Source organism: Podarcis cretensis (genome assembly GCF_951804945.1).
Source record: "Podarcis cretensis genome assembly, chromosome: Z".
In the NCBI taxonomy this organism is placed as follows: domain Eukaryota; kingdom Metazoa; phylum Chordata; class Lepidosauria; order Squamata; family Lacertidae; genus Podarcis; species Podarcis cretensis.
The window spans coordinates 28,306,975-28,445,022 of NC_137184.1; the positions used below are offsets into that span (position 1 = coordinate 28,306,975).

The window sequence follows — 138,048 nt, forward strand, 5'->3', positions numbered from 1 at the left end:
TAGTATTCCTAACAGAAAAGTTTCTGGTTTTTTTTAACAAAGGTATATTTCAACATTTTTTTCAACTCATTATAAATCATTTCCCAGAAACCTTTCATTTTTTTACATTCCCACCACATGTGATAGAATGTTCCTTCTTTCTCCTGACATTTCCAACATTTATTACTCACTTTGTACATCTTTCCAAGTTTTACTGGTGTAACATACCATCTATATAACATTTTCATAACATTTTCTTTTATTGTAGTACATGCAGTAAATTTCTTTCCTTCTTTCCACAATCTTATCCAATTATCAAATTGAATATTATAACCAAAGTCTTTGGCGCACTGAATCATTACAACTTTAACCTCTTCATCCTTAGTGTGCCACTCAAGTAATAATTTATACATTTTTGATAAAATTTTAACATCATTATTCACAATTTCTTTTTGAAATCTAGATTTTTCATCTTGAAAACCTCTTTCCAGCATCTCTTTTTTAAACATCGCATTCAGTTGGAAGTAGTGTAACCAGTCAAACACATATTCTTTAACTTCATCGTATGGCTTCAATTTCCATTTATTTCCTTCTTTTATAATTAAATTCTCATATGTAATGCAACTCCCCGTCATATTGATCTTCTTAACACTCATTACCTCCAATGGCGACAGCCAGAATGGAGTTTTAAACTCTAATAAATTAAAAGTTCTGCATTTTCCAACTTTATCCATTCTTTCACCCAGCAAAGACATGCAGCCTCAAAATATAGCTTTAGGTCTGGCAGGGCAAAGCCTCCTCTATCTTTTGCATCCATTAAAATCTTAAATTTTATTCTAGGCTTCTTGCCCTGCCAGACATATCTTGATAATACTCTTTCCCATTCTTTAAATATCGTAACACCTTTAATTATTGGTACTGATTGAAATAAAAACAACATTTTTGGTAGCACATTCATTTTTACCATTGCAATTCTTCCCCAAAATGACAACTTCATTCTTCCCCACACTTCCAGGTCCTTCCTAATCTTATTCCAAACTGGTACATAATTATTTTGAAAAAGATCAATACACTTGGGAGTTAAGGAAAACCAATAGTATTAAGGGGGTGGGGGTGCACATTGCAGGAATGTGTCTGAGAGAGAAAAAGTGAGGGATGGACAAAAATGTATTTCACTTCTCTTTGTTACTGTTTTTTCCATTCTTAAATTCTGTTATCCAAATTTCTGCAGCAATTTCCACTTATGTAATGCGTTTTGTATGTTATTTGTGCGCATTTTTATGCACACTTTACCCTACTATAGGCACATTACTTGGCTGGACAGCAGCATTGCAAAATTTGGAGAAGTATAAATTTCGAAGGATTGCTGTGTTTCAGTTTGCATATTTGCTTTGCAAAGTGCAAATTCTGTGGGCTCGCTTCTAAACGTGAACAGAATCAAAATAATTATCCCTTCCTTACATGCAATGTTATCTTTTCCTCTCTGAAAGAACTGCAGTCTTCTGCTGCATACAAGTGAATGAAAAAAGTGCCAATTCACTTGGATGGAATTATAGAATCGTAGAGTTGGAAGGAATCCAAGGGTCATCTAGTGCAGGAATCTCAGCTAAAGCATCCACGACAAATGACCATACAACCTCTGCTTAAAAACCTCCAAGGAATGAGAGACCACAACAGCTCTTACTATCAGACAGTTTTTCTGTATGTTTAGTTGGAATCCCATTTCTTGTACAGTGGTACCTCAGGTCACAGGCGCTTCAGGTTGCAGACTCCGCTAACCCAAAAATAGTACCTCAGGTTAAGAACTTTGCTTCAGGATGAGAACAGAAATTGTGTGCCAGCGGCGCAGCAGCAGCAGGAGGCCCCATTAGCTAAAGTAGTGCTTCAGGTTAAGAACAGTTTCATGTTAAGAACGGGCCTCCGGAACAAATTAAGTTCTTAACCCAAGGTATCACTGTAACTTGAAGCCATTGGTTTGAGTCCTACCCTCCAGATCAGGAGAAAACACGCTTCTTAGACTTGAAAGCCCTTAAGATATTTGAAGATGGCCATCATATCTCCTCTCAGTCTCCTCTTTTCCAGACTAAACATACCAAATTCCCTCAATCGTTGCTCATAAGGTTGGGTTTCCAGATCCTTGATCATCTTGGTTGCCCTCCTCTGCACATGTTCCAGCTTGTCAACATCCTTCTTAAATTGTGGTGCCCAGAATTGGACACAATATTCCAGGTGTGGTCTGGCCAGGGCAGAATAGAGTGGGACTATTACTTCATCTGGACACTATCCTTCTGTTAATGCAGCATAGATTAGCATTAGCTTTCTTTGCTGCAGCATCGCACTGTTGATTCATGTTAAGCTTGTGGTCCACCAAGACCCCTCAATCCTCTTCACATGTACTGCTAGTAAGCCAGGTGTCCCCCATCTGGTTCTTCCTGCCTAAGTGCAGAACCTTACATTTGTCCCTTTTGAAATTAATTGTTAGTTTAGGCCCAGTTCTCCAATCTGTTAAGGTCATTTTGAATTCTGATTCTGTCTTCTACAGCAGTGTTTCCCAACCTTTGGTCTCCAGCTGTTTTTGGACTACAATTCCCATCATCCCTGACCACTGGTCTTGCTAGCTAGGGATGATGGGAGTTGTAGTCCAAAAACAGCTGGAGACCAAAGGTTGGGAAACACTGTTCTACAGCATTAGCTACCCCTCCCAGTGCTACAATCAGGAAAACTCCAATGGGGTGAGAAGGCACAAATCCCCTTCCGCAGTCTATTTGTATTTACAGTGGTACCTCAGGTCACAGACGCTTCAGGTTACAGGCGCTTCAGGTTGCAGACTCAGCTAACCCAAAAATAGTACTTCACGTTAAGAAGTTTGCTTCAGGATGAGAAAAGAAATTCTGTGCTGGCGGCGTGGCGGCAGCAGGAGGCCCCATTAGCTAAAGTGGTACCTCAGGTTAAGAACAGTTTCAGGTTAAGAACGGGCCTCCGGAACGAATTAAGTTCTTAAGCTGAGGTACCACTGTATTCCCAAGATTTCAGAATGGGAATCTGTTTCCATGGAGGCTTTTCCCAATTTGCCCAGGACCTTTTGAATCATTCAGCCCCTTGGGTTGGGCTGGTCTTGGTTTAAACGTTAGGATGGAAAGACCTATTGCTGAAGGAACCCCACCCCACCAAAAATAGGAAATGCAGAATGGGAAATGAATTACACTGAGGTCTGTCCTTTAAATGACATTTTGATTCCATTAGGGCTTAGGCCCTTGGTACCAGTAAAGTAATTTTGTTGAATGTCGTCTGAAACTGGGTGGGCAGAAAGTAGATGCGCATCTACTGGTAGACCTTTGGGTGGGTTTCTGATCCCCAATTGTCTAACAACAGGAAACACTGCATAGCGCAGGTGGTAGAGTGTGAGACTCTTAATCTCAGGGTCATGGGTTCGAGCCTCATGTTGGGTGAAAGATTCCTGCACTGGAGGTGGTTGGACTAGATGACCCTCATGGCCCCTTCTAATTCCACAGTTCTGTGATGTCCATACACACCCAAAATAGGTTTCTAAAAAATAATGCTTTTGGGGAAGCCAGCAGCCAGCAAATGCGGGCACTGTCTCACCAGCCTCAGCCTGCTCTCAGTCAGCCCCCACTGTCCTGTCTTCTTACTAAAAACCAGTACAGTGGTCCCTCGGGTTACAGACACTTCAGGTTACAGACGCTTCAGGTTACACACTCCGCTAACCCAGAAATAGTACCTCGAGTTCAGAACTTTGCTTCAGGATGAGAACAGAAATCGTGCTCCGGGGGTGCGGCGGCAGCAGGAGGCCTCATTAGCTAAAGTGGTACCTCAGGTTAAGAACAGTTTCAGGTTAAGAACGGACCTCTAGAACAAATTAAGTTCTTAACTTGAGGTACCACTGTACAGGGATGGCTTTGCAGGTCATTGGCTCTGGTGCCACCTGCTGTTGGGTTTCCCTGCCTTCCATCCTGCCAGTTGCATTGGTCACCAGCTGCCACTGCCAGGAGCGGGCTGACAGAACTTGCATGTTTCGTTCTGGTGCTGATCAGTTCCTAGGCTGGGAACATGCTCAGAGGTTCCTTGTTGCTTATTTCTTAGCAGCTGAGCCTCCTAAATTGCACCTAGCTGTGGTTTGAGGACCTCAGGTTTCCAGCAAAAGGAGAGAGAAAGAATGGGGGGAGGGGGTATCCTGCCCATCGTGGCGCTAAAACCACCCCATCTCGTCTAGTATCGTGTCCTTTTGCCTCGATCTGCTTTTCGCTTTTAAAAAACAGGAATTTAGCTACAGGCAATTGCTACGGTGCATGCTGCCATCTTGTGGCTACTAGGAGAAAAGCAGAAGTAGAATTTAGTGGGTGAGATTATTTTTAAAAAAGGACCATGTTCACACTCCAAAATAGGCACCCAACTTCTGGACAAAGAAACCCCGATTTCTTTACCGCCCTTTTATTGCCTGAACCAGCACAGATTGCTGGTTAGTATGCATCATGCACTCTGCAATTACTAATTGTGGTGAGAGACAAAAATAGGCAACGACGCTCTGTCCTCACAAGTAGCGATGAAGAAGGAATTTCTCAGGATTCCCATTTTAGTGCAAACCTTCCTCATTTGCACTTCCCAAATATGTGTACAGAAATCCATGCAGCTATCCTTGCAAATCTCTGCTGTGTGCATTTTGAGATGCAGCACGCTCGTTCTCTCTTTAAAAAGGACCAAAGTGCCCACAATTAGGAAAACTGGGCAGAAAATGCACATACGGGATTAGCGAAAATAACTTTGAAATGCATTATATTTGGGAAAGTTCCTTGCAAAAATAATAATAATATGTGTGTGTATTGTTGATGTACTGCATTGACTTTTTCTTGTCTATGCCATATAGGCAGCAGCAGAGTGGGTGGCAGAATGCAAGTCCCCACCCCCACCCCCCAAAGCAAGGAATTTGCCTCCTCACTTGCTCCCAACCCATTCCTGTCATTAACATATACTGTTGTTTTTCTCGGAAATATCCTTTGCCCCTTCTGTGTCACCCCTCTGACTTTTTCCCCTGGTGTCATCAATGGTGTAATATATTGATTGCCGATTCTAAAGCTAGCTGTCCACGTACTTCTGCCTCTCTGGCACATGCCCACTCTTCCACTCTTGCCAAATCAGTTTTATCTTAGCTTTTGGGATTTGTGGTGCCAGCTGAGCAGAACCCAAGCCTGGAGCTGTCCCCCCCCCCACACACACCTTCATCTTAACTTTCTAGCCCTCTAGGGCAGTGTTTCCCAACCTTGGGCCTCCAGCTGTTTTTGGCCTACAACTCCCATCATCCCTAGCTAGCAAGAACAGTGGTCAGGGATGATGGGAATTGTAGTCCAAAAACAGCTGGAGGCACAAGGTTGGGAAACACTGCTCTAGGGAGAGCATTGTTGCATTCAGGTCTTACTTTAAGGCTTGCCATAGGTATCTGGCCGACCACAGGTTGCTGGGCTGGATGGGCCATTGGCTTGATGCACTCCCCCTCCCAAAGAAACCACATTTAAAAATGCCTAGCATAAAAATCCCTGGATCTATTTACCTGTGATTTGGCAGGTTACTTGCCTAGGAGAACCTCTATGATGTATGTCATTTTCTTTCTAGTTCTTAAAATTGTTATAGTAGATTAATACCATCCATCTTCCAGTTATCTATCTGCCTGGTTCAGATAGATCAGTGCTTCCCAAACTTGGGTCCCCAGCTGTATATTATTAATAATAATAATAATAATAATAATAATAATACCAACTGAACTATACATGCTGCTTTTGTCCACATTGCTTAAAATTTTTCGGTCTAGTAGAACCAGTTTGATTTGCAAGACTCAGATTAGTTAATTTTTTGTTGCATATATTTCAACAATCCCAAAGTTTGAGTGTCAGTAGCACAGTGTTGTAAGGACGCGGGTGGCGCCGTGGTCTAAACCACAGAGCCTAGGGCTTGCCGATCAGAAGGTTGGCGGTTCGAATCCCCACGACGGGGTGAGCTCCCGTTGCTTGGTCCCTGCTCCTGCCAACCTAGCAGTTCGAAAGCACATCAAAGTGCAAGTAGATAAATAGGTACCACTCCGGTGGGAAGGTAAACGGCATTTCCGTGCACTGCTCTGGTTTGCCAGAAGCAGCTTAGTCATGCTGCCACATGACCCAGAAACTGTACACTGGCTCCCTCGGTCAATAAAGCGAGATGGGCACTGCAACCCCAGAGTCGTCCGTGACTGGACCTAATGGTCAGGGGTCCCTTTACCTTTACCTAGCACAGTGTTGTAAAGGTGTGGTGATCTGTCATGGAACAATCCCATCAATGAAGAAAACAGTGAGTACTCAGACCACAGTGCTTGCTGCAAAGGGGTCCCCATAACAGTTCAAGCTTCAGGGCCCCAAAAATGTAGGTTTCCCCACTGCATATGATGTAGGCATGTCCTGTTATGTCTTCTTTCTGGTCAGAAATTATTGTTTGCATTAAAATTTTGTTTTGGATAAATCCTTGATATTTGTGGGTGTTCACAAATGCTTAAATCATACTCCTGTGGTGTGTGGGCTAACAGATGGCAAACAAAATGGTAATAGATGAGCCCAATGATGGCAAAAAGATGTACACTGCAAGGCTAGAGGGACAAATACCAGCTATTCAGTGTTCTGAGGACATCACTGCCCAAAAGATGATGCAAAAATCTGCATGGGATTTGTGACATCCTTTATATATGTTTCTGTTTATAAGGTCACAATTACCACCCATGCAGAGTCTTAAAATAAATCTCTTTCAGACTCATCGAGAATGAAGCTTTGCCTGTTTTGTGTCCAATATGCTTCAAGAAAAGAAAAGAAAAGAAAAGAAAAGAAAAGAAGGATGTTAACCCAAAAATATTTTCCACGTTTTAATTCCCCCTCCCTAAGTTTCATATAATAATTTATAAATGTAACCAACCATGCCACCATCCTTTAGTTCATGTAGCATTGCTTCTGTTTTAGGTTGATTTCTCAGTCCATATTTTCTTAGGAGAATTTGCAGTGCATACCTTGTTTGAAAATATCCAGATCTTAGAGGAAAGTGGGAGTACATTTGTGTGTGTGTGTGTTTGTGTTTCTGGTGATGCAAGCACTTTTGGCTGTGCAATGGAACTTCCCCTCCCTTTCCTCTCCCCAGTTGCCCCCTAAATCTGCTCTGGGAGGTTGGGGAGAAAACCCACAATAGATATAAGGGGCTTATGGGGAGGGTGCAGGAAGCAGAGGGAGGGAAGTTCTGTCCGTTACTTCTTAAGAAAGCTAAGTTGTATTATAGGAAATAACATGTTGGATAGGAAAGAGCCTAGTTCTAGCTAACTAGGATGAAGATGCAAAGAGCCATGCTTGGTCTTTCATCTCTGCAGAAGAGAAGCAAAGGGAAAAGTCTATTGTGGGGGGTGGGCAGGAGCAAAGAAGAAGCAGAAATAGGAAGTAAGATTGGCAACCCAGTCTAGCACCTGAGGAAATGTTAGCACATGTTAGGTCAGAAAGACAGGGGCGTTCCGAGGTGGGGATGGGGGGGATGACAAAATGGTGACCCCCTGGTAAGCGGCACCCCCCTGGGGTGCACGCCATGCCCCCTGAGACACACACCACTCTGGGTACCAGAGCAAGTTGCTTTGCCTCTGCAGAAAGATAGTCTAGGAAGTGTTGGTTGGGAAAGAAATATTAGGTATAAAAAGAGAATTCCCTGGACGATTAAGACCCAGGTTTGGAGCAAGTTCTCTTTGGTGAGAGAACCACAGCAGAGATTTAAATTCACAAAATATATGGCAAACTATAAAATGAAAATAGAGGCTGGTATACCTATAAAGTATCATCTTCTAAGTTGCTTCCAAAGTTCTCCTCTTTCCCTAGCATAGAAAAAAACCTCACACATTTGGTTAGTTAAAAATGATATACTTACAAACTCTTCAAAAGTCAGAATCATGCATTTCCATACAGCAGTCAGAAAACACAGGGAGCAGAACTTAGGTTAGTTCCAAAGTGGTGTAAATTCCCAAATCATAGGACCATAAAGATGGCTTTGTAGGAAAAGCCATGTGGTCTGAGCTTGGAGCAACCACCTTAGACCTCTTTATAGAGGTTCACAGGGTAGAATGAGGCAACAATAGGCTGGACTTCCTCCCAAGATGAGGGGAAGTGACCTAGCTAAGCCTGGCAGTACAGCTTACTCTATTAATGCCCTCATGCATTAAGTAAACTTAAGCATGTTGGTTAAATGAGGCTGGTTATCCCACAGGAAACAGTGTTACATCTTCCAATTTACTTCCTTCCCTTGCAAACCCATCAGTCTTCAATACAAGCTGAGTTTCATCCCAATACTTCTGAAAGCCTAATCAAACCTCTCTTGTTCACGCAAATTTTCATACAAATTGCCTGCAAAACAGTAGATGAGATTAAGTGAGCCTTTTAAAAGAGAAAAGCACTGCTTAAAACAAAAAATGAAGAGGGATTGGAAGCAGCAGCAGCAGCAGCTGGGGTGGGGTGGGGGGGGGGGAGTCAAGACAGTGAAATTTCTCCCAATATGCTTAGGAGTTGTTTAAAACCAAAATATTAAAAGCTCAGCTGAAATGTATACTGCTGATCAAAGACCAAGAGCAAGAGTGGGGAACATTTTTGGCCTAGTGGGCCAGATCTTTATGGTGGGCCTGGTGGGCCAGATCTCCCGGAGAGCCAACACTGACATATGGATGGAACCACCCACTTATCAATAATCTGTAGTAACCAGTCTGTAGGGCTAGTCTGCACTTTTACATAGTTTACATGACATCAATGCAACTGGAATAAGTTTAATATAAAATCCGCATGAACTATCTGTGACCCTGTTACAAGCTCCTATCTCAGATACGACCGTGAAAGAACAGCTAACATCCTGACCCTAATAGTTGCAGAAAAGATCAGAGCAGTTATCTTTGTGTTTTCCAGAGATAGTTTTCAGCCTCTTGAGCAGGAAGCAGATGTCTCTCACACATAATGAACATCTCTTTAAAGGTAAAATTATGATTCATGGACTGTAAAAATAAATCTGTGGTCTTCCCAAAATTAAAGCCCTCTTCACTTTAAACATATCTCACAAGAGTACACTAGAAGCAGCAAACAGCAGTTCAAAGGACTTGGTGTCATGTTATCCAGCTCACTGAGGAATTCCCCCTCCCCTCTCTATAAAAGTTAGCGTCAAAGTATATCATAACACCAGGTTTTCAATATTTAGTTAGCTCACAGCTCCAACAGGACCACCTCTTTACTCCTCAACAATCTCAAAGGTCAACCCTACACTTTTCTGAACCAAGGACCAAAGGAATGAGTGAGAGACTCTGTTGCCTTGCTGCCTTTGTGGGAAAACTCCAGTTATCCTTCTGAAAGATCCATCTGCAAGATTCATAATCTTAGAAGGTTCAACAAACATTAAAATGTCATCCAGAGCAGTATACAAATGAAGTATCTATACTTCTGTGTTGCTTTGAGGGTTTATTTTTTTCTTTCTGGTATTGCAGATGGCCTGCAGCTGCGTTCCACACAAAGCTCTCATGCAACCGTTATCTTTTCATCATATCCATCCATACTTGGGTGTGTGCTCTCTGACCACACTTCTATGGCTTCCTAAAACATTGGTTTCATCTACTGATTGCTTCATGTACTTCCTAACCACTCAATGGAGCTATGATGAAAGAGTGTTTTTGCAATATTTTCTCTGTTGCTATAAGCTTATGAAAGTGAAAAAGCCGGATTGCTCAGCAAGTAGAAGAAGTAGAAGAAGCATCTCTGAGCACTTTAATGACTGCAAATCATGATGGTTACCTCAAGGATCAGTCTTCCTCTGATTAGCCCTTGCTGGAGACAGGGATGTGAGAATCAGCTTGGTATTTATTTATTTATTTATTTTAATTGTCATGAATTTTCCCCATAATATACACATTTTTTGTGTGAAATCTTGCCTGTTATGCACATTTTTGCAAATGAATTTCCCCAATACAGTGCAGTTTTGTAGGTTGCATTACTGATATATGCATTTTTATGCACACGTTAATCCTGGTATATTTATTTTGGATGCATTGCTTGACTGGAGAACTGCATTGCATATTCAGAGAAGTGTAAATTTCAAAGAATGGCTGTGTTTTGGTTCACATATTGTTTTGAAAAATGAGAAATAGGTAGGTTGGTCTTTAAGTGCAATCTGAATCAAACTGCTCCTCCATCTCTAGCTGGAGAACCTGAAAGGGAAAGAACTCATGCTCATGTTCTTATCGTTGGCTTCCCATTGGGGAATTTGGTGGGCCACTATGAGAACAAGTTGCTGGACTAGGTAGACCTTTGGCCCGATTCAGCAGGGCAAGCTGTTCTTATATTATTTTCATTTTGATAGACAATTCGTTAAGTCACAATCCAGAGGCATATATGGGGTAAATCAAAGTGTGAAAGAATTGTTAAAAGTTTGCAAAACGTATCTGCAATGACTGAGTTTCACAAGGAACACTTGCAGCACAATCTGATGCTGTGTCCAAGGGGACTTACTCACAGGTAAGGGTGCTTAGGACTGTAACCTTAGACAATGAGCAATAGTTGAGCCCCTACTCTAATAAATAAATGAAACAGCTGTAAAATTGATCAGGGCAAGGCAGTTCCCTGCAGGTTAAAAAATGACAATGCACCAGCCTTTTACATAGGATAACAACTACAAGCCAAAGTGTTGGTGCTTGTTGAAAACTATCCACTTTGCAAAAACAGAACTAATTATTTAAGGTGCCAACCTAAGGGAGGAACAGAAACCAAAAGTGGTAGAATTACATTATCCCAAACTCTGCAAGGCAGAAATGGGAGCAGAGAAATGCTACTGAGTTCTTCCATCCCATATTAATTTCCCCTCCCAATACTACTGCATTTTAAACACTATTTCCATTCCAAAAAGGAAGAGGGAGACCAGCTCCTCTGTGCTGTGTCTGCACTTCCCTTGCTGTAACGTAGGAGGAAGGGCCATAGCTAGGTTCTAGAGCATCTGCTTTGCATGCAGAAGGTCCCAGGTTCAATCCCTGGTAGGGCTGAGAAAAGATTTCTACCTGAAATCCTAAAGAGCTGCTGCCACTCAGTGTGGACAATACTGAACCAGATGGATGAATGGTGCTTCTAGGAAGCCACCTATGTTTCTAATAGATTCTGTCATTTGCATTTAGCGGGGAAAACTTGATGGGAACTGAGGAGGAAGAGCTCATGTATATGAAAGATTCCGTTCTGCATATCAACTGTCAAACCACCACCCAGTCAACTGTGCACATGTAGTCCCCATGAGACATTGCCAAAAAAGCCTGAAAATGAATGCCACAAAGGTTTAACAGATGACAAAGTGCAAAGCTAGATGACTCATCCTATGCTAGAGAACATTCATTCAGTTAAGAATACTTAAGAAGACGAAAAACTGGCATCATCTAAGGGAACTCTACCAGACCTAGGAAGCTGCCACCTACTGAATTAGACCATTGGTCTAATTGTCTCAATTGTCTACCCTAGAGTAGGGAAGCCTCAGGCCCAGGGGCCAAATGCAATCCTCCAAGTTTCTCAATCTGACCCTTAGGACTTTCCCCACATTGCACCTCTACCCAGCCACACCTCCTATCCCCAGGCTGTCCCTGTCACCAGCCTTACTTCACAATTCTTTGAGTATTTTGACAGGCTGGAATGTGCCTTTGAATTCCGATAAAGATTTTTTGCTTGCCTGAATGGCGGAAAAGAAAAGAGGAGTGTGTGTGTATTGAAACACATACCCTCCAGCACTTTGAAGCCAAAATCTGGGACACAATCTTCCTAGATGCCATCTTCCCATTTATTTATTTATTTATTTATTTATTTTTATTGAGAGCACAACAGTCATTTGGTTGCCATGATCTTGTACAATTTTATGCTGCAGTTCCCCATGACCCAAATGCAAAATTGCACTGTGAAATCACGCGAGACCAAGGCAACCAACATGGCCACCATTCTCTTGTGATAAAAAATGGGATGTCCCCCTCCCCGCCCCCACCCCCAGGTATGAAAACAAGCTAATATCCTCTTGAGACAAGGTGCTTGAAAGGGTGGCGGCAGTCTAGCTTCAGGCATCCTTGGCAGAGACTGAATACTTGGATCTGTTTCAGTCTCACTTCAGACCCACTCATGACACTGAAACTACCTTAGTTGTCCTGGTTGATTACATTTGATGAGAGAGAGATGGGGGGGGGGCAGTATGACCCTCCTGTTTTTCTTGACATTCTGGCAACTTTTGATACCATTGACCATTGCATGTTTCTGGAGCTACTGAAGGTGGTTGAGTTGGGGGCAGATTGTGGGTGGAGTCAGCACTCCCTCCATGTGCACCAGCAATAGAGGGAGCAACAAGACATGTTTGGATCTGGATGGGGAGGTGGCAGAACTTTCAAATATCTCCCTGGCTGTGCAGAGTGAGTCAGCTAATAGGTGACAGCTGGGAAAAGGGTGAGTGCCCAAGTGTGCACCTTTGTATATCAGGGTCCCTTTCTCTACCCTCCTGAAATATACTCGGAGTCGGGTGTGGATTTCATGCTCTTTATTCAGCTCATAGTAGTGAGGAAGGAAAGTTTCCCCAAACTGTCTGCATTTTAGATAATGGGCCCCACATGATTGGCTAATTCCGGGATTCTCCTGTAGGCCAATCGGGTTGTGGATTCACTTCCACCTGGAGCTGGATTGGGTGGCTCCTGCGGACCAATCAGACTGCTGCATTCTGAATGCTATTGTTCTAGGACCAATCAGACTGCTGCATTTTGGATCCTATTCAACTCAGTACATAACACTTCCCCTTCCATTCTTCCTCCCATGCAGGATTCTTCCTCAACACAGTCATACAAAGTTTTGTGGGCACTAAGCTTAGACCTCTTTGGACTATTTTGGATTCCACTTCCCTCTACCCACTAAGGTTTTACTTCCCATTATATATTTTTGGTATTTGTGCACATCTCTGTGATACGTCAAATCTACTCATGTCTTCCTCTTGCATGTTGCTATTTTGACTACAGAAGTGGCAGTTAAATAATTTAATCAGAATTAGGATATACATTGATTCCTACTGAAATTATTTGCCCACACTAATAGTAGCACATTAAACATGGCTGGAAACAAATGGCCTGGCAGCAGGCAAGCCAGTGCAGATCTCTGAGCATAGGTAACATGCTTACACTGATAGGATCTTATTCCTGCCAACAACCTTGCTGCAGCATTCTGCACTAACTACAGTTTCTGGAGCAAGCCCCACACAGAGTACATTACAGTAATCCAGCCTAGATATCATCAATATCATGGTGTGTGCATGCACAAATGAGACTGTTCAATAGAAGAGAATACAAGGCATGGAAATGAGGGGTGATCTGTGTGTAAGGGAAAAGTAGCTGAGAAAAGTAAGGAGGGGATGGAGGTTGAAAATGTGTGAAGGTGAAAATGTGGTTTCAACAGGGATTGCAAAAAGAGGGAGGGGGAGTAAGAGCCTTGTGAATGGTGTCGAAGATGAAAGCTGGTGCATGAAAGGGCCTGGGGAATAGGAGGGATGGGGGCTTCATAATTGTGTTGGTGGTGAAAAGGCAGCTTAATAGTTGTGATGCAATGGGGGGGGGAGGAAGAAGGTCAGGAGGTAACCATGGGTAGTTGCACACAAGGAGAGGGGAGGCAAGGACATGGTGGTGAAGGTGAAAACGGGTTCAGAGGGGGCTGCAGAACAGAAGAGAGAAGTGGCTTCGGAAATGGGGTTGGGAAAGGGGAAAGCAAGCTTAGTAGCTGCATAAGATGGGAAGGGAAACTCTGGGGGTTAATGGGGGGGAATGGCAGGGGGTGAGTGGAGCAAGCAAGGGTGCAATGGGTTGTTTGGAAAAAAATAAGCTGATGCATAAATATGAAGAACTGGATTTAAGATTGGGAAACTGAGAGAAACCAAGATTGATAAATTCATCCATCCCTAATCATTGGTCACGAAGAATAAATGTGGGTGGGTGGGTCTGTGGCTGTGAGAATCTGTCCCAGTCTTTGTTTGGATACAGAAAACCAGCATAGCAACACTATGATTCAGACTGATGTTCTTGCATGTAAATAAGACTTCTGTGGTAGAAGTAGCATAGCGTTTTACTTCCTGTTGCATTAACCTGGCTGTAGCAAGTTCTATCTACTGTCTTCCTTTCTCCATTTTAATCACACATGAAAGCAACAAGGTGCAACACTGCTGCCAGAACGCTGAGTTTCCCAGAGGGCTTACTTTTGCTAATACTGGGACGTTCCAATGAGGTAAGGCTTTGGAATCATGCTGTAGGAAAGTTCTCGCCACACCACCCTCTGTGAGTTTCAGGAGAACTGCTTTTGCCCAGCAAAAGATTGCTAAAAGGACATTTTTTGAAGCCAGACTCCAGAATATAAGATTCAAACCAATGATTTCAAATTACAGGGTGGGAAAATCTTTCGATTTTGGTTTCTATAAGTTTCTCATTTTTCTGATCTGAAGTTCAATTGTCCACACTGAAGTATGTGATTTTTTTTTAAAAAAAACAGTCCTCATGAAAATTCATTTTATTGCAAATTTCTAAAATTCACATTTTTCTTGCATGCAAGTTTACCCAATGTGCACATTTTGGTAGAGCAAGTTCCCCTGATGTAATGCATTTTTGGTATGTTATTTTCACTAATATATGCACTTCTGTGCACACTTTACCCTGGCATATAAATTTTATATTCGCAGCTTGTCTGGAGAATGGCATTACAAAATTTGAATTTTGAAGGGTGGATATCTTTAGGTTCTCATATTGTTTCAGAAAGTGCAAAATAAGTAGATTCATCTTTAAATGTAACAGAATAAAATTTCTCTCCTGTCTCTAGTTTTCACTAAACATCTCTCATCAGCAGGGTTAAAATTTCTTCAGAAGGTGATTAATGTTCGCAGAAGGTTTTTCAGCAGAGTCTAGATATGTACCTGTCAGGGATGCTGTAGCTGTGGGTTTCCTTTACCCTGGGGCAGGGGTAGATTATCTTATGTTTGAGGTGACCTCCAACTCTATTGTTCTATTGCCCTTTGGGCAACTAGTCTGTATGCCTGCAAAACAGTAGAAAGCATGAAATGACTAATATAAATTATTTTTCTGAAAACACTTAAAGCTGTTGATTAGGGATGGAAAGATCTCCCAATTTTGGTTCTATGCATATATAATGTTTCCAATCTGAAATTCAGTTCTCCACATTTTGCATTTTATTTTATTTTTTAAAAAATCTCATGAAACTTCACCATCATTTTAGTGCAAATGTCTTTTATTAAAAACATTTTCATAGGCGGTTTTGACTAACGTCCACATTTTTGCAAGCAATTTCCCCTAATGCAATGCATTTTTGTATGCTAGTCTTACTAATATTGACATGTTTATGCACATTTCCCCATAAAATATGCATTTTTTGTAAGCATTGCTTGCTTGGCGAATTGCATCACAAAATGTGAGTAATTGCATATTTCGATGGATAGCTGTGCTTCAGTTCACGTATTGTTTTGGAAAGCGCAAAGCTGATAGATTTGGCTTCAAATATGTACTGAACTGAATTTCTCCTTCATTCCTACTGCTAATTGATTAGTTGTTTAATCATCTGCCTTTTAAACCACCGAATAGCTGTATAAGCTTGAATTGAATGCAACTTTAACATAGGTGACAGACTGAGAAATGACCATGCTGGTGACAGTGTAAGGTTCTCTTAGGTCTTAACAAATCAAATATGTCACTCTGTGTTTGGAAAACCCTCCTACGACAATGTAACAGAGCAAAAGAGAATCCAGAGTTGTCCCTCCATCCAGTTTAAACTTCAGATCACGGATTGGGAACCTGTGGCCCTCCAGATGTTGTTGGGCTCCTTCAGACCCAGCCTGCAGGGCCAATGGTCAGAGAGGGTTAGGTGATGTGGAGGCATCACCCAAACTTGGCCCTCCAGATGTTTTGGGACTACAACTCCCATCATCCCTAGCTAACAGGACCAGTGGTCAGGGATGGTGGGAATTGTAGTCCCAAAACATCTGGAGGGCCAAGTTTGGGGATGCCTGACCTTGAGGGAGCACAGGCTACCCATTTCTGCTTTAGATAATGAATCTGCAAGATCTGCATTGTTTTGCCCCAGAAAACTTCTTTTTTTAACACTAGGAAATAATTGTTGATGCCTATCTGGTCCATTACCATGTGTGCTACGTGGCTGGCTGAACGTAGATCCCTTGGACTCCCAAACTGAGACTGGCCTATTTATTTATTTTTATCCCACCACCCTCAGTTGAAAATTTAAACAGTTATTCTTGTTTCTGGTGGTTACACTCATACACTTTTGCTGGCCTGCCTTAAAGAATATGGGGAAGGGTTGTGGCTCGATGGTAAAGCATCTGTCCTGCATGCAGAAGGCACTAGGTTCAATCCCTAGCAACTGCAAGTAGGGCTGGGAAAGGACAGAGTCTGAAACTCTAGGGAGCAATCTCTCTCTCTCTCTCTCTCTCTCTCTCTCTCTCTCTGTGTGTGTGTGTGTGTATGTGTGTTGATTTGAATCAGGAAAATAGGATGGAAGAGTCAATTTTCATCACCTAGAGTAGCTTCACATTCCTAATCCAAATTGCCTCTCTCCACTCTCCCACACGGCTCTTTTTAGTCCTAAAAAGAATGTTAGATCCAGCCATAGATCTCCCACATCCTTTTCATGGATTTCCCACAGCTGATTGAGTATGGCTGGCTTACAGCAGGGGGCTTCCCTTGCACTGGAGATATGCCAATTTACAATGCTAAGAATCTTTCAGAAACAGCTTAGAACAGCATCGTTCATGCTGTGATATTCATGGCTAGGTTGAAGGTTTTTGTGGGTGGGATATATTAGCAAATGATTCTGTTTTGTCTTCACTTTTATCAGCTATCTCACATTTTGCGGCTGGTATTGATCAAATAACGGTCAAATCTACCATCTAACTGCTGAGAGGGCTTTAAGGTTAGATTTTTAGGTTGGAAATGCACTCTTATGCATGTTTACTCAGATTTGGGTCCCACAATTTTTAGTGAGGCTTCTTCCCAGATATGTGCATAGGAATCCTATTGCCCACAGAAGAACATCCTGCTGACTTCAGTTGGACTTACTCCTAGGTAAGGGTGTACAGAATAGCTGGCTAAATGTTGTTTTTGGCATCCATCTATCTCAGGAGACAATGGAGTGTGCCTCTGGGGGTGAACTCAAACCACTACATTAGCAGCACGAAAGTGACCTATTTGGTGTGCAAGCCCTGGTAGTGTGTATGGAGGTTTTGGACTGACCAGACCAAAAAAAAAAGCCTCTCAGCCTTGATTTTGTGGTTCACAGAAAAGCAGAGCAATACATTTGGCACCAGCTTGGCTGCAGCAGTTGGTGGAAGAAGACAAGCAAGTCACCATCCCACTGCCTTGGGGACTCCACTCCAGATTTGTGTAGTGTTTACTCCTTAGCCTTTACTTCTCCTAAAGATATCCTGCCAGGCAGCAGAGATTTAGGACCAGAGTTTTCTTCTCCTGGATAGGCTACCTTCCTAGGCTGATGAGCCCCATTTCCCCCTCACTTCCTGCCACCACATGTTCAGAAACCGCCTTCTTGACCATTGGACCCACTATTGGTCTTGTCTGCTCAGTCTGCCAGAGTCTGTCTTCACATGCAGGGAAGTCCCCAATTTACCAAGAGTTTGAGATGCACCAGCTACCCTCACCTGATTTAGCCAGCCAGTAGAAGCCATTCCCAGGGTGTGGCTGCTGTTGCATGCTGACAGCTTCTAGGAGCCACAGGTGAGAGCAGAGTGCAGGGTGGGGACCAAAGGTGGACAAACTATCCTAGAAGGAACATGATGTGTTGCCCACCAGAGATGTTATACCTCCTCTAACACCCTATACACCCCATAGCTAAATGTACTTCTTGTGCAAAGAAGGAAAGCAAGCAGAAAGGTGTAACAGGGCCATGCTTTTGCCCTTGCCCCATGGTGCATGGCACCACATCTGTGCCCTTGCTATTTGCATTGTAGTGTATTTGATCAGGCTTCAAGGATTTGGGGAAGCTTTAATGCTAGAGACAGGAATTTTTTTCAACCCTAAGGCCACATTCCCTGTGAGGAACTTTCTGGGGGCAACATGCCAGTAGTGGGCCCCTGCAGGGGCAACAGTGAGTGGGGCCAGAAACGAAAGTGGGTGGGATAACAATTCACACATTCCGAAACAATATGTAAACTGAAACACAGGGGTCCTTCAAAATTCAGTCTTCTCCAAATATTGCAATGCAGTTCTCCAAACGCATAGCATGTCCAAAATACATGCATGGGGTGGGGGAGTGTGCATAAAAAATAGTGAAAAGGGCATACAGAAATGCATTGTATTAGGATAAATTGTTTGTTTGTTTGTTTGTTTATCAACCATTCTTTATCCTAAGAACCCAGTGTGGGTTGCAGCATTAAAATGCAGTATTAAAACAGTTTAAAACAACTTACAATTACAAAAACAAGGTTTGGTCCTGAAAATATACACCTTATGTCAAAAGTCAGGGTAAAGAGGTGCTTGTCTATCTGGCAAAAGTGCCTATAAAAATGTTTGCTTGTTTGCTTTTATTAGATTTTATTGATACCATTCACATACCATTCACATCAATACACCATACGGAAAAAGAAAATAAATTTCCAACACCACCAAAGCAAAAAGAAGAGAATTAATACATCAACTAATAACCTTCAAAACATAAAATAAAAGTGGTCTTTTTCTATCGACCAGACTTCCTTTCTATTCCTTATTACAGATTCTGTATTATTTGTTCACTGCCATTGCATTGTCAGAATTCAGGCTCGGTCAGAGGTATGTGCCTATCTCTCCAGGCACCGGCTGAATTCCTTTGACCTCCCTCCGGCGACTCCCGGCAGTAAAAACACACGAGGTCCGTTCCGGCGATTTTCCTCAGGCTGTGAGAAAAACACACCAACTGCTCTCCTCCTCCCTGCTCTCCAGCATATCCCCAGGGAGGGGAATCAGACACAGACAGAAATGTATCTACATGTTTTATTCCTGTCTTCAGCAGTCATACAGTGAAAGATGTCCGCTCTCTTCAACAAACAGAGAGAAACTCCAAACTCCACCCATGTACATCCTGTACAGGTCATATGACACACACTGAGCTAACATCCGGTGCTCAATACAGAATGGACTGCCCCTTTGTTTCCATAGCAACAGTCACACACATCCTGTTTGGCTTTCCAGCCACAAGCAGCAGACTTGGCTGCTATAGCCTTTGCTTGCTGCTGCATTGCTGCTAGTTTTGTTCAAATTTAATATCCTTTGATCCATTCATAGGTTAAACTACAGAGCCTAGGGCTTGCCAATCAGAAGGTAGGCAGTTCGAATCCCCGCAACAGGGTGAGCTTCTGTTGCTCGGTCCCTGCTCCTGTCAACCTAGCAGTTTGAAAGCACGCCAAAGTGCAAGTAGATAAATAGGTACCGCTCCGGCAGGAAGGTAAAAGGCATTTCCATGCGCTGCTCTGGTTCGCCAGAAGCGGCTTAGTCATGCTTTCCACATGACCCGGAAGCTGTATGCTGGCTCCCTTGGCCAATAAAGTGAGATGAGCACCGCAACCCCAGAGTAGTCCACTACTGGACTTAATGGTCAGGGGTCTCTTTACCTTTAATACTGCTACTGAAATTATTCGAACACTGTGAATGACCTTAGACTACAATTATTATTTTTCAAATATATTTTTAAAACTTCCCATTTTGAGATAAATACCTGTTTTGGTTTATTTTTTCTGACAGGCTATCTAATTCCGCGTATTCAGCCAATTTTTGAATTCATTCTAATATTGATGGGACTTTTCACTTTTCCAATTTGCCGCAATGAGAACTCTTGCTGTTACTGTAGCATATAAGAAGATCTCTTTAGCCTTTTTAGGAATATCCAAATCTGTGATTCCCAAAAGGAAAGCTTCTGGTTTCCTGTTGAGAGATATCTTTAACATTTTTCCAGTTCTATGTGGATGTCCTCCCAAAACACATTGATTTCTTTACACTGCCACCACATATGGAATAGAGTACCTGGCTTTTCTTTACACCTCCAGCAGTTATTTGGGACATTTTTGAACATCTTGGACAATTTCCAGAGGGTTACGTACCACCAATGCTTCATTTTAAGAAAATTCTCTCTCAGAGAGTAACAGGCTGTAAAATTCCAGTTTGTTTTCCACAGGTTTTCCCACTGCTTCCTTGTTATTGAGTACCCAAAATACTGTGACCACTTAATCATAGCCGCTGTAACCTCCTCCTCCTTGACTTCCCAGTCAAGGAGGAGTCGGTATACTTTAGAAAGTGTTTTAATTCTGGAGTTCACCAAATCCAATTCAAATCTAGAGGTCTCAGTGGAAAAACCCTTTTGTTTGTCAATTTTGAATGTCTCAAATAATTGGTGATATTGAAACCAGTCAAAAAGGCACTCTCTTATTTCCCCAAAGCTTTTTAATTTCAATTGGTTATTATCCTCCTTTAGGAGTACTTTATATGTTGGCCAGGGTCCCTGAGTATTTTTTCTCTTGACCGCCTTTGGCGCAATCCACCAGGGAACCATGGGTTCAAGCAGGTTTTTATACTTCTCCCAAACCGTCATTACGGATTTCCTAATAACATGGTTTGAAAAATTCCTACGAACTTTTGCTTTCCCTTACGCTAAGTATGCGTGCCATCCCCATCGATTATCATAACCCTCCAAATCTAAGAGGTCTGGGTCCTGCAGTTTGTTGATCAATTTTCACATTGAGAATAGTTTCTGGTTAAGTCCAGACCAAAAAATGTTTATATTAGGATGAAATTGCACCAGATAAAATGCTGGTGAATTTTCATGAGGAAGTTTTGGGTGTTTTTCTTTGCAAGCTGATGCAGAAATGTGGAGAATTGGACTTAACCAGAAACTGTTCTCAATGTGAAAATGACTGAGGGCACCTCCCCATGCTTTTATGGCATAGATTTATTGCCCAAGGCATCTCATATCCATCCCTTATTAGCCCCTCTCCCCTCCCTCGGCTGGCTCCACCACAGTCCAAATTTCAATTATAAAAGTTGGTGAATGTAGGGAGTTGCCTTTTTGGCTTATAAAACTTCTTAAAAGGTGTGGTTTTGGGAAGGAGGGCAGGAGAGAAGTTGCCAAATCTTGGGAAAGAGTGAGTAACGACCTAAATGAACGACTACATTATGTGCAGCTGCTTAAAGCAGCCTTCACTAGGTACGGAGGAGAGATTTGATTCAGCTCGCATTTCAAGGTGAACTATCTGAATTTACACTCTTCGAAACATTATCAGAACTAAAACACAGATATCCTTCAAAATTCACACTTCTCCTATGTTTGAAATGCAATTCTCCAACCAAACAATATTTATAAAAATGCGTTTTAGGTGACAGTGTGCATAAAATATATTCAAGAAGGTAACAAACAAAACTGCATTATATAACTTTCAAAAAGTTTACATTAGTCAAAACAGCATGCACAAATATGGATATTAGGAGAAATATGCACAAAAGGTTTTGATGATTTTTTTTTTTAAATTCCAAATGGCTGCATAAATGAGAAGAGTGGGATTTAATATTGGAAGCTGAGGCTGATGGGAGTCCACCATCAGAAGGGCCCCTTCCCTAAAAACTATACATGGGATCTCCAGGAAGAGTAATGAGCTTTGCCTTCTAAAATCTGAATTACATTATTTCTTCCAGCCAGGTGGAATTTGAACAATTAAACCAGATTAATAGCTATGGGTTATGTTAGAAATGCACTTTTGAGGATTATTTCATTAACTCTTGAGCCATTGCTGTCTCAGCTGGCCCCACATTCTAGCCAACAGTAGCACAAGCCCATCCATATTTACTCTGAATTAGAGAAGGAAGGATCTGCCAAACTAGGCAGAGGGCCTTCTAGGTGGTGGCTCCCACCCTGTGGAATGCCCTCAAATCAGATGTCAAGGAAATAAACAACTATCTGACTTTTAGAAGACATCTGAAGGCAGCCCTGTTTAGGGAAGTTTTTAATGTTTGATGTTTTATTGTGTTTTTAATATTCTATTGGGAGCTGCCCAGAGTGGCTGGGGAAACCCAGCCAGATGGGCGGGTTATTATTATTTCTGTTCTTTCAGTTTCTTGTTCTCTTAAATGCCATTCTCCATATTTCTGTATCAGTTTGTGAATTTTCATTTAAAATCTCATGAAAATTCAGCAGCAATTTAGTGTGAATTTTTCCTAATAAATTCATATTTGTCTGCAGCTTTGACTAATGAACATATTTTTGCAAGCAGTTCCCTTACACAATACATTTTTTATATTATTTTCACTAATATATGCATTTGGATGCATACTTTTTCTTGATATAAGCATTTAAAAAACAATAACTTTTGTTGGTTAGAGAACTGCATTGCAAAGTGTGTATAAGTGTAATTTTCAAAAGATCAGTTCTCATGTTCTTTCATAACGTGATAATTTGATAAATTCATATTTAATATGCAAACTGAATGGAAATTCTCTCCTGTGCCTCCACTGAAGTAAGGTCCCCAGATTTCAATGAAATTACTTCCAAGTAAGCATGCATAAGATCTACAGTTTTTATTTTCAATAAACTGGGGCCAATGGAAAGGAAGTGAATTTAAAAAAAAGAAATACCCACACACAACAACAAAACAACAACACCTCCACACAAACTGACTTACATTTTGCTAGGCCAACCTTTTCTGGCCCACTGGCATTTTTGCCACCTGGAGGAACTATTGTGGGTACCATGCAGACACCACAACAGTATGCACACTGCAACCACATGTGCACCACAATATCTCTCTCTCTCTCTCTCTCTCTCTCACACACACACACACACACACACACACACACAGACATACCTCACCAGAAATTAGGTTTCATAAATGTGTTTTAGCTACTACTAGAGAGTAAATTCAACTGAGCTAAAAAGTATTATTTCTAAGAACACTTAGACAGGACTGTGCCGTCATTGTTGGAATCCGGTTAAAGCCTAATTCTTGTGGAAAACCCAAAGCGGAAAGACAGGCAGGAGACCCTGTTCTTCAAGGCACATGGTCCAGATATGACTTATTTCTGCTGCTGTACAGAAAAAGCTACTAGTTACAAGTGCTGTGTTTACTGTTTTAAGACCTACGCCCACTTACTGGAGAAAGGAAGCCACAGACTGAGGAAGCTCTTAAAAAACAACCTGTACAAACAAAGTTGGTCCACAGTGCAGAGAGTCTGTTTGACAATTTACAGGAAGGCTGCCTAATAAATCCAACAACCATGGAACAGCTTATGGTTTTCTTAGCAGAGAGAGGCGCAGAGAAAAACAGGTGCTGTGGCCACTTGTTAATGTTCCTAAACCTATACATTTTCTCCACTCTGTGGGCACTCACTTTAAACATGCATACTTATCTGAAGGCATGTGATAAGGCAGGAGCAACCACCCTGTGCTCCTCCAGATATTGTTGGACTTCAACTCCCATCAGCTTAGACAAGCATGACGAATGGTCAGAGATGATGGAATTTGCGGTACCCAACAACACCTGTGCTAAAGTCATCATTGACATGCCCATCCTTCTGACATTTAACATGGAAGGAAGGGGTATGGATCATAGAAAAAGGAAGTGGGAAATCCTCCTCTGCCCCTCAACACATCCTACCATAGGGTGCTGCTCCAAGCACTCCTCTCCCTTCTCAACCTTAGTAATTGAATGAGGACTGGGGGGAAAGTACCTAAATTCTAGGTCCTAGTACAATGAACTGTGTGGAGGTAAGTTGTTAGTGGGCATGGGGATCAATGTACTTCTTCCATCTGCTCCTTTTCAGTTAAAACAACAGTAGGGAACCTGCAGCCTTAATTAGCCCCTCTAGGGCTCCTTGTTTGGCCTGCCTGGTCATTTTTGAAAAGCCACACCAAACTTCCCTATACCTGACATCATATATGGAATCAGATATGAAAGAAGTGAAGATGTGGTTGGGCTGCAGATGTTTTGCAATCAGCCAAACATCAGCACCTGCATAGTTCTATGCAATGCCCTACACACAGCACTTTGCAATTCCTAATAACAACCGGGTGGTTGGTGGTGGTTGCAAAAGCTCTGTGCAATGCTCTTTGCAAGCAGCAAGCAGTTGACCATTAAGGTTGTCATATGTGACTTGTTTTCGAGCCCTAATAAGCAGCTGTTTGCCTACGTGCAGGCAGCTGATGCTATTGTAACATCAGGTGATAGACAGGAGGGCAAACCTGCCCATCTGTTGAATTTGGCCTGTGCAAGCTAGTGAAGGTAAGGATCTGGCCCGCAGGCTGGATACATCTGTGCTAAAGGAAGCCCCTCCTACCTCACTTCATTTCATATGTGAACAGGCTGAATGCCCAGAGAGAAACAAGGGTCAGCAGGGTCAGCCCAAGACATTAGGCTGCCTGATGTACACAATTCCATGTACTGAAGCTGACCAGACTGGCAAGTGAATCTTCCTTCAGCACTGGCACTGAGACAGTACCCTCTACCACACCTAACATGAGGCTAACTTTGGGGGTGCAGTGCCTGCCACAAGGCACACACAGCTCCCCACCCCTACACCTGCCACCTGCCGCCCGAGGCAGCTTCTTCACTCTGCCTAAATGGTAGGGCCAATCCTGTGCCAGCTACTGACACAACTACTTTGCCAGCAACCTGCATATGCTATTGATCTTCTGGGCCAACCCTAATTACATTAGAAGCACTGATTTAATTCTCCAAGGATGGAGAAAACCCAGAGTCCTTTTGTAAACTGCATTAAGCTTTATTTTCTCCAGAGACATCTTCATGTAAAATTGAAGCTAGAAATCAGTTGTTGTCGTGTGTTTTTTACTAAATTTCTGAGTGACTTAGTGAAAACATATGAACACACAACTAGGTGAGGATTCAAAGGGAAAGTGATGAAAGAGGCTAAGAGGGAATGAGTTGAGCAACTGCAGGAGACAATAGCTGAGAATTGGTTATGTGCAAGAGTTATTTCCGTGGGTGGAAACAGACCAGGAATCAGTTGTTTTTGTTTACAGTGCAAATAAGATTTGCAGCAATACATAGAGGTGAGTAAAATTGCAGCAATATCTAGGGACACCCTTCCCATTTTACCAGTATAATCTCAGGTTACCCCCCGCCAAAAACAGAGTTTCATTGGTCCTTCTCTGTGTGAATATGCAGGGGAGGGGGCACATGTACTGCCAGTCATTTTGCTGCAGAATTCTGCACTAACTGCTGCTTCTGAATCAAATACAAGGGAATCCCCACATAAAGTTCATTGCAATAATTCAGTCTTGAATAAACCAATGTATGATCTACTGTACTGTGGTCAAACTTTCCCTGGTCAGTATGACTGAGTATTAGTCCAATGCTTTTTAAAGCATTGTAAATCAAAGCAAAGACAATACTGTGTCTTTTCGCAATAATGAAAACAGGAAACCTTACACTACTTGTTTTTGCTTCTGTTTTTTTAAAAACAGGGTAAATATTTCCAAAGAAGTGCCCCTTTCATCTCACTTTGCCTCTAATGGGAGTGCAGCTGTGCTGCTGCTGCAGAGCTTTAGTGCAACAGACAATTGCACAGAACCCAGAAAAGAGTTCCAGCATTCCCTTTATGCAGCGACATACACCATCGTTTTCATCCCAGGCCTCCTGACCAACAGCATGGCCCTGTGGATTTTATGCCGCTTCATCAGCAAGCAAAACAAAAACATCATCTTCATGGTTAATTTGGCCACTGCTGACCTCATTCAAGTCCTTTCCTTGCCTCTGCGGATATATTATTACATCAACTACAAGTGGCCATTTGGAACCTTCCTCTGCCAGCTCTGCTTCTATCTGAAGTACCTTAACATGTATGCCAGCATTTGCTTCCTTACGTGCATCAGCGTTCAAAGGTACCTCTTCCTTCTCCATCCATTCAGGGCCAAAGGGTGGAAACGGAGGTACGACGTGGCCATATGTGTTGCTGTGTGGATCTTTGTTGGAGCTGCTTGCTTGCCATTTCCATTGATGAGAAGTTCAAACAGCAATGATACTTGCTTTACCGACCTTGGCGTCAAGAAAATAGGCAGCCATGTCAGCTCAGTCCTGTTGATGCTGGTGGCTGAAATTGTTGGGTTTTTGACCCCTCTCGTCACCATTGTCTACTGCACTTGGAAGACAAAAGCCTCCCTCCAAGAATGCCATATCCCTCTGCAAAACACTACCGAGAAGCAGAAGGCACTCCGGATGGTTGCTACATGTGCAATTGTCTTCTTCGTGTGTTTCACGCCATATCACATTGTGTTTTTCTTCTATATGATGGTAAAAGAGGACGTTATCAGAGACTGCTCCGCACACTGGTTTATCCTGCACCTGCACCCTTTCTGCTTAAGCCTTGCAAGTCTTAACTGCTGCTTAGATCCAGTCCTATATTTCTTCACAACATCAGAATTCAAGGGTCAGGTGTCAAGACACAGCAGCTTGGCCATCAGGAGTCGTCTGATGAGCAGAGAAAGTGCTTCTTCTGTTAAGGAATAAAGTAAGTTGGACTTCTAATCATTCAAGGAGTCATAGTCAGAAGCTGTATACAGAGTCACATGACTCGTCCATCTCACTTTGTATCATCTTGTGCAGTCTGGATTCCACGCATAGAATGGAGAGGACCGCCCTGGGCTCAAAATTCTCAGGAGTGCACAATTTCAACACCCGGTGTTGCCTCAATACAGGTGAGCGCTTCTGTCTCTGGGGTCCATTGAAAATGAACTCTCCATGTGAACCAGAAAGTGACCTCTCTATACAACAGAATGACTCTTCTTTTTTTATCTCTGTGGCTGCAATCTCCTGGATGACGCAGATGCCCTTATGTTGAATGTGCATGCATACTCCGTTCATTTGCCTCCCCTTCCCACCCCCACCCCCTCCATGTGGCCATGAGAACTGGAAACTCACGCTACACCATTGACACCAAGGGGGAGAGTGAAAGAGAAGAAGATCCTACAAAACTTGACAGCGTCATTTCAACAGGAATGTCCCCAGTATGTGAAAAGTGTGGGTGGGGCTATGATGTTGGGGGCACTCTGCCTCACCTAACGTAATGTTAATTGTATAAGGGAAAACAGCCAAGTTGGGTCTTTGTCAACCAAAGAACACAAGAACTGTCTAAAGACAGAGCTGTCTTTATAGTGACACAGATCGCAGGTTCATTCAGCCCAGTGTCTCAAGCAGGAATCTTTATTCTAACTCATACCTGGAGATGCCAGTGACTGAACCTATGTTCAGCTATGACACTTTCCCTGATAAAGCAAGATAGAAAACTAGCTCAGTATCATCAACACTGACTGGCAGCAGCTCTCCAGGATTACAGGCAGAGTTCTTTCTCATTCCTACCTGGAGAGCTCAGGGATTTATTATGGGGTTTTCTATATGCAAAGCTGAGGCTCCACCACTAGGCTGCAGCCCATCGCCTGCTAACCCCTGTACAGCAGCTTCTGCAGTTCTGTGTGGGAGACTAGCTCAGCTGATAGAGCACGAGACTCTTAATTTCAGGGTTGTGGGTTCAAGCCCCACATTGGGCAAAATATTCCTACATTGCAGGGGGTTGGACTAGATGACCCTTGTGGTCCCTTCCAACTCTACAATTCTATGATCTTATGATACTATGACATTTGGAGAATAAATAAGGTAGTCACCTAGTTAAAAAAAAGTATGCCGGCCAAGGATACGCCCCTTTCCTCAGAAGCAAATCCTACTGATGTTCCCTGTGAAACATATGCATTTTATTTGTAGATTCGTTGATTATATCTGCATAATTGTGTACACAAACATGTACATACATGAATAAAATAACAGTTTTAAGGGAAAAAGGCAAGAGCACTGTGTTCTCTTCACCACTGTTCAACAAAAACGTAAGCCTTATTCTGCCATCCTCTCAACACCCCAAAGATTGCTATGATGGGGAGGAAGGACATGGATTGCTAGTTCTGCCTCATTCCCTGCTCATGTCACATCCCTATTATGTTTGTTTTTGTTTGTTTTTGTTTGTTTGTTTGTTGAATTTATATACTGCCCTATACCTGGAGGTCTCAGGGTTGTACACAGAAAAGATAAACATAAAAACTACAATAAAGTGGTACCTCAGGTTAAGAACTTAATTTGTTCTGGAGGTCCATTCTTAACCTGAAACTGTTCTTAACCTGAGGTACCACTTTAGCTAATGGGGCCTCCTGCTGCCACCGATGATTTCTGTTCTCATCCTGAAGCAAAGTTCTTAACCCGAGGTACTATTTCTGGGTTAGTGGAGTCTGTAACCTGAAGTGTCTGTAACCTGAAGTGTCTGTAACCTGAGGTACCACTGTATATATAATCAAAATAAAAACAACAACCCAGTAACACCCCTCCCCCCACAAAAAACCTCCACATTTTAAATGGACATAAGATGTCAATCAAATCAACCAAAGGCCTGTTTAAAAAGGAATGTTTTTGCCTGGCAGTCACATCAGAGCCCGCACTGTGGGTGCTGAGCACCCACAAAAAAATTGTAGGTGTCTGGGCCCTTAGGGCCCCCTATAGTTGGCCCCTGTGCCCACAACAGCCTATATATCCTTAACCACAGAAATAAAGTACCTTCACAGAAGCACTGGTTTTTATAACTAAGAGAAAGTTGCCACAAACACACTAAACCTTTACTTCCAGTTAGTGTTTATTATACTTTATATATCCCACTCTATCATGGGGGCTTTCAGCCTGGTTTCTTATGAGCTCCACACTTGCTTTGCCTCAGCTACAGTTCTCCTAGGCAAGTTGTAATCTTTGTAATACTGTAATGGCCTTTATGGCCCCTCAGGAGCCTTGATCCCCCTTTAATGGACAGATTTGCTGTTTTTATATGAGGTGGGGTGGTTAATTGTCAGCTGAGCGCCTTGTTATTTGTTATTTATTGCCTTTTTATTTTCCTGTGGTTTTTAATATTTGATTTGGGGAGGCGAAAGAGGACAGGGGTGTCCTGGACGTTTAACAGGAGTGACACAGAGGCTTCACTTGCTGAAACTCTACACAACTGGGAGGCGTGTGAGAAGAAGAAGAAGAAGAAGAAGAAGAGGAGGAGGAGGAGGAGGAGGAGGAGGAGGAGGAGGAGGAGGAGGAGGAGGAGGAGGAGGAGGAGTTTGGATTTGATATCCCGCTTTATAACTACCCGAAGGAGTCTCAAAGCGACTAACATTCTCCTTTCCCTTCCTCCCCCGCAACAAACACTCTGTGAGGTGAGTGAGGCTGAGAGACTTCAAAGAAGTGTGACTGGCCCAAGGTCACCCAGCAGCTGCATGTGGAGGAGCGGAGACGCGAACCCGGTTCCCCAGATTACGAGTCTATCGCACTTAACCACTACACCACACTGGCTCTCCAGTGAGCCCTGCCTTCCCTAATTTGATTGCGTTTTGATTTTGAATATCTTGGTAAGCTGCCTTGAGGACAGCAGCGTATACAATAAATACTTGTTTATAATAAATTGAGACCAAGTAACAACTCTGTGAAAGTCACACAGATCTCACACGACATCGTGGCCCTGAAAGACTCGAGTCCTGGTTTACCTCTGGGATATGTTGGAGGGTATGATATAGCAAAACATTTTGATTTCACCTCCCTCATCACTTTTTTATTCCATGAGGGCACCTGAAGAAGTCCAATCATAAGAAAAATGTGCTGGATCAGGCCAATGGTGCCTCTGGTCCTGCATCCTGTTCTCACACTGGCCAACCAGATGCCTATGGCAAACTTGCAAGCAGAACCTGAGTACAACAGTTCTCTCCCAGCTTGTGATTCTCAGCAACTGGTATTCAGAAGCATACTGCCTCTGACAGTGGAGGAAGAACGTAGTAGTTGTGATTAGTAGCTGCTGCTGGCCTCATGTGCCATGAATTTGTCTAAGCCCTCCAAGCTGGTAGCAATCACTGCCTCTTGTGGGAGCAAAATCTATAGCTTAGCTAAGCACTGTGTGAAGAAGTACTTCCTTTTGTCTGTCCTCAACCTTCCAAGATTCATCTTCATTGTTGTTGTTGTTGTTTAGTCATTTAGTCGTGTCCGACTCTTCGTGACCCCATGGACCAGAGCACGCCAGGCACTCCTGTCTTCCACTGCCTCCCACAGTTTGGTCAGAGTCATGCTGGTAGCTTCAAGAACACTGTCCAGCCATCTCGTCATCTTCATTGGATGTCCCTAATTTCCAGTGTTAAGAGAGAGATACTTTTCTCTATCCCCTTTCTCCACACGATGTAAAATTAATTATACCTCTATCATGCCTCCATCTATCTGTCTATCTATCTATCTATCTATCTATCTATCTATCTATCTATCTATCTATATCTATCATCTATCTATCATCTATCTATCTATCTATCTATCTATCTATCTATCTATCTGACTGCCAGTCTGGCTGTCTCTGTATCTTTTTGTCCATTGGTCCACCCACCTCCTCACCCACATACAAACAATATGTGAGGAAGTCCACATGCATTATGAATGCATAATGCGTTGCACAGGGCTTCCCCTTCCCCTTCTGTTACTTTTCTTTCTTTCCTCTCAAAAGGCGTGGGCATACTCCTTTTACAGTCAGGTGCATCCTGTCAGTTATTTTTAACGGTTGATGGTTGACAGGGTACAGTTGTTTTTCCGCATACAGACTCCTTTTTTTTTTTTTTTTTAAAAAGTCTAATTATCTACATTACATACACTAACCAGAACAATGGGGTTTTTTTTAACAGTGCCAGAGGTTTGTACAACTGTCAGTCTCCCAACAAGACTGTTAATATTCACCAGGGAGAAGGGATTGTGAAAACTCTTGATTTAAGGAATGCCTTACAAACCTTGGTTAGTACATATGCAAAAATTAGCAACACTTTGAAAGTGTTCTGAAAGATGCCACAACGCTGTGCCATGTCCTTAGGGATACGTGATATTTCAGAAGATGAAGACTCATAAAATGATAGAGGTCACATCCACACCACACACTTAAAGCGTATTTAGAGCACGTGGCTTCCACTAAAGAAGCCTGGTCTTTTAAAAATGTTGTTTTTGTTTTGTTTTGTTTTTTTAAAAATCACATCTCTCTTAAAAGAAAATCAGCAAGTGCACCAATCTCAGGTCATCCCATTTGCCACTTTTCAACTGAAACCCAAAGAATTATGCCATGAGGCAATTTTTCCCTTAATGGGACCTTTTAGGGATCAGGAACTGTGGGCAGCTGAGGAGCCAGCAGACTGCAGAGATTAATGGAAAGAGGAAAAACCACTCACAGCCACCTCATAATGCTCAGGCAAGCTCAACCACACAGCCACTGTGATTCTAAAGAAATAATAAAGTATCCAGAGAATGAGGCAGAAAAACACCCCCCCTTTTAAATGCAGTGCAGTCTTGAAAAGTTCCCATCCTTTTCACAAAAGGGGATGGGAACTTTTCTAGACTGCATTTAATTTCATCGCTGTCTCAGTGTAACCAGATGCACCAGAGAAGCGTCCTGGAATCTAGAGCAGGGGGAAGGGAACTTTTTTCCCAACCCAAGGGATTGTATTTATTTATTATTATTTTTTACTGAGCAACCACCTGAGAGCCACATGCTAGGGGTGGGCAGGGCCAGAGCAATAGTGGGCAGAGCAAATGTGTGGATTTTACCTTTGCACACTGGCAGTAGTGGCTGGTGCCCATTGGGACTGGTAGGGCAGAAGACAGCAAGCCTGACAGTAGCTGAAGCCAGAGCCGAAGACAACCAGAGCCAACTTGCAGTAGTTTTCTCCCCATCCTCCTCCTCCCCCTCCCTTGCTGAGTTGTAGGGCCACACCAAGACTAAGGAGGTGGAAGCTTACAGGCAGTGCCACCTCCTGGACTGGTTGTCAGTAAGAAGGCTAATTTCTACACATACTTGTAAACTCCTCTGTACCTTCCAATGCAGCAAGGAAGAAGCATTATTAGAGTGCAAGGACTCATTCCAACTAGGGTAAATGCTCAAGGAAAGTGCAAAGGAGGGTCAGTAAGGGGATAGGAAGGGGGGGCCTGAGGAGACTCCCAAGGGCCAGACTGAAAGGCTTGGGGAGCCACACTTGGCTTCCAGCCCTGAGGATCCTCATTCCTGTCCTGGAGCATCACTCTCATTGTAGTTTCAGAGAAGTGGGTGGTGCTGGAAAGATAAGCTGTCCAGTGTATCTGAAGAAGTGTGCATGCACACGAAAGCTCATACGAAGAACTAACTTAGTTGGTCTTTAAGGTGCTACTGGAAGGAATTTTTTTATTTTGTTTTGTCCAGTGTGTGTCTGTGACGGCACTAAAATGCATCCCGCACATTGCCTTCCCCATTCTTGTAATACCATGTATAAAAGGCAGTCAATTTCCCTGTTTCCTCTTCTCCAAAATGTGGTCCAAGATCTGGGAGGAGGTATGTTTTACCTCACAGACCAATAATGTTGTTGCTGCCCTAACAAAGCTCCTGCCATCTAGTGGTATGTGGTACACAGTTCTGGGCAATGTGCCCATGCAAATTTGCACATTTATATATTGCCAATATATTATGTCCTAAGTACCTAATACAGGTGCAACATTCAGACTGAACAAAAGAAAAGCTAATCTGTGTAACTGTTTTTCCATCAGATACAAGGGAAGAGCCATACTGAGTTCAGTGGTAGAACATCTGCTTCACATGCAAAAGGTTCAATCACTGGCATCTCCAGGAAGCGCTGGTAGTATCCCCTATCCAAAACACACAAGAGTTGGAATATCCAAAGAGGGAAGGCAAGAGAAAGTTGAATCTGTTGGTTTGAATTTCTCTCAGTTTGAGTTCAGTTCTCCATATTTCTTCATCAGATTGCACCCCCCTCCCAAAAGAGTATTAATGAAAATTCATCAGTATTTTAGTGTGAATTTCCTATGAATGCAACTTTGCCTAATATGTATAAATTTGCAAAGCAATTTCACCTAATGCAATGACTTTTCTAATTTTTATTCCCTCCCCCATATATGCATGTTTATGCACACTTTGCCCCAATAAAGACACATATCACTTGAATGGAGAACCAGATTGCAAAATTTGGAGAAGTGTAAATTTTGAGGGAAGGCTCTGTTTCACTTTACATATTGTTTCAGAAAGTGCAAATTAGGTAAGCTTGCCTTTAAGGGGACAGATATGGATGGCTTTCCTTCCCCAAAGTTGGCTCCCTTCCAAACACCAGAAGCAAGCTGGGAATGGAGTAACATGGATGGAGAAATCAAGTGAGAACAGGTAAGGTACGGGGGAGGGAGAGAGATGGACCAGTACATCTCTTCCATTGTTGGTGTTGGTTGAACCACACAAGGTTGTCAGAGATGATCCAGGATGTGAACCAATGAATGAATGCCAAGAAACCCACCAGAGCCAGAAAGACCAATGTTGATTTGGCCAAATCCTAGCCAAACAGGAAGCTCTTTATGGCATTCCTGTCTAGATAGATAGGCCATGGATGGACAGGATTTGGCCTAGGTGGGTGATTCCAGTCCACAGTAAGAATACTTCACTACCCAGTAACATGGTGCAAACTGTAGTGGTCCAGTGGTCCACCACATAAAACAACTGCACATGGAACTGAGAGGGTTTGGTGTTAGCCCTCATTGCTTTTGCTAGTCAAGTACTCACCAGGGAAGACACATAACAAGAAACACATGTCAACCATCCTCATGTCTAATTTGGTTCACATGCAACACATAAGCTAAGAGACCCTGGAATGGGAGGGCAGAGGTGGCTACAGCCCCCATTTGGAGAGAACTTAGAGAGAAGTAAGCACCCTCCTGAGAAGATCAGGCAAACACAACAGCCCTACTGCTGTAGTCAAAGCTAATTGAGGAAAAGGTACAATTCAGCAAACATGGAGCATATCTTATCTGTGGAAGGGAAAGCCAAGGTGAGTTGAGAAATAATGTATGGAGAGATATGAAAAGAGGGAGACATGGGTGAGGTTGCGGGTGAAGCTGAGCCCTGCACAGTGAGATTCTAGGGCTTTTTTCCCCTACTATTTTTTACTAGTCATGAACTATGTCTTATGGAAATACACTAGATTTTTCTCTCTTTGTGCAATGTTTACACCGGTCTGTCACTGTGCTGCTTTCATTGGTTGTTTCCCAAGGTACTAATGGGTGTGGGACAGGAACAAAAAGGAGGGAACTCATGTCTGTAGGAAATAACTTGAGGGGGTAGGAAAGGCCTTGAAGGGGGCCGGGGGGAGGAGGATCTCCCTCTGGGTGTGACAGCTTCCCCACTGAGAGGGCAAAAGTGGTTGTTTTAAACAATGGTAGATGTCTGAATAAAGGAGGGATCGAGAGACACTCAGGTTGGTTTGTTTTTTAAAAAAAGGTTTAGCAAGGAGAAATAGGAGAGATGGGCACAAAAAAGAAACTCTCCCTCTTCTGTTCCTCAGATGCCTCATGTGAGAGTAGTAAAGGATGTGGAGTCCTGAAATATTTCATGGTGCCATCCACACAGGGCTTTTTTTCCAGCTGGAACTTGCTGGAGCTCAGTTCCAGCACCTCTCAGTTGGGCGCCATTGCCATTCTAAGAGAACAAGGGAGAAAGTTATGGTGAGCTCTGGCACCTCTTTTTCTAGAAAAATAGCACAGCTACCACATTATATTTTACATTATGCATTTCACTCCTGGTACCATGTGTTCTCTTCAATATGAAGTTCCACACTGAATGTAGTAATTTACAACAAATATTTAATTAACAAGCAAAGACAGCATCCATTAACTGAAATTAACCTTTCGTAATTGAACAAGCCTTGGGACGCAGGTGGCGCTGTGGGTTAAAGCCTCAGCGCCTAGGACTTGCCGATCGAAAGGTCGGCGGTTCGAATCCCTGCGGCGGGGTGCGCTCCCGCTGCTCGGTCCCAGCGCCTGCCAACCTAGCAGTTCGAAAGCACCTCCGGGTGCAAGTAGATAAATAGGGACCGCTTACCAGCGGGAAGGTAAACGGCGTTTCCGTGTGCGGCTCTGGCTCGCCAGAGCAGCGATGTCACGCTGGCCACGTGACCCGGAAGTGTCTCCGGACAGCGCTGGCCCCTGGCCTCTTAAGTGAAATGGGTGCACAACCCCAGAGTCTGTCAAGACTGGCCCGTACGGGCAGGGGTACCTTTACCTTTACCTTTTAATTGAACAAGCCAACTAACAGCCCTGGTCTTAAGATTCTATTCATCCTAAAAATGCAACAACATACATCATCATTGTGTGTGTGTGTGTGTGTGTGCGTGTGCGTGTGCGTGTGCGTGTGCGCGCGCGCGCATGCAAAGGGAACCGCAAAATAGGAGACAGCATTGAGGTGGCCTGTGCACAAAGAAAGTTGGAAAACGGAGGGGGAAGGGAGGGAAAAGGCACAAAGGTGATAACATAGCGTGTGTTCAAAGGTGGGCTGCAGAATACGAGAGCAGGTGGCATGAAAATGGGGTGATTTGTGCAAGAGGGAGTTGAAAAATGAAAGCAGGAGAAAGGTGGGGGAAATGGGGCGAAAGTGAAAATGAGAGTTGCAAAAGTGGGTTACCAAAAGTAAGGAGAGAGTGGTACTTGTGGAAATGGGGTGAAGATGAAAGTGGAGGTAAAAATGGCAATGCAATATGGGAGTCGCAGGATGACTATAATTGGATGGAAAGTGAAATGGTTGCATAGCTGCAATGGGTAAGAAGAGAAAGGTGAAGGAGGTTACCATGGAGGGTGGTTTGTGTGCAAGTGCAGTTCAAAAAAGGAAGGGAAAGCATGGACATGGGGATGAAGGTGAAAATGGGTGCAAAACAGGGCTGCAGAATAATAATAAAAAAGCGAGTGGCTTAAAAATAGAGTTAGAGGGGTGAAAGGTGAAGTTAGTAGTTGTGAGGGAAGGAGGACCTCTAGGGAGTTGGGGGGGAATGGACAAGTAGAGTGAGCAGAGGACAAAGCCCCCACCCTTCGTAATTTAATATTGGCCTGCACCACCCTCCCTTAAAACAATTCTGGAATCCCTGTGTAAGTTAGCTGAAAGCATCAGCCATGTGTCCAACAATAAATTTGGTTAACCTCCCCACATTGCAGAAAATAGTTGAGGAAAAAACAGGTTTCTTGAATCTGTTGTGTGGGAAACAACATCAGCAATTCACCTGCGTAATTACAATGTACAGGGACAGAAATGAAACTCACTGAGGCTGAACATGTTTTACTGGAAAGGAAGTGCAAAATGAGAGGGAGCATTCACATTCTGATACAGATACTCACACATTTAAAATGCTTCTAGCTAGGAACACTTGGTTAAAACAACTGATAATAAGAACCTGCCTTATGCTTCCAGCTCAGTTTTGTTTACAGCAAGGGCAGGAACCCTTGCTGGGGTCTTGGGTCTCCCATGAAGTTTTGTGGGGACCCAACACCCCCTTTGTTACTGAGTGTTCCCATAGGCCTCTTATTTTGAAATTGTAAAATGCCTCTTCAGACTCAGAGTAGTGCGAGATTTCAGAGTCTTGGCGCTTACCCGGGGTTCATGTTTCTGGGCACGGCAGATATATGGTGACTTCAGGATCTATGGTTTGTTTACGAATATATACAACCTGTGTCCACAGTGAAGAGAAGGTTCAGAGCATTCACATCTCAAGATGAGTCTTTGCCCCTCTCTTAGGAGCAGCAGGATTAGGTTTCAAACAGAGGAACCAGCCATGTTGCCTGTCCCTTTGTTGCTGCCTGCTCCAGCCAAGAAAGGTGGTTTTAGGGTAGCATGAATGGTGCAGCTGCACTGGGCAGTCTGCTGCAGGATATGTCACGATGTTGCAGAATGGACCACAAGAAGTGTGTGTGTGTGTGTGTGTGTGTGCCAACTTTTAGCGTCACACAGGACACTGCCAAAATCTGAGAGCCCAAAATCCACCACTGCAGCCAGCCCTCCAGTAGTTCTGCCAACCTCTCTTCTCCACCACTTTCCAAGCCTCTTGCAAAATGCCACAACTTTCCTTTAGCCAACATCACCCAAGCTGAAACCCTAAACCAGAGGTTTTCTTTTTATTTAAATGATTTTATTGAGTTTTACAATTTTATCATCATCACAATCATTATTTCAAGTAAGAAAGCAAAATAGAGTATAAATCCTGCCCCCCCCCAAAAAAACACACCATGACTTCCCTCAACTATCTTTTCTGATTTTTTTGGCATGTTGTCTCTCCCTGCTTATTGGTTATTTCTTATTCTTTAAGATTTTTAAAACATAATTATTATTATTCTCTATCATTCTAACCTTGTATTTCCATCTCTACATTTGTTTTATTAGTTTTGTTAGTTGCAAGTGTTTAATTAAACCCTGCAAGTGAGTCCATTTCTTTACATTGATTCTGTAATTGGTTCCCAGTCTTTCTTAAAGTCTCTATTTTCCTTGTCTCGAAGTCTTTCCATTTATTTTGCTATTTCAGTGCATCCCATCAATTCTTGCCATTCTTCTTAGCTGGTATTTCAACACTCTTTCCATCTTTGTGCTAGCAAAATCCTAGCTGCAGTTGTAGCATACATAAAAAGTTTTTCTTGTCTTTCGGCAAATCTTGAGCTGAAATGCCTAGCAAGAAAGCTTCTGGATTTTTCACAAAAGTTAACTTAAACATTTTCTTCAATTCATTATACAGTAAATCATTTCCCGGTACTTTTTAATTACTTTACAATTCCACCACATATGAAAGAATGTACCCTCTTTTTCTTTACATTTACAACACTTATTGGAACCTGTTTTAAACATTTTTGCCATCTTTACAGGTGTAATCTACTATCTATACATCATTTTCATATAATTCTCTTTTAGCAGTATACAGTCAGTGAATTTAAGATTCACTTTCCATAACTTTTCCCAGTCTTTTCCATTTGTATATTGTGTCCTATGTATTGTGCCCACTTAATCATTACACTTTTCACCTCCTCTTCTTTAGTTTCCCATTCTAATAATAAATTATACATTTTCTTTAGAAGTTTAGTATTCTCATCTATAATTTCTTTTTGGAATCTAGATATGGTATAACTAAATCCTTTCTTGTTATCTTCTTTAAAAACCTCATTTATTTGACGATGTTGCAGCCAATCGTAAACATAATCTTTTATTTTGTTAACTCCTTGAGCTTTAATTTCCCTTCTCTCTCTTCTAATACGTCCCTATATATAGGCCATTCTCTTTCCCTGTTTATCTTTTTAATTGAAATTACTTCTAATGGAGATACCCAACATGGGGTCTTTTGTTCTAATAAATCTTTATATTTTCCCCATACTTTTAAGAGTGATTTCCTAATTATGAGGTTATGAAACCCTCTATATACCTTCCCTTTATTATACCATAAATACGCATGCCATCCAAATCTGTTGTTAAACCAGAGGTTTTCAACCTTTTTGAGTCCATGGCTCCCTTGACCAATGACATTCTTTCTGCGGCACTCCTGTAGGGCTCAGCAGCCCAGTTATGTCACCCCTTGCCTGCAGAGCTGGCAGCCTCTCACCCTTATGGAGTGTTCCCTCAGCCTCCTCTCCTCTCCCCTCTCCTTGGAAGTCCTCCAGGCAGTTGCTGCTGTTGTCCCTGGTGTCTGAGCTTCTCCTCTCCTGCCCCAAAGTGAGGTGCCTCCTCACACTGCCCCACAGGGGCCTGGGAAGGACCCCCTGGCCAGCCCCAGAGGCGCCATTCACCTGGGGAGCTTGTAGCCAGGGCTGCTGCAACAAACAGCTGTGCAAGCCTTTGGGAGGCAGAGACGCAAGAGGGCATCAGAGGAGGGAGGGAAGGAAAGAGAGATGGAGGCCAGTGTTGCCCACGGCACCCCTGACCATCATTCAAGGCACCCCAGGTGCCATGGCACACTGGTTGAAAACCACTGCCCTAAACCAGGGGTCAGCAAACTAAGGCCTGGGGGCTGGATGTGGCCCACCGGCCTCGTCAATCTGGCCCGCGAACCTTGCGGACACTGCCGCCTGCTCGGTCAGTCCCTGCACTAAACCAGCACTGCGCAGAGCCCTCGCCACATAGGGATTGACTTTCGCAACATTGGCGTGGCTTCAGATTGGCTGCAGGAAGCTCCTGTGACCATTCTGAGACTGCAGACACCTCTGGACGATGCTCCTTCCTTCCCTTTTTTATTTTTTTAAAAATAATATTTATTAGGAGTTTAAAGATTACAAAAAGAAAGAAAAAGAATTAAACAAATCAACATAATAAAATACAAAAACAAAAACAGTACATAAAACATTGAATTAACAAAACAAAACAAAAACAATTAAAAACACTTCCAATATTTTAAATCTTAACTTTCATTCACTTGTTTCATTGACTTCTTCGCGCCTCCCTTTTTGTATTCCACTTCAATTAACTGTTTCAGCAATTCCTTTCCATCTTCATCTATTTTCTGTCCTGTACAGTGGTGCCTCGCAAGACGAAAAGAATCCGTTCCGCGATTCTCTTCGTCTAGCAGTTTTTTCGTCTTGCGAAGCAAGCCCATTGACGGCTTAGCGGATTAGCACTATTAGCGGCTTTTAGCAGCTTTTAGCGGCTTTTAGCGGCTTTTAGCGGCTTATCGGCTTATCGGATCAGCTGATAAGCAGCTTAGCGGCTTAGAAAAAGGGGGGGAGGGGAAAAACCCGCAGGAACTCGCAAGACATTTTCATCTTGCGAAGCAAGCCCATAGGGAAATTCGTTTTGCGAAGCGCCTCCAAAACGGAAAACCCTTTCGTCTAGCGGGTTTTCCGTCTTGCGTGGCGTTCGTCTTGCGGGGCACCACTGTAATTAATCTTAACATATTCTAACCTTGTTTTTTCCCTTTAATACATTAACAATCTATCTGTACCTAGTTCCTTATAACATTTCTGCCAAAGCCATATAACTTCATTCCACCATTTTTCTAAAGCTCATTAATTTTACGATATTTCTGTAAATAATCTTTAATTTTTTTTCCAATCTTCTTCCACCGACTCTTCTCCCTGGTCTCGGATTCTGCCAGTCATTTCCGCCAATTCCATATAGTCCATCAACTTCATCTGCCATTCTTCCTGGGTGGGTAAATCTTGTGTCTTCCAATACTTCGCGATGAGTATTCTTGCTGCTGTTGTTGCATACATAAAGAAAGTTCTGTCCTTCTTTGGCACCAATTGGCCAACCATGCCCAGGAGAAAGGCCTCTGGTTTCTTCAGAAAGGTATATTTAAATACCTTTTTCATTTCATTATAAATCATCTCCCAGGATGTCTTAATCCTTGGGCATGTCCACCAAAGGTGAAAGAATGTACCTTCAGTCTCATTACATTTCCAACATTTATTTTCGGGCAAATGGTAAATTTTTGCAAGCTTGACTGGTGTCATGTACCACCTGTAAATCATTTTCATTAAATTCTCTCTTAGGAGAGGGCATTACATGCCGTAAATTTCATACCTGTGGTCCATAACTGTTCCCAGTCAGCCATCATAATGTTATGTCCAACATCTTGTGCCCATTTGATCATAGCAGATTTCACCATTTCATCCTGAGTGTTCCATTTCAACAGCAAATTATACATTCTTGACAAATTTTTAGTTTTGGGATCTAATAATTTTGTTTCCAATTTTGATTTTTCCACCTGGAAGCCAACCTTTTTATCCAAATTATATGCCTCCATTATTTGGTAATAATGAAGCCAATCTCGCACTTTGTTTTTTAATTTTTCAAAACTCTGCAATTTTACCCTGTCTCCATCTTGTTCCAAAATTTCCCAATATTTCGGCCATTTGGCCTCCATATTGAGTTTTTTCTGTGCCTTCACTTCCATTGGTGACAATATGGTTTTTGAATGCTTTATGTGCTTTTACCTTATCATACCATAAATATGCATGCCAACCAAATACACTGTTAAAACCTTCTAAATCCAGCACATCCGTGTTTTCAAGAAGCAGACATTCTTTCAGCCAGCAAAAAGCAGCTGATTCATAGTAAAGTTTAAGGTCTTGCAGGGCAAATCCACCTCTTTCTTTAGCATCAGTTAAAATCTTAAATTTTATTCTAGGCTTCTTGCCCTGCCAGACAAATCTAGAAATGTCTCTCTGCCACTTCTTAAAACAATCCATCTTGTCTATGATTTGTAATGTTTGAAACAAGAACAACATCCTTCGCAATACATTCATTTTTATCACAGCAATTCTGCCTAACAATGATAGCTTCAAATTTGACCATATTTCTAAGTCCTTTTTCACTTCAATCCAACATTTTTCAAAATTATCCTTAAACAGATTCACATTCTTAGCAGTCATATTAACCCCTAAATATTTCACTTTCTTGACCAATGTTAATCCTGTCTCTTCCTTCCCACTGAGGCAGCTGCATGTCGCCAAGAGCCAAGCAGGAGGAAGCTGCAGCGGCAGGGAGACTGCCTCCGCTGCCCAGGCCAGCGGCATGGGCTCTGCACCCCACAGACCCCTGGCCAGGGCAGAGGACAACAATGACACTGTCAAAGACGAGGTCGCGTCAGTGGCTGCGGCGTGAGTGGCGTTGGCAGAGTCCTTTCAGGTGAGGGTGGGTCTGGCCCCCGATAAGGTCTGAGGGACAGTGGACCGGCCCCATCCTGAAAAAGTTTGCTGACCCCTGCCCTAAACCCTTTTTCCCCCTGCCCAGTAACACATACCACTGGAGAGTGAGCCCCATCCCTCCCTGTCTCGCACAGGCTATTGATGACTTCCTCATGAGCTGATGGCTGGCCATCACCAGCCTTTGTTCCCCTTAATAGCTTAGCTCCCAGCAATACCCTGGTCCATAAAAACAAGGCTAGCCTGCATTTTCACACTGCTGACTCCAACATCTGTCAGCTCTTCTTAATTCTCAAAGCAAAGATCAAACCCTACAACTATTATTATGTTTAATGTATTAATATCCTGTCTTTTATTATGCTTTATGTTGTGTTTTTATTATTATGCTCCATAAAATGTGTTCTTAATGTTGTACACCGCTTTGGGATCTTTTAATAAAGGGTGGTATATAAATCAAATAAATAATAAGAATAAATAGCAACCAGGAATGTAGAGGGAGTCAGGGCATCTACACATTAGAGGGAGGTATTAGTAAGTTTGGGGGAAGCATAAGCTTTGCAGGAGTACAAAAATAAATAAATAAAAATTGGTGGAAGAGAGTCAAAAACACCCCAGTTAGGACTGAACATGCTAATGGACGACATGCTGTCTTTTGGATGTTGTGGAGTGGATAATGGAATACTGGCCCAACTTACCACACAGGAAATGAGGTAATACACATTACCATAAAGAGGGTGGGTCCTGAAGACCAAACTCCTGTCCACACTTACTATGCAGCAGAAAAATCCATACTCATATCATTTTGAAGGACAATATATAACTCAAGACTCCCCAAATGTGCTGGGAACTGCTTCTCTCTTAATAAAAAAGAATCTGGTAAGCAAATCCCCATGTCCTTGAGATGATGAATAAGTTGATGATGGGGAGAACCATAGCTTGGTGGTAGGGTAACAGCACCCACCAGTTCAATCCCTGGCATCTCCAGGTAGGGCTGGGGGAGACCCCAGTCTGAACCCCTGGACACCTCCCACCTGTCATTGTGGACAGTAAAGACTCTCCTCCTGGAAGAGAGGGGAGTGGTTGTGGGCGGTAACCCAAGCTCCACCTCTAGCAGGGGGCGTTAGCCCCCTGCCTTCCACTCACCTGGCTGGCGCCCACACCCTTCGGCAGGCACCCAACCAGGTGTCTCTGAGGGGGCGTGTACAGCAGCCTATATGCTGCGGCGCCAGCCCCTCCTTGGCCTCGTCCCGTCGCGAGTCACCCACCCTCCACTCTCTTTTAGCTCAGGGTCTTAGTTTTCCTTGGCCTTGCTATGGACCTTAGGTTGGTCGCCCTGGTTGTCCGGGGGGCCTGGTAGGAATTTTTCCATTTGGCATTAGGCTTTTTGGTTTTTTCGCCTACCTCGTAGCAATCGTCACAACTTTCATGGTATTGGTGGGTAGGTTAGGCATTGGAATAATGTGTTGTGGTGTGTCGAAGAGCTAGGTGTGGCCATCGCCTATGCCTTCAATTTTTGGGTATTCCGTTAAAGGATCTGGTGGTCGTGTATTCAGTCCGATGCCTGCTTGGCGGGAGGCCATGGCACGACCCTCGGTGACATCAGGGGAGAGCCTATAGTTGGATTAGCATCAACAGGCTCCAACTACTGGTGAATAAACCCCCCTTGTTTCTGACTCTCCCCTCTCTGAGGGGGTGGAGTCAGTCAGCTGACGTAATCCAATGCCTAAGCCAATACCTTTTCACTTGCTGTAATCAATAAAGTTGTGGTCTTTTCTTGCCCATTAACCTTATATCACGTGTCCGTGTGTATTCATTCCACTTTGGGGGAATCGGGTCCTCGAACCACAATACTGAGCTGGGTGGGCCAATAGTCAGTTTTGGTATAAGGCATTTTTTGCAATGTTCCTTTGATGATGTAGCAATTCATTACTGCATGAAAGTGATGTGTACATTAATGGGATCCAGTTGCTGTAAAACTGCTTGATATGGTAGCACTGGTGTGAACCATCAGCCTATAAAGTACTACTGTTGAAAAATGACCCAGCAGCAGTATGACTCAACTCACACTAATGACTAATTGTCACATTCCTCCAGCACATTTCAAATATAAAATGCTGACTCCCTTCACACATTTTTAGCTACCATTAATACAAACCCTTTCAGAGGCATCACTTATTAATTATTATTCTCTATTCTAATAATACTGATTGGGAAATGAAAATTAGGCTGAAGGAACACTGTCTTAAGGATAGCTAAAGCTTGGACTTGTTGAAATTTAAACTTACTGGTCATTTATTTATTAAGGTATTTATTATTTATTTATTTATTTATTTATTTAAATAAACACCATTAACCACTTTTTTTTCCTTCAAAGGCTTTATTGATCAAAGAAAAAACATAAACAATGAGCAAAACAGAAATGACATGGCTCAGTCGGTAGAACCTGAGACTCTTAATCTCAGGATCGTGGGTTTGAGTTCCACATTGGGGGAAAATATCCTGCATAGAAGGAGGATGGATAAGAGAAGCCTTGTGGTCCCTTAAAACTCTATGATTATATGATACAAATAAGCTCCTTCAACAAACACAATATCTTTCATCTGTTCTTCATTACCACATGGCATCAGGGCAGGGTACGACCATGGAATTTAAAACAAATGAACAAAAATAGCTCCCCTTGGGTCTGTCCAGCTAAATTCTACTCTGAGTGGACTCACTGGAATTAATGAGTCTGAATTAATTTTAGTGTGGGTCTGATCCAAGTATGACTAACATAGGATACAACCTCTGCTTGGCAACTACACCACACTAAGCTCATAACAGTAAAATAGAAGCAGTATGTAGAATTGGATGTGAATGCAAAGAAGTAGGAATGGATAGAAAGCCAGCATGCTAAACTACTCCTCTACTGGCAAACATATCACTGTGATGTCATCTGTTGATTTGTTTCGACTCCAAAAGCTGTGTTGTGTGAGCGTCTTTTTTTAAGTGAGGAGGAGAAACAAAATACAGGATTTCCTTTAGTACAGTCATAGCTCCCGTCTACGAACACCACTAGCACTTCTACCCAATTCCTCAAGACGGTTTTAGAACTCGTGATCCTGTAAAGAAATCTGGATCGTGGTGGAAACAGTGGTGCTGTAAAGCTCAAAAGATGCATCTGCTCAAAAGAAACCCAAAAGACGCTCGCTTTTCTTCTTGTGGTTGCTACCGTGTCAAAGAATGAATGGAAACTGCAGTGAGGTAAGGGAGGGTCTTTTAAAAGCATGTTTCCTTTGGCAAAGCTAAGGCTACAGTCCTGGGCATACTTAACTTGCAGCCAAATCAAATCCCCTGGAAACTAATGGTCCTTACATTTATGTACACATGGCTAGGGGTCAGCACATGAAACTGCAGACTAAGGCATATTTTCCAAGGATGAAGTTTTATCAAATTCAGTGGAGTTGTTCTGGATCTGCTGTAAGCCATAGTGTTGATGGATTGACTGCATGCTTTTTAAAGGGAAAATGATTTCAGCCTAGGAAAAAATGATTTAAGAACTTTTTTTATTATTAAGCAACAAGCACTACATACATAATAATATTTAAACAAATAGCATTGCTTAGACACAGTAAGGTCTAGCAATAGACTTGTATAAATGTATAAAGCCATGTATAAATATTTATTTGTCTTCCCAATCCTGAGTACATCACCTCTGTACAGTTCAAGATTGTTGTCCAACACTTTGCATAACTTAGACTTGCTTTAGAGTTGAATAAAAGGTTCATAAAGGTTTTGATAGTCCTTTTCATTGGTGTGGGATACAAAATTATGCCATACAGTACAGAAATCTAAATTACCAACCACATGCTTGGTTGAGCAAATCTTACTGATCAATGTGGCCTTATGATGATTTTTTGTTGATCAGATGCTTTGCCATTTCCTAAAACTTTCTTTTTTTAAAAGATATGGATAAGCCAGAAGCATTTAAGACTTACTTAGCGTAGCAGATACTTTGAAGGGTAAATGTAACTTTATAGAATAAGAAATAGGCACATTTTTTAGAAAGATGCTTTTACAACAGCTATTTGAATTGGAGACAATAAATGATTCTCATGTTGTTTAATTTGTATCAGAAGAGCATAGCACATTATACTGAAATGATTACTTTTAATTTTGGTTTTATATTTTCCTGCCAATGGCACTATTTAAAGTCTATAGTTACAGTCTTAGGCACACATCTATGGGACCATGTCCCAGCAATCTCTGGGAAGGGGGTCTTTGTTTAGTGGCAGACCACCATCTTTGCATACAGAAGGTCCCAGGTTCAATCCCTAGCATGTCCTTGTAAGCCTAGGAATGTTCCGCTGTCTGAAAGACTTTCCCAAAGTCTTTGCCAGTCCATGTGGACAGTACTGAACTGGATAGACTGATGGTCTCATGGTATAAGATAGCTTCCTATTGTTGCTGAGCAAGGACTTGCAGAGGTTTGGGAAGTAATAATAATTACCATGCATACCAAAAAACCCAACCCCAACCTCCCCCATTTGATCCTCTTCACTCAAAAGCTTTAGGAAATGATACTCTGAGAAAGCCCTCAGCCATTATTATTGCTGCCTGCTCCCTCCTGAAGGACGCATATGATTCTTGGCACTGCTAGTCTCCCCAGACACCCATCTCTAGTTACAAGTAGCCTTCAGTTTGGTGTGGCTAGGGTCTGGAAAATGAACTGTGGATGGGTGGGGGGACACGATGACACATGTTTCCATGTGTTGTTAAAAGGATCAAAACGCTGAAGCTTCGGAGTTCATATTGCTGTGAAGAGGAAAGTTTTTAACCACACAAAAACCCACAGGAATGAAAAATGAAGAGTGTGCCCATATTCAAAGGAACAAGGGGGGCGGAGCAGGAAGAGGAGAGAGAAATATCCTTGTTGGTTTTTATTTACTATAGGGATGGGCAAATCTGTCAGTTTCTCTCAGTTTCTCATTTTGCAGTCTTCAGTTTTCCACATTTACACATCACTTTGTGATTTTTTTTAATGCTTATGAATATTCATCATTGAATTTCTCCTAATATGCACATGGCTGTGGGCATTTTTTAACAAAGGAGTTTCCCCTAATATAAGGGTTGTATGTGATTTTGCCTAATATAACCATTTTTGCAAAGAGATTTCACTTAATATAATGCATTTTTATTTTATTCTCAGGAATATATGCATTTTTATTCACACTTTGGGTTAGCATTACTTGGCAGGGGAACTGCATTGTGAAATGCAGAGAAGCACTAATTTTGAAGGAAGAATGCATTTCAGTTTGGATTCCAAACATATCACTTTGGAAAGTGCAAATGAGGGAGATTCATCTTTCAGTGTAAACTGAATTTAATTTCTCCCCTATTCCTAGTTGGTTATTACAACTATTTCTGTTACTGGTTCTTTAGGGTCACAGGGACCACAAAGATACTGAAATTCACAGTCTCATTTATCTATACTCTCAAATGCCACTTTCTTGCAATGTTGGCTATGGAGTAATTTAACAGTCATCCCTCTTCCCAAGAAACTCTGAGAATCGTAGCTCTGCAAGACAAATTGGGGCCTCAAAACAACTCTTAGCACCTGTTCCCAGGATTATTTGGGGGACGCAATGCCTGTTAAAGTGGTCTAATACTGCTTTAAATGTACAGGATATGCCCACTATTTGCAAAGGGAGAGGGGTTGGAATGCCTTATAGTAATTCAGACCGTTAAGCTCAGTATTATCTCCACTGGTTTGCAGTAGCTCTCCAAAGTTTGGGGCAAGCAGTTTTATCCCATATCTAGCTGGAGATGCTGGGAATTGACCCTGGGACCTTCTGCACGCAAAGCTACAATTTGCTGCATCCAAACCATATGAAGCTTGAGGCTTCCTCTTGTATATTGAGCACATGCACCACTGCATGAACTGCCTTTAACCACTATCTGTGATCTTTCATTCTGCAAACATTTTCAAGGAGGAAACGAAACAGAAGCTACAAATAGAAAAGTAGCCACCACCAGAATCAGAGACCAAAATACTCTATCTTTTAGAAAATAGTTTCCTTCTTAGGGCGTATTTACAAAACCTTGCTTCTTCATGTGTTTTGTAGCAACAACCTCAATCGTACTGTCCATGAACAGAGATTACGAGAAGGAAGTCTTTCCAGGGCCTGAGTTAGGGGCAGATGATTCAGGTGACTGTGGGAGCCTCAGGTTTTGGAGGATACAATGCTCTTGTCATGTACTGCCTACTCAGATACTCTCTGAAACCATTGACCCTTAGTTCCCATGCCCAACTGCAGTCTTTCCCAACCTGTTGGCTTCCCAGTGCTTTGGACTACAACTGCCTTCAACCCCAGCCAGCATAGTCAATGGCTAGGGATAATGGAACTTATAGTCCAACAACTTATGGAGGATCACGAATTAGCCACCTCTGATCTAAGTATGTTCCCATGCTTTCATTAACATGCTCTCATTTGCACTTTTCCCTAACCTTCCCTGAACTAGTTCCCTCTTCCCTGAACTAGTTCCCTCCAGATGTTTTGGAATGCAGTTCTTGGGTGGAAAAAGATTCTTTATCACTGGGATACATTCTCAAGAGTATTTTTAATAATAACAGTAATAATAAAAACAACAACAAACTGACGTGGAGTTTGTGGAGAACTGAACTTAAGAGTGGAAAAATAAGCTACTGAGAGAAACCAGAACTGACAGAATTGCCCCTACCCTTCGCCCAACTTGAATCATGGAATCATAGAATTGTAGAGTTGGAAGGAACCACAAGGATTATCTAGTCCACCCCCTGCAATTCAGGAAGCTTTCATTCAATGTGGGGCTCAGACCCACAACCCTGAGATCAAGAGTCTCATGCTCTCAGTTTCCTGCTACTGTATGTGCTTTCCCAGTGCTTTCCGAATATTATAACTCAGGGTGGAGAATGATGACACAATCTTAGAGTCATCAGACAGGAAGGGAGATTATTTAAGGCAGGCACATTTGAAGAAGTATATTATAAAATGTCTGTAGCCAGTGCCACCACCACACCCTTGACGTTAAGAGAATTTAGTTGCTTTGATGAAAATACTTATAGCTTTTAGTTCCTCCTTCTAAATTGGTTGTTCTCTTTCTGGTGATTCTGTCAATGCAGCTTGCTGATGTGAAGGTCTCAGGAAACTGCACTTCCATGTCAGTTGGTGAAAGTGCATGCCTAGTGAATCTGCATGAGGATGTCTTTTGACTATTGTTCTTCGGCTGCCAAAATGTCTTGATCTAGTTCTGAGTGTGTGTGTTTAATGCTGCAGCATAACTCTCTTTCTCAAAAAACAATCATCTTCTTAACAGGTATCTTCTGATTAGCCTATATGGCCACTGACCTGATCAAGATGTTGAACAACCAATCATCAGAAAATTGTCCTGACCCTCCAATGCATTTCCAGGCCTCTTTGTATGCAGTCATCTACATCATCATCTTCGTTCCGGGTCTCCTGGGAAACAGCATCGCCCTTTGGGTTTTGTGCCACTTCATCAAGAAGAGGAGCAAAGTGGTAGTTTTCATGATGAATTTGGCTGTAGCTGACCTGACCCACGTCGTCTCTTTGCCCTTACGGATGTATTACTACATCAACCACAGCTGGCCTTTTGGGGGCTTCCTTTGCCAGCTCTGCTTCTACCTCAAATACCTTAACATGTATGCCAGTATCTGCTTTCTCACCTGCATCAGCATCCAAAGGTACCTCTTCCTACTTCACCCTTTCAAAGCTAAGGACTGGAAGTGCAGATATGATGTGGCCATAAGTGCTGCCATATGGACTGTGGTTGGGGCTGCTTGCTTACCTCTCCCAATCCTGAGGAGTCCTCGCTTATCAAACAATACCAACATCTGCTTTGCTGATCTCGAAGTTCAACGGTTGTCTATGGGAGCCTCAATCACTCTGGTGATTGTAGCTGAATTCTGTGCATTTGTGGCTCCTGTTGTGATAGTCATTTACTGCACTTGGAAAATGAGGCAATCCCTGCAGGAGCCCCACAGTCCTTTGCAGCACGCCAATGAGAAGCAGAAAGCTTGGCACATGATCTTAGGGTGCGCAGCTGTGTTTTTCATATGTTTTACACCGTATCATGTGAATTTCCCTATATTTATGATGGTGAAACAAAACATGGTCACAAACTGTTCTGTACGGCGTAGAGCTTTATATTTCCATCCCATTTCTTTGTGCCTCGCAAGCCTCAATTGTTGTCTTGATCCAATTCTCTACTACTTCATGACATCAGAGTTCCGGGAAAGGTTCAAGTGCAGCAGTGCTTGCCCCTTGAGCTGCCTCAACAGTCTTGACAGCAGCAGCAGCAGAACCTCTGAAGTTGAGCTGAAAAGCAAGGCAGATAACAAAAATAAAAATGTCTTGATGGCATACTTTTGGACTCTTAGGCCACACGATGGCATGGAATCTCCTCTCTCTTGTTAGCTAAGGGATGGTTCACACACGGGTTGTACTTCACTTGCTTCTCTTAGGGACTCAGCACTTGACACTCAGCTGAATGTGTGAACAGGCAACATTGAAAAAGTTGATGCTGAGTGACATGAAAGTTATGTCTCTGATAATTAATCACTGATGGCTTGAGAGCAGTCATATGATATAAATATTAACCAGTCATTTTCAGAACCTGCCAGAATTGGGAGGAAGAATCTGTGTGCTGCTGCCACTGGGGTCATAAAGTGCAGCAGACTCGAGGAGGTGAAAGTGATCTGCATTAACTCCACCCATTCAGGCAGCCATTGGTTTCCCCAACCTCAAAGAGTAGATAGACATAATAACATAATAAGAGCCCTGCTGGATCAAGCCAATGGCCCATCTATTCCAGGATCCTCACAGTGCCCACCCAGATGCCTGTAGGAAACGCACAAGCAGGACCCAAGCACAAGAGCACTCTCAACCCACCCACCATGATTTCCAGCAACCAGTATTTAGAAGCATTATTGCTTCCAGGTCAGGATAAGACTTATGGATGGCGTCCACAAACAAAACAGCGGCTGCCTTTTTTCCTCTCCAGAATGATGTGCTGTCTGGAGAATGATGGGGAAATAAAAGAGCCACTGCCAAGAAGCCTCACTCCCAATGAAGGAGGAATGTGTGGCATTTGCCTGTTCTAGTGGAAATGTCTGTACAGGGGGAGAGAAAGGGTTAATATGTAGACCAATAGAAAAGCCAGAGGCGGAGCCTACCTGTTTTTAAAAGGTTTAGCCAGAGGTTTAGACAGTTGGGAAAAAGCAGTTGGGAAAGCAGTTGGAAGACAGATGAAAACAGAGAGACAGTCAGTGCAGTTGGTTCTTGTGTGAGGGGAGGTAGAAGAGTTAGAGACAGGATAAAATAAGACTAGGAGGGTAAAGGGTAACAGCGTTTCGAATGCATTTAAAGTTTATTTGTGTTTGCAATAAACCACAATCTTCGTTATTAACTTGAGAACCCGACTGAGACTAAGTTTTTTTACCTGGGAGAATCTGGTTGGTTGCAGCAGATTGGTGGTGTACGGGTCAATAGTCCGTGAGACGACTGGGGGCTCCATACGAACGCCACAGAATGCAAATTAAAGATGGAGGAGGAAACTGTTTTATACATGGAATCCGGTGCTGCTGACCTGATTGAGATTTCCTCACGCTGCCTCTGGCATACAGTGCTCATATATGTTGGAGCTGTTTGTGCAATGTGAGATTACTATTTTTTAATTCATACTAAATACATGCAAATTATGTGCAAACTTTGCAAATATTGTACATGTAATATATATGAAAGAGACAAGCTACATGCAGTACATAAGTATTTTATACAGCTATATGCATTGTTGTTTCTATTTGCTTCATGTACTAGTTCAGGGCAACCCAACTTTTCATACCAAGAGTACTTCAGCGCAGAGGTGTGGGTCACATACTGCCTTGTTTCATGCTGCAGGGGAGTGAGGTCAAAATTTAATGCCCCCCCCATACCCCCTCAATTGTTCTGTTTTAAGCTGGACATCCTGGAATTACAGAAGGCAGTCCTGGCTTCTGATTGGATCCCAGAATGTCCCATTTTTTGTTCCATTGCTCTGGTGTGAGACAGCTGGCTCTCACCAGAGCATTGAACCAAAAGATAGTCATTCTTTTGATAGTCAGCTAGGGCTTGCCAGAGCAAAATTCGCTTATTTTTAGGTCCTGCAAGACTGAAAGTGCCCGATTTTGGTCCCCAGGATGTTGGAGGGTATTCCACACACACCCTCCAACCCTTGTGCTACCTTCCCAATGTAGATAAGCTTTGAGAAATTACCGGTATTTACTTCTGGCTCTGTTGAAGCAGTTGCTTACAGTTGTTGGCAGTTTTGGACATTCACATATGGAAAAGCTCTAAGTGTCCATTTACACAGCCAGTGTATGCAGTAGATACCCCAATACTGCATGCGACTACACAGAATTGTTTGTTTAAAAGTGCATCCTCTCAATAATAATGCTTTCTTTTTCTATTCTTCACGATGAAGTTCTAAATACCCTTTTCAAGGCAGTGCTCTGTCCTGCCACTAGGTGCTGCAACAGAATCATTTGCTAACTATTCGTGCAAGAGGGCTTCAGCATTAGCCCTAATACGACCAAACAGAGACATCTAGATTCTAGTCGAAGGATGCAGCATTACCATGAAGCAGTAGCACTATTAAAGTATTGAACCAGAAGTGCCTCTCTACCTTCAGAACTCCATTCTCTGGCCAAAATGTGCTGCCTTCATTTTTCAGACATTCTGAATTCCATGTATTTCAGGTAACCGGATGGGTGCAGTTCTGAACTCCTGGCCTGATCTTAAACTCCTTTAACTTGGACTGCTGCTTCTTAGCCTGCCGTCTGATCATAGCAGCTGCAGTGACTCTTTACCTATTGTTGAACCTGTATCTCTTCTCTGTGGGAAGTATGACTCTAGTTCCCATTTGCAGAGAATGCAGAAGAAGAAGAGGAGTTTGGATTTGATATCCCGCCTTTCACTCCCCTTAAGGAGTCTCAAAGCGGCTAACATTGTCCTTTCCCTTCCTCCCCCACAACAAACACTCTGTGAGGTGAGTGGGGCTGAGAGACTTCAGAAAAGTGTGACTTGCCCAAGGTCACCCAGCAGCTGCATGTGGAGGAGTGGAGACGCGAACCTGTTTCCCCAGATTACGAGTCTATTACTCTTAACCACTAGACCACACTGGCTCACAAGGTGGTGCAGAAGACAACCCTGGGTCTTTTGACACTTTAATTGGGTCTCTCTTCCCTCCTATCAAAAACTATGCAAGACACTTTCTTTTAAAGTTTAAATAACATATGACTTTTACTTAGTGAACTTGCAGTTGCAGATTAAATATATAATGCAGGGAGGCGATGCTTAAGTTGCTAAAACATCTTCCAGAGGTGAAACTGACAGCAGCTCAACAGTTCATACCTGCTTTAAGACTGTTCAACTAACTACCGTAACTGTACCAACTGCCATAGCAGCCTCAGGTGTATGACATCACAGAGTTCCACAGCTCTTTCAATTCACCCTTTACATGTGCAGTTTGGGTGCTAACATACTACATTCTCTTCCTCAATAAAGAGCTCTTCCTTACTCTCCTTCCTTACTCTCACCAGGAAAGGTGAGATGAGATTTCTCCCTGGATATTAAGATATTTGAGGTAAATGCCTGAGTTGGGGGCTCTATCTTTTTCCAAGATTTCTTCTCACTCTGGGAGATCTGTTTCTTCATTGGAGGCTTGGATCAGGACCCAAGGTGATCTGCAGAATCTTTCCACACAATGGAAAGAATGGCCTCCAAGTGGACAAGAAGTAAACACGAGTAGAGCCCTACTACTGTACATCAGGTGAAAGCTAAGAACTCTTTGGGACAGGGACAGAGCCAGTCAGTCAGTGTAAACTGTCGGTCAGTGTAAACAAGACTTAGATAGATAGGCCAATGGTCTGACTTGGTATAAGACAGCTTCCTGTGTTCCTGTGGCAAGCCATTTCCCCATGGGAAGCCAGAAAGAAGAGCAGAGCACAACAGCACTCAAAATTTGGAATAATTTATCTGGACCACAGAAACCCATGGCATCTTTCTCGCCGCACCCTCGCCTTTACATCAGTCCCAGACTCCACTATATTGAGACTATAAGAGATTTCAGCTGGAACGTTTGACACACCTCTAATCAAAACATCTTAGGCAGTAATCCAATACTCACTTATTTGGGAGCAGGCGCCATTGAGAACAATGTGCTTTACTTCGGAGTAGATGCAAATAGAATTACACTTATTAGCCAAATGAACCTCTAATAGCCCTTGAGAGCAATCATCAACAGTTCAAAAGAAATCACATAAAATAATTCATTACAGATGATAGGGCAGAATAAGCCGTTCCAGTTCTGGGGAAATGCATTAAATGAAAGCAAAGAATGACTCCAAAAGCTGATCCATGTCAGTGGAAACACATTACTTCCCTCCCTGCCCCCAAATATTTTTACTGAGCTTTTTAACAGACAACATGGAAAAGCATAACTGTTACATTGGATGAATATAGTAGTGGTGGTTCTGTTTTACATGGTTCAAGAGAGAGAAGGAAAAGAGGAATCAATCATTGAACTATAGAGTTGGAAGGGATCCTGTGGGTCATCTAGTCCAACCCCATGAAATGCTGGAAGCTCAACTAAAGCATCCATGACAGATGTCCATAGAACCTCTGCTTTAAAATCTCCAGTGAAGGAGAGTCCATCGCCTTCTGAAGGAGTTCATTCCACTGTCAAACAGTTCTTACTGTCAGAAAGTTCTTCCCGATGTTGAGTCAGAATCTCCTTTCTTGTAACTTGAATCCATTGGTTCAGGTCTTACTCTCCAGAGCAGGAGAAAACAAGCCTGCTCCATCTTCCATGTGGGAGCCCTTGAGATATTTGAAGTTGGATAGAGTTGGAAGGGACTCTGAGGATCATTGTGTCCAACTCCGTGCAATGCATGAACATGCAGCTGAACCTTGACATTATCAGCACCATGCTCTAACCAACTGGTGAGAGGGTTTAGGGAATAGGAGAGGGGTGAGTAGCATCTGTGATGTTAACGTATATGAGAGAGTGCTGGAGGGGAAATAGTTAACTAGGTTGCACAGACAGGACCCAGGGGGGTGGAGTCAGTGGGTCTATAAAACCAGTTCTGGGAGGAGTTCTGAGAGGAGTTGGTTGGGAGTTGTTGGTGGGAAGTTGGTTGGTTTTAGTGGGTTGGCTGGTTGGGAAAGGCAGTTGGTAATAGAGAGACAGTTAGGGCAGTGGGTTCATGAGTGCAGGGGAGGTAGAAGAGATAGAGAGAGGAAAATAAGACTAAGAAAGTAAAGAGCAACAATGTTTGGAATGCTGTAAAAGTTTTGTTTGTGTCTGAAATAAAATACACTCTTCTTTATTAATTGAGAAGCTTACTGAGACTGAAGTAATTTTACCAGGGAGGACCTGGTTGGTGGCAGCGGATTAGTGGTGCACTGGTCAATAGTCTGTGAGACGACCGGGGGCTCCATACGAACGCCACAACATCCTCATTGATTATTCTAATTCTGGATTTGGTGATAGGTTGCAGCCCATGAGGGGAAAGTAGATTACTTTTACAGCCTCTTATGTTCATAATAATATCAATATATATACCATTTTCAGCTTACAGAAAAACTTATTTCTATGAATTTGACGACATACAAAAACAAAGCTGAAAACCGAAAACTATGCAATTAAGTGAAAATTACATGTAAGCATACACACCTCAAAAGATAAAATAAAATGCAGATTTTGGTCGTTACATCCACAATACCTTGTTCTATCTGCAATCAGACACCACCTGCCTCCTTTCTTTCTTACATTGGTCCAGTGGTGGCACCAGCTCTCGCCTTCCTCCTCTTACTTACTCTAAGTGTTGGCACTGAAGAACCCAATAGGGAAGAGGATGCGGGGGGGGGGGGGGGGCTAGCATCAGTTGACTCCTCCTGCTATTGGCTCTGGCTCCTCCAGGTATTGGTCTTCCTGCTTTCTGCTCCACCAGTGGGCACCAGCCACCACTTTCGAGCCGCAAGTTTAAACATCAAGAGCAGAGGCCTTGAAGTTCCCCATCAACCCTGAACACCTGATCAGCATATTAACAGGCTCACAAGTTCACCTACCCTCAGTCTTCCCCACTAGGGAGAAATCCTTGAATTTCTCTTTAAATTATAGCAATTATTTCTAAATTTACATCTATATATATCAATTAGCACCTGCATTTTTAATGCAAATCAGGGTCCATTGGTGAAGCTTTTCCACCCTAAGTAGGGTGAGGAGATCCCTCTCTCTTTCACACACACACACACAGGCTGAGTGTGACCTGCAAATTTTGGCATTAAAATATACTCAGAGTCAAGAGTGGATTTCATGCTCTTTATTCAGCTCATAGTGGTGAGAAGGAATGGGAGTTCCCCCAGAATGTCTGCTTTATATACATTAGTTACAGAATGGGCCCCACATGATTGGCTAATTCCGGGATTCTCCTGTAGGCCAATCAGGTTGCGGATTCACTTCCACCTGGAGCTGGATTGGGTGGCTCCTGTGGACCAATCAGACAGCTGCATTCTGAATCCTATTGTTCTAGAACCAATCAGACTGGTGCATTTTGGATCCTATTCAACTCAGTACATAACAGGGATCTACAATTTTCCTAGGGAATAAATAAAGCCATCCCTCCAGGAAGCATGCTCCAATGCTGTGCTAGGTCAGGCCTGGCCAGCAGGTTTAACTGGGACTTTAGGATGAAGGGCGGGTAATAAATAAATGTAATAAGAATTAGAATAATAACTCTGTCTTGTCCAACCCTCACATATCCCACAATAATAAGTTCCTAAAAAATCTTTCTGAAATCTGCTCTGGAGGAAAGTGCCTTGTCCTCAGATCCTTGCACTCTGGCAATAATATTTATTTGCCCATGGTGTGGTGTTAGGGAGAAGGAAGACACAGAGGATTTAGGGCAGTGTGATTTGTGGTGGCTTGGGCTGGGCCCAACTTTGAGGCTATACCATCTGCCTGCCTGGGGTATCCAACTGACCAGCTTGATGCTTATTGACTGGAGAGCACAATGGCCAAGAGTGGGCTGAACAGAAATAGGTCTGCATACCTGGAAGTTTGGTGCGCAACCTGTGTCTGAGGCAGGCAAAGCAAAATGGGAAGATGAACGCAGCAGCATCTCTAGACATTCAATAGCATGTGTCCTCAGATTCCATATCTGCAGTAATGGAATCTGTTAATCAAACTGGAGTCAGCTAATGTTGAGCCAGTGTCTGCCGTCTGCTCACTTCATTTACAGAGAACCCGAATCAGGCTAACTGCTGGGCCTGTAACAAGATAGTTTCAAACGTGATCACTCAACATGCTGCTGCTTCTCTCTCCATCATCCTCATGTGGTTTGCTTCTGTTCTCCGGAATGAATAAAAGCATCACGTGACATCTTGAAAAGGATGCTCTTTGGCTCTGAGTTAAGATAAGAACAACAACTGCACTGGCTGCAGGCTTATGCTGACCCCCACGCAGAGAACTGGACAAGATCTTTTGGACAACTAAGGTTAGTGAACTACTCTGTTCCAATATTCCAATATTTGTGAAAAGGAATCTAGGTAGATACCTCAGACGAGAACAAAAAAGCTGCTTTAGATGAAGATACTGCAGGTTATATGAGCTTCTAGCTTGGTTCTCTTCACTCTGCTTGGCAGCATCTCACTAAGATTCTCAGGCAGAGGTTTTCTCTATCACCTCCTTCCTGCTTTTTTTTTTTTTAAGAAAACAAATTGGAGAAGCCAAAAGTTGAACCTGGGACCTTCTGCATGCAAAGCAGGTGCTCTGACACTGAGGAATAGCCCCCCTCCCCCTGAAAATGTCTCAAAGGGCAAATTAAATCACTAGACCAAAAAACTTTCAGAGCAGCCTTTTGGATGGAGCAAGCTCACTGTGTTTGATGGGACTTATTCCAAAGAGCATAAGGTTGCAGCCAAATATTCCTTAGGAAAGAGAAGTGAAACAAACCTGCCATATGAGGGGTGCAGTTCTATGCATGCTTTGTGTGTATGTGTGTATTTCATGGAAACAGGCAAAGAAATGAACTGGAAACATAAATAGAATTCTGAAAATTATTTAAAGCATAGATAAAACTCAGAGACCAATAGGCACAGCAGATGTCACACAAGAAAATAATCTACAAAATGCAGTAGAAAGATAACAAATGTTGTTGTTATTCTTAGTGTTACTACGGGGGGGGGGGGGACGGACAACCCCAAACCAAACCACCTATAAGTTCCACAAAGCAACAGAGTGAGATGACAGCATTATACTATTCATTTTCTTATTAATATGCATTACAAAATCAAACCATTCTAATCCAATATTATTCCTCAACCATGCTTAACATATACATGTACAGTTTCAAAAACCTGTTCTACTAAACATTCTAAATAGTAATTATTGTTATCAGCAGTTTACCAGCAACATCAAGGCTAGTTCTTTGTTTTCTCTGGCTGTTGATGTTACTTATACTGCCACATGCAGACAAGCAGGTAGGCTTGCAATTTTTGTGCGGTTATTTGTGAGACTTTATCAATACATATACTGGTTTGTGCCCATAGCATCTAAGAAAAAGCCTTCAGGTGCTTCCCCTGAGGGGTAGCAGCCTATGTGGTCTCATGCTTGTGGAATCATGGCCAATATTAGTTTTCTCATAATGCATTGAGCACAAACTACTTACAAGTTCAAAAAACAAGATTTGTACAATAGCAAATGGTGTTATACAAGGCTTTGTTGAGAAATACAGGCTTTAATTAGTTTAACAGTAAAGTTAAAGTATTCAGTTTTTATAAGCAATAGAAACCACTACATGCTGTGAGTCTTGCTACAATGTATCTCTTAACATTCTATTGCAGTGGTTTTCAACTAGTAATGTGCCTGGCACCCTGGGGTGCCTTGAATGATAGTCAGGGGTGCCACAGGGAACACTGGCCTCTGTCCCTCTTTCCTTCCCTCCCTCCTCTGATGCCCTCTCAGGCCTCTGCCTCCCAAAGGCTTGCACAGCTGTTTGTTGTAGCAGCCCCAACTACAAGCCCCACAGACGACACAAAACAGAAACCACAATGCATTTCGAAACAAAACGGCACCCAATATACCATTTGGCAGCAGTAGTAATGAATGCAAAGTGACCCTTGTTTTTTAATATGAAAGCTGACTCTTGAAGAAGAAAGACTTGTTCCCTACAGGTAAAGGTAAAGGTAAAGGTACCCCTGCCCGTACGGGCCAGTCATGTCCGACTCTAGGGTTGTGAGCCCATCTCACTTTAGAGGCCGGGGGCCAGCGCTGTCCGGAGACACTTCCGGGTCACGTGGCCAGCGTGATGAAGCTGCTCTGGCGAGCCAGCGCAGCACACGGAAACGCCGTTTACCTTCCCGCTATAAAGCGGTCCCTATTTATCTACTTGCACTTAGGGGTGCTTTTGAACTGCTAGGTGGGTACAAGGTGGGTACAAGGTGCTAATGGCAGGTAGGTAAAGGTACCCCTGCCCGTACGGTCTTGACAGACTCTAGGGTTGTGCGCTCATCTCACTCTAGAGGCCGGGAGCCAGCGCTGTCCGCAGACACTTCCGTGTCACATGGCCAACGTGACAAGCTGCATCTGGCGAGCCAGTGCAGCACATGGAACGCCGTTTACCTTCCCGCTGGTAAGCGGTTCCTATTTATCTACTTGCACCCAGGGGTGCTTTCGAACTGCTAGGTTGGCAGGCGCTGGGAGCGAGTGACGGGAGCGCACCCCGCCGCGGGGATTCGAACTGCCAACCTTTCAATCGGCAAGTCCTAGGTGCTGAGGCTTTTACCCACAGCGCCATCCGCGTCCCTGCTAATGGCAGGTACAAGGTGCTAATGGCAATGGGTGGGTGACACACACACACACACACACACACACACACACACACACAGAGTTATCATCCCCATCATCATTTCTGTGCTGACTTTCCATAGGAAGCCCCCCTCATCAACACATCTCACAATATCACAACATTTAGACAATTCAGTTACAAAGCATCACAACCTTTAAGTAATGGAAATTCAGCTCCCCAACACATGCAGCCCAGTTCCACTTTCCTCATAGACTTCTCTTTGGCCACTGTGAGAACAGCACACTGGACTAGATGGGCCATTGGCCTCATCCAGCAGCTTCTTCTTATGTTCCTACCCAGATGCACAGATGATAGATAGATAGATAGATAGATAGATAGATAGATAGATAGATAGATAGATAGAGTGTTTGATAATCTTCTCCAGCAGCTGAGGGCGCTTTATCAGCCACTGTCTCTCTGCCAAAAGGGTACATTTCAGGTGTCACTGAGGGCTGCTCTTGGCTTCCTGGGAAGGAGCGGTGGGGGACAGAAAGTCAGACAAAGCCCAGGAGAGAAGTTTCCCCCTCTCGGGGCAGAAGCAGCAAAATACCTCTGAATAGCACCTGTTCAAGACAACTGCAGGTGGGGAGAGGGCTGGTGCTGTTGTGCTCCAACAGGTGTTAAATTCAATTTATTATTTTCATCGCCATGATCCTACACTTTGTTGAAGGGAAACTCTCCACCAGAGTAGAAATCATATATCAAACAGATGGAAAGCTCTTTAATCTGAGCAGGCTGAAAGCAAAGAGTAAGGTTACCATAACTTCCATCATAGAGCTTCAGTATGCTGATGACAACATAGTGTGTGCACACTCAGAGGATAACCTCCAAACTATCCTAAATATCTTCACAGAAGCTTATGAAAAGCATGGCCTATCACTCAACACCCAAAAAACAAAAGTGCTGCACCAACAAACACAAAACAACCCCTCTGCCGTGCCACAAATCCAACTCAATGGTGTTACATTGAAAAGTGCCAATCACTTCTACCTGGGCTTCTACTTCTACTTCTATCTTTCCACAAGGGCTGACATAGATGCCAAAATCCAGCATCGCCTGAGCTCTGTGAGTGCAGCTTTCTCCTGATTGAAGTGCAGAGTGTTTGAGGACCAGGACATTCAGAGGGAAACCAAAATGCTTGTTTACAAAGCTATTGTACTACCAACCTTACTGTATGTGTGTGAAACATGGACCACTAATAAACACCATCTCCAGCTCCTTGAAAGATTCCATCAATGATGTCTCCCAAAAATGGGAAGACAGGTGAACTAATACCAGTGTACTGGAAAAAGCAAAGATCACCAGTATTGAAGCAATGATTCTACAACATCAACTTCGTTGGACTGGTCATGTTGTTCGGATGCCTGATTATCGCCTCCCAAAGCAACTACTCTATTCCGAACTTAAAAATGGAAATGCTGGTGGTCAACAAAAGAGGCTTAAAGTCTGTCTCAAGGCAAATCTTTAAAAATGTAGTATAAACACTGACAACTAGGAAACAATGGCCTGCAAGCGCTCCAATGGGAGAACAGCCCTTACTAAAGGTGTCATGGACTTTGAAGACTCTTGAACTCAGGACAAAAGGGAGAAATGAGCTAAATGAGCTAGAAGACACATTTGGCAAACCTTCGCATCAATCAGCTGCTGCCTGGAAACCTATGTCCCCATGGTGGAAGGATGTGTGCATCCAGAATTGGCCTCCACAGTCATTAACGGACTCACTGTTAAGATCATGTTCATCGAAGACTCGGCTACGAGTGATTGCCAGAGAAGAAGAGGAAGAAGCTCCAATTCTGCTTGTCAGCTACTGTCAGAAAAGGAGGCTGAACTAGATGGGCCCCCTGTGGCCTAATCAAGCTGATCCTTGGCTCCTTTTGTTACATTCTTATGGGAGGAGGGAGGTGAAAGCTTGGGGAAAAGACACCTCCAAGGGACAGGTAGAAGACCACCTTCCTGATGGAGAAGAAGCACTAGCTTTCTGGGGCCTTGAGATTTGGGTCAGGATATAGCACAACACACCCCAGGTAAGTTAGAAAAGCAGGAGGGAGAGCCCCAATCAAGCCCCAATCAAGCCCAGGCATTCAGCCTTCCCTCCCCCCAAAAAACTCATAACACCATCAACAATTTAAAGCAATTTGGAAAGAGGGAGTAAAAGCAGGCTTTTAGTGTTTATATGTAGAAAGAAGGCCTTTCAAAGGCCAGCAGGAATAAGCGGGATTGTCAGACATGCCAAGATGTTAAAAGCCCCAGTTCCTTCAGTCTCAAGACTCTGATTAAGGTGTATTAAGTAATCAGCAGGCACAAACCACAAAGGATGAGAAAGAGCCATTATGTTACTTACAAGCATAGCTCCTCGAATGTCTCTCTCCCCTCCACCCACAATCTCTTAGGTCATCTCAAAACAACAGCATTTGTACCTCCTCTCCTAGACTCTGTGGGGTTTTTTTAAGCAGAATTAAGTGAGACCTTCAAACCAGGGAAGGAATTCAACATCCCCTTGTTTGTGCAAGCATTTAATCTTGCCAGGCAGAATGATTATCTCTCTCCTTCCTCTGCACACTGTGCTGGTGTGGGGGAGGTTTTTCTGAGCCACACAGGGCCAATTGTGTAATGGGGTGGGGGGGATAGAGGGGGAAACCCCATTTGTTCAGGAGGAAGTTCTTGAGCAGGCTTTAAGTTATGGAGTAGATTAGGTGAATCCTGCCCAGTGCTGCAGTGAGGAAGGCCTGCCAACCATGCACCCTTATCAGAATACTCCAATCCAATACCTTCCCTCTAGTTTTTTAGTTTCCCCCTTTACATCAGTCAGCATTCCATGCTCACTGAGCCGTTATTACCCCTTTAGCACCGATACATACATACTGTACATACATACATACATACATACATACATATGTACTTCGGCAAGCCTTGGGGTTTTCCCATCCCTATTGATAACTGCTCTTGTGTAAAGATGGCTACATATGCATCCACACTCAGAGAGCAAGTTTACTATTAGTAGGTAGTTACAGATAGGTAGCCGTGTTGGTCTGCCATAGTCAAAACAAAATAAAAAAATTCCTTCCAGTAGCACCTTAAAGACCAACTAAGTTAGTTCTTGGTATGAGCTTTCGTGTGCATGCACACTTCTTCAGATAACTGAAGGTATCTGAAGAAGTGTGCATGCACACAAAAGCTTATACCAAGAACTAACTTAGTTGGTCTTTAAGGTGCTACTGGAAGGAATTTTTTTATTTTATTAGTAGGTAAAAAGTGTAGACAACAACCTGTGCACAGTGATGTTGGACTGCAAATACCATTACCCCTGACCATTGGCCATGCTAGCTAGGGCTTTAAAAGGGGATTACAAAAGTTAATGGGGGGGGGGTATTAATGTTATCAAGAAAGATATCAAGGGCTATATCATGATGGCTATACTGTATACCCTCCAGTACAAGAGCCACAGCAACACTGAATTCCAGTTGCTGGGAATAACAAATGGGGAAGGATCTGTTTTTAATGGGCAGTCAGGCTCATTTCTTATGGCTGTGAAAAGTGAATCAAACAGTCCAGTTTCCTCAAGAACCCCAGACCCTTATCGAACATGGCCATTTCTCCTCCCCTACCAAATATACACCTCACAGACTCCACAACTACTGTCCCCAGAATTTTCACAAATGTTTCTAATATTTAAGGAGCCCCTTTTCCTGGAAAGTCATGTTATGAAGATGTTATAGAATTATAGAACTGTAGATTTGGAAGGTGCTGGAATTAAACTCTAGTTTCCATTTAAAGAGTTATGCGGAAGAGAGCCCTAGTCATTCAACTCTTTAATTAGTTCCCTTTTCCCTCCTATAAGAACAAAGTAATTCACTCTCTTTTAAAGTTAAAATAATGTGACTTTTATTTAGTGTGCTTGCGATTTGCAAGTGAAAATATACAATTCAGGTTGGTGTTACTGTCCCAACCTCCTGCCAACCTTGCAGTTGGAAAGCATACCAGTGCAGGTAGATAAATAGGTACTGCTGTGGGAGGAAGGTAAATGGTGTTTCTATGCACTTTGGCTTCTGTCAGTGTCCTGCCAGAAGCTGTTTAGTCATGCTGGCCACATGACCCAGAAAGCTGTCTGTGGACAAACGCTGGTTCCCTCAGCCTGAAAGTGGAGATGAGTGCCACACCCCATAGTCAAATTCGACTGGACTTAACCATCCAGGGGTCCTTTACCTTACGTTGCTAATACATCTTACATAGATTCGTACCTAAGACAAAACTGCTACAGACTAGTACTCTGAGGCAGATAGCAGCAGCACAACAAAACATAGCTGCTGCTCTAACTGTTAAGACTGATCATAACTGCCACTGCTGTACCAACTGTAATAACTGCCTCAGGTGGGAAACATCACAGAGCTGTACAGCTCTTGTAAGCATTAACCATTTACTTAGCATTTTGGGTGCTTTCATCCCGCAGAAGGGACCCTGAGGATCATCTAGTCCAACCCACTGCAATGCAGGAATATGCAGATGCCCCTTATGGGGACTGTTGTTGTGAGTTTGGCAGGCTGGTCTGTATGTTGCTTGAGTCCCTTCTAATTTCTGAGGTCCTGGCTCCAGCAATCTCATGGAGCATTCCATTACTGAAATAGCTGGGCATCTTTCTTGGTGAATTAATGTCCCTAAGTACTTAGTATAACAAAACAGCTTGCTCTGTGCCAGAGGGCAAATGGGTGGACCCTCTCCCTCACCTGTCTGGTAGTGAGAAAGACAAAAAGAGAGAGGTATTTGTGAGCTGGAAGCAGGAAGCAGCTAGAGGGAAAGCGACAAGATTCCAGGGCTGTGTCTATGGGAGAAGCAAGGCCCTTTTGAAATACTTTATTGTCACTTGTACAACTTGTATACAGTGAGATTACACAAATGTGTGCTTCTCCCCATCGGGGAATCGAACCCTGGTCTCCCGTGTGACATGCGGGGATACTTACCACTAATGAGGACTTTTGTGGTGCTGATGCCTTGAGCCCCTCGATTATAGGCTCAGGTTGTATATATGTGTCAATAAACAATATACAGTCGTACCTTGGTTGACAAACGCCTTGCGAGTTGAACATTTTGGCTCCTGAACACTGCAAACCTGGAAGTGAGTGTTCCGGTTTGCAAACGTTCTTTGGAATCCGAACGTCCAGCGCAACTTCTGATTGGCTGCAGGAGCTTCCTGTAGCCAATCGGAACTGCACCTTGATTTCTGAACATTTTGGAAGTCAAATGGACTTCTGGAACAGATTCTGTTTGGCTTCCAAGATACGACTGTATCCTAAAGACACCACAGTCTCTGCTGTCCTGCATGCTAAGGAAACTGAACCCTAGGTAAGCACCTGGAACCCCTGGAATCTCTCACCTCTCAGAGATTGGGGTGATGTGTGATGGTATCATAACGGCAGCAATGCTACAAATATCCAGTAGGACATTCTTAACTGGGACCTTACTGGGGCAAAACTACATGGAATGTTTGTGCCTGAAGGTATCGTCAGATATTGTAGTAGATATTATTGAATATTTAGAAAGTAGAATTGATAAACAAGCGGCTTTGATTTTCATTGACGCGGAGAAAGTGTTTGATAATTTCTCCTGGCGATTTATGAAAGAGAATTTAAAAACAATGGGAATTGGAGAAGGGTTTATAAAGGGTATAGAAGCCATATATCAAAATCAAACAGCCAAACTCATCATAAACAACAACGTATTGGAAACTTTTGATATCTCTAAGGGGACCAGACAGGGGTGTCCTCTATAACCCCTGTTGTTTATATCTGTACTGGAGGTTCTTAATAAGACATTGAGAGAAGCCTCAAAGGTGAAAGGTATCAAGGTTGGATACAAAGAATTTAAAATAAAAGCATTTGCGGACGATATAGTCTTAACCCTAGAAGATCCAAAGAAAAGTATACAAGAAGCTTTACAAAGAATAGAAGAATTCAGCAAAGTAGCAGGGTTCAAACTCAATCAGAACAAAACTAAAATGTTAGTCAAAAACATAAGTAAAGAAGAGATAGAAGAACTGCAACAAGAGACTGGTATTACAGCGGTCAAGAAAGTCAAATATCTAGGAATATGGTTGACGGCAAAAAACATAAACCTGTATAAAGACAACTATGAAATCACATGGAGAGATATTAAGAAAGATCTAGAAATATGGGACAGACTGAGATTATCCTTTTTAGGGAGAATATCAGTGATTAAAATGAATGTTTTACCTAGAATGCTATTCTTGTTCCAAACAATTCCAGTGATTAAAGGATAAAAACAATTTGAAGAGTGGCAGAAAACATTGGCAAGTTTTGTCTGGCAGGGAAAGAGGCCAAGAATAAAAATGAAGATTTTGGTTGACAAAAAAGAAAGAGGTGGCTTTGCCCTGCCAGACATGGGTATATACTATGAAGCAGCGTGCCTAATTTGGATAAGAGATTGGATAAAATTAGAAAATATGGACCTTCTAGATTTAGAAGGATATGACAACAGGTACAGGTGGCACTTGTACCTGTGGTATAATAAAGTGAAAGTCCACAGGGGTTTTTAAAATCGTATAATTAGAGGACCTTTATATGAAGTATGGGAAAGAAATAAAAATCTGTTAAAAAGGAAAACCCCTTGGTGGATATCACCAACAGATGTATTAATTATTAAGAAAGTCAACATGGAAGAAAAGAGAGCCACATATAAAGAGCTTATTAGAAAAACTGATCAAGGTATAAAGCTTAAGATGTATGAAGAAGTAGAGAATTTACTGACAGGGTGGTTACAGTACCACCAAGTTAATGAGATACTAAAAGAAGATAAAAAGAGGTTGGGATTTAAGGACAAGAAATCAAAATTTCATATAGACATTATAGAAGGTAAAAACAAACTACTGTCAAAAATGTATGATTTATTATTGAACTGGTATACTAAAGATGAGGAGGTAAAAGAAGCCATGATTAAGTGGGCCATTGATTTTGGGCATAACATTGAATTAGAAGCATGGCATGAATTGTGGAATGTAAATTTGAAATTTACAGCCTGTACGGCATTGCAAGAGAATATATGGAAAATGATATATAGGTGGCATCTTACGCTGGTAAAACTGGCAAAGATGTACAGAATGAAAAATAAGAAATGTTGGAAATGTGGAGAGGCAGAAGGAGACCTTTACCACATGTGGTGGAATTGTGGCAAAGTGAAGGGCTTTTGGGAATCAATTTACAATGAACTTTAAAAAGTTTTTAAGTATACCTTTCCAAAAAAAACCCCCGAAGCCTTTCTATTGGGATTGGTAGGGAAGGAAATTAGAAAGAAAGATAAAAACCTCTTTCTGTATGCCACAACGGCTGCAAGAACTATGTTGGCTCAGAATTAGAAAACAGATGTAATACCAACTATTATGGATTGGCAGGTTAAAATGATGAATTACGCAGAACTGGCTAGATTATCAGGGAGAATATGAGATCAGGACGAACAGAAGTTTCATGAAACTTGGAGTAAATATTTGCTGTATATAAAAGACAACTGTAAAACCTTAAAGACACTGGCAGGGTTAGATAAACTCTAACAGCATATGGTTAACCAGATAAACAAACAAAATACGCGATGTAAGAAAATGTATGATACTTACTGAAAGGGGTGGAGGGAAGTCTGAAGCTTGGCAGAGCCAAAGATAGATGTGAAATTTATTTGTATATATACTGAATGTATATTTAATGAAAATCAATAAAAAATTATTGATAAAAAAAATGAAGGTATCGTCACAGTGCAAAATGGTTGAATTTGAGCTTTGAAAAGACATAAATCTTCTGTCCAGGTTGATCACTATAATGAGAGCCAGCTGCATAGTGCCCTCAAAAGAGGAAGCATAAGATTTCTAAACTATCCTAAGACCCCTCGTCACTGTAGAATGGGGGAAAATGCTTTCCTTTCCAGTCAAAACTCAGCCGTATTAATTTGATTATTTTTTGTTTAATCCCTGGTATAGAGTATACCATTAGAGAGCTAGTGGCTGAGCATGGACGTGAGAAGAAACCCAGGTTCAAATTTTTCCACTACTATGAAGAGCACTGCACAGCTTAACCTAACACCAAGGGTTGAGAATAACATGAATTAACAATGTTGGCTGGTGTGAGCTCTTTTAAGGGTGACTTGGTGTCAGGCTCATTTACAGTTTTAGTTCAGGTAGACTTAAGGGCCAGAGGCAGAGAAGGTAGGGATGTGGTTGGATTCCAGGGCAGGCAGACAAGATGCTTTAGCATTTTCTCATAGTGATGAGCTGTTTAGATAGAGAAGTTGGCTTGAAGTTTAAGGCAGTGGTTCTTTATTCTCTATGAATAAAGAACTTGAAAATTGCCAGGGGTCTTAGAGGATCACTTAATGATTTTTTTGCCTGATTCGTAGCAGTTGCAAATCATTGTGCTAGATATTTTATTGTACGGTATTACAATCCAAACTCCAGAGAATTCAAATTGTGATGCAATAAAAATGCAACATAAGAAATAAAAGAAGCAATAAAAATACAATTAAAAATCAATAATGGTATGCTGGAATGGGTGCAGGAATAAGACAGGTTTCTGAAGGCCCATCTTTGAAACACTCACCCCCTGGACAGTTTACCCTGGGAGAAAAATTTGGTAAAACTGAGCCTGTATGTACACACCATACATTTAAAGCACATCTCTGCACAAGCACCCTGAACGAACCAGGTAGACCAGAGCTTGTGGTGCAGTGTCACGGAATTCCACCAGAGTGGTGTAGCTTGCAGAGTGCTGAGCTGTAGCCTCATTCTGCTTGGCTGCAGGTACAGCTAGTCAGAGTGGGTAGAAGACAGCACTTTGGGAGGGAAAAAGAAAAAGGAGTTTGAGTTCCTAGCGTTCAACTGGATAGCAGGGTAGCCTCTGAGCTGGGTGTGCAATTCACCCTGAGAAAAGATCTACAGCCAGAGAAAGAAGTCTCTGAGCTGGGGGATACATTAAAAGACAATGTTTAGTGTCACACACATGCACACCTATTTCTTGAAAGAATTCCATCTCCAGACACATCTTTTGTTTTACCAATTTTGTGAAAATAAAACATTTTCCCTGTTTAACTAAGTCTCCAAGTGCTAGAGTTTTCTTCAAAAAGAAAAAGAAGAAGCAAAAATAGACAGTAGGGAGAGGGGGCATACCTCAAGTATGTATGCAGTCTCTTGTCTTCGAGACCCTTCCAGCATTATGGGGGGAAATGTCTATTGAAAGAGCAAAAGAGCTCTTAAAAATACATTAAAAATTATGTCCCTGAATACATACATGGTGGTATGATAATCCTATTCAGGTGAGGGGATGTATGAGGTGAGTAACATGGGAGGAGGGGCAGCAAGTGCTGAAATTGGGAACACAGGAGACACACTATATACCATGATCACAGTGAAGCAAAAGCACAGAATAATTTGTGTAAGGACCTTTATGATCTTTAGGGCTGTATTTTGTTGTGGCACATATGCAGATAGGTATTTTATGAAATAAGTTGACAACAAAACACTAGAATTCGCCAATTTTGGTTGGTGTCCCCCACTTCCCCCCAAAGAAACCCAACAAAATTTGGCTGGATTTAATACTTTGGCCCATCACAAATTCAACTATGTCAGCATTTCATTACTTTAGAAGCAAAAAGTTATAGCTCTGTGGTAGAGCACATGCTTTGTATGCAAAAGGTCATAGGTTCTATCCCTGGCATCTCCAGGTAGGGCTGAGAAAGACCTACCTGGAGTAGGTCTTTCTGAAATGCCTTAGAGCAGCTGCCAGTCAGGGTAGACATGGACCAATGATCTGTTTTTGGTATAAGGCAAATTTCTATGCTCATTCAACTGAATGTGAAGACAGGTGTAACTGGCATAGCTGCTAGTCAGTGCTTTGTTTTCATATGCTTACCACATGCTACTGTGGGTAAAAGGTACCCACTTGCTATGGGGTGTATCTGCTTATCTTTCTGGCATACCAAGCTGCACATATTAAAAACAAAAAATGACACCGTTTGCTACCACAAAACCAGCCCTGACTCAGGACCACTCAAAATACAATTGAGAAGAAAAGCACCAATCTATATATAGAAACAGTAACTTTCCACCTCCACCGTGGGGAATGAGCTGAACGGCAAAGGTTGTTCAAATGCTGCTTGATGCTCTCTGCTGAAATAGCCTTCTCCCAACATCAATCACAAGGTGTGCTGCCTACTGGAAAAAGTCAATGCGCCATGTGCTGACTGCACGATGTTTGCAAATGCCTTTCGGAAGCACATTGCGAGTTATACCGGGGTTTCTGTTCAATCGAATGCTCTTTGAACGCCTTGCATACTTCCAGTTTTGTTTTCTATATTAAGCTGGAGGCCAGAAAGTGGCGGCAACCTTCTTTGTCGGGTGACTTGTATACAGTATCAGGCACTTGCAGAATTCATCTGAAGCTAGGAGGCAATTTGCAACGGTAGGATTCTCATTCTTTCTATTGTTTTTAGTTATCTAGCTGCTGATCTTTTCTCATAAGAAGTTGACAATGAATTTGTTCTTAACTGTAAGTTAGTTGTTATAGAACTTTTGCGCTAGAGATGAAAGAAAATGTTTATTGGTTTTTCTTTAAAATATTTAAAATATTTGCAAATGGAATAAATGAGTAGAGGAATGGATTATGTATACAGCTTGCTCCAATGTCTGCAGATGTACAGTCTTTAGAAAGGGAAAACTGAGTGTTAAATGTTGTCCCTTTTAAAAAGGAATTTTACATATTTGCAAACCAAGAGGAATTTTCAAAATGACATAAACAGATAAGTACTGAGAGATCAAAAGCAGATTCATCTTAAATTGAAGATTAGAAAAGTTGTATTATCAAACCCACACTGTCTGTTTTAATTCCATCAATATTATGATTTTTCAATACCAATTTAGTGATTTCTGATACTTGATAAAGCAATTTGCCCTTAGAAAAGAACCTACCCATTTGGAAGAATGTAGAATTATGATAATCATTTTATTGTCCTGACTAGAATTTTCTGCTTCCACCCTTGATCTCAGCCTGCTTTGGATGCAATATTATTGCTACCTTTGTTCCTACAGCAGCTCTGAATGAAGGGAAACCATGCATAAAAAGAAAAGAGGGGCACACAACATTTCGGCAACAACTTTAGACCATAGACTCCACACAGAGATCACAATTGAGACACACGTGTCCATTAAAGTGGTACTCTGTAGATGTTTTGGACTGTCGTTTCAATCAACCCCAGCTCTGTAAACCAATTTGAAGTTCTATTACAATTAAGCATAATGTTGTAAAATAAAGAAAATAATCTGCAGGACATGAGGCTGACAGTGGCTGCATGAAAGCATCCATGTGGCAGTCATGATGTGTAAAAGGTCCTTATATCGCCTCATGTGCTCATCAGTTACATTTATAGCCTATCTTTCCTCCAGGGAACTCAAAGCAGTTCACCCACCCACCTGATTTTTATTACCATAGCGGCCCTGTGTGGTGCATTAGGCACAGAGGTAGTAACTTACCTAAAATGCTTCAGTGAACTTCATGACTGAGTAGGGATATGTGAAGAAGGGCCTTTGAGCTGCTTCTTTTTTTCATGTGTGATGCCCCAAATTCAATCCAAGGCATCTCCTAAGTATGGCTGGGAGTGTCTCCTGTCTGAAACCTTGGAGAGCCACTTCCAGCCAATGTCAACAGCACTGAGCTAGGTGGATCAATGGAGACTTAAACAGCTTCCTATGTTCCTAAACTGGGCTTCAATGATCTAAGCACAATACCAGACCACACTCAAGCCTCAGTTCTGCATCAGTGTCAGTAGTCACTGTGGCTGTGTACTACCAGCCTGAAGGTAACAGTGTGCATCTCAGCAGTTGCAAAGAGAGACTTTTCCATGTGCCCCCTGCTGTGTGGAGCACTGCCACTGAGAAGGGCCAAGGCTCAATGAAGCTCACTTTCCATGCAGAAGGTCCCAGGCTAAATCCCTGAAAGCTCCGGGTAGTATTTGAAAATGACCCTGAAGCCCTGGGGAACAGCAGTCAGTCAGTGTTGGCAATACTGAATTAGACTTTCTATAAGGCACTTTCCTGGTTCCTATGTCTCCTAAGAGTAGCTGAACAGTAGAGCATCTGCTTTACATGCAGAAGGTCTCAGGTTCAATCTCAGCAGCTCCAGGTAGGGCTGGGAGATGGTCTGACTTAGCATTGGACATCTTCCTGTGTTTTCTTTATAGCTGCCTCACAGGGGCCGTAAATGTTTAAAGCACTCTCTTGTGCTAGGTCTTTAAAACAGAAATAAAAAATTAAATACCCCATCACCATTCTTGGGGTGGGGGGGAATTCACAAAAGCTGCCAGGCATTGTGTGGGTTAATATGAGGAATCATTCAGAAAACACAGGCTCTGTAAGCAGCAGGCTTTGAGATCATCTGCACATATTTCTGCATGTGATTTTGGTGTGCCAGATAGGCCACCTGAGATCCAGGGGGAAGATGAAGTATATTCAGCACTCACACAAAATTATAATTCCCAGAATTCTAGGAGTTATAATTTTGTGTGAATGCTGAATATATTGTCTTTGATTTTTCTAGCTAGTTCCTTCACAGTAATACAAGTTCCTATAATCCTTAGCAGATAAAGTCATGGCAATTAAGTTGTAATATGAAGACAGGCACATCCTCAGTAATGCTCTAACTTGCAGAAATGTCATGAAGAACAGGCTTCAGAGTGCTTTGTAAAATAAAGGAACAATCTGGTTAAAAGCTGGATATCATAGAATCACCATATTGGAAGAAACTATCTTGCTTATTGTGCACTTGTTAAAGGCAACCCATTTCTCTCTTCAAGTCTCTTCGTTCCTGCATAGGAGGCTTCACCTTGGGTTCACCTCTGTATGTTAAGAGAGAAATAACCATGAATTATTAAGCCACCATCCTTTAGTGACTCATGGAACAAGCAGCTATAAATTATGAGTTTGTCTTATTTTCTTTCTTTTTCTTTTTTTCTTTAAGGGCCAAACTGCTCTCATCTCCCTGCTTCTGTTAAACTCTAACTGGCAAATGTCAATACCCATTTGGCAAGATGGCATACACAAAAAATGTGCACTACAGTCAGGTATTATATATACCTGGTGGCAAATATGTGGAGGTTTGACTTAAGTAGAAAGCAAAGAGTGGAGGAGGGGGAGGTTATGTAGAAGACTCTTAGCAAATGGGTGCAGGAAGTAGAACTTGAAAGAAACCCATAAATAAAAATCCCCCTTACATACTTTTTATAGCACATTGCTGGTTTTTCCATTGTCTCGCAGACTAAAATGCCCACATTTATTTTTAACTTCAGGCAACACCGCTTGAAATTTCCAAGCTGCCAGTTAAGTATAGTGGTAAGAAGATGGTTACTCAGACTTCATAAGACATAGGGATGGTTCGCACTTGTGAGCTTAGCCCATCAGATGCCAAGGAAATAAACAACTACAGTGTACCTCAGGTTACATACGCTTCAGGTTACATATGCTTCAGGTTACAGACTCTGCTAACCCAGAAATAGTACCTCAGGTTAAGAACTTTGCTTCAGGATGAGAACAGAAATCACGCAGCAGTGGCGCACTTCAGGTTAAGAACGGACCTCCAGAACGAATTATGGTAAGTTCTTAACCTGAGGTACCTGACTTTTAGGAAATATCTGAAGGCAGCCCTGTTTAGGGAAGTTTTTAATGTTTGATGTTTTATTGTGTTTTTAATATTCTGTTGAGAGCTGCCCAGAATGGCTGGGGAGACCCGGCCAGATGGGCGAGGTATAAGTTGTTGTTGTTGTTGTTGTTGTTGTTGTTGTTGTTGTTGTTGTTAATATTATTACTACTACTACTACTACTACTACTACAGTGGTACCACAGGTTAAGTACTTAATTTGTTCCGGAGGCCCGTTCTTAACCTGAAACTGTTCCTAACCTGAAGCACCACCTTAGCTAATGGGGCCTCCTGCTGCTGCTGCGCTGCTGGAGCACGATTTCTGTTCTCATCCTGAAGCAAAGTTCTTAACCCGAGGTAATATTTCTGGGTTAGCGGTGTCTGTAACATGAAGCATATGTAACCTGAAGCATATGTAATCTGAGGTACCACTTTGGTTGGTTGCTTCACAGTGTGCTGAAGTGGTTAGAGTATTGGACTAGGGCAGGGGTCAGCAAACTTTTTCAGCAGGGGGCTGGTCCACTGCCCTTCAGACCATGTGGTGGGCCAGACTATATTTTGAAGAAGAAAAAAGAATGAATTCCTATGCCCCACAAATAACCCAGAGATGCATTTTAAATAAAAGCACACATTCTACTCATGTAAAAACACCAGGCAGGCCCCACAAATAACCCAGAGATACATTTTAAATTAAAGGACACATTCTACTCGTGTAAAAACACGCTGATTCCCGGACCGTATGCAGGCCGGATTTAGAAGGTGATTGGGCGGATCTGGCCCCCGGGCCTTAGTTTGCCTACCCATGGACTAGGGCCTGGTGGACTAGGTTTCAAACCCTCACTCAGCTATGAAGCTCACAGGGTAACCTTGGGCTCTTAGCCTAACCAGGGTGGAACATTCATGGTGCCAAAACAGAGGAGACACATACCGCCCCCACAAATATAAAGGGGACACAGATTTGCATTAAAATATTCATATGCTCATAGACAGGCATAGATTAAAAAAAAAATACATGCTAAAGATTAAATTTAGGGTCACTGATCTTTTTTTAGGTTTGTGGAAACATTTGGATTTTGGAGTGACTACTATTCACTCTGTTAACTTCCCTCCCCTTGATCAACACCCCCTTCCACAAAGGAGTTTGGCTTATTAGATGGTGTTCCCCACTATATGCAGTTCCCAGGAATGTAGCCCCCACATAAGTGGGGAGTCACCTGTACTCACCTCCTGCAAAGCTATGGGGCCAAACTCTGGGTTGACTGGGGCGGTGATGTTAAAGGCTTGCATCCTGATCAAATCTGACCCATCTGTGCCAAAGTTCTGGTCCATCTCTACAGGTCTGGTTGGCCAGTTGTCTCATGGGCTAGTTCCCAGATGTTGCCAGTATTCTGTGGTTACAGAATTTAGGCCTGGTCTACAGGTACATAAAATCTTGTAATGGCAGAATGGACTATGTACCATAGCAGGTGGAGACTCACATATTTGAATGTTCTCTTAACCTAATGTATTGTAAACTACACTGTGATCCTAAGACAAAGAGCAGTATAAAAATTTAACAACAGATGTCACAACTTTTCAGCTTGCTGGGAGATTTCTTTTTTGTTTTAAGAATGAGGAGAATTCAAGGCCTGAAGGGCCCTACAAGGCATCTTGGACTTTATTTCTGCTTAGCAGTCTGTGTGTCGCAGGAGACAAGAGGTTGTTTTTAAAACATGGTTTAACATTAAGTGATGTGCTTTATCCATCACTATCAAATCCATGTTAACTGTATACATTTTGTTACTAATAGCACTGCACTATAAAACATTCCATTCTGTTAAGGCAGCAATATATCATGCATTCTGACTTGTGCAATAAAGCATAATAAGAAATACAGCCAGATTGTATTTACGCTGTGCAGGATTGATCAAATGGAGGGCAAAGCTTCCCTGAATTTTCATTACCGTGTCTGGAAGACACAGTTCTGTTTATGTAAGCTGTATTTCATTTCATCGCTCCAAATCCCGTACCTTCACTTATACTAATTTGAAATGTTCCTGGAGTTTACGAAAAGTCAATAAACGTCACGGGGGGTGGGCAGGGGCTGAAGGAAATCCTGCTCTTCTGAATCTGTTCTGAGGAACAAAGTGAGCTGTGAAAGACCCATGAAAGCCAATAAGACTTTGGCCAAGCTCAGCGATGAGTATCATGAGCACAACATGTCACTAACTTAACGTGTGGTTGTTGGCGCATTTGATTGGTGGTGCTTCTTTGTACTGGATGAAGGGAACCACATGCCATTGGTGGGTGGTGCCAAATGCAAAAATGGGTGGACCATTGGATAGGACTCTTATGTTTGTCAAGGTGGCTACATTTCAGCCATGCAACAGTTAGACGTTTCTATAAGCCAGTTTGAATCACTAACAGGTAACAATCCCCTGCCTCTCCAAATCTCTCCATCCATGAAAGCAAAAGGCACTGTCACAGTTCAATAACACATTTCAGCCAGGCAAAGGGACTTGAGGAGAGTGCAGAGCAAGGCTGGTGAAAGTGTAGCATGCATGGGGAGAAGGAATGTGGGAAGAGTACCAAGGGCTGAATAGAGAGACCGAGAGGGTGACTTCTTGGTCACAGGCCACAGGTTCTTCACCCCATTGTAGTCTTGGAAGTGGATAACCACTTCAGCATTGACTGTGTAATACACTTCTGCTTGGAGATATGCACTGGTTACTGATTTGTTTCCAGGCCAGGTTCTAGGTGTTTTTATTGGTATATAAAGCCCTAACTGGCTTGGGACGGGAATCACCTCACCCCATATGTGCCCACTCAACTGCTTCAATCTGCAGAACTGGCACTTTTACAGATGCCACATGATACCTGTTCACACTTGTAAGAAAAGCACCTACACTTTGGAACTCCCTGCCTATTGACATCAGGCAGGCAGGTGCCTTCACTGCATTCCGTCCAGTGCCTGCTTAGAACATTTTCTTTAGGACAGCTTCCCAGCGATGTAGATGCTGATTTAAATATCTTTACTGCAGGTTCTGTTTATAAAATTGATTTTAATTACTTGTTTTTAGCTGTTTTCATTTATAATTTTAATATTTCTTGGAAACAGCTTAGAGGTGTTGTTACATATATAGATACTGTTAAGTGAAATTAAAAACAAACAAACAATAGAGTAATTCATTTTTTGTGTTTTCTTCAGCTGTAGGTGTAGAGTTATCATTTGCAGCAGAGCTTCGGCCACGAGGTGCCTTTTGAGGGTGTCACTCAAAATCAAATAGAAGATAATTTCATTACAGTAGCTGCAACACTTCAGATGATACTTGCTTCAGTCTGACTCATCACCATGCACAGCTTTGGTGCATCCAGATGGGAAACCACCCTCTCCTTTGATGTAAAATTCATTTGAGAAAGGACATGGACATGAGTTTGTTATCTGTTTCTATCAAAATCCAATGGATGCCATGGCCGATGAAAAGACCAACTCATAAATATGATAAAAGTAACTGAAGAAGGCCCTATACATAAATCTCTAAGATTTGGAGAATAAATCCTAGCAAGCCTCCAAAAGAATCTTCGTAAGATTTCTGGAATACATTTTTTACATTGGAGAGAATGCCAAGAAAACAGACAATTCATGGATTCCACCTCTGCAGCTTCTCCAGTTCCCTTATATCCTCATTTCCTTTTCACAAGGTTTCAAGGGGGGTAAATCTTTAGGTGGTTACCTTACATTTCCACCAGCATCTCTGCTCCCTCCTGAAAAGCACCATGGTGGCTGATGGCCCAGATTGCAATGGGGAGAACGATTTCTCAAAGCGTTTCTATGCAGTCATGTACACCATCATCTTGGTTCCTGGGCTGATCGGGAACATTTTAGCGCTCTGGGTATTTTATGGGTACATGAAAGAAACTAAGCGGGCTGTGATTTTTATGATCAACCTTGCGATTGCAGACTTGGCACAAGTTTTGTCTTTGCCGCTGAGGATTTTCTACTACCTGTCAGAAAGCTGGCACTTTGGGAAGGAGCTGTGCATGTTTTGCTTCTACCTGAAATATGTCAACATGTATGCAAGCATCTACTTCTTGGTCTGCATCAGTGTGAGGCGGTTCTTATTTCTCATGTATCCCTTTAGGTTCAGCGACTGCAAACGCATCTACGATGTGTACGTTTGCATTGCTGGGTGGATTCTAGTCTGTGTTGGCTGCTTGCCTTTCCCCCTTCTACGACTCACCTCTAATGAGACACACATTAGTAATAAATGCTTTGTGGATCTTCCAGTAAAGGCTGTTGATGGTACCATCTCTATAGTAATGATGTCCTTTGGTGAACTAGTTGGGTTTGTAACTCCTCTGCTGATCATCGTCTATTGTTCGTGGAAGACCATCTTATCTCTAAAAGAAAAAAATTCAATTTCCCAAGACCTTGGAGAGAAACGGAAAGCTCTGAAGATGATCCTGACTTGTGCCGTGGTCTTTCTGATTTGCTTTGCACCTTACCACATCAGCTTCCCGTTGGATTACTTTGTGAAAGCCAACAAGATAAAAGACTGCTATGCCCGAAAAGTGATTTTGATATTCCACACGGTGGCCTTGTGCCTTGCCAGCTTAAACTCTTGTGCAGACCCTGTCATTTATTATTTTACCACAGATGAGTTCCGAAGACGGCTTTCAAGGCAAGATTTGCAGGACAGCATTCAGCTCCATAACACACGCTATCAAAATACAAATGGCCCAGAGCAGCTGACCTCACTTGGGTGTGTGGCAGAAAATCCAAGCCATACTGTTTGAAGTGGGTTAACCTGATTCTATGGGCTTAAAACTCTACTGGCGTGGCAAGGCAATGGTCTGGTCTCCTTTGCAATCTGTGGACTAGTTGGCTTTCATGCTTTGACCAATGGAACTTTTGTATTTTGCCTGCACTTCCACTGATACTGCTGATTTTAAATAATATTCAAAATTATACTAACACTTGTATTTAATTGCATACTGGAACATTAGCATTTGACTAAATAGACATTTTTGCTTATCCAGAAATGGCACAGTGCTGGTGCTTGGGGTCTTGCAAGGAGATATGGGATTGTATTCAACATAGCGTTCAGCAGCTCGTTTCATTGGCTCAGTGATTTATTCTTGTGCAATGGAGCCCTATCCACCTCTTCTTCCCCTGCATGCCCCCTAAATCTATTCTTGGTATCCTCCCAGCCCTCCAGAGCAGATTTGGGTTTGGTATAGGGTACACATGAGGGGAGGAGGAAATAGCATTGTGCTAGTGCTAATTCTTACATAACTTTGATAGATACAACCCTAAACTCCATTATGCCCAATAGTCACTGGCTGACTTCTCCTCCATGAACTGCTTTAATCTTTTTTTTTAAAAGCCATCTAAGGTAGTGGCCTATAGCAGTGAACTGCTGATATTCACTAGGAAATACTAGCTGGCTGCATTGGCAAGCAGTGCTGAGGAATGTTACAAAGTACTTTTAAAACTCACAGCTATCCATGGAGTCACGGGTTAATTCAGTGTTAAGGATGGCGATCTACCAGCTCCACCTGGGACGTAAGCTAAGACCCTACCTGCCCGCGGACTGTCTCGCCAGAGTGGTACATGCACTGGTTCTCTCCCGCTTTGACTACTGCAATGCGCTCTACGTGGGGCTACCTTTGAAGGTGACTCAGAAACCACAACTAATCCAGAATGCGGCAGCTAGACTGGTGACTGGGAGCAGCCACCGAGACCATATAGCACCGGTCCTGAAAGACCTACATTGGCTCCCAGTATGTTTCCGAGCACAATTCAAAGTGTTGGTGCTGACCTTTAAAGCCCTAAACAGTCAATATGTTGTTGTTGTTGTTGTTGTTGTTGTTGTTGTTGTTGTTGTAAGTTCCATTAAGTTCTCTGCGACATATTTCAGGGTAAAAATGTATGTAAATCTGTACACACAGCAGTATAATGTTAAGAGCCTTTGTTGTTTGCGATTACGGTACTTTTTATACCTCATAATACACAACAAGATCACCAACACACTTATTAGAGATTAGTTGCATTTGCATTCATGATTTAGGATGTGGACCCATTTCACTGTTTACAACAATGGGATATGGAGCTTGCAGTCCTCCAAGTTTTGTTGGACTACGGCTCCCATCATCCCTGGCCACTGGCTGTGCTGGCTGAGGCTGATGGGAACTGGGTTCCAACAACATCCGAAGTTGCCAATGATTCCTCAGCTCTCAAGGGTGGCTTTGTGGCATCCCCATGTGCTGGATCAGATGTAAGAACATAAGAAGAGGCCTGGATCAGGCCCAAAATCCACTGAGTCCAACAATCACTTCTCACTGTGGCCAAGCAGATGCCTATAGAATCTGGCTGGGGCTGGTGGGGATTCTATTCTGAACCATCTGGAGGACCCCAGACCCCCTTGGCAAAGGCTGTGTTAGAAGGATAGGTGTTCCTGAAAATAATCATGTATGTCCTGGAACATTGGTGCAAGTGGGAGAGGGGGATATGCTCTTCCTACTTTCCCCAAATGAAGTTTCATATTTGCTTGAGGGGTTGGTAGGTTGTTTTTCGTTGTTTTTTTGTACAAGAAAAATACTGTGAACTGTTAATTTAATATGTTTGATGGAAGTAATTTATTTTTTAAAAGCATCTATTTTTTGTACTGTAATAAATCTGATCTGTGTAGTACTGCAATGCTGTAAAGTCTCAGTGAAATATAGTTTAAATATAGTTTTAAAAGAATGTTGAGAGAGAGAGAGAGAGAGAGAGAGAGAGAGAGAGAGAGAGAGAGAAGCTATCTGGGACCTTAGGCCTTGGGCCAAATATGGCCCTCCGGGGTTCTCAATTTGGCTCTCAGGGCTATTCCCAGACCACACCCCCTCCCACAGGCCATGCCCTCCTTGAACATTTTTGTCTACCTGGAATGCCTCCTTGAACTCTTGCTTGCCTGGAAGGAAGATGGAAAGATACTTGGTGTGTGGGTGTGCATGTAGAAACCTTCAACTTTTGCAAAGTACAAAGGTAAGTGTCACATCGATTTTCCATCCACTTTTCCATCTAACACCACCCACCACTGGTATGTGACCTCTGGATGGCTGGCTGCCCACAAGAGCAACAGAGAACAATCTTCCATGTGACAACACTTCAAATATTTGATGAGTACCATTATGTCATCTCATGGTCTCTTTTCCAGCCTATAAAAATACCCAGCACTCGAAACCTTTCCTCATAGGGTTTGGTTTCCAAGGTGGAATAGAAATGTCTTAAGTGAATGAATAAAAAAAAATGAAAGCGTGCAGCTCAATATGCTACCTGATTGCTCACTAAGGAACAACACCGTTACACAAAGCCTGCTGGATCAGGCCAAGGGCATATCTAGTCCAGCATCCTGTTCTCACAGCGGCCAACCAGAAGCCTACAAGAAGCACAGATGCAGGACCTGAGCATAACCCCTTCCACAGTTTTCAGCAACTGGTATTTAGAAGCGTACTGTCTCTGAATTTGGAGGCAGGGCATAGCCAATATGACTAGTAGCCAGGGCTGGATTTAGGTTTAATGAGGCCCTAAACTACTGAAGGTAATGGGGCTCTTTATATGTCCAGCTGTCCTTTGTCAACAACAAATTATCACTGTTTTTTGTGTTGAATATATGCTATATGGTAATTTATGGACCTAATAGGTATCTTAAAGCCATTTGCACATAACAAAATATGTATTTTATCAAAGTAATTGTTGAACTTATCTTATATTTTGGAAATGTACATCCAGGTTTTTTCCCCTTTAATTTTTTGGGGTGCCCCAAGAGAGCTATAGCTAGTTTAGCTTATACGTAAATCCGGCACAGCTAGTAACTGTTGATAGCCTTTTGTCTAATCCTCCCAGACTCTCCAAGTGTCCCTATTTTCCAGGAACAGTCCTAGATTTACAGAAGCTGCCCCGGTTTCAGCTTTGATCCCAGAATGCCCTGCTTTTCCTTAGGATGTCCCTATTTTCACTGAAGAAATGTTAGAAGGTATGTCTTCTTTTGAAGCCACAACTGCCTTCTAAGGGATTGAGTTCCATAGTTTAACTTTGCGCTGCTTGAAGAAGTATTTTATCTGTCCTGAATCTTCGAACATTCAGCTTCTTTGGGTGTCTGCATGTTCCAGTGTTTTATAAGGGGGCAAAAAGCCTTCTGCTATCTACTTTCTCCATGCCATGCATAATTTTATAAACTTGTATTATGCCCCCTCTGACCTGCTTTTTCTAAAAAGTCCCAAATGCTGCATCCTTTCCTCATAGGGGAGTTGCTCCATCCCATTGAACATTTGGATTGCCCTTTTCTGAACTAATAATAATAATAATAATAATAGTAACCAACACAATAATAATTACATTATTATTATTATTATTATTATTATTATTATTATTATATTGTATCCAACTAAGTTTTACTCATGAACCTTAGTTATGTCTATCAATTTCAATGAGTGTACTGAGTAGGAACAGAAATGGATATGTTGTTGTTGTTTCTTACCTACCCTTCAACATAAGATTCCAGGGTGGGTTACAATATGAAAACACAAGGTTAAAACCAGTTTAGACAATCTACACTCAGAAGAATAAGGTGGGTTCAGATAGATAGATAGATAGATAGATAGATAGATAGATAGATAGATAGATATGGTGTCAAAGCTGGGCTTCAGCATATGTTGAAAGCTATACAATGAAGCTGCCAGATGGACCTCTGCGAGGAGGGAATTCTACTGCTTAGGGGCTGCTGCAAAAAAAGTCCTCTCCTGGGATGCCACCCCTCAAATTTCTGACAGTGGAGGAACGGCTGCTGGCCTTCATATCTGAGAGGTTTTCTGTGGTCTTCCAGATGTCTGAGGCTAAACCGTTTGGGGGTTTTCAAACAGTAATGTGAGCATTACTGGAAGGTATATTAATTGTTCAGCAACAATTCCCCACCCCAGCTTACTACAACACCTACGTCTGGGACAGAAAACACCTGTTTCAATTTGCCACAATGATGTCACAAATAGCTCTCGCTTCATTCTGCCAACACCTAGCTCCCTGCTGCCACCTCAGTAACAGTGAGCGGAAACCACAGTGCAAAATAAGAAAGAAAAAGTGAAAAGGAACACTGCTACAGGAAGCTCAGATGAAACGTGCCACCTGAAGATGAAAAAAGGAAAAGAGGCAAAATGGAGCACACTGTGATGGCTCAGATAAGTGATAGATGCTGTGCATTACAAAAAAAAAAGGCAGTCAACCCAGCAAAGGCACCAGCCAGTCTGCTCGCTACACAGATGATTTTTTTTAAGCCATTGGTTGCAGATATTTTAAATCCACCAGCACAACCCAAGGCTCAGACCTTTTAGGGATCCCATTGCATGTGCCTACCATGAGCAGGGTTTGCTCATAGGTAGTGGATTGGGCTCTCCCTTCTCTCAGCCTGCATGATGGGCCCCCAGATGTCTGGAAGAATGCCTTTGTCACCAGAAATGACTGAACATATTGCAGAGGAATTGAGTGGCCATCTAGGGGGAGGCCAAGCAATAATCTCCCTGTGCACAAGTAGGAGAAGATGGATCATGTCCTTCTGAAGAGGGCTTGTCCTCATGTCAGCACTAGCTTTCTTGATATGCTATCCCAGGGTTGTCAAGAGCTTACTACAGTGCTAATTACAGTTACAGTTGACTGGCGGCTGTATTAGCTCATCGTGTGATGCCTCAAAGCAGGGGTTGGGAACCTCTGCCCTTGGCCCTTCATAGTGTTCAATTTGGCCCACAGTACAATTTCCCCAAAACCACACCTGCCTTTCAATCAGCTGGTGCTGTTGGTGCTGCTTCACTGTAGTGAAGCAAACCCCTGCAGACAGACAGCAGCAGAGGAAGCCACTTGGGTGCCTGGGGCAGCACCCAGAGGTGAGGCGAGCCACCCTACAGCTGGGGGGTGGGCAGCGGGTGGACAGTTTGGACAGCACGGAGCCTGCACGCGCCCAAGCCACTGCGTCTCTCCCAGGAGAGACGAGTGGCTTAGGCGCGCTGTAGGCCCCACGGTGAGTGCCACCCGGCATTTTGTCACCCCCCTGACACCCACCGCACCCCCACTTCCTCTGCCCCTGCAGAGAGCAGAACTGAACCCTCCACTCATCAGCTAATGAGCATGGAATTCAATCCTGCTGGGTGCCAACTCATTCCTGGTGTGGAATGTGCTGGTAAAACAGACCCCCTTACTGCCATACCTGTGGGTCAACTTCAGCAGGCAGGTAGGACTGCCCACCTAATCAGTCACCTGAACTCATTATGACATTGGGTAATTGATAGTTGGATGGCCCTGCTTACACACCTGTAAAAGCTGGCCTATATAAATATATACAGAGGAAAAGCAGGTCCTACAATTGGGACTCGGTTTTGTTCCTAAACCTCGCTGTAATGCTTTTTGCACCAGGGTAGATTTACATAAATTTGTGCTTAATATTAAGTTACGTGACATGTTTGGTTTCAGAGATCAACAAACACAGCTTTTTAGACCTAAATAATCCTTTATCCTGCCCAGTTCTAATCCTTCCATCACTTCATTCCATCAATTGGTGATCCATGATTTGGACCAACTCGAAAAGAGGGGCCCTAGGACACAGGACAATTTAACCAAGTCCCAACGTGCCTGCCTTAATGACTTGTCTAATGATACTAACATCACCATTAAACCAGCTGATAAAGGAGGAAGAACTGTACTGTCTGCTGCTGCGCTTGGAGCACCCTATTGTGACGTTTGGAGCACACATCTCACATTTGTAGGATATTGACTGTGGAAAGGCACTATGCCTCCATTTCAGTGATCTTTGACAGTGACTTACTACTCCTACCATTCCTGTTCATGGAACATTTATTTGATTCCTATTAGTTTGTGACTCCATGCACATATTATATGTCTTCTATATAAAACATGGCACACTGGTCCAAACAGATCTCTCAAACCTGTTCTCAATAATTGTGTGTGGAACAAGTCTTTGTGAGCCAGGGTAATTGTGATCATAAGTCTCCTTCTCAACTGGTAGTTGCATTTGTAGGCTTCTCAGAAGCATCTGGTTGGCCATTGCGAATAGTTGTAGATGCTGAAGCAGACAAGCTTTTCAGTCTGATTCGGCAGTGCTCTCTATTTTGTTTTTAACCAGTCTATTTTGATCTCCAAATGTATTATGCAATACTGGGTTTTCTTAGGACTAACATAGATTAGTGCACCTTCTGAGACCATTTCATAATGAGTGTGTTGCTTTCTGCAGAATATTTCCTTTCGGAGTTAACTGTTCACCGCAAAAAAAAAAAAGGTCTCATCTCAAAAGACCACAATGAAGGGGTTTTTTGTTGTGTAACTGCAGGTAACTTGTGATGGCAGGAAGCCTAAATCGCTTATTCAGTAATTCTCGGTACGGATAATCTCCACTATTCCACACCCTTTTCATGGACCAGTTTGCGAACCTCTGAAATAGACAATTGGTTGATAGATGGCACACAACAATATTTAAGATTGGACAGTACAGGAGAACTGGTGCCTGTCAAATTCAAAGAGATGCCAAAAATACATATGTACTTTTGAAGTAAACCCCATTCAAAATTTAGCTTGGAAATCCAAATTTCACATTTCAGATTCTTAATGGCAAAGAAAAAAAGGTTGCCCAAATCCACAAGTAGGAGGCAACTCCATTGTTAGGAATTTGAAAAACTAAAAAAGCATTTCATTATAACCTTGAGCCTTCTGTCTGCAAAATAGGTACAGTAACATTATTAATTAGATTTATATACCTTCCTCCATCACAAGATCACAGAGCATTTCACAGACATTGCTCTCCCTCACAGAATTATAAGGATTATGTGAATACCTTGAAACAACTGAAAGGCGATACTAGTTCCTCACTTTAACTCTCTTTACTTAAACACAAGAGTGCCTGAGATATTTTCATATAATTGTAGATTTGGAAAGGATGCTGAGGGTCATCCGGCCCAACCCCCTACAATGAAGCACTCCTGTCCTCCCCCCTCCCCAGCAAAGATCACTTTTAGTGGTGAGGAAAATGTGTTTGTACAGTGGTTGGTAGAAAGGAAGTGTAGAAGTAGCTCAGTGACTCAGGAAATTCTTATAAATGCTGAATGTGTTACCTACAAAAGTCAAGAGCTGCTAACTTAAAAGCCTTAAATAGGGGTGTGTGGCCTGATTTATCCCCCACAAGTATAAAAAGGACAAGTAAATTTAAACTCACATTCGAGTAAGTCTGATGAGCTACTTGCAACAGACAGGCAAAATGGTTTACAGCAAGGCTAGTTGAACTGGCCAGGGGTGTGTGTGATGGTTTCATGAGCAAACTACGGAACCAAGAGATTGCTTTGAAGGAAGTGGTGTTAGAAAGAGCCATAGCTCAGTGGTAGAGCACATGCTTTGCACACAGAGGGTCCCAGGTTTAATCCCTGGCCTCTCCAGATAAGACTGACAATGGGGTGCTGCCCAAAATGCTGAGGAGCCTCTGCCAGTCAGGTCAGACCTATCTGGGTGCCCTCCAGGTATTTTGGATCACAAACACGTTTGCCGTGGTGGCTGGTTGATTTAAGTTGCAGTCCAAAACAGCTGGAGCACCCCATGATAGGATAAGGCTGTGCAGAACATGAGTTATGGTAGTTGGATTTGGTATAAAAGCCTATTCCCCCTTCCTGCTGCAAGAACCTAACATGAAGAAATCCAGACTGCTTTTGGAATATTCTCTGCAAGTTGTTTGCTCCAGTTACTGTATGCCCAAGTGCACCACAATGTGCACAAGAGGCTGGCTTGTCTTGGGCATGCAGCTTTCCAGATGGCAGTCTGAAAAGTTTACATGTAAACTGTAGCCCTCCCAGTATTAATGGGCACAAATGGGTGTAAAAAGTCCGGATCTACACCAAATGTTATGAAGGTGATAGGCCTTCACTGCCCTTCCAAAAGGCATGATTCTGAATCATATGTTGCTTCCCTGGAGTATCATAAACTTATTTCCAGATTAGTTGGTGTGAAGCATAAGCATGCTGCTCTCATCAAGAACATTAAAAGCCTAGAAGGCTTAAAACAAAAATACCTTTAGCTTGCCAACTTCGCCATCTAGTGGATAAGTGACATAACTATTATGTAAGGGATAACAAGCACTAACTCAAGGCTGCAGCCTTGAGAGTTTTGCAAGGAACAGTCTTGACATACAACAGGTGCAAATGTTAACATTCCAGTTCTAGCATGTGGATTTGTTTGCAGATGTCAGCTTTTGGAAAGGGGGAGTAAATAGTTAGCTAATTTTTACCAACAAGCCACCACTTGTAGCAATAGATACCTGTTCCTCCCCCACAACCATGGAGTACCTAAAGAAAAGGTTGTAGGTAAGGGGATCAAGTAATTAAAAAGTGCAGCACTTCTTGAGCACCTACTGATTGTGGAAAGACAAAGGTAGTTCCTGTAGGCAGAATGGCTCCATGACCCAATATTCTATAGGCAGGCAGTGACAACCATGAACAGCTTTTGAAAGGGTACTTATCTCCACCAGGTAGAAGGAAGGCCCCCATAGTCTATAACAAACCCCACAGTCTATAACAAACTAAAAAATAGTAACACTAAAGCCTGCAAAAATAAAAAGTGGACCTGTTTCTGGAACTAGAAAGTGTTTATTCTCTGAGGCAGGCTGGGAAATATAATTAAAGCTCCTATCAGAATCACCTAAGGTCTGTAACTAAAGGTAACTAAAGAGCACCACTTTCCATATTTAAACGAAAAGTACCACAAGACTTCAGACAGCAAAAGTCCAGTGCACTAGATCAATTTTTAAGATGGACTTGCATTTGTATTAAAGGATGAAGGACAAAGTAGCCTATCTGACAGCTTCTTTATTTGGTGTACGGGAAGGTTTTCAGTAAACAGGATTCACAAGCACCTCCTACCCCACCCATGAATAAATGAATTCAGCAGGCTAAATTATGCCTCTCTCAGGTGCATACTTTATTCTCCAACTATACACAAGTTACATACTTTATTCTTTGTTAGTCTGTGAGAGAAAAGGAAACCCTGTGATCAATTCCTCCATGCCTTTAGCTCTAGAGGTACACAAATCTTTGCCTATAATTCAGAACAATGATGGCAAAACACAAACCTGAAAGCCTAAGTTTCTCAGGAAACTAGATTCTGCACCTAATATAACATTCTGAAGTACTGCAGAATACATGGTTCTTGACTATAGCAGTTTCAGCGCAGGAGTGATACGCTACCAATATTTTGACAGCATTAATATTCCCTCTCACAATTACTTTTATTGCCAACAAAGTGAGACCACCACCATAGTCTTAAAGAAACATTTATTGGAGGGCTGCAGGATTTGTGAGAAATATAAAGTCCCTTATACAAAACACTCAACTTAGCAGCTCACTAACAATCCCTTTACCATCGTGTACCACAGTCTTAAGCAAAGATAATACTTTCAACTGCAGTCTTAGTGCTACTGTGCTTATAAGAAGTTATTCTCTGAAATATAGGCTTGGGGGGGTTGGAATTCACAGCTACAGAAACAATGACAATTGGGCCAAATCAGGTTGTAATTACATAAGCTTGCAATAAAGATGTTGAAACCAGTCCAGCGCCAAAATACTAACATAAAAGCTTTTAAAGAGTAACTGCTCCTGAACATATAACTAAATATCACCAAAGAACCAAAATAAAGAAGTACTAAAGTCAACTCAGGGAAGGTTCCAAATATACATACAAGTTCAATACAGTAATTGCACAAAATGGAAAAAAATGTTTATGATTACCAAGGTTAGTTTACATGCTTCTCCTATGAAGTTCAAATAAACCTTAGAAGTCTTGATGTAGTTTCTTACCAGACTTAATGTAGAGCAATCCTACAGAGCTACATATAAATGTGCAAACCAGATATTAATGTGTTACTTTCATCATTCTGTAAAGAGTCAGGTGTTGACTGGACTACATTTCTATGTAGGAATTTGCTACTTGCAGTCCTTTTTTAAATTAGTTTGAGGCTGCAATCCTACACATTTAATTTGGAGTAAGTCTCTTAACAAAATAAGACTTCCAAGTAGACGTGTAAGACTATGCTGTGAAACAGATAATCAGGTGGGTATAGGGTGTTCACTTTTGTGTTAGCAAGTGCGAATGAAAGCTAGAAAATTTAGCCACACCAGGGACACAAAGAAAAAATCATGGTAAATTTGGAATTTCCTTCTTTTGTTTTTAAATTTAAGCAACCCACAACAAAGCATAAGGTTTTGATTATCACTGCATGTTTTAATTCTGAAAATAAAGATATAAAGCTTCGACTTCTTAATGAAGATGTGTGATTGTCGCTTTCTACCCTGTACTTTTCACTGCTGACAGATCTTGGTTTCCACAACAAACAAGTTTTCAAAGTGCCGGATTGAATGACACTTTTCAGCTGAGCGTTTCTGGAGGCCTAAATAAGAGAACACAACACCAATTAATGCTGAACAGTATATGAAGATTTCAGACAGAAGATTTATTTCCTGGTTAGTCTGTTTATGGTTGCATGTGCCAAGCTGAATGTATCTATTGATTTAAAACCAGGGAAATGCAATTCTGGAAGGAGTGTTAGGGATAGTGATGTGCAGGTTGGGTACAAACACTTTTTCTACCCCGGAAATGAGCTATTGTGTGAAGTTTCCCACAATTCACAATACTTCCAAAATGCCATCAAGCAAGACACCAATGCAGCTAACTGTTTAAACATTTTTAGATTCTGAACAAAACCTTAAATTTCTGACTTTATCAGAATATTCATGCTTGAACCACTGCTAGAGGTGTTAACACTGACTTTTCACCAGTTTAATTTAATGATTTAGTCTCACCATGTACCTCCACTTTCCCATATGTAACCTTAGAAAGAAAAAGCCTTTTCTATTAAAGGAAAATTAAAAAAGAAAAAACTAGATAGATTTGTCAAGTAAAGCTCTTTCTGGAAGCTTACAGAAGATTTTTAGATTTTATTTTTTCTGCTTAAGATAAGAAGCTAAGTTTACATTCTCAGTTGAAATACTCACCATTGGTCTTATCTCTGTGCTGAAGCCTGAAAGTTTCCTTCCCTACACAGAGCTGGTAAATGAAAATGCCCAGATCCGACACATTATCAATCTTTTCTGTCACAACCATTTCTTCACGAACAAGGTAAGTCTGAGGCAAATAGGAACCAGTCTGTGGAAAAACACAAATATCACCAATATGAATATTTGCAGTTCTTTTTTTTCAATACCCAAAGAAGAAGATTCACATTTGCAAAGGAACTTTAAATAAAGGGAGCAACTATACATGTGGAATCTATGAGAAAAGGTGAAAACTTCAGATGATTAAAGCAAGATTTATTGCAGATAGTGTGCCCAGACCTTGATCACAAAAGGTTATTCCTTGGGGTCATGTTTCTAGGAGTTCTTACCAAATGCACTTGATAAAAATTTCTGAAGAAGGATTTGTCCATGAATAATGATAATTTCTCTTGCTTCCTAGTATGGTGTGTGTGTGTGTGTGTGTGTGTGTGTGTGTGTGTGTAAACCTCTGGCTTTTGCATGGCTAGAATGTAGCCTCCTGTACAAAGGTAGTAGTTAAATCCATTACTCCACCCGCTGTTGGCATTTGGCTTCCAGGCTGCCCAGAAGTGAATGTGAACCTTAGACTGAAAAAGGCTCCCCGCACCAATCCACTTGGAAGGAAGTCTCATTTTAATGTAGTTTACTATTTAAGTATGCTTGATTTAGGAAGCAGCCCCTGCCCGGGCTTGTAACAAAGTTGAGATCTATTCAGTCTCACCAGCTGCCCGCTTCTAAATGCAAGTAAAAAGGTCTAGACATAGTTAGGCTTGTCTTATCTCTGCCTATAAATTCTGAGTGACGCGAATAAAAACATTATGTGAATCATACTGAAAACAAGTGTTTATACTTTCGGCATCAGTGATACAGATGCTCTCAATAAGCCATCAGTCAACCAACACTGGCCATCAACAGACTTTTCGTAAGCAAGCTATGTGCCAGCTAAAGAAAGATATCGCTGAAGAAAAGATACCATCGATAAGCAAGAATACATTTCACTGTCTTCATAGAAAAAGAAAACTCTTCCCCATGTTACACTGAAATATAACAATGCAAACCGTTAATTTTGAAAAGAGGTCCATCAGATTCCGTGGTGGCATAACAATGGATGTGTTCAGAGGGATCACATAGCAGTTACCCAGCTGCAGATCAAGGTAGGCAGTCAGGAGCTGCAAGAAGAAACAAGAAATCTCAGTAATTTGAATACATACTTTAATACGCCTGTTGTCTTGGTCTCTAAGATAACGGAAGGAATCTCAAGAGAAGGAAATTTTTCCATCTCCTCCTTTTTCCAGCAGCTCCATGTGATCAGTTCCACATTTTTCAAGAGAGTTCCCCAACCCTCTAGAGAGGCAGTTTAGGAGTCTTAATGAATGAGTATAGGTGGGAAGAGGGGGCAGAAAACTTTCCTTCACTTAACGTCCTTAAGTCATCTTACGACCCAAGTCATTATTTTCAAATTAGTTCTTATAAAAATGTTCCAAGAGCTTTACAGATTAAATCAATGAAATTATGTAACCGATTTGAAGAGAAGCAATAAAGTTCCAAGTATTGGGATTTATCAAAAGGTTCCTTTCCAACACAGAGAAAGAGTCCTTTCCAATTGAGTAAGAGAATCTATTTTGGCAAGCAAAGATGCTAATAACTTTTTAAAACAGCCATTCTAACCATAGGTCTTAGAGTAATACATTCTTGACATCCATTTTGAAGATAAGCAATTTGCACATAAATCACTTACAACTCATGTAACAAGTTTAAGGTGGCAGAGAGAAGATGACATAGTGACAACAGAACCAAGAATAAAAAAGGAGATTTATTATCTGAAAATAAGTGTTAAGTCTATGTTGAATACCAACCTTATTGGAAAGTTTTATAAATAGCGGCTTTGCATAGTTACATTCATACTCTTAAAAAATACATAGAATTATAGACTGAAAAGCATGGCAGACCTATGTATCTCAAAACACAGTTACAGCCAGAACACTATTGTTGTGGAATGTAAGGCACCAGCCCGTTTCCAGGATCACCATTACTATTGCATTCAGTCTTTCAGCACAAAGTTTCAACCTATTTTCACCCTGGATTAAGGCACTTTCTTAAACCTATACATGATAATGAATAACTGCTACCAGTGGACAGTCTACAGCAGGGGTGGGAACTGCCAGCCTGTGATACATCCACATGTGACCCACACTCTCCACCTCAGTCTTTTGTTTCCCTCTTCCTTGAATTGGTAGCTCCCAAACTGCCCACCACAACCTTTCCTAACACAAGTATACACCCTCAGGAGCTGCTGCCTGAAATGTAAAGAGACTGCATTTTAAAATGACAATTTAAAAGGACAATAACGGACAATTTAACACACAAAATTAGGACTCAAAAAGGGAGAAACATTCCTGATTTTTTTTAGGCAAGACTGGTGGCCAGTAAGCTGAAGCTGTGAATTATGTGCTTGTACTAACTTGCATCAGGTGAACTAAAATTAAAGCAAGCAACAAGGCTAGCTGTTACTAACATCATTTCTGTTATTTGATGTAGAAGGATGAGGGTGTTTGTTTTTTGTGTTGCCAGTTATGAAAACTCAACAGATGGTGTAATTTTCAAAAAGAAAAGTTCTAGACTTGTCACAACTCACCCTTTCAAAGTCATGAACAATAGCCGCAGGATCACTGTCAGAGAATTTTGGAACAGGAACCTGAATGATGGCAATATTATCATCCTCACGAATGTCAGCTTCTTCAGCAATGGGCAAGAAGTAGGGTTCGGCTGCTTGCTCTTGCTGATCCTCTCCCGCGTAACACATTTGCCCACGCATCATTGCACGCTAAAAATAAATCACAGTAATCAATTATGAAACTTCTTTTATCCAGTGCTATTTAGAGCAGACCCATTTAAAATTATTAACTTGGGTCTGTTAATTGCAATGGGTCTACTCCAAGTATAACTTAGCTGGGTACAACCCAGCATTGGTTTGCCACAATCATAATGCATTTTAGCAGACTTTCCACTTCTGTAGTGTCACCTGAAATAAAATCAATATTGGGCAAAAAAAAAATCTAATGAGGGCAAGTGTTTTTGTGGTTCTGTTAGTTGCAATAAAGTCATTTAATTACAGTTCAAAAACAACAAAAAATCAGAGGTGCGTAAGAGGTATATGCAAAGAAATACAAATAACTTCCAAGTTTGTTGTTTTCCAGCAAAGATGCTGTAATTTTTTAAGTTAATGTGGAACAAATGTACAGGATACTGTTTCACATTTGTTTAAGTCTTTTCAGTTTATTAGGGGAAGGCATTTCTCCATTTCATTGGATGCATGAGAGAACTGTAATAAATGACATTCCAATTGTACCTAACCCCTTGTAAAATATATGTGCAAGACTGGTGCAGACAAGCGGAAAAGGTGACTTTCTATGTGTGAATTGTGTGATGGCACTGTTGTAACAAATACTTGTATTAAACATTTCCACAAATTCCTCCTGACTCAATGTTTTGTCTATTAAACTTTGTTCAGAACATGTGGCCTATATATATTCTGTTAATGTATAAGCTCACAGCAGTCTGAGTTGTGTTTGCAAAGTCCTTCAAGAAAATAGCAGATCTGCTACAATCACACAGTTAAATAAAAGTTTTGAACTTTTCTGCATATTTTTTAAAAAATATTTTGGTGGGGGGCAGGAAGACAAGACTTGGTCCCCAACACCACTAAGATGTCCAAGACCAGCTTACTATCTCAGGATGCTTCAGTGCAGAGTCTGGCACCCAAATCATGGCAAGCAGCAGAACTGCCAAGAATGCCAGTCCTACTGAGGCAGACATGGAAGCTTCAGGGAAGGATGCATCCAAGATCCTGCAAGACCCAAGGATCTCACAGGGCCCCATGGGGCCTGTCACAGTACAAGGACAAGGAGGGGGAAAGCCAAGATGGCGGCTCCCAGGACTGAGGCCTCAGTTCAGCAAGATAACTCTGGCTGTCCCAGTCACAAACATGAGAGAAATCCAGGCATATTCAGTTTTTAAGTTCTTAGCTTGCTCAGTGCCACAGCTTTGAGGTGCAGATCTAAGTTTAGACCCATATTCCAATTCAGTTACATATCATGCTTACACTGTGTGGAATATTTTGCTTATTTTGTATGTTTATATTTGCTTTGTCAATTTTATCTGCAAAAGAAAAAAAGGGGGGAAAGAGTTGTATTTCCATTACCCTTGGCATGAAGTACTTATAGAGGCAGGCTCCACCAACCACCACTCCTGCTAATATAAGCGCAAGACCCAAAAGAATCAGCAGACATCTTCCAGATGAACTTTCGTGCCCATGTGTTGCAACTTCTGGATCCTTCAGGGGAGAGAGAGAGAGAGAGAGAACTTAAGTTCTTTGTTGTCTTGGAGACAATATTTTCTTTAACTAATTACACCTCACCTTGACTCAGCAGGATGATACCACACTTCAAGGTGAAAGCCAACAGTGCCACACAACACCCTTGAGAAATGTTTGACCCAAGGATGCCATAGTACACCTATATTTCATTCATAGGAGAATGGAACGTGTTTTGAGCCCTTTGTTTGTGTTTAAAACAAGGATGCCATAACATCTGCTTTAAACACAAACAGTGAATTGCCTTTAAAAAACTACAGATGGAGTTGTGCCTCCTATTAAATTACAGAACGATGCTACAGTGAATTTTGCCTACTAGGCTGCAAAAATAAAGGTTTCACATTTTAAACTTCCCTCAACATAATTAAGCTCATTGTTCCCTCCCCTTCCAAGTCAATCCTTCCTTAAGTGTTAGGCAGGGATGGGGGAACCTGTGGCATTCTAAATGTTGAACTCCAATTCCCATCATTTCCAGACATCATGGCCAATGGTCAGGGGTGATTGGAGCTGTTCCTCAGTAACATCTGGCAGTTATAACTTCTATAACTCTTTAAAGTTATAAAAAGTCAATTTACTTATTCAACAGCATTTGCTCCTTGCTCATATTTATGGCAAAGAACATTTAAAGGGGTTGTGGTTAACTGCAAATATACACAAAACCACAAAATTGTGATGACCTTCCAATCCATAGTTGCTAACATCAAGATCATATTTATGAGGTGTGTGACTTCAAAAGGAAGATTATTTCCATAATTCTAAAAACAAAAGCAGTATGGCTCAATGACATGCATACTTAGCCTTGTTTGTTCAACAGCATTATCAGCTGAGAGGTTTCAATGTGGCGTTTGCAATATTTTAAAAAAATATTGAGTTTTAAAACAGGAAATTCAGATGTTAAACTGATTTCAAGGATCTTTGTCCACTCAAATGATCAGTACAGTAGGACTATAAAAGTATTCAAAGGGTTGGCAAGATGAGACATTCCTCCTCCTTACCTCTCCACCCTCATATTTAGAAGAGGAACAGCAAGTTATAAACTATTGAAAAAGAAGCATCAGCAGATTCTGAATTTCTACTATGCAAATAATATTCTAGTTCTCTGAGAACCTAATTTGCTGTTGAAGCAATTTTGCCAGTTAACGGTGCTAGATGTGTGGCTTTTTTTAAAAAAGGGGGGCAATACTAACAGCTAAAACATATTTGCACTTTTAGTAAGCAAGTAGCTTGGGTTCCAAAGTTTCAGAATCCATATAATTGTCTAATATAATTTCAGTTCTGCTCTACATGTAGTTAACTTCATCAAGTGTTCAGCTGTGTATATACAAGCCAGGAAGATTTCTTCACTAGTTTGCTCAAGCATCTTGAAATCTGATGCTAGCATGTTAAAATTAAATATGCTTTTTCCAGCTTCAATTATGTCATTTAGTTGAAGCCAAGCATCTTCAAAAATCCAGAGTCAGGCACCATGGTCAAGTTGTAACCTGCCTTTTAACTGAGCCAGTGTAAATGAAGAAAAGAGCAGGCACCAATGTGCTACCTGTACAATCATAAAATGTACAGTTCCTGCACAGTTCACAAGGAATTACTAGCAACACTGGTTATTTCCACATCAGCTTTTGGGACAACTACTCATGTACTATTGCAAAGATCAAGACAATTTAATTTCATGCACAAATCTATATTTTAGTCCAGTCAAAGCCTGGTTTAATTCAATTTCATGTATTACAGAAAATCCCAAAACCAAACACCAAAACCAAAATATTTACAACCATCTCTTTTTAGCCCTTCCCTTTTTGCAAGGAACTCACTGAATTGCAGGGTGGGGGACAACCCTGAAGCTGGAAAGCTAAACATTCTTCTGAATGTGCCAGACACAGGATAATACACAGTTGCGCCCCTAGCCCACCAGAAAAAAATTCAGAAAGCAATAAACTCGACCTTAGACTCTTATGCAATGTTAGACAGTTCAAAATGTTAAAACTGTATGTTCAAGTATAAGTTTTGCAAGCCTGCAGATAATAAAATAGCATTCTGCAGTAAATAACAAAATTAGTATTAGAATGTAACAGCCACAACAGTATTTCCTTTCTGCCCAAAGAACTGTCATGCATGTCTTCTTGATACTTAATAACAACTGAGCCTTCACATTAATTGGCTAATCTCACAATCCCAAACAGCAATTCATTCTTTTCAAGTAACTACCTGCAAAATTTCATTATAGTACTAATAGTTGCATGTTTAAACATATGAAGCTGCCTTATAACTTGCCCAATATTGTCTATTCAGCAGACTATTGGCCCAACTACACAAATCAGTGGCAGATCCAGGCCAATTGGATGTCTGCTGCAGTCCTGTTTAGAGGTGGGGGTAGAATATGTGATTTATAACATTAGAGAAAGACATGAAAATTAGTTATGCATAGTCTATAACTTGACTGGGAAATTTTTAAGGGACTGAATGTGGGGGCGGAGAGGATTAAGAGTACCTTTTGGCACATTGCATCCTTTTGGCACATTACGTTGTACCACTGCTTTACAGAGATTACATAGTAGCCCAGCATTTGAAGACAGGTCTGTACCTATCATGTGTATTACAAGTCTGCCTAGCAGCATCTCCTAAAGGCTCACAAAGAAATCTTTCCCAGACACTCTGCTCCAAGAGGTTCTTTGGCTGGTTATCAGGAACCAAACCGGGGATGTTGCATAAACTTTGCTAGTCATCAGTTGCCTCCACCCTCTGAATTATTATGCCAATACAAATGCTGAATTGCAAAACAAATTTCTCATAATGCTTTTGCTTGCACAATCTCAAAAGTGAACTGTAACACTAGAAAAAGCAGGTCTGCCACTTGCTGGAAATTTGTAGGAAATAAGGGTTCAGGCACATTTCAGTTCAATTATTTCACCTAAAATGAAAGTAAGAAGAGAGGAAACATCTGTAAAAACAAAGCAACATTTCCATTTGATGTTTGAAAGGATTCTATTTATACACCACTCATACCTGTTTTTTTGACTGCTAGACAGGAAACTAGGCAAAGTTGTCTAGTCAGACTCCTCTTGGGTGAGGACGATGCATGTGATGGTTATCTTTATTATGTTTTGCTAAGGGAAATATTGGGGCCTTCTGTAGATTTTGCTTCCATGTAAATATGCTTAGAACCATAAAATATGGATCACCTGTAATGTTGAGACACTTTTGTATAAATGAAAACTCGAAGTTTTGGAACTAGGCCTTCACATGCCTCAAATTTAGGCATGAACTCTCCATCAGAGTCAAGACATATCTGCAAACCAGTCAAATGTACATCTTTCATCAGAATCAAGCCACACTGCATTTAGTGAGCTTTCTCCCAGGTAAAAATGGGCAGGGATAGAAGGCCAAATTTAAGATTATGTTATTAAGAGCTTGCATTTAGTTTCTAATGCATTGTGGATTTTACTGAAAATTAAGGATTTAAAATATTCAGTGATCACATGGGATCTACAATCAACCAGCTTTCCACTACCTGGATCTATCCTGCAATGGAAGTGTAGCTATTTCCAACATGAGGATAAAGCAGAGATCTGTTGGCACTGAGGCAATTAAGGTTGCTTTACAAGCTACAAGGTAAGAGATGGCACTCAGCTATCACACGTGAAGCAAGTATTTGTGTCACAATGTGGTGTTCTTCAACTGCCTGCAGCTCCCCAGTACATGTTTGCAACCATTTCCAAATGCAATCATGCACAAACATATGTACTGTCAATCAACCACTTCTTTAAATTGAGAATGAGTCACAACTTTTGTGCAGGAAAACACAAAAAAGAGCATTTGGCCAGAAAAAGACAGACACTAGCTATCCTAATGTAAATAAGCAAAACCCACCAATACAACACTTAGGGCAACTATGAAACAGGCTTTAAAAGAAGCCTGTTTAAAAGAAGAATAGAAGTGGTCCCCTATGCATTTGAGAGGGCTCCAGAACCTGAAAGAAGTGGAAGACTTATGCTGAAATCCTACCCTCACTTGCCTAGGGCTCATTCAACACTACCCATATGTGTACTCTGATGTATATATTTTGGTTAGGCACACTGATAAGTTGTTTAAAAGGCAAAGTAGAAACCCCCATAATGAACAGGTACATTTACACAGGTGCAACGACCCCCCCCCTTACATGCATGGGTGTGACCTACTTCTGCACTTTTAACCGGTGGACTTAGAATCAATGTCAGCTTAAACTACAGTGTCCCGGGATCTCAGACAAATGTCTTGCACATGCTAGCAGAGATCCTTTATGTAGCCGGAGAGGCAAGGGATTAAAACCTGGCAGCCTCTTCGTGCAAAGCATCTGCCATACCATTGTGTTATGGAACACCAGCATCCTTTTATAAGGTGCAGTGTCTGGGATGCTTGCAGCAGGCTACTCCACAACTAAACCACTGCTGGGTTGCAAGTGTTGGACTAAGGGAGTCACAAACCAGCACACTACACCCAGTCAAAAGCAGGAGAAAATATGTTTTAATGCTATTGTTGTTATTAAAAAAACCCAGCAACTATTACTTAAATTTCACATACACTCAAGGCAGCTTTGCAATCCAAATCACAAGTAGCAGCATTAATTCTCCCCTTACCCTTAAAACCACCACTGTCACTATCACTTCCTCTCTCTTTTTTGGTGTCCTCTTTTTTGGGAGTATGAGTCTGCAGGCAGGGGCTGTCGTGTATTATTATTATTATTATTATTATTATTATTATTATCATCATTACACACTTTATACGCGCATAATGCAGGTGCGGACTAGAAAAGCTAGGGGGGTCCGCGGCCTGATCCAAGCATAGCTGTCAACGTTTCCCTTTTTTTTTTAAAGGGAAATCCCCTTATTCTGAATAGGATTCCTCGCAAGAAAAGGGAAAAGTTGACAGCTATGGATCCAAGGCACCTGCCGATTGCGAAATGGGTTTAAATAAGGGAGGGGGGCAGATGGGTGTGTGTCTGAAAAGGCGAAAGAGCTGTCCGGCTAGAGATGACAGGACCCGGTCTCTGAAGTGGCCAAGGGAGGCTTAGGAATGGGGCTGCCTTTAGGGTTAAAGAGGCCTTCGCCAAGGCAGCGGCGCCATTATTTTGCTCCCCGAAGGTGCGTTATTGGGGTGCTAGTGCTGGTGGGGGGAGCGCTCCCGATGCGCGCGCCCCCCCCCTCGCACTCTCCGTCGTGTGTTTTTACTTCCCTTCTAATTCCCGTTCCGCCGCCACCACAAAATGGCGCCGGTGGGGGAAGGGAGATTAAAGGGCGGCCGGTTACGGGCCGACGTCGCAGCTTCGACCCGCGCTCACCTTGTCGGCTACCAGCACCTCGGCCGCCTCCTTCTTGGACTGGTCTTTGCCGGCGAAGGGCGGCTGGAAAGAGATCTTCACCATGTTGTTGGCGGCGGCTGCGGCGGCGGCGGCGGCGGCTGTGATAGGAGCCGGGCGTCCGCCTCTCGCGCGGCGGTCGTAGTTCGCTCTGCTCCGGTTCCTTCTGCTGCTGAGGCGGCTGCTGCTGCTGCTGCTGCTGCTGCTGCTGCTGCTGCCACAAGCGCCGATAGGGCCTCTCGGTCGGCCACCTAGATGGAGGGGCGGGGCCTAACGCGGTAAAGATAAAAAGAGTCAGGCTTAGGTAAAAAAACAACAACAACAACCACCTCTCAAAGTCTCCCTTTCCCGGCAGCGAAACGTGTTGGCCGAGACTGAAACGCGCGTAACGTGGGAATGCGCACACACGCGCACAAACACACGCGCACAAATTAATTTTGTTTGTACACACACACACACACACATTCCATTTAGAAGCACTTCAAGAAGATGTAGAAATGATTTAATACTGGAAACTCAGATGAACCGAAATGGACAAATTTCGCCCGTCCCTACGTATGCTACACACAAGTGGCATTAATGCCCTGTCAGTAGATCTTAAAAGAATTTCTGGCAGGGGGGGTGCAAACTTGAATAAAATACTGGGGGATAGGGTTGGGGTCTGCGCCGCGCAGGTAAGCCCCACCCTGCATAATCAATCACATGATGCCGCACACATGCTCTATTTGAATGGCAATACCCATCCACTTTATTGGGGGGGGGCAGCCAAGGGGGTGCAACTGCCCCTCCATCCAGTAAATAAATAAATAAAAGTATTTAATTAACTGACCAATCATGCTGCAGATAACTCGGTTCTGCCCGCCCCGCCCCCGTCCAACAAAGAGCCTCTACATCCATGCCTGCCCCCCCTCAAATGTTTTTATGGGGGGCAAAAGGACCTCAGGCCCCTAGGAGTGGGCTCCTATGGATTCTGCAATGAAACGTGTAGAACTTGGCGGCTTTGGAACAGGCCTGCTAAACGTGCTTCATACTGTACTGTATTGCAATATAACCAGGGACCAGAAAGGTTATTGTCTGACTCCCATTTTCAAAACATAAAAAGTTGCTGCTGCTCTTAAGATTAAATAGCATAACCTGAAATGAAAGCAAGCCAAACCACCAAGAAAACAGTTTCCGGATGAGGCAGGAAAATTACCCAGCAACATGTGCTGTATGATAGCACAGCGCCAGCACTCAGTCATCATTTTGTATTTTTCTGATATCTCTGAATTTCATACAGCACTAGTCAACTGCACACTCAGAGATGGGTTACCTCCGCTTCAAACAGATAGTGGAAACTTAGAGCAAGATGTTTTTGTGAGATGATCTGATACATTAACCACATGTCAGGGAAACCACATGTAAAGTGTGTGTTCTGTATACATTAGAACTTCTGCAAGTACTGTTTAGATAGGCCTTGGGTGTTTCCACATAGTTTGTTGTGGCCTCAGTGCAGCTCACACACGCAAGTTTGCTTGTTTGTTTGCAACAATCACGTGACTTTATATTCATTAAAAATAGCATCCCATATTTCTTCCTCCCCTCATTTAATCCAGATTTATTGCTTCAGTTGTTTGTATGTACTTACCACCCCAGCAGCTCCTCTTAGGGTCCGTTTTCTGGCATTGTCTGAACACCTCATCTTGCTCTGTGGTCTATCAGCCCCTTGATCTCCTCTGCAGCACCTTCTCTTTCCTAGGCTTTGGAACTTTAGGCCGATGTTTGCCACAGTCCTTCCCCACCCTCTTCCTCATTTATAAGGATCATAGAACCCCATTGCCAACAGCTGTATGTCTCCCTCACCCAGCCCTTTCTTATTTGTCTCATCAGGTCCCACTGCAAGGAGGAGAAATGGTTGTTTGGTTGCAGGGTTGTTTCTCAGCTGATCTCCATCAGCAAGCCTTGCTCACCTGCATATTCACAAGATAGAAGCAGAGAGCAGGGCAGTCCCTGGTGATCCTCCACACCAGGTCTAATGAAGAAAGAATATGGGATAGCATTTTGATGAAGACAAAAGTTATGTGGCTGCTGTGCAAAGCTTACATACATGCACCTAGTCCAGAATAAACTGTTACATGGAAGCATCCTGTCATATGGAAGTCGCAATCTTTTTAAGCTTTCATGTTCTGAAGAACTCATAGTCCCAGCATCTTCTTCGAAGCCCTTTGATCACAGTCTCACCAACAAAGGTGAGGCTGGCATAAAAGGGTACACAGTCCCCGCCTATGGGAGTTTTTAATGTTTGATGTCTCTCTCTCTCTCTTTTTTTAATTATTCTGTTATAAGCACATAGGCCTGCACTTTCCTGGTCTGTGTATGAGCACTTTCTCCCCCTCTCCCATTTTTCCCAGGAAGACCCAATATCTACCAATGATTTGGAGCAAATGGCAATTCAAGTTTTCTGCGGATTATTGTTTGCTTCAATTCAGCAGCAAAGAACAGCACTTTCTCATGGAGAAAGTGTTGGGGCAAAAAACAACAACAACACTCTGACACAGACCTGGAAAGCCTAGAAATGTAGAGCATTGGTAAATGTGGATGGAGCCTTACTCAACCTTTTTCTAAACCAAAAAGTCCCAGACACTGTAATCTTTTTTCATAAGGGTGCTGTCATTAAATCTGGACCTGGACTTGTGTTTTATTTCATCCCAGACAAACTATGAACAGCACCAAGGTTTGTTCAGTTGCCTTTTTTGTGCTTTGTGGGTGGCAGGGGGTGGGGTGGGGAGATAAAAAATGTACCTATTTCATGCTACAGTCATATCCACACCATGTATTTAAAACATATTTATAACACTATGAGTCATGACTTCCCCCAAAGAATCCTGAGAACTCCACAGAGCTACAATTCCATGGGGTGAGCTCCCGTTGCTCGGTCCCAGCTCCTGCCAACCTAGCAGTTTGAAAGCACGTCAAAGTGCAAGTAGATAAATAGGTACCGCTCCGGCGGGAAGGTAAACGGTGTTTCCATGCTCTGCTGTGGTTCGCCAGAAGCGGCTTACTCATGCTGGCCATATGACCCGGAAGCTGTACGCCGGCTCCCTCGGCCAGTAAAGAGAGATGAGCGCCACAACCCCAGAGTCGTCTGCGACTGGACCTAACGGTCAGGGGTCCCTTTACCTTTACCTTTAAGAGTGCTTTAACACTGCTGAAAAGTTCTGCAGGTTCAGGTTGGAGAGTCAAACAAAGATTATAGCCAGGATATAGAAGCGAAACAGCAGCCAAGGGGCTTGATCTTTATTGTTGCAACAATGACTCCAAACGTCAACATAGGAGATACAGGCAAGAAGCCCTGAACAAAGGGTGAAACCCTCTTTTAAAAGTTTTCCAGATCCTCCACATTGAAATCGTCACACATATGTCACAAACTAGGAGTAGCATCTTGGCTGAAAACTGATGCCTTGTCCATCAGGGATAGTTGGCATCCCTGGCGCTAGTTGAGACAGGGGATACTAGCAATCTCTGTCTTCCCGGCCAAGTCAAATACCCCCCATTGTCTCTCCCAGTATCCCAGTACTGAAACCGGTTGGTTATTGTTCTCAGAATGGGTTTGAGTCTGGCACTCCAGAGTCAGAAAGGTGACCCTTAGCACCTATCGAGTATGGGCAGGGGTACGTGACCATATGCCGGGGGGGGTATGGCTACCCAGGTCTCACCTTCCTCCTCTAGTTGCCATCTTTTCCCTGAGCAAAGCACCGTTGGAATGGTGAAAATCCGTCACAAACGTGATTTTATATTGAACTTTAAAGCTTTAGACTATAAAAAATAGACTACGGATCTACTGGGTACAAAATAACAAGGCTAGATACAATGTTGCAAGTGAGTTTCACACTTTCACTGACTCTCAGCAGGGTTCCTCTGCAAGTCTTAGCTGCTTTTGCGGGCACAGGCGCTAAACCCGGCCAGCTGTCCATTGTCCTCCCTGGCCGGGGATGGTTCAAAGGCCGGCCCAAGGAGGTGGGAGGCACCCGCCCAGGTGAGCCCCCGCTCGGTGCCGCCAACCCCGCCCACCTGTGGGGAAGGGAGGGTGGAAATTGCAGGTACGTGGTTTGACAGCTACAGCGTCTGACAGCTTGCAGTACCTGCGTAGTCTTTGTTAGGGGGCGCTGCCTCGCAAGCAGCTGTCAAAATAACAAATGTCAAGGGATCGCTGTATGCTACGTTGTACAGCCCTTATCTACGGGCGTATGCTTATACTACCATTAAACAATAAAGGGTTTGAAAATTAAGACGTTGGTTGGTTCATTTCTTTGTGTATTTCTTCTTTATTTTTTCCGGTAACATTAAATGTATGGCGTGGATGAGACCCAAGCCAAACAATGGCATAGCTCACAGCATTGCAATAGCAGCCACACTGTAAGAGGAACAGAGCAGCTGAGATATTCTCCGGGAAGCTGCATGTTTGCTTGTCTGCACTAAGCCATGGTTTTGTTCAGAAATAGATTTGACTAGGGCCAAGGATTAGAGTTCAACAACCAATCCCACATATACAGGGTCAAGGGTTAGACTACTTTGCTTCCACTGAGACTTCAGTCAAAGCACACATTCTTTGAGGGTGTGCAACATTTGTCCATAAGCTACTTTTATGAGGAAACATTATTGGCAAAGTTTGGTTGTTTGCTAAATGTTCTTCAAGAGCCACATCAAGCAAGAGTCAGGGGTATGATCTTGCTGAACACCTACAAGACCTTTTTTTCTTATCATTTTGTCTGCAAATACTGCATTTCAACTTTGCCCTTCAGACTGTCCTTGTGTCACTTCAGCAAACAAACTTCCCAGATAGCTAGCCCAACCAGCAGCATCAGTTCACTAAAACACTTGTTTTGCATTTGTTTTTCTTTTTACATATTATTAAAGATTTACTAATATTTACTCTAAGGCTGAATACTTGTTTGGCAGCAAGCCTAGCTGAACTCATCGGGAAATGTTGTTTAGTCGTTTAGTCGTGTCCGACTCTTCGTGACCCCATGGACCAGAGAACGCCAGGCACTCCTGTCCTCCACTGCCCCCCGCAGCTTGGTCAGACTCATGCTGGTAACCTCGAAAACACTATCCAACCATCTCGTCCTCTGTCGCCCCCTTCTCCTTGTGCCCTCCATCTTTCCCAACATCAGGGTCTTCTCCAGGGAGTCTTCTCTTCTCATGAGGTGGCCAAAGTACTGGAGCCTCAGCTTCACAATCTGTCCTTCCAGTGAGCACTCAGGGCTGATTTCCTTCAGAATGGAGAGGTTTGATCTTCTTGCAGTCCATGGGACTCTCAAGAGTCTCCTCCAGCACCATAATTCAAAAGCATCAATTCTTCGGCGATCAGCCTTCTTTATGGTCCAGCTCTCACTTCCATACATCACTACTGGGAAAACCATAGCTTTAACTATATGGACCTTTGTTGGCAAGGTGATGTCTCTACTTCTCAAGATGCTGTCTAGGCCTGTCATTGCCCTTCTCCCAAGAAGCAGGCGTCTTTTAATTTCGTGGCTGCTGTCACCATCTGCAGTGATCATGGAGCCCAAGAAAGTAAAATCTCTCACTGCCTCCATTTCTTCCCCTTCTATTTGCCAGGAGGTGATGGGACCAGTAGCCATGATCTTCGTTTTTTTGATGTTGAGCTTCAGACCATATTTTGCACTCTCCTCTTTCACCCTCAATAAAAGCTTCTTTAATTCCTCCTCACTTTCTGCCATCAAGGTTGTGTCATCTGCATATCTGAGGTTGTTGATATTTCTTCCGGCAATCTTAATTCCGGCTAGGGATTCATCCAGCCCAGCCTTTCGCATGATGAATTCTGCATATAAGTTAAATAAGCAGGGAGACAAAATGCAGCCTTGTCGTACTCCTTTCCCAATTTTGAACCAGTCAGTTGTTCCATATCCAGTTCTAACTGTAGCTTCTTGTCCCACATAGAGATTTCTCAGGAGATAGATGAGGTGATCAGGCACTCCCATTTCTTTAAGAACTTGCCATAGTTTGCCATGGTCGACACAGTCAAAGGCTTTTGCATAGTCAATGAAGCAGAAATAAATGTCTTTCTGGAACTCTCTAGCTTTCTCCATAATCCAGCGCATGTTTGCAATTTGGTCTCTGGTTCCTCTGCCTCTTCTAAATCCAGCTTGCACTTCTCGGTCCACATACTGCTTGAGCCTTCCTTGTAGAATTTTAAGCATAACCTTGCTAGCGTGAGAAATTAGTGCAATTGTGCGATAGTTGGAGCATTCTTTGGCACTGCCCTTCTTTGGGATTGGGATGTAGACTGATCTTCTCCAATCTTCTGGCCACTGCTGAGTTTTCCAAACTTGCTGGCATATTGAGTGTAGCACCTTAACAGCATCATCTTTTAAAATTTTAAAGAGTTCAGCTGGAATACCATCACTTCCACTGGCCTTGTTATTTGCAGTGCTTTCTAAGGCCCATTTGACTTCACTCTCCAGGATGTCTGGCTCAAGGTCAGCAACCACACTACCTGGGGTATATGAGACATCCGTTTCTTTCTGGTATAATTCCTCTGTGTATTCTTGCCACCTCTTCTTGATGTCTTCTGCTTCTGTTAGGTCCTTTCCACTTTTGTCCTTTATTATGGAAATCTTTGTACGAAATGTTCCTTTCATATCTCCAATTTTCTTGAACAGATCTCTGGTTCTTCCCATTCTATTGCTTTCCTCTATTTCTTTGCATTGCTTGTTTAAGAAGGTCTTCTTGTCTCTCCTTGCTATTCTTTGGAAATCTGCATTCAATTTCCTGTATGTTTCACGATCTCCCTTGCATTTTGCTTGCCTTCTCTCCCCCGCTATTTGTAAGGCCTCATTGGACAGCCACTTTGCTTTCTTGCATTTCCTTTTCATTGGGATGGTTTTCGTTGCTGCCTCCTGTATAATGTTACGAGCCTCCATCCATAGTTCTTCAGGCACTCTGTCCACCAAATCTAAATCCTTAAACCTGTTCCTCACTTCCACTGTGTATTCATAAGGGATTTGACTTAGATTGTATCTTACCGGCCCAGTGGTTTTTCCTACTTTCTTCAGTTTAAGCTTGAATTTTGCTATAAGAAGCCGATGATCTGAGCCACAGTCAGCTCCAGGTCTTGTTTTTGCTGATTGTATAGAGCTTCTCCATCTTTGGCTGCAGAGAATATAATCAATCTGATTTCGATGCTGCCCATCTGGTGATGTCCATGTGTAGAGTCGTCTCTTGTGTTGTTGGAAAAGCGTGTTTGTGATGACCAGCTTGTTCTCTTGACAGAACTCTATTAGCCTTTGCCCTGCTTCGTTTTGATCTCCAAGGCCAAACTTGCCAGTTGTTCCTTTTATCTCTTGACTCCCTACTTTAGCATTCCAATCCCCTATAATGAGAAGAACATCCTTCTTTGGTGTCACTTCTATAAGGTGTTGTAAGTCTTCATAGAATTGGTCAATTTCAGTTTCTTCAGCACCAGTAGTTGGTGCATAAACTTGGATTACTGTGATGTTAAAAGGTCTGCCTTGGATTCGTATCGAGATCATTCTATCATTTTTGAGATTGCATCCCAGTACAGCTTTTGCCACTCTTTTGTTGACTATGAGGGCCACTCCATTTCTTTTACGGGTTTCTTGCCCACAGTAGTAGATATGATGGTCATCCGAACTGAATTCACCCATTCCCGTCCATTTTAGTTCACTGATGCCCAGGATGTCAATATTTATTCTTGCCATCTCATTTTTGACCACCTCCAACTTACCCATGTTCATGGTTCTTACATTCCAGGTTCCTATGCAATATTTTTCTTTACAGCATTGGACTTTCCTTTCGCTTCCAGGCATATCCGCAACTGAGCGTCCTTTCGGCTTTGGCCCAGCCGCTTCATCAGCTCTGGATCTACTTGTACTTGCCCTCCGCTCTTCCCCAGTAGCATGTTGGACGCCTTCCGACCTGAGGGGCTCATCTTCCAGCGTCATAACTTTTATATGCCTGTTGTCTTTGTCCATGGAGTTTTCTTGGCAGGGATACTGGAGTGGCTTGCCGGTTCCTCCTCCAGGTGGATCACGTTTGGTCAAAACTCTCCACTATGACCTGTTCATCTTGGGTGCCCTGCTCGGCATAGTTCATAGCTTCTCTGAGTTCTTCAAGCCCCTTCGCCACGGCAAGGCAGTGATCCATGAAGGGGCATCGGGAAATACTTCTGGATAAACATATGCAGCATCACCCATCACGAAGAATTGCTTGATCATAATGAAGGGTTGAACAGAGAGCAACATGTAAAAATTTAGTGCTTATCCCAACTCAGATGCATACTTTTGCACCACTTAGAGAACAATCATATGCTCCCGGGAAGGGCATCCCAGGAGCCATGGAAACATTGGATATCCCCCTCCAAGGCTGGAAAGTCTGTGCCAATTTCAGAGTAGGGCTGGGCAATGTCTGGTTTTCAACACCATAGTATGTCACCAGCTAAACATCTTGATATACCAATATAACATGATGTCCAAAATAAGAATGGAGCTATATAGCGGTCTAAAACTTACACATTTTTACTTACCTTTAACATATTGTTATAACTGTTATTTTATAGTACAGATAATTTTTACACCAGCACATTTTCTCCAGAATTAAAACTGAAGAAGTAATTAGAAAACAAAGGTAAAGTGAGAGAATGTTCCCCAATCAACATTGGAGGGGGGGAGGGGGAGGAAAGAGGCTTAAGAACAGGCAAGGTTGGATGAAGCAGATGGCCCTGTCTTAGCTGCTGCTTGTCCACCAGGTTTCTCTTAAGCACAGCAACCCAGGTCATGTGGGCAGGGAGGGGCAGGTTTGCAGTGATTTTTAGGAAGTCACTAGCTTGCACCAGGCGTCCTATTGGGAAGACCCAGTTTTCTGAGTGCATGTTCTGGAAGTTGGGCAATAGGGGCAGTACAGGATTGCTTCAGGTCGTAGTGGATGTTCTCCTGGAGACACCTAGTTTGGTTGTCCTAGGGGATTTTAACATCCAAGCCGACACGACCTTACAAGGGGCTGCTTGGGACCGTGGAAAGCATGGCCTCCATGGGGCGGACCCTGAATAAGTTTGGCCCAACTCATAGTCACGGACATGCCTTAGACCTAGTTTTCACCTCTAGTGACTGAGGTGATCTGAAACTAAGAAAAAGTGAAACAAAAGAAGTGCAATGGTCAGATCACTTCCTGGTGCAACTGGACTTCTCCATGACCCTTCCCCTCTGCAGGGAGGTGGGACCAATTTGGAGGGTCCGCCCCCGCCACTTAATGGATCCAATTGGCTTCCAGAGAGTGGTAGGGGATGCTTTATCCCATGTTGATAGCCTTTCAGCTGATTCCGTGGTGGTCCGCTGGAATGTGGAGTTAACCAGGGCTATCCACTGTCTGGCTCTGAAGTGCCCTCTCCAATTGCACGGAGCCCGGACAGCCCTGTGGTTTTCTTCGGAGCTGAGGGCAAGGAAACAATTGCTGAGATGGCTAGAGCTTCTGAATCAGACCATACACAGACTAGAGCTCAACGTCGAGCCTACCAAATGGTGATAGCGACGGCGAAGAAGATTTTCTTCACTGCCTCTATTGCATCTGTAGAAAATAGTAGCAGGAGACTCTTTCAGGTGGTTCTCAATTTAACGGAACGACCTTTACCATCGGGGCCTAGTAAAGACCCCAAGATCTTCTGCAACGATTTTGCAAAGTTTTTTGCAGATAAAGTCACTCAGATTTGGGAAGAGGTAGACACCACCGTGGGAGCAGGGCTGGGGCGGGAGAGTGCTAGCACCCTGTCTGGTCAAGTTGCATGGAATCAGTTTCAATACATTACCCCCGAGTATGTGGACAAGCTGCTTGGATGTGTGAAGCCAACCACCTGTCTCCTTGATCCTTGCTCATCCTGGCTAATAAAAGCAAGCCGGGAAGGGCTGGGCAATGGGCTGTGCAGGGTGGTGAATGCTTCTCTCTGTGAGGGAGCCTTCCCAGACCGCTGAAAGAGGCGGTCATTAAACCGCTTCTTTAAAAAAATCTTTAGACCCGGCCAATATGGCCAACTATCACCCAGTCTCAAATCTTCCATTCTTGGGCAAGGTGATTGAGCGAGTGGCTGCTGAACAACTCCAGGCATGCCTGGAGGGTGCAGATATTTGGATCCCTTCCAGTCGGGATTCAGGCCTTATCATGGGACTGAAACGGCCTTGGTCGTACTGGTTGATGATCTCAGGAGGGCAAGGGACAAAGGTGAGAGCTGTTTCCTAGTTCTGCTGGATCTCTCAGTGGCCTTTGATACAATTGATCATAACATCCTTCTGGACCGTCTAGAGGAGCTGAGAGCTCTGTTATACAGTGGTTCCACTCCTTCCTCTTGGGCTGTGTCGAGAAAGTGGTGGTGGGGGATGAGTGTTCAGACCCCTGGGCCCTCACTTGTGGGGTGCCTCAGGGTTCCGTCCTCTCCCCCATGCTTTTTAACATCTACATGAAGCTGCTGGGAGAGATCACCAGGGGGTTTGGACTGGGTGTCCATCAATATGCAGATGATACCCAGCTCTACCTCTCTTTCAAATCAGAACCAGTGAAGGCGGTGAAGGTCCTGTGTGAGTGCCTGGAGGCGGTTGGAGGATGGATGGCAGCTAACGGATTGAGGTTGAATCCTGACAAGACAGAAGTACTGTTCTTGGGGGACAGGAAGTGGGCGGCTGTGGAGGACTCCCTGGTTCTGAATAGGGTAACTGTGCCCCCTGAAGGACCAGGTTTGCAGCCTGGGAGTCATTTTGGACTCACAGCTGTCCATGGAGGTGCAGGTCAATTCTGTATGCAGGGCAGCTGTTTACCAGCTCCATCTGGTACGCAGGCTGAGACCCTACCTGCCTGCAGACTGTCTTGCCAGAGTGGTGCATTTTCTAGTTATCTCCCGCTTGGACTACTGCAATGCGCTCTACGTGGGGCTACCTTTGAAGGTGACCCGGAAACTACAACTAATCCAGAATGCGGCAGCTAGACTGGTGACTGGGGGCAGCCACCAAGACCACATAACACCGGTCTTGAAAGACCTACATTGGCTCCCAGTACGTTTCAGAGCACAATTCAAAGTGCTGGTGTTGACCTTTAAAGCCCTAAATGGCCTCAGCCCAGTATACCTGAAAGAGCGTCTCCACCCCCATCGTTCTGCCTGGACGCTGAGGTCCAGTGCCGAGGGCCTTCTGGGGGTTCCCTCACTGCAAGAAGCAAAGCTGCAGGGAACCAGGCAGAGGGCCTTCTTGGTAGTGGCACATGCCCTGTGGAACGCCCTCCCATCAGATGTCAAAGAGATAAACAACTACCTGACATTTAGAAGACATCTGAAGACACCTGTTTAGGGAAGTTTTTAATGTGTGACATTTTAATGTATTTTTAATCTATATTGGAAGGCACCCAGAGTGGCTGGGGAAACCCAGCCAGATGGGTGGGGTACAAATAAATTATTATTATTATTATTATTATTAAGTAAATAACCAAAGTTTATTTTTTCATGGTGGTGCCAGGGCTCTGGTATCCAAAGCCCTTGCACTGCCCCTCCCCCAAAGCCAGACTTCAGTAATCTTTTGAGGCCAATATGTGTCATTCCCCCAACTGGATCTTCTCAGTTATGGATCTTTTCAATATTGCACCATCTCACCTCTCCCTGTGTAGGAAAACTGTCAGATCTCAGACTGCAACTAAGCAAGGTGTCAGGGAAGCACTTACTAGGCTTCTGGTTTAGGAAGGGTGGTACCAGGGTTCTGAGAAAGTGGTGCCAGCAGTGCTCTGACAGCATCCCAGGGCCTGGGTGCCGTCCTCCAAAAACCAGAAAAAAAGGGATATACTTGGTAAACATTCATGAAATGGTGCCCTGTGTGAGGCCAATATTTGGTACCCCAAAATAGTATTTCTCAGTTATGGATCTTCTCAATTTTGCACCACCTTGGCTAAGCGCCCTGTGCAGGGAAACTGCTAAGCAAGGTGCCAGGCTCTGGGAAGGCAGCTCCAGGGCTCCAAAGCTGGAATCCTAGCAAGTTCTCCCCTACCTTTGCAAAGGAAGGAAGGGCTCTTGGCAAAGCCCTGGCGCTACATTTGCTGAAGCAGGTGCCTTCCTCAGCCACAGAGCTGGATTTCAGACTCAGAGCTGAAGTGCTGCAATATTAAGAAGATCCACTTGGGGGAGCCAAATATTGGCCTCACAAGATACCATTTTAACACAGATAAGAGATGAACCAGATAAGATAAACTTCATAAAATGGCGCCCAGCGTGAAGCCCATTGGCGTCCCCAAGTGGATCTTCTTAATTTTGCAGAATTTAAGCTCAACCCAATGTTTGGTTTTCAACATCGTGATACTCAACATTGTGATACATTAGCAGCTAAACATCTCGATGTACCCATATTTCATGATGTCTGAAATATGGATGGAACTATCTGGAGAAGCACATTTAAGGAGACACAAAAACAGAGAGACAGATAGCCACCTCAGCACCGCAGATTGTGCAAAGAAACTGTTGGCACCACTCTAAATCCACCGTGGCTAAACATTGCAATATCCTGATAAAACATGGTGTTTGAAATTAGGATGGAACCACGTGGAGGTGAAGAGCATAATGTCCTGGCAACTGCTGCTTCTGCGGTTGTCTTAAAGTTACAAATGTCTACTTACCTTTAATATATTGTTACAACTGTTATTTTATAGTACAGAGCATTTTCTCTAAAGTTAAAGCAGTAGAAGTAATTAGTATCATAGACCTCAATAGTAAGATGGCAGATTGTTCCCTAATAGACATGATGGTGACACAGAAACACACACAGAGAGAAACTCACAGAGAGACACAAAAACAGGAGGTGAAGGGAGGAAATAGGCTTAAAGAACAGGGGAGGTTTTTTTAAAAAAACCCTCAGAAGTAAACAATCCCAGTTTATTCTTCTATGGGATCAGCAGCGGCAGCTTCCAAGCAAGTCCTGGCTGAGGGCAGCAGCTGTTTAACAGGCACAGCTGGGCAATAATTTGGGGGGCATTTCAGAGGCAAGGGGGAAATCGGGGGACAGTGCCTCATTACAGCAGGTGAGTGGAGAAGTAAATTCAGAGAAGGAGAAAGGGGAAACCCACTCTCCATTTATTTATTCCCCTCCTTCCCACCCCCCCACCCCTGAGCAAAGCTGTGGTCACATGAGGTCTACCTGGCTTTGTGAAGGTGGGGGTGGGGTGGGAAGGAGAGCCTTGACACCGCCTACGTGCAGGAAAATGCTGGGTCCTGCACTGCAGCAAATAAAGGTGTCTGATTCTGGGAAGACAGTTCCAGGGCTCTGGCCAGGTCCTAGAGCCCTTCTCTCCTTCCCAAAGCACATACTATGCTTCTGGCTTCAGAAGGTGTGGCACAACCTTCACAGAGATTGGCCTCACACAGCTCGCCGTTTTATGTTAGATCACAAATAGACCACACAAAATGGACTTCATAAAATTGCGCCTGGTGTGGACCAATACTTGGCGCCCCCAAGTGGAACTTATTAATTTTGCAGCTGAGCGCACTGCATAGAGAAACTGGTGGCAGCCTCTAATTCCGCACTGCGGCTGAGCATGGCACCTGCTTCTGTGAAAGCAGCTCCAGAGCTCTGGCAGGGTCCTAGAGCCCTTCTATCCTTCCCAAAGCTGTGGGATTGCTTACTGGGCTTTGGGAAGTGGAATGGAGGGCTCTGGGGCTCTGCCAGAGCCCTTTCTCTACTTTCCCAAGATCGGCAAGGAGCCCTCCACACAGGTTTTTTCCGCATACAGCGGAGGTGAGGCAAGGGTTCCAGGACCCCAGCGCAGGAGGTACGTGTGGAAGTAAATACAGGAACCAAATCTAGGATCCGATGAGATTTTTCCCAGCTTTGGGGAGGCAGTGCCAGAGCTCTTGTACCCCAGAGCCCTGGCACCACCCTCTCAAAGACTGATAAAATGGATGGAGCTTAGTAATATTTTGAAGCAAATATGTTGCCCTCTTCAAAAAATGGATCTTCTCCATTATGCATCTTTGCAATTTTACACCTGCCCAGATCAACACCTACGCATGAAAATTGCAGGATGCTGCAGTGCAGCTAAGCAAGGCGCCTGCTTTTGGGAAGGCAGCTCCAGGGTTCTGGCAAGGTCCTAGAGCTCTTCTTTCCTCCCTAAGGTAGCACTAGGCTTCCGGCTTTGGAAATGCAGCAAGGGCTCCCAGATACGGCCAGAGCCCTGGCAACATTAAGAAGATCCACTTGGGGGCGCGAAACATTGGACTCACACAGCACGCCATTTTAACAGATAAGAGATGAACCAGATAAAATGGGACTACATAAAATGGCAGCATCTCAGCTCTGCACGATGTTTGGTTTTCCAACACCGTGATATGTTACCTGCTAAACATCGCAATATACTAATATAACATGTTGTCTCAAATAAGGATGGAAATATCTGGAGGTGAACGGGGGTGATGTTCTGAAAACTGCTACTACTGACGGGGTCTAAATCTTACATATTTTTACTTGCCTTTAACATTGATACAACCGGTATTTTATAGTACAGATAATTTTTACATCAGCATGTTTTCTCTAAAGTTAATACTGTGAAAGTAATTAGTATCATAGATACTCCACACACAGAAATAGGAGGAGAAGGGATGAAAGAGGCTTAAATTACAGGGGAAGATTTAATTTATTTATTTTTAACTCAGAAGCAAGTAATCCCAGTTTATTCTGCCACGGGACTAGCAAGGGAGCCCTGGCTGAGGGCAGCAGGGCTGGGCGGCAACTTGGGAGGGTGTCTTTGGGACCCGCCTTCGCTGACATAATGCAACATTCAGAAGATCCACCTGGGGGCGCCAAATATTGGCAAGATGCCATTTTAACAAAGATAAGAGATGCACTAGACAAAATGTAAAATAGTGCCTGGCATGAGGCCCGTTGGTGCCCCCAAGTGGATCTTCTTAATGTTGCAGCATCTCAACTCAACCCGATGTTTAGTTTTCAATATTGTGATAAATTACCAGCTAAACATCGTGATGTACCAATATAACATGATGTCTGAAATATGGATGGAAGTGGAACTATTGAGAGAAGCACCCTGTACAGAGAAATTGCTGGCACCACTCTAAATTCGGTTACTGTGGCTGAGCAAGGCACCGGTTTCTGGGAAGGAAGCTCCAGGGTTCCAGCAGGGTCCTAGCGCCCTTTTGTCATTGCCAAAGCAAGAGACAGGAGGGGTCTGGGATGCTCCCAGACTTAATGCCACCCTTCCAAAGTCAATTAAGCAGATCTCCACCTTGCTGAGCCCATTCTGGTGTTTTGTGGCTTTACACATCCCCCCCCCCCCCCCGTGTACGGGATCCTCCTGTACATTCAGTTGAGTGGGGCCTCTGATTTCCCCATCTCCCCAGCGTCCTGCCCTGACAAAACCACAGGTGAACATCTACCTGCAGCAAAATGAATAGTGGAGCCACTGTTCATATCCTTCCCCCAATCACCTGTTTCTGTTCTTGTAGCACTAGCTAGCAGGTGGGTGATAATGCTGAGGCAAAGGGATATGCACAAGAAGGACCCCCCCACCCACCCTCAATGTTAGTTTGGCTGCAATGGAAAGCATTGAAATGATCTATCCAGCAGCACACAATCCTGGGCAATGTACATGGAAGTCCTGGACTGCACAGAAAACAAGACAATCCCCCCCCACACTTGAAGTAAACCTATTCTTCATTTATTTAATTTGACGCACACAGACACACACCCCTGTGCAAAACTGTGATCACATAATGTTTACCTGACTATAGGAAGGCACTGCCAAAGCTCACACAGCCCTCCCAAAGATGAGGGATGTCTATATTTGGCAACCCCAAATGGATCCTCTCAATTTTGCACCACATTGGCTTAGCACACTGTACAGGAAAACAAGGCTCCAGCTAGAGAGTTTCCATCATTCCCAAAGCTGGGCAAGCACTTGTGAAGGCAGTGCCAGGGCTCAGCAAAGCCCTTCCAAAATCAGAGAAAACTGACATATTTGGTGTCCTTTCATAAAATGGTGCCCTGTGTAAAGCCAAAATTTGGGGCCACCAAATGGTTGTTTTCAATTAAGGAGCTTCTCAATTTTGCACCACTTCAGCTGGGCATGCTGCTGGATTCCACACTGCAGCTAAGCAATTTGCCTGGCTCTGAGAAGGTAGCTCCAGGGCAGGGTCCTGAATTGGGAGGGTGGTACCCAGGCTCTGGGAAGGCAGTGTCCTAGAGGCCTTCTCTCCATCCCAAAGCCAGAGGTGCACCTACTAGGCTTCTGGGAAGCTGTGGACCAAAATCTGAGGCTCCCTACAGCTGCATGTGTAGGAGGAAAAAATGTGTACAGCCAAAAAATCCCAGAATGGGACCCACCAATTGGGAGGGGTGCTCACCTCACCTCACTTTGGGAAGGACTCTGGCAGCCTTTCCGTCTCCTGCCAAATCCCATAACTGCTTGTGCAGCTTTGGGATAGAATGGAAAGGCTCTAGGACCCAGCCAGAAACATGGAACTTCCTTTCCAGAAGCAGGTGCCTTGCTCAGCCACAGTACCAGATTTACAGTGGATGTAGAGTGATACTAGCAATTTCTCTGTGGTGCTGCAAAATTAAGAAGATCCACTTCAGAGCGCCAAACATTGGTCTAGTGCCGGCTGCCATTTTCTGCTTCATTTATGATCTGTCATAAAATGGTGCCTTTGGAGGCCAGTATTTGGCACCCCTAGTGGAAATTCTTAATGTTGCACATCTTCCACTCCACACCCTAAATCCGCACTGCAGCTGAGCAAAACACCTGCTATTACAAATAATAATGCAATGCCATACTTCCCTGGCTTTTTGAAGGAGCGACGGGCTCTAGGACCCTGCCTGACCCCTGGAGCCTGCAAGAACAGAATGCGCTTTCCCCTGCCACCTCAAATGCACCCCAAGTTGCTGCACAGCCCTGCCTTTTAAATAGTATTGGCCTCTGCTGGAGCTCGCTTGGAAGCTGCCGCTAGTCTGGTGGAAGAATAGACTGGGATTATTTACTTCTGAGTAAAAAAAAATAATTGAAACCTTCCCCTGCTTTTTAAACCTCTTTCCTCCCTTCTCCTCTTTGTGTGTATGTCTATGTGTTTCCTTATCCATCCTGTATCTTTTAACAGTTTTAATTTTAGAGAAAATGTGCTTACTTAAAAATTATCTGTATGGTAAAATTACATTTGTAACCATATGTTAAAGGTAAGTAAAAATTTGTTAGTCTTAGATCCCTCAGTAGTAGAAGTGGCCAGGACATTACCCTGATCCCTTCTAGAAAGCTCCCTTTTTTCAAACATCATGTTATCTTGGTATATCACAATGCTTAGCTGGTAACATATCACAATGAAACATCGCGCTCAGCTGAGGTGGTGCCATACTAAGAAGATCCACTTGGGGGTGCCAAATATTGGACTAGAACCAGCCACCATTTTTTCTGTAATCTGCCATACTAAGAAGATCCACTTGGGGGTGCCAAATATTGGACTAGAACCAGCCACCATTTTTTCTGTAATCTGCCATACTAAGAAGATCCACTTGGGGGTGCCAAATATTGGACTAGAACCAGCCACCATTTTTTCTGTAATCTGCCATACTAAGAAGATCCACTTGGGGGTGCCAAATATTGGACTAGAACCAGCCACCATTTTTTCTGTAATCTGCCATACTAAGAAGATCCACTTGGGGGTGCCAAATATTGGACTAGAACCAGCCACTATTTTGTCTGTAATCTGCCATACTAAGAAGATCCACTTGGGGGTGCCAAATATTGGACTACAACCAGCCACTATTTTGTCTGTAATCTGCCATATTATGGCGTCTTGGCGAGGCCAATCCTTAGCGCCCCCAAGTGGATCTTCTTAATGTTGCAGCACCTCCGCAAAGATGACAACATCCGAAGAGCCCTCATTCCGCCCTTCCAAAGCTGGAAGCTTAGTAAATGCTTCCCCAGCTGCGGGAAGGAGAGAAGGGCACTAGGACCCAGCCAAACCCCTGGAGCTGCCTTCCCAGAGCCAGGCACCTTGTTTTGCTGCAATGCGGGATCTGAGCTGAAATGGTGCAAATTGTGAAGATTCATAATTGAGAAGTTCCATTTAGGGGTGTCACTTTTTGGCTTTAAAGATTATTAAAATCTGTCCATTTTATCCTTCATTGGGATAAATATCCCACAGCTCTGGGATATTGTCAGAGCTAAGGCTAGTCCTCTGAAAGATTAAAATGTGTTAATTTACTTCTGAGTTAAAAAATAATAATAATGAAACCTTCCTCTGCTCTTTAAGCCTCTTTCTTCCCTTCTCCTCTTCTTTTTGTGTTTGTATATGTGTTTCTTTGTCCACCTCATATCTATTATGGAACATTCTCTCACCTTATGACATCTATGCTTCAAATTACTTCTACAGTTTTAATTTTAGGAGAAATGTGCTGATTTAAAAACTATATGTACGGTAAAATAATATTTGTAACAATATATTAAAGGTATGTAAAAATTTGTAAGTTTTAGATCCCTCAGTAGTAGCAGTTGCCAGGACATTACCCTGTTCATTTCCGTGCAGTTCATCTTATATTGGTATTTCACGATGTTTAGCTGGTGACATATTACGATAAACCGTGCATCGCACCAAGCTCTGTTGGCACAAAATTAAGAAGATCCACCTGGGGGCGCCAAGTAGCGACCTTGAACTGGGCGCCATTTTCTGGAGTCCATTTTCTCGGGTCCACCTGTAATCTGCCATAACATGGTGCCTTTGGGATATTTGGTGCCACCAAGTGGATCTTCTGAATGTTGCACCACCTCAGCATAGGCGGCGCCAGGGCTCTGGGTAGGCAGTGCTATGGGAGGTGTCAGAGTCCTGGCACCGCCTTCTAAGAGCCCTAGTATCACCCTCCCAAAGCTGGAAGCCTAGCAAGTGCTTCCATGGCTTTGGGGAGGAGAGACGGGCTCTAGGACCCAGCCAGAGCCCGGGAGCTGCATTCCCGGAGTCCTCACACTGCCCTTCCAAAGCCGGAAGCTAGGGAAGGAAAGATGGTCTCGAGGACCTGCCAGAGCCCTACAGCTGGCACCTTGTTTTGCTGCAATGCGGGGATCCGGCACAGGGATCTGAGCTGAAGTGGTACAAAATTACAAAGATTCATAATTGAGAAGTTCCATTTAGGTGTGCCACATATTGGCTTAAAAGGTTATTAAAATCTGTCCATTTTATCCCACTTTGGGGAGGCAGTGTGAGGGATCTGGGGTGTTACCAGAACCCTGGCAGTGCTTTCCCAAAGCTGGAAAAACCTCATTTGATCCTAGCTTTCGTTTCTTTATTTAACTGCTCTACACACCTTCACTGGGACCCCTGCCCCACCTCCCCTAAACCCTCCCGGTTGCTGCCCAGCTCTGCCTTTAGAACAGCCACTGCCCTCAGCCGGAACTAACTCAGAAGCTGCTGCTCGTGCCATGGAAAAATAAACTGTGATTATTTGCTTCTAGGTTGAAAAAAATAAAATCACTCCTTCTCCTGTTGTTTAATTTAAATTTTCATTTAATAGAAAATGTGCTGATGTTAAAAAACTATCTGTACTATAAAATATGTAACCATATGTAAAGTAAAAGTTTGTGATCTCAGTATATCGCGATGTTTAGCTGGTTACATATCACAATGTTGTACACCAGGCGCCATTTCATTTAGTCTATTTTCTGTTCCTATCATGATCTGTCATAAAATGGTGCTGTTGCATCCCTCAGTGAAGGCAGTGCCCGGGCTCTGGCAAGTCACTGCCAGGGCTCTGACCACATCCGGAAGCCCTCACACTGCCCTTCCAAAGCCGGAAGCTAGGGAAGGAAAGATGGGCTCTAGGACCTGCCAGAGCCCTACAGCTGGCACCTTGTTCTGCTGCAATGCGGGATCCGGCACAGAGATCTGAGTTGAGGTGGTGGAAGATTGTGAAGATTCATAATCGAAAAGTTCTATAGAGGCATGCCACATAATTGGCTTGAAATATTATTAAAGCCTGTTCATTTTATCCATGACTTCACTGAGGAGGTGCAACATTAAGAAATTCCACTGGGGGGTGCCAAATATTGGCCTTGCACAGGGTGCTGTTTTATGATAGATCATAAATGGAACAGAAAATGGACTTTGTAAAATGTTGGCTTGTGTAAAAACAATGTTGTTGCCCTGAAGAGGATCTTCTTAATATTGCCCCACCTCAGATGAGCTACAGAGAAATTGCTAGTAAGGCACTAAACTAAATTCACTGTAAATCTGGTACAGTGGCTGAGCAAGGCTCCTGTTTCCGGGACGGCAGTGCCAAGGCTGTGCCAGAGACCTAGAACCCATCCGTCCTTCCCAAAGCAGAGCAAGCACTTATGACAGGGGTCAGCAAACCTTTTCAGCAGGGGGCTGGTTCATTGTCCCTCAGACCTTGTGGGGGGCTGGACTATATTTTGGAAGAAAAGAAATGAACGAATTCCTATTCCCCACAAATAACCCAGAGATGCATTTTAAATAAAAGAACACATTCTACTCATGTAAAAACACTCTGATTTCCAGACCATCCACATGCCGGATTTATAATGTGATTGGGCTGGATCCAGCCCCTGGGCCTTAGTTTGCCTACCCATGACTTATGGGCTTTGACAAGAGGCAGGAGGGCTCTGGCACCACCTTTCCACAGTGGGGAAAGCAGCCCCTCACCTTGCTGGTGCATGTTCTGAGGTTTTGTGTATTTATGGATATATTTTTTTTTACATGTATGGGATCCTTCTACATATTCAGCTGTGGGGGTCCTCAGATTCTCCCCCCCCCCAACATCCTACCCACAGACGAACATATAATTGCAGCAAAATGATATGCACAATAAAGTGTCCCCCCCTTAAATGTTTGTTTGGCTGCAATAGCAGTACTGAAGTGATCTCTTAGCAGCAGAAGGCTGGGCAATGTGTGAGAAGGTTCTGGGCTGCACAGAAGACAAGACCCTGTCTGAGAAAGTGGAATACAAGGCGCTATCCAACCACCTTAGGGACTCCACTCAGGATTTATGTAGAGTTTACTCCTGAGCAGTTTCTTCTCTGGAAGATATCCCCCAACGCTGAGATTAAAGTGAGATAAAAGTTTGACTCTCCTTAGTTAACAAAAGAGCAACCCTTAAATGCCACAAGCTGAAGGGCAACAACATTTCTCAGAAATAATGATTACAGGTACCACAATTAAGAAAAGTGGTTCAATTGTACCTTTGTGTACTATTATATACTTATTCAATTCTGGAATTCCAGTTGGGATATCTGGTTTACTGAAATAGCATAACAGTATGTAAGAATCATAACAGAAATAACAAACTAGAAACAGCATTAAGTACCACAGGAGTATCAAGAAAAGCAGATCCTACAGGCAATGTATTCTATCATATATGAGGTTCTGTTAACTGAAAAGGCATGCAGATTGACAGACTGAAAGAGCATCCTACGCAAACAAAGGCAAAGGTGGTTGCAACAAGTTCTGGGCAATGTCTGGTAATGCAGAGTCCTGGTAATGCAAAATTGTGTCCAGTGAGGTTCTGATATTTGGTGCACCCGAGGTCATCTTCTTAATATTGCACCACCTCAGCCATCTTCCCAAAGTTGGGTAAGCAGCCCTCCAAACATTTTTTCCCCATATATGGGAAACTCAGACACATTCAGTTGAGTGGGGCCTGAGATCCCCCCCCCCCAGTGTCCTATGCTGACAAAACCACAGAGGAACATATATTTTTTTAATAATAATAATAATAATAATAATAATAATAATAATAATAATTTATTCTTCTTTATTAAACTGGCAGCTGCTTCCAAACAAGCCTTGCCTGAGGGCAGAAGCTGTTCAAAAGGCAGGGCTGGGCAGCAACTTGGGGGACTTTTGGGATGTGAGACCATGGCCCCAGGGCAGACATGTGAGGAAGAAAATGAAGAAATCAAAGCTGCAATAAAATGAGGCTTTCCCAGCTTTGGGAAAGCAATGCCAGGGCTCTGCTAACATCCCATATTCCTTGTGCCACCCTCTCAAAGATGGATAAAATGAACAGGCTTTAATAATATTTCAAGCCAATTATGTGGCATGCCTCAATAGAACTTTTCGATTATGAATCTTCACAATCTTCCACCACCTCAACTCAGATCTCTGTGTCGGATCCCACATTGCAGCAGAACAAGGTGCCTGACTCCGGGAATGCAGCTCCCGGGCTCTGGCTGGGTCCTAGAGCCCGTCTCTCCTCCCCAAAGCCATGGAAGCACTTGCTAGGCTTCCAGCTTTGGGAGGGTGATACTAGGGCTCTTAGAAGGCGGTGCCAGGACTCTGACACCTCCCATAGCACTGCCTACCCAGAGCCCTGGCGCCGCCTATGCTGAGGTGGTGCAACATTCAGAAGATCCACTTGGTGGCACCAAATATCCCAAAGGCACCATGTTATGGCAGATTACAGGTGGACCCGAGAAAATGGACTCCAGAAAATGGCGCCCAGTTCAAGGTCGCTACTTGGCGCCCCCAGGTGGATCTTCTTAATTTTGCAGCATCAGTCTATTCCGATGTTTGGTTTTCAACATCGTGATACGTTACCAGCTAAACATCGTGATTTACCAATATAACATGATGTCTGAAAAAATTGAGCTATCTAGATGCAAATAGGATAATGTCCTGGCAACGACTACTACTGAGGGGTTTAAACACAATTTTTAACTTACCTATAACATATTGTTACTACTCTTATTTTATAAAACAGATAATTTCTAAATCAGCACATTTTCTGGAAAATTAAAGGTGTAGAAGTAATTGGCAATACAGATATCAGAAGGTGAGAGACTGTTCCCTAATATACAGGAGGGATACACAGAAAAATATACACACTCAGAAAGAGGTGGGGGGTTGGAAGTTGAGGCCAGTGTCCTAGGGCAGGTGTGTGGGAAATTAAATAAAGCAACCAAATCTGGGTTCAAATCAAGTTTTCCCAGCTTTCGGAAGGAAGTGCCAGAACTCTTGTAGCAAGCATCACAGATCGTTCACTCTCAGAGCCAGATAAAATGGACAGATTTTAATAATCATTGAAGCCAATATGTGGCATGCCTAAACAAGGCATCTGAAGCTGTGCTGCCTCTTACTTGGCATTGGCAGGAGGGCTCTGGAACGTTGTCAGAACCCTTATGCCACCTTCTCAAAATTGGGTAAGCAGTCCACCATCTTGCTGCTGAAGCCTGGGCAGTGTGCGTGGATGTCCTGGGTTGCTGCCCGAAGGAGGAGTACAAGACACAACCCAAAGCCATCCCATAATGTCCCACTTTTCCTTAGGGTGTTCCTATTTTCTTTGAAGAAATGTTGGAGGGTATGGAGTAATTTGATCCCTGAACCGTCTGAAGGCAATCCTGTATAGGAAAGGTTTTTTTAAAAAATGTTTTATTATATTTTTATATATGTCAGAAGCTGCCCTGAGTGCTGGGGCAACCCAGTAAGATGTGTGTGGGGGGGGGGGAGGGAAATAGTAAAATTATCATTTATGGAATGGTACGACCCTATTTTCATCGGAGAAATGTTGGAGGGTATGAAACAGCAGCCCTTAAAGCCCACCAGCTGAAGGGCAGCATAATTTATCAGAAATAATCATTAAAAGTATGTACAACAACTAAGCACAGTGCTTGAATTGCACATTTTTGTGCAAAGTACACATGCAATTCTGGAGTTCCACCACCAGAGGTGCAGTTGGATTACTGAAATAGCATAGCTCTAAGTAGAAATGAGAACAGGAATAACGGACTGGAAACAGTGTTAAGTACCTCAGGGTAAACATACCATATAAAAAAGCAGGCCTTCTATGCAATGTATTATATTAAATTTCTGCTACTTGCAAAGGCATGAAGAGCCACAGACTGAGCATCCTACAGAAAATAGTTCAGAAGTGAAAAGGGCCACAAGGAGGGCTGGGCAATGTCATTGTGATATATCACCATCTAAATATTAAGATATACTGATATAACATGATGTCTGAAATAAGGATGGAGCTATGGGGAGGCAAACGGGACAATTTCCTGGTGACTTCTACTATTTAGGTGTCCAAAACATACAAATTTTTATTTACCTTTAATATATTGTTACAACTTCTAGATTCAGGTAGGTAGCCGTGTTGGTCTGATGCTGTTGAAATAAATAAAAAAATTGTCCAGTAGCACCTTAGAGACCAACTAAGTTTGTTCTGGGTATAAGCTTTTGTGTGCATGCACACTTCTTCAGATACCTTCAGATATATTGTTACAACTGCTATTTTATGGTACAGATAATTAATACATCAGCACATCGTCTCTAAAACCACCAAAGTAATTAGTAGCATAGATATCAAAAGGAAAGTGGGAGAATGTTCCCCAATAGACACAAGGAAGACACAGAAACACACATGCATGCGTGCACACACGCGCGCACACACACAAACATATGGGGGGGAGGGGGAAAATAAATTTATGCAACAGGCCTGGTTTATTTTTATTTTTAAATTAGAAGCATATAACCATAGTTTATATTTCTATAACTGGCAGGGGTTTCTAAGCGAGCGCCAGCTATGGACAGCAGCCATTCAAAAGACAAGCCTGGGCTACAACATGGGGGGATTTTGGGAGGAGAGCAGGAAAGGGCTTTCTTCTCTTGCAAAGGCCCTGAAGAGTCCAGTTTGTATGTTATTTTCCCCTTTCACACACACCTGCCCAAAGCTGGGATCACATGAGGTTTACCCGGCTTTGGGAAGGTGCTGCCATCCCAGAGCCCTTGCAGAGTCCACCCAAAGATGGACTTTAGCAATCTTTCAAGTCCAATATTTGGCACTCCCTATTGGATGTTCTCAATTTTGCGCCACCTTAGTTCGACTCCTTATGCAGAAATTCTGCTGGATCCAGCAGGCAGCTAAGCAAGGAGCCTGGCTCTGGAAAGGTGGCTCCAGGGTCCTAGAGCCCTTTTCTCCTTCCCAGGTGCAATGTTAAGAAGATCCACGTGGGGTGCCAAAGACAGTATTGGCATGGACCAGACAAAATGGCGACTGGCACAATACCAGAATTTGGTGCCCCCAAGTGGATCTTCTTATTTTTTCAGGCATTTGTACAGAGAAACTGTACAATAAATCTGGCACTGCGGCTTAGCAAGGCACCTGCTTCTGGGAAGGAAGGCCAGGGCTCCAGCAGGGTCCTAGAGCCCGTCCATTCTTACTAAGACTGTGCAAGCGCTACCAAGCTTTGACAGGAGACAGTAGGGCTGCCAGAGTCCTTGCAGCACCTTCCCAAAGTCAGGTAAGCAGCCCTCCACCTTGCTGGGGCCCTATTCTGGGGCTTTATTTGGGGCACAAGCCTGGGCAGTGTGTGTGGAGGTCCTTGGATGCCAAGAGGGAAAGACACACACACACCCTTGACCTCACTGATGTGGTGCAAAGGAAAGCAGAGCAATACATTTGGCACCAGCTTGTCTGCAGGAGTTGCCCAAAGGAATCGTACAAGGTGCCATCTAACCGCCTTAGGGACTCCACTCTGCATTTATGTGGGGTTTGCTCAGATTGTTGCAGCATTACAAACACCCTCGACATAAGAGACAGCAGTAGGTTAAAGTGAGATCAGTTGGTAACGCTCCTGCAGTAACAAAACAGCAACCCTTAAAAGCCACCAGCTGAAGGGCAACCTCATTCATCAGAAATAATGATTTGAAGTAACATAATTAAGCTCAGTTATTCAATTGTACCTTTTTGTACAATTAAGTACTTATTCAATTCTGGGGTTCCACCACTAGAGGGGCAGTTGGGATTTTGGGGCTGACTGAAATAGCATAGCACTATGATGCAGGTGGCGCTGTGAGTTAAACCACAGAGCCTAGGACTTGCTGATCAGAAGGTCAGCAGTTCGAATCCCTGCGATGAGGTGAGCTCCTGTTGCTCAATCCCAGCTCCTGCCAACCTAGCAGTTTGAAAGCACGTCAAAGTGTAAGTAGATAAATAGGTACCGCTCCAGCGGGAAGGTAAACGGCATTTCCGTGCGCTGCTCTGGTTCGCCAGAAGCGGCTTAGTCATGCTGGCCACATGACCCGGAAGCTGTACGCCGGCTCCCTCGGCCAATAAAGCGAGATGAGCGCCGCAACCCCAGAGTCAGCCACAACTGGACCTAATGGTCAGGGGTCCCTTTACCTTTACCTATGAATAAATGAGAACAGGAATAAAGGACAGGAAACAGTGTTAAGTGCCTCAGGGGTATTGTACCCTTCAAGAAAAGAAGATCCTACAGGCAACATATTCTTTCATATATGAGGTTCCACTAACTGAAAAGGTATGCAGATTGTCAGACTGAGATTAGCATCCTACATAAACATAGTTAAGAAGAGAAGAGTGTTGCAAGGAAGGCTGGGCGATGTTTGGCTTTCAACATTATTATATATTACCAGCTAAACAGTGTGATGTGCCTATATAGCATGATGTCTGAAATAAAGATGGAGCTCTCTAGAGGAGAACGAGATAATGTCTTGGCAACTGCTATTACTGAGGCATCTAAAACTTACACATTTTTACTTACCTTTAACATATTGTTGCTATATACAACAAATACAACATTTTCTCTCAAAGTAAAGCTGCAGAAGCAATTAGTAGCATAGACATCAAAGATATGGTGAGAAAATGCTCCCCAATAGACAGGAAGACACAGTCTCTCTCTCTCTCTCTCTCTCTCTCTCTCTCACACACACACACACACACACACAGAGAGAGAGAGAGAGAGAGAGAGAGAGAGAGAGAAGTAAATGAGGGGGAAAAGAGGCTTAAGCAACAGGCAAGGTTTATTTTCATTTTTTAAACTTGAGATTATATAACCTCTGTTCCTTCTTCCATGGGACTAGCTGCAGCTTCCAAGCCAGCCACAATTGATGGCAAGAGCTGCTCAAAAGGCAGAGTTGGGCAGCAACCTGGGGAGGTTTGGAAGAGGTGAGGTAAGGGCCCCAGGGCCCCAAAGAAGGTGTATGGGGCAGTAAATAAAGAAACTAAAACTGTGATCAAATGAGGTGTTCCCAGCTTTGGGAAGGAAGTAGCATCTTGTAGCATCTCGGATACCTTGCCCTGTCCTCCCAATGCAGATAAAATGAACAGGCTTTAATAATATTTCAAGCCAATTATGTGGCATGCCTCAATAGAACTTCTTGATTATGAATCTTCACAATCTTCCACCACCTCAACTCAGATCTCTGTGCCGGATCCCGCATTGCAGCAGAACAAGGTGCCTGACTCCGGGAATGCAGCTCCCGGGCTCTGGCTGGGTCCTAGAGCCCGTCTCTCCTCCCCAAAGCCATGGAAGCACTTGCTAGGCTTCCAGCTTTGGGAGGGTGATACTAGGGCTCTTAGAAGGCGGTGCCAGGACTCTGACACCTCCCATAGCACTGCCTACCCAGAGCCCTGGCGCCGCCTATGCTGAGGTGGTGCAACATTCAGAAGATCCACTTGGTGGCACCAAATATCCCAAAGGCACCATGTTATGGCAGATTACAGGTGGACCCGAGAAAATGGACTCCAGAAAATGGCGCCCAGTTCAAGGTCGCTACTTGGCGCCCCCAGGTGGACCTTCTTACTTTTGCGGCATCAGTCTAGTCCGATGTTTGGTTTTCAACATTGTGATATGTTACCAGCTAAACATCGTGATTTACCAATATAACATGATATCTGAAATAAGGATGGAACTATTTGGAGGTGAAGGGCAGGGGCAAAACTAGGCTTTATTTCACCCAGTTCAAAGATGTAGTTTAGCAACTTCCAAATGCATTTGTGTATACTCACACACAGCCTGGCAACCTCAATAGTTCCCCTCTGGAGGCTTTACCTGGGGCAAAAATCCTGGTTAGCCCCTGGAGTGTTTTGTTTTGTTTTCAAAACTTGCCAATTTTTACTTCTGTTTATTTATTTATATATTTAAAATAATTCCCATTAAAGATTTCTTATTTTACCAAAATACGTGCATTGTTTATTTTTTACTTCCCTTTAACACATCGTTACTTTTATAGTACAGATAATATTTTTAATGAGTTTTTTTTGCTCTAAAATCAAAACCGTAGAAGTAATTAGTAGCATAGACATCAAAGATATGGTGAGAAAATGATCCCCAGGTGACATGAGGGAGACGCAGACACACAGAAACAATCACAAAAAGGAAGAGAAGGGTGGAAAGAGGCTTAAACAAGAGGGGAAGGTTTAATTTTATCTTTTAAATCTCAGAAGCCAATAATCCCAGTTTATACTTTCACAGGACTAGGTTTTTTAGGGGGTAATCAAAGTTGTTGAGCTCTCTTTTAGGAGATAGCTCCCTAAGGTTGTTGAAGTTTTTTTGGGGAAATCACAGGTAAAAAATAACCCCCCAAAGAGGACATTATAGGGGGCGGGCTTTACTGGGGGGAAGCTTATGCTGGGGCGGCAGAACCATTTTTAAAAATTGGTTTTCACATATTGCATTATAATACAGATGTACCACAGCCAACACCATTTCCTCCCCATTCCCCCATACCTTTACATTTCTATTTCCTCAGTCCATCAAATTATTTTTTTCTCCTTCTTCCCACTTTCTTCTGCCCCCACTAAAATTCCTCCACATTATGCAATTTACAATAATCTTTGCATTCTACAATCCTCTCAAATCATCTATATATTATCATTATCTTTCCTTGCTAATTTTGCTTTCATCCAGTACTTCACATTTTAATCTGGGCATATTAGCATATCTTTTTTTGAGCAATATTTTGCCATATATTCATAAACACATTTCCACTCTTTTTTAATTTTTTGATTCGACTGATTTCTTATTATAGGAGTTAATCTTGCCAAAATTAAATATTTGTTTAGTTTACAAATCCATTCCTCCTTTGTGGGTAGTTTGTGACTTCCACCTAGGAGCAATCACTATTTTAGCAGCTGTACTTGCGTATAGAACCCGCCCCGTCGTATCTCTTAATCTATCAATCCAAGGAGATATATCTCTGGTTTCTTTGTTACTGATATTTTCAAAAGTTAGTTGAGTATTTCAGTGCTTTTTAATAATTTTTGTGGATCAGGGGGACGGACAGACAGGAACCTGGGGTCTACCTGGCTTTGGAAAGGCAGTGCCAGGGATCTAGCTTCTCAGAATAAAGGTGCAGGGCTCTGGCAGGGTCTGAGAACCCTTCCATTCTTCCCAAAGCTACACAAGCAGTTTCTGGGCTTTGGCAGGAGATGGGAGACCTCTGGGGTACAGCATCCCAAAGTTAGGTAACCAGCCCTCCACACATTTTCCCCCACATTCAGCTGAGTGGAGACGCAGATGATGTCACCCAGATGATGTCACCCAGCTTCCTGCCCTGACAAAACCATACACTAGCACCAAAAGGAATAATCACAGTTTATTGTTCCTCAGGCCTAACAGCAGCTTCTAAGTTAGCACCGGATGAGGGCAGTGGCTGTTCTAAAGGCAGAGCTGGGCAGCAGCCTGGAGGGTTTAGGGGAGGTGGGGCAGGGGTCCCAGTGAAGGTGTGTAGAGCAGTTAAATAAAGAAACCAAAGCTAGGATCAAATGAGGTTTTCCCAGCTTTGGGAAAGCACTGCTGGGGTTCTGGTAACACCCTGATCCCTAACACTGCCTTCCCAAAGGGGGATAAAATGGACAGATTTTAATAATCTTTTAAGCCAATATGTGGCACACCTAAATGGAACTTCTCAATTATGAATCTTCGTAATTTTGTACCACTTCAGCTCAGATCCCTGTGCCGGATCCCCGCATTGCAGCAAAACAAGGTGCCAGCTGTAGGGCTCTGGCAGGTCCTAGAGCCCATCTTTCCTTCCCTAGCTTCCGGCTTTGGAAGGGCAGTGTGAGGGCTTCCGGATGTGGTCAGAGCCCTGGCAGTGACTTGCCAGAGCCCGGGCACTGCCTTCACTGAGGGATGCAACAGCACCATTTTATGACAGATCGTGATAGGAACAGAAAATAGACTAAATGAAATGGCGCCTGGTGTACAACATTGTGATATGTTACCAGCTAAGCATCGCGATATACTGAGATCACAAACTTTTACTTTACATATGGTTACATATTTTATAGTACAGATAGATTTTAAACATCAGCACATTTTCTCTTAAATTAAAAATTAAAATTAAACAACAGGGGAAGGGGTGATTTAATTTTTTTAAACTTAGAAGCAAATAATCACAGTTTATTTTTCCACGGCACTAGCAGCAGCTTCTGAGTTAGTTCCGGCTGAGGGCAGCGGCTGTTCAAAAGGCAGAGGTGGGCAGCAGCCTGGAGGGTTTAGGGGAGGTGGGGCAGGGGTCCCAGTGAAGGTGTGTAGAGCAGTTAAATAAAGAAACCAAAGCTAGGATCAAATGAGGTTTTCCCAGCTTTGGGAAAGCACTACCTGGGTTCTGGTAACACCCTGATCCCTCAAACTGCCTCCCCAATTGGAATAAAATGGACAGATTTTAATAATCTTTTAAGCCAATATGTGGCATGCCTAAATGGAACTTCTCAATTATGAATCTTCGCAATTTTGAAGCACTTCAGCCCAGATCCCTGTGCCGGATCCCCGCATTGCAGCAAAACAAGGTGCCAGCTGTAGGGCTCTGGCAGGTCCTAGAGCCCATCTTTCCTTCCCTAGCTTCCGGCTTTGGAAGGGCAGTGTGAGGCTTCCCGGATGTGGTCAGAGCCCTGGCAGTGACTTGCCAGAGCCCGGGCACTGCCTTCACTGACGGATGCAACAGCACCATTTTATGACAGATCGTGATAGGAACAGAAAATGGACTAAATGAAATGGCGCCTGGTGTACAACATTGTGATATGTAACCAGCTAAACACCACAATATATTGAGATCACAAAATTATACTTTAACACATGGTTACATATTTTATAGTACAGATAGTTTTTTAACATCAGCACATTTTCTCTTAAATGAAAATTTAAATTAAACAACAGGAGAAGGAGTGATTTTATTTTTTTCAACCTAGAAGCAAATAATCACAGTTTACTTTTCCACGGCACTAGCAGCAGCTTCTGAGTTAGTTCCGGCTGAGGGCAGCGGCTGTTCAAAAGGCAGAGGTGGGCAGCAACCGGGAGTGTTTAGGGGAGGTGGGGCAGGGGTCCCAGTGAAGGTGTGTAGGGCAGTTAAATAAAGAAACCAAAGCTAGGATCAAATGAGGTTTTCCCAGCTTTGGGAAAGCACTGCTGGGGTTCTGGTAACACCCCAGATCCCTCAAACTGCCTCCCCATAGGGGGATAAAATGGACTGATTTTAATAATCTTTTAAGCCAATATGTGGCACGCCTAAATGGAACTTCTCAACTATGAATCTTCGTAATTTTGTACCACTTCAGCTCAGATCCCTGTGCCGGATCCCCGCATTGCAGCAAAACAAGGTGCCAGTTGTAGGGCTCTGGCATGTCCTCAAGCCCATCTTTCCTTCCCTAGCTTCCGGCTTTGGAAGGGCAGTTTGAGGCTTCCCGGATGTGGTCAGAGCCCTGGCAGTGACTTGTCAGAGCCCGGGCACTGCCTTCACTGAGGGATGCAACAGCACCATTTTATGACAGATCGTGATAGGAACAGAAAATGGACTTAATGAAATGGCCCCTGGTGTACAACATTGTGATATGTTACCAGCTAAACATCGCGATATACTGAGATCACAAACTTTTACTTTACATATGGTTACATATTTTATAGTACAGATAGATTTTTAACATCAGCACATTTTCTCTTAAATTAAAAATTAAACAACATGGGAAGAGGTGATTTAATTTTTTTAAACTTAGAAGCAAATAATCACAGTTTATTTTTCCACGGCACTAGCAGCAGCTTCTGAGTTAGTTCCGGCTGAGGGCAGCGGCTGTTCAAAAGGCAGAGGTGGGCAGCAACCGGGAGTGTTTAGGGGAGGTGGGGCAGGGGTCCCAGTGAAGGTGTGTAGAGCAGTTAAATAAAGAAACCAAAGCTAGGATCAAATGAGGTTTTTCCAGCTTTGGGAAAGCACTGCCTGGGTTCTGGTAACACCCCAGATCCCTCACACTGCCTCCCCATAGGGGGATAAAATGGACAGATTTTAATAATCTTTTAAGCCAATATGTGGCACGCCTAAATGGAACTTCTCAATTATGAATGTTCATAATTTTGTGCCACTTCAGCTCAGATCCCTGTTCTGGATCCCCGCATTGCAGCAAAACAAGGTGCCAGCTGTAGGGCTCTGGCAGGTCCTAGAGCCCATCTTTCCTTCCCTAGCTTCCGGCTTTGGAAGGGCAGTGTGAGGGCTTCCGGATGTGGTCAGAGCCCTGGCAGTGACCTGCCAGAGCCCGGACGCTGACTTCACTGAGGGATGCAACAGCACCATTTTATGACAGATCATGATGGGAACACAAAATGGACTTAATGAATTGGCGCCTGGTGTACAACATTGTGACATGTTTCCAGCTAAACACCACAATATACTGAGATCACAAAATTATACTTTAACACATGGTTACATATTTTATAGTACAGATAGTTTTTTAACATCAGCACATTTTCTCTTAAATTAAAAATTAAACAACAGGAGAAGGGGTGATTTTATTTTTTTCAACCTAGAAGCAAATAATCACAGTTTACTTTTCCACGGCACTAGCAGCAGCTTCTGAGTTAGTTCCGGCTGAGGGCAGCGGCTGTTCAAAAGGCAGAGGTGGGCAGCAACCGGGAGTGTTTAGGGGAGGTGGGGCAGGGGTCCCAGTGAAGGTGTGTAGAGCAGTTAAATAAAGAAACCAAAGCTAGGATCAAATGAGGTTTTCCCAGCTTTGGGAAAGCACTACCTGGGTTCTGGTAATACCCCAGATCCCTCACACTGCCTCCCCAAAGGGGGATAAAATGGACAGATTTTAATAACCTTTTAAGCCAATAAATGGCACACCTAAATGGAACTTCTCAATTATGAATGTTCATAATTTTGTGCCACTTCAGCTCAGATCCCTGTGCCGGATCCCCGCATTGCAGCAAAACAAGGTGCCAGCTGTAGGGCTCTGGCAGGTCCTAGAGCCCATCTTTCCTTCCCTAGCTTCCGGCTTTGGAAGGGCAGTGTGAGGCTTCCCGGATGTGGTCAGAGCCCTGGCAGTGACTTGCCAGAGCCCGGGCACTGCCTTCACTGACGGATGCAACAGCACCATTTTATGACAGATCGTGATAGGAACAGAAAATGGACTAAATGAAATGGCGCCTGGTGTACAACATTGTGATATGTAACCAGCTAAGCATCGCGATATACTGAGATCACAAACTTTTACTTTACATATGGTTACATATTTTATAGTACAGATAGTTTTTTAACATCAGCACATTTTCTCTTAAATTTAAAATTAAACAACAGGGGAAGGGGTGATTTAATTTTTTTAAATTTGGAGGAAATAATCACAGTTTATTTTTCCACGGCACTAGCAGCAGCTTCTGAGTTAGTTCCGGCTGAGGGCAGTGGCTGTTCAAAAGGCAGAGCTGGGCAGCAGCCTGGAGGGTTTAGGGGAGGTGGGGCAGGGGTCCCAGTGAAGGTGTGTAGAGCAGTTAAATAAAGAAACCAAAGCTAGGATCAAATGAGGTTTTCCCAGCTTTGGGAAAGCACTGCTGGGGTTCTGGTAATACCCCAGATCCCTCACACTGCCTCCCCAAAGGGGGATAAAATGGACGGATTTTAATAATCTTTTAAGCCAATATGTGGCACGCCTAAATGGAACTTCTCAACTATGAATCTTTGTAATTTTGTGCCACTTCAGCTCAGATCCCTGTGCCGGATCCCCGCATTGCAGCAAAACAAGGTGCCAGCTGTAGGGCTCTGGCAGGTCCTAGAGCCCATCTTTCCTTCCCTAGCTTCCGGCTTTGGAAGGGCAGTGTGAGGGCTTCCGGATGTGGTCAGAGCCCTGGCAGTGACTTGCCAGAGCCCGGGCACTGCCTTCACTGACGGATGCAACAGCACCATTTTATGACAGATCATGATGGGAACACAAAATGGACTTAATGAAATGGCGCCTGGTGTACAACATTGTGACATGTTTCCAGCTAAACACCACAATATACTGAGATCACAAAATTATACTTTAACACATGGTTACATATTTTATAGTACAGATATTTTTTTAACATCAGCATATTTTCTCTTAAATTTAAAATTAAACAACAGGAGAAGGGGTGATTTTATTTTTTTCAACCTAGAAGCAAATAATCACAGTTTATTTTTCCACGGCACTAGCAGCAGCTTCTGAGTTAGTTCCAGCTGAGGGCAGTGGCTGTTCAAAAGGCAGAGGTGGGCAGCAACCGGGAGTGTTTAGGGGAGGTGGGGCAGGGGTCCCAGTGAAGGTGTGTAGGGCAGTTAAATAAAGAAACCAAAGCTAGGATCAAATGAGGTTTTCCCAGCTTTGGGAAAGCACTGCCTGGGTTCTGGTAACACCCTGATCCCTCACACTGCCTCCCCAAAGGGGGATAAAATGGACAGATTTTAATAATCTTTTAAGCCAATATGTGGCACGCCTAAATGGAACTTCTCAACTATGAATCTTCATAATTTTGTGCCACTTCAGCTCAGATCCCTGTGCCGGATCCCCGCATTGCAGCAAAACAAGGTGCCAGCTGTAGGGCTCTGGCAGGTCCTAGAGCCCATCTTTCCTTCCCTAGCTTCCGGCTTTGGAAGGGCAGTGTGAGGGCTTCCGGATGTGGTCAGAGCCCTGGCAGTGACTTGCCAGAGCCCGGGCACTGCCTTCACTGACGGATGCAACAGCACCATTTTATGACAGATCGTGATAGGAACAGAAAATAGACTAAATGAAATGGCGCCTGGTGTACAACATTGTGATATGTTACCAGCTAAGCATCGCGATATACTGAGATCACAAACTTTTACTTTACATATGGTTACATATTTTATAGTACAGATAGATTTTTAACATCAGCACATTTTCTCTTAAATTAAAAATTAAAATTAAACAACAGGGGAAGGGGTGATTTAATTTTTTTAAAATTTGGAGGAAATAATCACAGTTTATTTTTCCACGGCACTAGCAGCAGCTTCTGAGTTAGTTCCGGCTGAGGGCAGTGGCTGTTCAAAAGGCAGAGGTGGGCAGCAACCGGGAGTGTTTAGGGGAGGTGGGGCAGGGGTCCCAGTGAAGGTGTGTAGAGCAGTTAAATAAAGAAACCAAAGCTAGGATCAAATGAGGTTTTCCCAGCTTTAGGAAAGCACTGCCAGGGTTCTGGTAACACCCTGATCCCTCACACTGCCTCCCCAATTGGAATAAAATGGACAGATTTTAATAATCTTTTAAGCCAATATGTGGCACGCCTAAATGGAACTTCTCAATTATGAATGTTCATAATTTTGTGCCACTTCAGCTCAGATCCCTGTTCTGGATCCCCGCATTGCAGCAAAACAAGGTGCCAGCTGTAGGGCTCTGGCAGGTCCTAGAGCCCATCTTTCCTTCCCTAGCTTCCGGCTTTGGAAGGGCAGTGTGAGGCTTCCCGGATGTGGTCAGAGCCCTGGCAGTGACTTGCCAGAGCCCGGGCACTGCCTTCACTGACGGATGCAACAGCACCATTTTATGATGAATCATGATGGGAACAGATAATAGACTTAATAAAATGGTGGCAGCTCGATGCGATGTATTGTTTTCAACATCGTGATATGTTACTAGCTAAACATCGCAATATACCAAGAAAACATGATGTCTGAAATAAGGACGGCATCAAGTGGATGTCAACAGGGTAATATCCTTGCAATGGCTCCTACTGAGGGGTGTAAAGCTTACAAATTTTTATTTACCTTTAAAATATTGTTACATGTGATATTTTATAGTAAAAAGGTCAAAGTAATTAATTGCCTAGATATCAAATGTAAGGTGAGATAGACATAAACACACACACACACACACGAACAGGAGAACAGGAATAACAGACTGGAAACAGAATTAAGTATCTCAAGAGTATTATACTCTATAAGAAAAGCAGACCCTACAGGCAATGCATTCTCTCATATATGAAGTTCTGCTAACTGAAGAGGCATGCAAATTCACAAACTGAAAGAACATCCTACATAAACACAGTTCAGAAAATAAGGGGTCTTAACATCGGATATAACACATGGTCTAAAATAAGAATGGAGCTATGTTGAGGGGAACGGGGCAATGTCCCACCAAGTTCTAATCCATAGGGGTCTAAAAGAGATTCCAAGGAAGCTCCAGCTAAAGGCAGAAGCTGTTCAGAAGGCAAAACTTGGCAGAAACTAGGGAGGGCTTTAGGGAGATGAAGTAAGCGCCTCAGTGCTGGCATGTAGGGAAGTAAATAAACCAAAGCTGTGATAGTATGAGTTTTACCCAGTACAGTGGTACCTCAGGTTAAGTACTTAACCTGAAACTGTTCTTAACCTGAAACTGTTCTTAACCTGAAGCACCACTTTAGCTAAAGTTCTTAACCTGAAGCACCTCTCCCGCTGCTGTCACGCCGCAGGAGCACGATTTCTGTTCTCATCCTGAAGCAAAGTTCTTAACCTGAAGTACTATTTCTGGGTTAGCGGAGTCTGTAACCTGAAGTGTATGTAACCTGAAGCATATGTAAACCCTCGCACCACCCTCCCAAAGACAGATAAAATGGAACGACAGCTGACTCTGAGAAAGCAGCTCCAGGCATGGTCCTAGAGCCCTTCTTCCTTTACCAAAGCTGGGCAAGCTATGACTAGGAGGGTGGTGCCAAGGGCTCTGAGAAGGCGGTGCCAGGTCTCTGACACAGCCCTGCCTTCCCTGAGCCCTCCCACCGCCTTTACTGATGTGGTGTAACATTTAGAAGATCCACTTGGTGGCGCCAAATATTGGTCTCGCTCAAGGTGTCAGGTAATGGCAGATTACAGACAAAATATACTTCATATAATGTCGGCAGGTGTGGGTTCAATGTTTGGCGCCCCAAGTGGATCTTCATAATTTGACATCACCTCAGCTTGGTACAATGCCTGGTTTTCAACATGATGATATTTTATCGGCTGATACGTTATCAGTTGAACATCAAGATATACCAATATCACACTATATCTGAAATAAGGGCGGAATTATTTGGAGGAGAAGAGCAGGGGCAAAACTAGGCTTTATTTCTTCTGGGTCAAAGACCCAGTTTGGCACACACCCCACTCACATCTGTGATCACATACACACACACAGGCTGGAGCCTCAATAGCCCCCCTCTGTAGGCTTTACATGGGGTCAAAAACTGGTTAGCCCCTGTTACTACTCATGGGGTATTAAATTTATAATTTTTTACTTACCTTTAACATATTTTTGCAATTGTTTTTTATGGTACATATAATTCTGAAATCAGCACATTTTCTCTAATATTAAAGCTGCAGAAGTAATTAGTAGCATAGATATCAAAAGTAAGGTGAAAGATGGTTCCCTGGTAGACAGGATGGGGGCACAGAAACACACACAAAAATATATTTTAACTCAAAAGTAAATAATCCATGTTTATTCTTCCACAGCACAAGCAGACCACTGGCAGATTCCAAGAAAGCTGGAGCTGAGGGCAACAGCTGTTCAACAGACAAAACTGGGGAGCAACTTGGGGGCCATTTGGGAGGCAAGGGGGGAAGGGCTTTCTTCTCTTATGAGGTCCCTGGCTTTGGGAAGGCAGTGCCAGCCTTATCTCCTTCCCAAAGCGGGGCGGGGGGACAGGTGAACAATTACTAGGGTTTTGATGGTTAAATATTTGCAAAATCCACTTGGAGGCGCCAAATATCGGTCTGTACTGGCGCACTTTGTGACAGATTACAAATGGACTAGACAAAATATACTTCTTAAAATGGCGGCCAGAGCAAGACCAATATTTGGCGCCACCAGGTGGAATTTCTGAATTTTGCACTAGCTCAGTGCCCTGTACAAAAATACTACTTGCACCACTTCAGCCCTGCAGTGGATCAAGGCACTTGTTCCAGGGCTCCAACAGGGTCCTAAAGCCCTTCTACTAGCTGCACAAGTGCTTATTGGGCTTTGGCAGGAGGACTCTGGGACATGGCCAGAGCCCTTGCACCACCTTCCCAAAGTCAGGTAATCTGTCCCACACCTTTCTGGGGTCTGTACTGGGAAATTTGTGGCTTTACACATTTTTTCTCCATATACGGGATCCTTCTACACATTCAGCTGAGTGGGGCCCCAAATTTTGTCTCCCAGTGTCCTGTCCTGACACAGTGACAGACAAAGATATACTTGCAGCAAAATAAATAGTGGGTCCACAGTTCATAAGCATATGCTCCACTCTGCCACCTACTTCTGTTCTTGAAACACTAACTAACTGGTGGGTAATAAGCCTGAGGCAAAGGGATATGCACAATAAAGATCCACCCTTAATGTTGGCTCGGTGGTATCAGCAGCACTGAAGTGATCAGTCTTCATAAACCCCCTAGACATGAGAGAGAGTAGTAGGTTAAAATGAGATAAGGGGGTGGCTCTTCAGAGGTAACAAAACAGAAGACCCTAAAAGCCACCAGATGCAGGGCGACCTCATTTCTCAGAAATAGTCATTAGAAATGTGACAATTAAGCCAAGTAGTTCAGTCGTACCTTTTTGTATAATTAAGAACTTATGCGCATCACAGGTTTCACCACTAGGGGCACAGTTGGGATATTTGGGCTGGCTGAAATAGTATAGAACTATGTAGAAATGAGAACAGGAATAATGGACTGGAATCAGTGCTAAGTATCTCAGAAGTATTATACCCTACAAGAAAAGGAGATCGCTACAGGCAATGTATTCTATCATATATGAGGTTCTGCAGATTGAAAAGGCATCAAGATTGACAAACTGAAATGAGCATCCTATATAATCATAGTTCAGATGCTAAATCCACTGCAATGAAGGCTGGGCAATGTTTGGTTTTCGACATTGTAATGTGTCAACAGCTAAACACTGTGATATGCCAATATAACATGATGTTGAAATAAGGGTGGGACTATGTAGAGGCAGGGCAACATTTTTCCCAACATTAAAACTACAGATGCAATTAGTAGCATAGATATCAAAATAAGGTGAGAGAGTGCTCCCTAATAGTCAAACAGGAGACTCTCTCTCTCACACACACACACACAGAGACAGAGAGAGAGAGAGAGAGAGAGGGGAGA

At 43.1% G+C, this 138,048-nt stretch overlaps 3 protein-coding genes, 1 long non-coding RNA gene and 1 pseudogene across 7 annotated transcripts; 3 read left to right on the plus strand and 2 right to left on the minus strand.

The window, feature by feature from the left end:
* The first annotated feature begins 14,143 nt into the window (after nt 1-14,143).
* On the plus strand, nt 14,144-27,887 carry P2RY10 (P2Y receptor family member 10). Its single transcript, XM_079961736.1, has 2 exons — nt 14,144-14,279; nt 25,521-27,887. Exons 1-2 carry the CDS (start codon nt 14,275-14,277, stop codon nt 26,560-26,562), a joined length of 1,047 nt encoding a protein of 348 aa, XP_079817862.1. The 5' UTR covers nt 14,144-14,274; the 3' UTR covers nt 26,563-27,887.
* A 16,026-nt stretch (nt 27,888-43,913) lies between these two features.
* Nucleotides 43,914-51,002, plus strand: LOC307207656 (putative P2Y purinoceptor 10 pseudogene; annotated as a pseudogene). The gene is made up of 2 exons (XR_013843928.1): nt 43,914-44,790; nt 48,883-51,002. The product of XR_013843928.1 is annotated as a putative P2Y purinoceptor 10 pseudogene (transcript).
* LOC307207740 lies at nt 49,712-52,504 on the minus strand. The gene is made up of 2 exons (XR_013834816.1): nt 52,433-52,504; nt 49,712-49,904 (listed from the first exon to the last, which is right to left on the minus strand). It is a non-coding gene; the product is annotated as an uncharacterized lncRNA (long non-coding RNA).
* A 3,859-nt stretch (nt 52,505-56,363) lies between these two features.
* GPR174 (G protein-coupled receptor 174) lies at nt 56,364-79,825 on the plus strand. Of its 3 annotated transcripts, none has more exons than XM_079961746.1 (3): nt 56,364-57,121; nt 60,327-61,497; nt 76,334-79,825. In XM_079961746.1, the coding sequence occupies exon 3, from the start codon at nt 76,903-76,905 to the stop codon at nt 77,920-77,922; it is 1,020 nt and encodes a 339-aa protein (XP_079817872.1). In that variant the 5' UTR covers nt 56,364-57,121; nt 60,327-61,497; nt 76,334-76,902; the 3' UTR covers nt 77,923-79,825. The 3 variants fall into 3 exon arrangements, with proteins under 3 accessions (XP_079817872.1, XP_079817871.1, XP_079817870.1); XM_079961745.1 differs by lacking the exon at nt 56,364-57,121 and adding an exon at nt 57,500-58,799 and having other exon boundaries at nt 59,444-61,497; XM_079961744.1 differs by lacking the exons at nt 56,364-57,121; nt 60,327-61,497 and adding an exon at nt 68,988-69,921.
* Nucleotides 79,826-87,460: 7,635 nt separating this feature from the next.
* ITM2A (integral membrane protein 2A) lies at nt 87,461-99,241 on the minus strand. The gene is made up of 6 exons (XM_079961772.1): nt 98,916-99,241; nt 93,434-93,565; nt 91,868-92,056; nt 90,291-90,401; nt 89,194-89,344; nt 87,461-88,589 (listed from the first exon to the last, which is right to left on the minus strand). Exons 1-6 carry the CDS (start codon nt 98,997-98,999, stop codon nt 88,501-88,503), a joined length of 756 nt encoding a protein of 251 aa, XP_079817898.1. The 5' UTR covers nt 99,000-99,241; the 3' UTR covers nt 87,461-88,500.
* Between the last annotated feature and the right edge of the window lie 38,807 nt (nt 99,242-138,048).

Coding starts and splice junctions, on each gene's coding strand:
- GPR174 (XM_079961746.1), top strand. CDS start 76,903: ATGGTGGCTGATGGCCCAGATTGCAATGGGGAGAACGATTTCTCAAAG.
- ITM2A (XM_079961772.1), bottom strand. CDS start 98,999: ATGGTGAAGATCTCTTTCCAGCCGCCCTTCGCCGGCAAAGACCAGTCC. Junction 93,566..98,915: donor AGGTGCTGGTAGCCGACAAG/GTGAGCGCGGGT, acceptor TCTCCCCTGAAG/GATCCAGAAGTTGCAACACA. Junction 90,402..91,867: donor TTGTTCATGACTTTGAAAGG/GTGAGTTGTGAC, acceptor TTCTTCTTGCAG/CTCCTGACTGCCTACCTTGA.